General features: G+C 36.3%; 4 protein-coding genes and 2 long non-coding RNA genes across 8 annotated transcripts; 2 read left to right on the top strand and 4 right to left on the bottom strand.

Moving 5' to 3' along the window:
• The first annotated feature begins 6156 nt into the window (after positions 1 to 6156).
• plagl2 (pleiomorphic adenoma gene-like 2) lies at positions 6157 to 70252 on the top strand. Of its 2 annotated transcripts, none has more exons than XM_065249745.2 (4): positions 6157 to 6622; positions 61962 to 62038; positions 62207 to 62610; positions 62795 to 70252. In XM_065249745.2, exons 3-4 carry the CDS (start codon positions 62315 to 62317, stop codon positions 64254 to 64256), a joined length of 1758 nt encoding a protein of 585 aa, XP_065105817.1. In that variant the 5' UTR covers positions 6157 to 6622; positions 61962 to 62038; positions 62207 to 62314; the 3' UTR covers positions 64257 to 70252. The 2 variants fall into 2 exon arrangements, with proteins under 2 accessions (XP_065105817.1, XP_065105816.1); XM_065249744.2 differs by having other exon boundaries at positions 61962 to 62104.
• Positions 41736 to 43106, top strand: LOC135776083 (uncharacterized). The gene is made up of 4 exons (XR_010544031.2): positions 41736 to 42385; positions 42468 to 42614; positions 42704 to 42769; positions 42852 to 43106. It is a non-coding gene; the product is annotated as an uncharacterized lncRNA (long non-coding RNA).
• LOC135776082 (uncharacterized) lies at positions 53606 to 54980 on the bottom strand. The gene is made up of 4 exons (XR_010544030.2): positions 54327 to 54980; positions 54098 to 54244; positions 53943 to 54008; positions 53606 to 53860 (listed from the first exon to the last, which is right to left on the bottom strand). It is a non-coding gene; the product is annotated as an uncharacterized lncRNA (long non-coding RNA).
• A 7390-nt stretch (positions 70253 to 77642) lies between the features above and the next one.
• Positions 77643 to 90703, bottom strand: tm9sf4 (transmembrane 9 superfamily protein member 4). The gene is made up of 18 exons (XM_065286164.2): positions 90621 to 90703; positions 89378 to 89485; positions 87276 to 87375; positions 84722 to 84890; positions 84337 to 84481; positions 83985 to 84108; positions 81995 to 82113; positions 81789 to 81900; positions 81617 to 81687; positions 81390 to 81522; positions 81229 to 81310; positions 81066 to 81141; positions 80900 to 80983; positions 80601 to 80776; positions 80448 to 80511; positions 79496 to 79615; positions 78868 to 78957; positions 77643 to 78485 (listed from the first exon to the last, which is right to left on the bottom strand). Exons 1-18 carry the CDS (start codon positions 90657 to 90659, stop codon positions 78336 to 78338), a joined length of 1962 nt encoding a protein of 653 aa, XP_065142236.1. The 5' UTR covers positions 90660 to 90703; the 3' UTR covers positions 77643 to 78335.
• Positions 90704 to 91405: 702 nt separating this feature from the next.
• On the bottom strand, positions 91406 to 103441 carry hck (HCK proto-oncogene, Src family tyrosine kinase). Of its 2 annotated transcripts, none has more exons than XM_065286161.1 (13): positions 103285 to 103441; positions 101009 to 101133; positions 100508 to 100544; positions 97736 to 97832; positions 97507 to 97602; positions 97263 to 97366; positions 95817 to 95963; positions 95125 to 95277; positions 94764 to 94946; positions 94605 to 94681; positions 93747 to 93900; positions 93539 to 93670; positions 91406 to 92534 (listed from the first exon to the last, which is right to left on the bottom strand). In XM_065286161.1, exons 2-13 carry the CDS (start codon positions 101123 to 101125, stop codon positions 92332 to 92334), a joined length of 1500 nt encoding a protein of 499 aa, XP_065142233.1. In that variant the 5' UTR covers positions 101126 to 101133; positions 103285 to 103441; the 3' UTR covers positions 91406 to 92331. The 2 variants fall into 2 exon arrangements, with proteins under 2 accessions (XP_065142233.1, XP_065142234.1); XM_065286162.2 differs by lacking the exon at positions 103285 to 103441 and adding an exon at positions 101387 to 101534.
• Positions 103442 to 104992: 1551 nt separating this feature from the next.
• Positions 104993 to 122405, bottom strand: rbbp8l (retinoblastoma binding protein 8-like). The gene is made up of 16 exons (XM_073813026.1): positions 122285 to 122405; positions 117887 to 118201; positions 114614 to 114719; positions 112271 to 112313; positions 112002 to 112097; positions 111784 to 111896; positions 111429 to 111504; positions 110979 to 111163; positions 110327 to 110379; positions 110180 to 110217; positions 109398 to 110094; positions 108999 to 109119; positions 108886 to 108920; positions 108695 to 108797; positions 108331 to 108418; positions 104993 to 106189 (listed from the first exon to the last, which is right to left on the bottom strand). The coding sequence occupies exons 3-15, from the start codon at positions 114675 to 114677 to the stop codon at positions 108333 to 108335; spliced, it is 1710 nt and encodes a 569-aa protein (XP_073669127.1). The 5' UTR covers positions 114678 to 114719; positions 117887 to 118201; positions 122285 to 122405; the 3' UTR covers positions 104993 to 106189; positions 108331 to 108332.
• Between the last annotated feature and the right edge of the window lie 1054 nt (positions 122406 to 123459).

Below are 123459 nucleotides of genomic sequence, written 5' to 3'. Positions count from 1 at the left end.
GAGGTGGTTTGGATCCATTCAACGTTCTTGATTTTGCGTTTTAAAGATGCATAATATTGGACAAAACACAGCCCAGACGTCTAGGCTAAAATAAAAGTTTGGACTGGCAGCAAAAAATTTATAGATGTTTAACCATAACCCAAAAATAAATGAAATGATTTGTTAACAATAATGCATTAGCTAGCATTAATTATCATAGTTCATGTTAATTACTAATACATTATTAAAATCAAAGATTGAATCTGTTAGCATTAGTTAATGCACTATGAACTAACATGAGTAACTTTATTGATATATACTAACATTAACAAAGATTAATAAATGCTTAAAATGATATTGTTCATTGTTTGCCTAAAAATGACTTTAGGTAAGTTTTCACAAATTGGTGCACACCTTTATTTTCAAGAAAAAATTATGCTTACTCATCCCTTCCTGTTCATAAAGACACTAAACATACGTAATACATTTTAATGATTATTTCGGGGCTCATCACATGGAGATTTAAGAGACGTGATGTCCAATAAATGTCACATTATCTATTTCTAAATATTATTAGGAAGGAGTGGTGGAAAGTATGTGTGCGTATGCAGATCATGGCAGGGTTCACCCAAATGTCTTATCAGTTACGAACAGAGCCACAGCACTGACAGGCTGACGAGTGATACTGCAGGCTATCACACTTACCTTAAGACTCAGTGTTTCCTACCTTCGTACAAACTCTCTCCCTTTTGCTCACAAGTCTTTTTTCCAAGTAAAACTCAACACACAAAAGTGTACACCTTCAGAAATATGGTAATGGTCCCTAGCTGTCATTGGGACAGTACCCTTTCAAAAAGTACACCTTTGCACTTAAAGAGTTTATGTCAATGGTGCATCTTAATACCTTAAAGGTATCAATAGATTCATTTTTGAAGGGTATTGCCCGGGTGACACCTTGAGACCATTTAGAAAACCATCAATTATCAAAGCAATGGCCCAATGAGTTCCTATATCATATTTATATCAAATTATAAACCTGTGTGGAAAACATGCATTTAGCAGATGCTTTCCTCCACAATGACTTCCAGTGCATTCAAGCTATGCATTTTATATCATTATGTGTCTAAACCCTTGAGCTTTACACAATGCTGTACCAAATAAGCTACAGGAGCAAATAAGCAGGTATTTACTTTATTTAAATGCTACTTTTTCAGCATTCAGTAGACAGAAAAGGTTAAGGAAGTTTTAATGTTCACTGTATTGGTGGTTTGACAGCGCACCCAAGCTGTTTATCGCCTTTTTGTGCTAACATAAACCAACCATCTGCTTTGAACCAAATACATAAAAAACACGCTCCCCTTAACCCGCTGCAGTCCCCAATTCGGGGGAGAAGGCAGCCAAAGAGCTCATTTTGTGCAATCCACTCCAGATGTGTACAAATCGCCTCTTGCTTAATTGCCATTGTTGTCATCAATGGCTTTTTTTAAAGGGCTGTTCGTGTTTTTCTTTGGAGATGACAGGCTTTACTGAGAGGACGTGTTGGATTTCATTTTAAGAAATTTTAATGAGAGGGATTTTGGAGTCAGGAGACACAACGAGAGGAGAGGAGGAATCAGGATGACACCCAAACCTGTTAGAGATTTGACTACTGGCTACTTACTGGTAAACAGCCACAGATGTTCCCCCGATGGCCTTCAAACACTCTTTCTGGTTTATTTTAGCATGCGTGTGTGTGTTTCCCCTATTCCTGGTTCCTGTCATCAAGGCATTCGTATAAAGAAGCAAATATCAGCTTTGTGGGTCCCATGGTTAATCAGAGAGTAATTAGGAGTCGGTCGAGAAGGAACGGAGTGCCGGCTTTGCTTTGAAACTCACTCTCCCCTTGTTCTCCATAATAGGGTTTTTTACAAGCACTTTTGAGGTGGAGAGAGAAGAGGTTTTACTGGTGTGTGTGTGTGGCGTTTCACAGAGCACTTTAAAATCGATCTGGGGCGTCTAAATGACAGACCACCGATCCACTGTAATCAACCTGGATGAAGGAAAGCCACAAAGTCCTGAAATAAATGAATAAATAAACAAACAAACAATCAGATAACCTATTCTCAGCCTGCGTTGGGAAATCTCTCCTTTCATATGGGTGTGTAGTAGTCTCTGTTTGTACTTGACTTAATTGTAAAAGGAAAAGTTTTGACCAAACGTGTGGAGATTTTGATGTCTAACAGAGGTAACATGCGTGGGTTTGTTTGTGCGTGTGATGGAGAGCGAGAGAGCGACTCGCTGTTAGTGGGTACTACTGCCCAAATTAAATGAGCTCTTTGATTTTTGAACGACATCCTTCTGGACTTAATCAAGTCGGGTCATGTTCTGCATGTGGCTTTAGCATATTTATTTAGTGTTTCAAACTGCCATGCCAATGGAAAATGTTTAGTTTTCCCTAAGTAATTGATAATACCTTTGTATTTTCACTACACATAAAAAGCAATTACATATAATCCAGCATATACTGTACAGTGAATGCAGCATATATTTGATTTACTTTGAATCACATGTTATTCCAACAATTCTGCTCCAGATAACAAAGTTAAATTTTAAAATGACAACTTATCCACATTTACTGTATAAATACATTTTGTGTTTACTGTTGTAGGCGTATTGTTTTGCTGTTTACCAGCTTTATTTATTTATTTTTTGGTGATGATGAGAGCTCATCTATTCATTTTAATGATGTTTGTTCCTGTAATTGAGGTTTTTGTGTTAGTGTTGAGGTCTGTGTGCATCTATATTAAATTCTTTTGTAGGATGCTCTCCTTCTGGGATACAAAGATCAGATTTACTCCATTTAGGAGTGATATAAAACAATGAAGACCAAGAGCCTTTCTTGTTTTCGTAATTGTTCACTTCCTTAACAAATAATCTCTCTGTTTTGGTGATTTTTTGACATTTCACGTAAAACCAACCAAATCAACAGAACTGTTGTGACAACTCAATCCATTATGTTTCCTTGATCTTTAACTTTTAACAAATCTTTTATTTTTTACAATTAAAACATTCAAAGCATCACATTTGATATAAGATACAGAAATGTCTTGGTTTCCTAGTACTAGTGCTTTATATTTCAAATTTATCTGTGCAATGCTTAAAATGCTCTCTACAAGAAAAATATATGAGGAACTAATTCACATACATTTATAATATTGGAACATCAAGTCAATTAGCAATTAAAAATAATGGTTCTAAAGAGGTTCTTTGCAGTGATGTCATTATTTGGTTCTCTAAAGAACAGTTCCTAAACCTTTCCTGAAACAATTTTTTTTTTACCTTTTATGTTTTGTAGAACCTAACCTAAAAACCTTCTTCTATAAAGAAGCAACAGGAAGGTTCTGTTGATCTTAAAGGTTCTTTAAGGAACCACACATCCTGACAAGACTAAAACCTTTATTTTTAAGAGTGTGCATGACTTTCTAAAATATTTAAGCTCATGTCTTGAATCTAGATTGAATGATCTTTAGGAGGAAGATGGTCCACTGGATTGATTTGATCGTTTTATTTTTAACACATGCACGACATTATTAGTTAATGTCACAGTTATGATAAAGTGACCATACATTTTGATATGTTAATAATAAACAGATAAGATGTAGCAAAGCTACACTTTTAATGTTTGCTCAGTGGTTCTTGTTATGTTTATTTAAATTCATGCCATGATCTGTTTTTCTGGAAACAAATTTTATGGCACTTATGTAAAAATGTAAATGATTTTGTTTGTATAAACAACAGCTGCTCCCAAATTCACTCAACATCACACTCACCTTAACTTAACAGCGTGTGAAGTTTGCATGACCTTCTCTTTACATCCGTCCATGTGGTGTTTGGAGAAGTTGCCTCTGACCACTGAAAATGATGTAAGAACCATAAAATGCTTGTTAGGATTGAACATCAGAGTAGGCTACATGGAGTAACAATGTCATTCCTTACCATAGATTCATAGATTCATCATAGATTTGGTTATGGTACAAATAAATAAATTTTCAGTCTTATTAAACACATGTTTTTTTATTGTTTAGGTATATCACAGTATTATGTATAAGATCACATAATCTGTGCTGGCAAAATAAAATATAAAAAGTATAAACATGTTGTGACAAACGGTTGTTATATATAAGCTCTATAAAAGATTTCAGATTTATAAGAGCTGTTTTAAAGCAGAAGTTCATGATCTTTGATAATCTGTGTTTTTCACAATCTTTCAAAAATGAACAGAGCACATTTTAAAAGTTTTTACAAAGGGCTGTTTCTTTTACATGCATTAAATGTGCACTTTTCTTTGCCATTATTGTATTCAGTTATATAGTCAAATGTTTATTTTTCCTGATGATGAATAGCTGTAATAATTTTATTTATTGCTTTTATATTGTTAAAATAATAATAATAAAAAAAAATAATTCATGCTCACTGCAACACAACTGTTATGTAAAAATAAAATGTAACCTTTTTAGGGGAATGTTACACACATTGTGTTAAATGATTTGCCATTTGATCACTGAGAGATGACTTTTTAATTCTTTTATTTGTATAAAACCTTGATTCCTAACCTTTAATCATCTCATACCACATAATGCATAGTCTTTTGGGTTTTCCCCTTTGGTCTTTCCATCTTGACTGCACCCTGATGTATTTTTCATATAGTGCATTTTGCAGTCTAAATTAGCCAAACTTGTCCACGTTTTTTTTATCTACTTTGTAAATGATCCTGTTTATCAGACAATTTAAGTTCATTATTAAATTCCAATAATCCAATAATCCAATAAATTACTTTCCATCTACTTCTGAGATATTAAAATTTCTAACGAAAACTTTCTGTATTTTTTTATAAAACCTTTCATTATAAGCTTACTTCTTTGTTTTTTTAATAATGAAAATATCAAAAATAACTTGCATATTTTTATTTGCGTAGAAATGGTAGAAACAGTGTTTTTAGATAATACATTATTAATTTTGCAATCGAAAAATAACATAGCAAAACAATTAATAATTTATATGCTACGTGAATGTCGAGACTAAATGTGCATCTAAAGAAAAATGGTGCAAATTTGGTTCATAAGTCCAGATATGTAAGTTCGTTAAGTTAAACATCTCTTCCGGGCGTTCAGGCATCCAAACCCTCTGTCATGAACTTCCCCCTCCAGCTCAAGAAAGCCGCAACAATTCCGTTTCAAAACTACCTGACATTATCACTCCAAATGATAAATAGGTGTCCAGACACTTTTCATCTAACTTTTTTTTGGAGATTTCTGCAACAATTCCTGTTTAGCAAAAACATTCCTGATGCTTATTAAATATATTTAATTTAAAATGGCATTAGGGCTCTCTGGGTGTGTTTAGGTTATTTATATACATATATAAACTTGGACACGTTTCGCCCTTTAGCACTGCGTGAGAGGCTTATTGAAGACCCTTGCTCCCCCACCCCCTACACACACACACACACACACACACACACACACACACACACACACACACACACACACACACACACACACAAAATCACACACACATCTATCCGCTGGTCGGAGGAGGGGGTTGGGGTGGTGAGGAAACGGGTTGGTATGCCCTGGAAGTAATCCCCCCAACCAAAAAAAAAAAACACAAGGTGAAATGGAAATGGGACCATTGGGAAACTACACGTGGAAGTTGCTCTTCATCTTTCTAAAATCAAACAACCTCTGAACAACACATATTACCCATGGTCCATAAACCAATTAAACATATACATAATAATAATAATCTGATAATTTAATAATTATCTGATTTACTGTCAGCACAGAAATCAAGATTTTGACTGTGATCACAAAAACATGCTTGGGAATGTCATACCTTGTCTAATAGAGATATTGGTACAAAATTAACTATATTTTAAATTACAATAAGATGTAAACAACATAAATAAAGTTACAAGATCTATCAATAAACCTTATTTTTTTTATTGTTTTTTTTTATATTTTATACAAGCATCAATGTGGAATAAACATACGCCATGAATAGTATTTTATTTGATACTAGATGATAAATCCAGTTAACATTAAGAAAAGTCCCTACATGCAAACCTTTGACAATTCGTTTAATTAATTAATTAAGCCAATGATTAAACATTAAATGTAAAACATAAATGGGTAATTATTAAAATACCAGCGATAATAGTTACCAATGTATCAGGAAACAGAACAGTATCGTGCACAAAAAAGCGAGAGTGCTTCTTGACTTAGTCACCTTGCATTAAACATGCTGCATTTAATTATTTAAAAACGCTATCGGCTTTCTGATTCCCTTCTCTTCCGATAATCATTCAGTTGCTATATCAGTCCCGCCACTAATCCATCATTAATCATAACGTTGTGTTAAACACAACCCCCCAAAACACACACACACACACAACAGTTTACCAGCCCCTGTAAAAAGTTTGTGAAAGTGGCCTGACGTCACACTCCCATAATGCTCGCGCGCCCCATAACTCCGCTGCTGCAGCCTGAGGAGCGCGAGACACTCAGGCCCCGAAAAAAGAAAAATTAGAGAAAAAATTGGAAAAAATAATAAAACAACAGATCAAGAGGAGAAAGACCAGGAACGGTGGCGTGGGGCTCCCACGGTAAGTTTGCCCATAGTCGGTGCTGGAATGTTACGGGGGTTCCTTGTGAAATTGACTAATGCGGTGCTGGAAAGTTTTTGGTGGGCAACTGCTCGATTTTTTCTGCAAGTCCTCATAACGTAGCTGCACGTTCTGATGTGTGCATGTTTTTTAATGAGATACCGATAATTAACACGATCCCACACTTCGGTGATCGATATGAAAGATTACGAGTGTTATATTGTAACAACGGTGTTGTTATTTCGTCTCGACCCGACGTCATTTACATTTGGCATATTTTGTAAAACCATGTTGGGTATTTAATTTTTAATTGCACGTTCGCTCGTACTTCGAACTTCATCGATAAATACGCGACGGATGCTGAACTTTTAGTTTGTAAACAAAATGCATTTGATCGACCGTGGACTCTTCTGTGCCGATTGATGTTTTATGCTGTTTTGGTGTGAATCGTTGAATTTTAAGTAATTTCTAAACATTTATGGCTCACAGGGAGCTTATGCATGTGCTGTGTCAGAGACACGCTATAAGTTACAGCGACGAGTCTGAAACATAAGTTTAGGATACACACATACGTTTGTGTCTATACGTGAATCGGTCTTATTTGTGTATGTTTATGTAATTTTGTGTTTAATAATAAGTATACAACTGTTTTCGTTCAGTTTTTGCTTGACTGTTCCTTGCTAAAGCTTCATGCTGCAATAGCTTGTTCGTCGTTTGTTTGCTACTGATCGGATGTTCATGGGCGGATTGTGAAGCGATTTGACTTTTGCCATCTTCTGTGAAAACTTGTTTGTTAAGAGCTACTTAACATACAAGATTGTCAAGCATTAAAGGTGTGGGTTTTGTTTGAGTCAGCAATATACCTCATTTTAATATTCATTCCTACTACAGAAAGCTTGGATATTTTATTGTAAATCACGTATGTTGCGTTGTTTATGTGAGAAATCAACACGATTCACGTGCAGACACGTCAACGAACGTCATACCTACGTGTAGATATCATTCATTAAATGTCAAAATAATATTTTGGAGTTCTTGACAAAATGTTTGAAAGATGAAAATCGAATTAAATGCATGCTGCAATTCGTTTAAAAACGAATGTGACCAGTTTTTAATTCAACCAACCACTAGTGAACTTCATTGCAACTTTATAGTCACATGCTCAAACACCTGTAGCAGTGCATGCTGACATCTCTTTCTTTACACTTTATGCATTTAGCAGACCCTGCCAACTTACACTACATTCAAGCTACATTTTTAAAATTATTGTGTGTGTTGTTTAGTTTCGAACCTAAGATCTTTGCGGTGCTAACACAATACTCTACCATTTGAGCTACAGAAACACATATGAAGTAATATGTAATGTATGCAATTATAAAAACAATTGAGATGTGTAATATGTGGCAAAAAATTACTGGAATCATTTTATTTTGGTCAGATATATGTCAAAAAAGTTTTTGTATGACTGATGTATATCACGTTGCAATGAGTTTTCAATGTTTGGCGGTTGTGCTCCATCATGGCCCTCCACTTCCACTGCCTCAAGCTACATAATAAGGAAATGGAAGTGAGATCGTCACGCGACAGTGCTTTTGTTATTGACATCACTCTTTTTTGCATGTTGAAATGCATATTGTTTTGTGTGAGAGCATTTCCTTTTCACCAGCAAGGTGGTCTTTTGCTTGTTAAGATCTTCAAGGGTTCTTCTTGCATGGCAAAATGTGCATGTGAAATTTATATGAAATGGATGAGCAACAGAATTTCAGCAGAATTTACTTATTCTACTTATTCATTGGGCAATGCAATACTTTTTGCACATCAATACCAAATGTATTTGCGTATCTTTATCCTTTCAATGATTGCTAACAGCATCTTTATAAAAGTCCACTGGAAGGCGTTTTTGAGAGATGTGGGTTGTTTGTTTCCCTGTGTTGAGGCTGGATTAGCAGCACATTTAAACATTTGTGGGAAGTTTTAAATAAACAGAAGTCCTCAGCAGTTTGCGTGAACTACCCTTCATGTGTTCCCTAAAAAAACAGCTTACATGCTTGATTCAGCGTGTGTGAGTTACAAAACGAGAGAGAGAGCATGTGCATCAAGGGAGGGGGGTTCTCTTCTGAAAACATCCCACAATTCCATGCTCCTCGCTGGGTAACAGCCTGATTATCATGAGAAAGCACATCAGAGGGGTTAACAGGTAGGACAGGCTTTGGAGAGCACAAACGCTGCTTAATACCCATTGTAGAATAGGGATCAGCTCTCATATGAGTCCTTATATCCTCCACTCATAGCAGCGAGGAGAGAACAGGGAAGATGCTGAGCCTGAGATCTGGGTTACATTAATATAGCCATTTATTCACTGTTATAATTTAAGCAATGTGTGACAGTAATGCGGCTTTATGGCGCAGAGTGTCTGTTTGTTTCTGTTTGCAATCACGAGCAAATCGTATGTATTTGTGTTTCCATGTGTAAAACAGACACTGGGGAGTATTTATGTGTGCAGTTCAGCGTTTCATGTACGGTAGCTGTTTAGCGGGGACTGCACTGGTCACTCAGTCACCCCATAAAGGGAGGGAGGAGAGAAAGAGAGAGATAAAATCAGGACAAGTTCACTAGGGCAGTATAACTCCTCCAAGGGTCTAAACACCAAAATGAGATTCTTATCAATGAATGGTACACAACAACTGCCAGACCAATCTTTCGTTCAGTTTTCGGGTTTAAACATCAGTGGACCTTTATGAATGAAAATGAAACGAAAAGGAAATTTGGTAACATCATTTACAATAAGGTTGTATTTGTTAACATTAGTTAATGCTTTAGAAACTAACAATGCACAACAATACTTATAAAGCATTTATGAATCGTTCTTTTATTTTCAGCCTTTACATTTTTTTTTTATTAAAAGTTGTAATAGTAGTTCACAATAAACTAATATGAACATTTAAAAACTAACATTAAGAAAGATTTATAAATGCTGAAAAACTATGCTGTTTATTGCAAGTTCATGTTAGCTAAGCATTTACTAATTTTAACAACAAATACAACATTATTGTAAAGTATTTCTGGAAATTTTAATAATTTGTCATATTCGATAAAGTCAATTTTAATTTACATTTTTGTGCTTTGTAAAGTCAACAAATAAAATACAATGTAGCCGCAAATGTTACATTATAGAATTAAAGTTTGTACATTTCAATGCAAACAATCAACATCAACTATTAAACAAACTTTCAATGTTAGTAAACACATTTTTTATTTGTTTATAAGCCACTTTTAACATTGTTGTGAAAATCAGAAACATTTATTTCCTATATTTGGCCTTAAATTAAAATATATGTGGAAATGTGTGTTCTTCACAGTTTTGTTTTTGCATTTAGCAAAAATGCCTGAAACTAAAAATATCAGCAAAAATACAAAAAGGAAGATGTATGAATTTATGTAATTAAAAATTTTATAAATTGTAAAGTTAAAAAGTTCAAAGTCTTTACTAAAAAAATTCCCAGAGATCCTTTAATATGTAATAGATGTTGCTAAATATTTTCTAATAATTTTCAGCCGATGGTAATAATTTCTGTTACAATTTTCCTGTACATTACATTGGCAGCTTGGTTGATAAAGAAATGTTTCTAACAAAAATTTGATCAGGATTTTAAATGAATTGTAGTATTGGAGAATTCACCAAGTCTGTAATAACAAATCATGACTAAGTGCAAAGCATCTTTGTGTATTGAGCCGAAAAAGTAACAACGCAAAATCCGTAAATGCAGTAAAAACGCGCAAATGGTTTTAACAGCATTGCAAAACTGTAAACATGCCACACTGGAACCAATGACTTGACTCGCACATGCACAAGAAATTAGTGTGTTTTTTTGGCTGGCATACATTCTGACTGCACATGCAGTATGCGCTGTCTTTAGATAGTAAGAAGACGCTAGATGTTTGAAAGGCATAGTGTCACTGTACATGAGTAAAACTCTCTTTCTGTAAGCAGCCAGCCAGGTGTGGCTTTTCAAACTCTGAGTCTATCCATCACTGAGCAGCGTTTATATAGCAACCCCTCCTTCTCTTCCTTCAGATCTCTTGTCCATTTTTGCACCCCAAAGATGGTTCTTCCTATCTGAGTGACTTATCACTCTCTTACTGTCTCTTTGCTACCTTTGTTGTAGATTTATTAACTTCATTCACAAAATATACTGTTGTCTCATGGATGCATGTTCTTTTGCTGTGTAAGATATGCTGTAATAAGTCATTTCACTAAGAAAGTTTGTTTAAAGTTAACGTATAATTCAGTTGAGCTCAGATTAATTTCTATAGTGCTTTTGCATATTCTTTTAAAAGCTGATTTACAGAAAATGCATGTTTATGTCTGAAAATAAAGTTGTTAGATAGTATAAATAATAGTGCTTGTATTTACCAAAATAATGTTAAAGCATCGATAGGTGAGAGTAAAGTGTATTATATATGTAATATTTGACAGCTTTCTATGATAAACCAGAGCTGATGTCACATTCAGTTCTTGTGGGTGAAGGGGTGGACGTTGTTGTTTGCAAAATACAATGTATATTGTAACAAATAATGCAATTTGTTTTAAATTGTAAGACTATTGGTACTGAAGGATATAGAGAGAAAAACAACATGGAAAACCTCAAACAAGTTACTAAGTTAAATGGAAAGGATGTGAATTTAGATTATAAATCTTAAAATCATGTGTGTCTACCACAGAACTGATGCACAGTCATGTGCTGAGAATCCAAAAGTCATTTGTATGACTTAGATGTTGGAAGAGGAGAGAGATTTGGAGCTTACAGAAGAGGGGTAGAGCAGGTGATTCATGATTCATTTATGGGTAACTGTATGAGTTGAATTCCCAGAATCCAGCTAATATCAAAAGCACTTCAAGTTGTAAAAGAAGAACTGTAGAGAGAGGTTTTGATTTGTGAAACTGTTACATGTAGGGTTTTTAAATTCTCTCTCTACAATCTTCCTTGAGACTTTTCACTTGTATAAACATAAAAAGCTCAACATTTACCTTAATATGGAGTGATGTATTATTCTCCCTTTTTAGACTGTATTTTCTTTATATACTTTATACTATAAATTAACATTATAGTACTTGTATGGGAGCACGACTGAACAAGTGTGAGTATCTGCGTCTGCCGTGATGTGTGCACTTTGGAAATCAGTAACTTTGTTGGATCCTTTTAACTTTTATTGTGGAGGGGTGATACGAAACATTAAAGCATCCCAGTGCTGTTCGAAACTGAAAGGAGTAGTTCGCACATATACTGTCATGATTTATATTAGTGCTTCATGTGTGATATAACAGTCCTGCTGGTCCTTGTAACTTCAGTCTGTTGTAGTCTATCTATATAAGAAACCATTTCTAGCAACTGTCTTTGTCTTTCTTAACTTTGTGAAGCTTTGTGGCCACTTCAAGTACACACTTCAAGCTTTTTGTCTTTAATGGTTTTTGCTTGAATGAATTTGTTTTTTTTACCAGTGAACAAGTGCACATTTGTAAGATCTTCATATTTTTTGAGCTCTGATAGTCATCGAGAATTTTACTTTGGTCTCTAAACACACGATGGTTGTTGATTGTTTTTTGGTGATTTAATGAGAGTCTGATAGTGAAGTGTTTTTTGGCAGAAGATGAGAGCGAGTCGGTTGCCATGTCATTGTGTGCTGTCAGGTGTGTGGTCCACACAATTCATTGTTACATTTTTCTGCTGTAACAGAGAGGGCAGACAGAGAGGATCGAGATGGATGTGTCTGTGTCACTTGGAAAATATAAGTTAATAAGTTACTTATATGGACATAATTAGCAAATAAAGTAATTTTACTAGCAAAGCATTACTACACGTACACGTACATAAAAAGAAAATGAAAAAATTAATATGTTAGAACAATATACAATAAAAAGTGAAACAACATCAATTTTCAAAACATTAATTGAAACATTGAGCATTGAGGTGTTTCTTTAACAACAGGCACTTTAATGCACCAGTGGTTGATTTGAATGATTTTATTTAATTTTTTAAAATGACAATAACATGCCTAGACACTACATTCACTATTTGTTTTTGCATTTAAATAATGTTTTATGTAAAAATAAATTAGGCTATAGATTTGTTTAACCCCTTTGCAATCCTGCTATATTTTGCAAAAACGCCTAAAAAAAACATACCCAAAGTAAATTGCATACTGTTCTTGAAGTATTTGGAGTATATGCATGATTTTGATGTCTTTTGAAAGGTAAGACTCTGAAGTTTGTTCCTATACAGTCAGATTCACTTTAAGTCTTACTGTTATAAAGTAATAGAATTTTAAACACACTGAAAGAGGGGAAAAAAATATTCCGCCTACTTTTTTTTTGTAAACAGTTGCCTGCAGATGACTAATAATGGGGAGCTTTTAGCTGGAAAACACATTCAGATCATAGCATGAAGCCTTACAAAGCTTTACCAAGCAAATTTGATTACAATATCTTAGAAAATGTGTCTTTTTCACATGTTTATCCAAGTTTATGTCTAGGCGGCCTTTTATAAAGGGCACTTGGAGAAACCAAATGGCCCTTTGTAACCATTGACATAAAATGCTGTTTTTCTTGAATGCTTCAATGTACAATCATATTTTTGGGCTCTAATGAAAGGTTACACTTAGAGCTACTCTATTTCATGTCCAAATTTACTGTCAATAATTGCTGACACATAGTAAATGAAGCATAAACACTTTATAGTGTTGAAAAAACTAAATTCTTGAAACTATACTTGTAAAAATAAAGATACAAAACAAGTTCTATAGTAATAAAATACTTTTAATATTAGAAAAAACACAATCTAAATATATCAATGTATATAAAAAACTATTTAGAAATTTTACAATAATATTACAGGTTATTGGCAACATGCCACTCGTTATTACACTCACGGCTTTTCAAAAAGCACAAAGGCACATCACATGAAGAACATTTTACAGTTGTCTTTGCATGGCAGTGCCTGCACCTTAGACGACCTGTGGTGCTGTCTCCACTAATATACCAAGGCTTGTGATGTGCTCTGTGTGAAGTGGGCGATGGAGCGGGCATGTCAGCAGCCGCTACCAGCAACTCACTAGTGTCTCACTAAATGCCTTCTGGTGCATTGGCACCTCCCCTTTACCTTTAGGTATATGCTTGTAAATCAGGAAGGCATTCACAATGGCAATGTCTAAGAAATGATAAAAAAGGCCTTTACCACTTCTGGGTTTTGTGGATCACTTTATAATAGCTGATTAGGGCATTGGAAAGGTCCACACCACCCATGCACCTGTATGGACAGATAAGACAACATTGAGGCACATATTTTTTTCATTTATAATCTATATTCTACTATTTTACTTGCATATGCTACTATTTTACTTGCATAAAGTAACGCAGAATCACACACAGACACACACGCAAATACGGGCACAAATACCTGTGCATGGGCGCATACAAACACACTCGTGCATGAGATCACAAAACACGCACAATATATCACAACACGCACCAAAACATAGCTCTATTTTACTTGCATAAAGTAACGCAAAAGCACACACAGACACACACGCAAATACGGGCACAAATACCTGTGCATGGGCGCATACAAACACACTCGTGCATGAGATCACAAAACACGCACCCAAACAAAGCTCTATTTTACTTGCATAAAGTAACGCAAAAGCACACACAGACACACACGCAAATACGGGCACAAATACCTGTGCATGGGCGCATACAAACACACTTGTGCATGAGATCACAAAACACGCACCCAAACAAAGCTCTATTTTACTTGCATAAAGTAACGCAAAAGCACACACAGACACACACGCAAATACGGGCACAAATACCTGTGCATGAGCGCAAACAAACACACTCGTGCATGAGATCCCCAAACACGCACCCAAACACAAACCTCAGTACCAACAGTAAAATATGTTTTATAATACAATAAAACACTTACTTGTCGAGAGTGAAGTCTCCCCCATCCAAAATATCTCTTCCTGCTACCGAGTCGACGGCGGAAACGCTCTCTTCGTCTGAAACGTCTTCCTCCAACAAATCACTTTCACGCCTGGTACACTGCTCGACAACTTCTTCAAGTGAAAAGTTTCTTTTACTTGCTCTTTTCGACATTGTAAAACTTTTTAGACGCTCAATGCTTTCCTAGCACAGCATTAGCAGCTTTAGCGCACGGCCCCGAGTCACCACTGGGATTTGCGCACAGCGCGCAACCCAACGAATGATTGTTTGTGCACGGCCAATCGGGTTACAGGTTGAATCTTTCTAGTCAAGCGGCATGTCATTCTTTTCAGAATCTTATTGGCTATCAGATACGCCTGTCATTTGCAAACTCTGACGCGACAGGATCGATCTATTGTCAATCAAATAGAGGACGGTCCCATCCTCGCTCAAGGGCGTTCCTTGTGTATTTCTCCCTGTTGTCACCTATGAGAAGCACCTATTCGCTCAAGTGAGGTGTCAATCAAAAGGGCAGAGTTCAGCGGCCATTTTGACATCAACACATCTGCAATGTTTACAAGTGAAGAGACGCTACACGACGGAATGCGTCGGAGATTTGGTGGCTTTGTTGGCTATTTATAAATGATACTACTATGTTCCTTGGATGTTTATTGACTTATACATGTGCTGTGGACTAAATATTTCACTGAATTGGATTTACTGGACCCTTCAGAGTGTAACTACACCGTTTTTGTTGGAATTTTATGGATCTTTGGACTACAAGAAGGCGTCATAGGTCAGTTTTTTCATTTTCATACATATTTTGTAGCTGGTTTTTTGGTTGTTGGTTGTTTGACAAACACTCTGATTGCACTGACTGTGTTGACTGGATCTTAATATGGTTTACATCGTTCGAATCACAAGAATCTCAGCTTTTTAATGATATATGATATGTTTAGGTTTGTCTTTTTTAAGTTGTTGTATTTCCCAATGTTATCAACCAAAACACATGCAGTGTGCCGCCGGCGGTACAGCGGATTCGGATCAGGTTAAACCAAGACCTAAGCCTTGATCTGAAAATCTATTCGTACTTTTTTTTAAGCGCAGTTTAAAACCACACAAAGTTACAAAAAGTGAAATCCTCACATCATGCATTGTGTATAAAAAGTGTTTACGCAAATTTTGACTTATCTCAAACTGCTCAAGGTCCCTCAATTCATGGACTTGTTAGTGGGCCAAATAACTTAATGAGTATGAAAGGTGTTTTTTTTTTAGAAAGTCAGAGCAGATGGTGTAGTGGTAATGTTTCAACATATGACGCTAGGGTGGGCGATAAACCGGTAGGTATAATAGACCAGTATAAATTTGGGGTTACTTGCTTTTCATCACTCATTTTTGCTGCTTTATTAGCCTTAAAGAGGTCATATTATGAGACTTTTTTAAAGATGTAAAATAAATCTTTGGTGTCCCCAGAGTGTGTAGAGTTTTAGCTCAAAATACCATATAGATAATTTATTATAGCATGTTAAAATTGCCGCTTTGTAGTAGTGTTTTCACGATACAAAAAATTATTGTTTCGATACCAATACCGTGTCAAGGGTTTCGATTCCGATACTTTTTTCGATACTTTCTATGAAAATGGAGAAACACTCTCAAATCTCATTGCTGTGCTTTATTTTAAAAACGGGACAACATACTAATCATATAACTCTAATAAACTAATAAATGAACAGTAGATATATTTAAGCAAAATATGAAATATATCAAAATATACAAAATAAATGAGAGCAATGGCATTCAAGGTAAAAAAAATAATAATTTTAGCACCATCTCAGTTTTTCTCTAGTGAGCATTAGCATAGTAAAAAAAAGATAAACAAGTACTTAAACAAATGTATTGCTTTTTGTTTGTTAATGTTAGTTAATACATTAACATTTATATGATAAACAGATTATAGTGCAAATGTGAAAATATACCTCACTGAACGACATGACTCATGAGGGTTAATAAATGACATGTTTTTGTGAACTTAAAGCACAACAGTATCTGGGTTCATTTACTTTTTACCACAGTAAAAGTATTTTCTTGTCAGCTAAAATGCTGTCTAATTTCCTAAGTCTGATAACTGTGAGGCGATTGTATTAACTTGGATCATTACAGGCAAAAGAAAACAAAACAACGTGACAACACGCATATCAACAACAATTTGGTAAGTCTAGAATTAATACTTAGGGATTTTTATCAATCTTTCGTCGGCTTGTCGGTCCTTCAGTGCTTTGCTAGCAGCGTTAGCACACGGCTCTGTAGCAAGGCATATTTGATTGACTTCACTTGTGTCCTTCGGCTTTCCATGTTTATTTGACTGGCATCCGAAAACACCTCCAAGCAGCACTACTGCTTGGCTTTCTTGTACTGTTAAATCAGAGCGAACGAGACGAGGAGAGGAGGCGGATGCACGGCGTTCAAAAGAAAAGAGTGAGGGCGAGAATGCGCAGCTGGTGTTCGCAGAGTTACAAAAAAACAATGCGCAGCTCGTCTCGGAGTATCGATTCCGCGGGACAAGAGTATTGGAATCGTTTTAAATGTTCAGTATCGATATGTATCAAAATATCGATATTTCTGACAACACTACCTTGTAGGTGTGAGCAAATTTTTTTAGGTCTGTCTCCTTAAATAAGCTGATAAAATACAAACACTGGTAGGCAGAATCCACGCGTGTAACCACAGTAGCAGCGCCACCGTCAAAGAAGAAGAAGTTTGGCAAGTTAACCCACCGACAAAGAAGAAACAGCAACTTGTTGTGTATGATTTGAGAAGACCAGCAATTATGGAAGTAAATAAACAGCGACTTTTGTTGCAGTTTGAGTTAAATCACTCCTCAACTTGGCCCATCTTTATTTTCACCATTGCAAATGGAAATACCTATGACGCAGTTTTTTTTACCTGACGGGAGGGGTTCTGGTGGACCAATCACAGTGCTTGCGGTCCACGTAGAATTGACTCGCTGTTAAAAATTTTGCGAGGTGCACTCCAGTCTCCGTAGAGCTACGCACAGGCTACGGATAACCTAGAGCTTACACACGACTATAAATCAGGCTTTATTTCTCTCTCTCTCTCTCTCTCTCTCTCTCTCTCTCTGCACTAAATGGCTGTGTGTGGTTTAATAGTGCAGATTAAGGGACTGTATTATTGTAATAAGACTCGCTACCTACGTCACAAAAGATGTGAAATCTGAATGACCAGTTTTTTAACATGCTTGCAGAGAATGGTTAACCAAAACAAAGTTTCTGGGTTGATCTTTTTCATGTTTTCTAGGTTGATAGAAGCACTGGGGAACCAATTGTAGCACTTCAGGTGCAAGTCAAGTTTTCACACCATGACCCCTTTAAATCCGTCAAATTTGCTTCAAAATGCCTGTCTTTGCAAGTGTCCTCATAAACACTGCCATTTAGATCTAAGGAGAAAGTAAACAACTGACAAAGAAAACACATAACCGTATGGATCTGGACTTTGGTCTTAAAGGGATGGTTACCTAATATTGCTACTGTCTGTCAGTCATGTTAATCAAACAGCAAGTACAGAAAATCTCTCCTGAATGCTCTTGAATCACTTTTGTACCTTTAGTAGTAAGAAATAGGCCTTTATTCTATATTTTTAATCTATTTATCTTCAGTGAGCTTGAGTTTTGTTTGTTTGTTTTTGTCTTTTTTTTAGGAAGAAAAATATCTTTGTTGTGATATTTATCGTGATCAAAGATATAAAAGTACTCATACGATGATATAATATTTTGGTCATAACGTCCACCCCTATATGACGTAAACACACATCTAGCGAGTCGCGACCCAAGTTTGATTCCTTGCTCAAGGTCCTGTTCCCCTCTCCAACTTTCCTGTCTTCTCTTTAAGTCTCAAAAATAACTTAAAGTGTCTATAAAGTACACGCACAGCTCAGATCAACACGCTCGTTCACTCACTGACTGTCCTCTGTCTCCTCTCTTTCTGTGTCTCTTCACTAACCACAGCTCACTCCAGTGGCAACACTACAAAACTGTAGTTTCTGGATCCTCTCGAGGAGGACGAACGAGAAGAAGAGAAAAAGAGAGAACAAAAGAAACGAAATAGAGAGAGAAGCTCCGGTGTTAACAAATGACCTCTGTTGCTTGCTTTCTTCCTCTCTTTCTCTCTCCCTCTCTCATCCTCGCATGAACAACAACAACAGAAGGAGGGAGAGAGTGTGAGGGCGAGAAATGAAAGTAAAGAGAGAGCTGTGGCTCCAGTGTGTGCCCTCCAGTGGCAGCGTGAAGTTTTCAGTTTGATTGAAGGCCGCTTTTCTCTGCTGTGTGGTGTGAAAGCTGTCCTAATTGAATGATAAAGTGGCCCGAGATGGAGTCCAGTGAATAGGCAACAATACACAGCCTGTGTGTGGTAGAGGGGTTTTTTGGTTCTCGTCCAGGCTGCTCTCTCTCTCTTCCTTTCTCTCGCTATCTCACACTCTCTCTCTCTTGCCCCACTGTGAGTGGGGGTCCTATTATCAAGGGCTCTGCTAGATTTGATCACATGACTCCTCCCTGTACTCTCGCTGGGGCCCCTCCCTCTCCTGCCAAGGACTGACCAATCAAGTGGCGGTAGGGATATTTCTCACTGACCATGTGGTTTGATGCCCTCATTTAGTGCGCAGCTGACTCGCAGCACATCTCCTGCTTTCCCACACACCTCACCTCGGCTGCGGGATGCTGACGGGAGAGAAAATTTCCTGCCCGGGCGCTTTCTGTGTACAGCGTATACTTAGCAGTTTGGCAGGACAGCTGTAACTGTAGAAGGGGTCACTTCCAATGAAGCGAAACACTCTCTTCTGTTTAATCACAGTCAGATGTTTGTTGCGTCATACGATCACTAATAGCATCGGTGAACTCAGTGTTTGGGATGTAATACTGTCCAGTTTGTATGTCAGTTATATGATGCCATTTATTAAGTGCAGTATGTGTTACATTTTTACATAATAGTCATTTATAACATGTTATAATCAGGGCTCAACATAAAACCACATAAAGTGTCTAAGTGTAGACTTACCTGGAAGTCAGCGGGACATGGGTTCCTTCGAAATAAAGCCCATTCTTTTTTTCAATAGACTTTTAAATTATTATTTTTTTGCAAAAAATAAGCTCTGTGTTTAACAAAAGTTTATGACACAAGTCTTGACAGATAAACTCAACTTTTATGAAATTTGAAGTCAAAATTTGGCTTTTATATTTTTACTAATTTACACTTTTACACAATGTACACTTTCACACAATATTCATAAAATTTGTATTCTTCTGTGAACATTAATTTTTTGGAAAAAACGCGTTATAATCTTTTGTTAAACGCAGAGCTTATTTTTTTGTGATAATTCAAATGTCTATGGGAAAAATGAATAGGGGTTTCTGGCGAAATAACCCATATTTAGCTAGGGCTGGGTATTGATTCAGATGTTCCAGATCGATTCGATTCCGATTCTCGATTACATTTTCGATTCCGGTTCTCAGGTAGGTTTTTATACTCGATTCTCGATTCAACTCAATGAATATAGATTTAATACACATACTATATTAATAAAAAATAACAATGAACAGCAGTTTACAAGTGGGTAATTAATAAAAAAGAAATTAAAAGCCACAACACGTCTTGCTTGCGAAATCTAAAATGCTTCCATTCCTCCGTTCAATGTTTCCGGAAATAAATATGAAATCTGCTCTTTGAGAATCGATTTTTAATCGACCACGTTTTAAAAAACGATTAATCGAAAAATCTCATGTAGATGCGATAAATAGCACGAAGTGTGAAAATCGTGCAATACATATGCCATATTCCAATTTGGCGTGCATATGATACGCCAGTCTTTCCCATTCACTTAAACGGTGCATCTTTTTTTGTTGTTTTATTTATTGGTTTCTTAATTTTTTCAGTTTTTTAAACCATTTTCGCTGGGGTTTAGGGTTAGATTTCAGATTTGCTTAAGGTTGTTATTTAATATACAGGTTTCTCCATGTTTTTGTCTATATTTAAGCCAAGGTCGCTTGGAGTTGGGGTTAGAATTGGGGTTTGGGTTAGGATGTCATTTTTATAAAACAAAAAGTTGTTCTGGTAAAAAAATAGCAAAAAATTAAGAAACCAATAAATAAAACAACAAAAAAAGATGCGCCGTTTAAGTGAATGGGAAGGACTGGCGTATCATATGTATGTATTTAACGATTTTCACACTTCGTGCTATTTATACGCAAGTCCGTGAGACTGGGTTCACAAAAATACGTCAGCCCTGCGCCACTCTATGGACTAGTGGTTTTCCGAATATTTAATACATTTTATACGATTAAAATGGACTAAAATTAGGTTATGTGAAAAATTACTTGATTTACTTGATTGTCTTGATTTCAATGCAGATTGTCCACCCAAAATAAGACTACATATATCTGCTGGCATATACCTGGCATAACACTACAGATCATATATTTAGCTGTTTAGTAATTTATAAATAGAAGAACTTATAATAAATATAATAAAAGTAATGCAGAAATAAGCATGTAAAAAAAAAACCCTAGACAAACGCTTTAAATTTATACAAATAGCAGTAAACACTGACATTTACTTGCAGTGTTAATGCAGCCTATATCCTGAACTTGCCCTGGATTAATCTCTTTAAAATTTCACATTGATCGGGTGTGATGTATAACAATTTGAATATTAGAAACGTCATACAACTTTTTGACCTCTCTCTGGTTCTTTACTGTGCTCTGGTTGAACTTCCTCTTCTGGTCCCACGAGCTTCCTCTCATTCAGCTCTCGGTCACATTAACTGACTTGAGTTGACAGGAGTGGGATGGGGAAAGCAATAGTCAGTCTTATCCCAATCAGGCATTTGTTAAAGTACACTGATGTTTTAAGTATTTCTTGGTGAAGATCCTTGACTGTTTTTTATCACTAAGACATAAATGTTATCCAGACTATAAAAAGTCATTTTGGGGCGGTTTCACGGACAGGTCTTATCCTAGTCCCAGACTAAAAGGCATGTTTAAGGCGTCTTAATTTAAAAAAAACCTTCAAATCACCTTTCTTCCCCATTCTGACGCTCGGTTTAAACTTCAGCAGATCTTCTTGACCATGTCTACATGCCTAAATGCGTTGAGTTGCTGCCATGTGATTGGCTGATTAGAAATTTGCGTTAACGTGCAGTTGGAATGGTGTACCTAATAAAGTGGCCGGTGAGTGTATATGTTAAGTAAACCACAAATGTGACGTCACTCACATTGACAATGTCCTTTTGACCAATGACCATATATGACCTTGACCACTTGTCCCTGGAGATTGATATACACATTGTATACTTAACTACACACTAAACAAGTATAATCTAAATTAATATGCAACTGACGCACCAAATAGGCACAGTAGTCCAAATCCAGTTAAAATAGCTATCAGCAAGCTCGATAGACAAAATAAAAAAGTTAAAACTATAACCTAAGCTTAAGTCCTAGAGAAAGATTCAATTAGATCATCCATAAGATAAACAACATTAGGCAAAAGTCAAGTATTAGACCTTATTTGTGACCCTGTCTGTAAAATTCAGGCTAATAGTGAGATAATGAACATCAAATTTGATTTTATTCTTTGATTTCACATTGAGTCAAATATCAAGGTTATAGTTTCACAAAATGTTCTTTACATTGTACAATGATCACATAAATGGGTAGTTTCCCGGACAGAAAAAAAAAACAATGTTGCATCTTGAGAGCAATAATGGCACTGATATTTGAATGTGGCATGGTTGTTGGTGCCAGACGGGCTGGTCTGAGTATTTCAGAAACTGCTGATCTTCTGGGATTTTCACGCATAACCATCTCTAGGGTTCACAAAGAATGGTCCGAAAAAGAGAAAATATCCAGTGAGTGGCAGTTCTGTGGGCGCAAATGCCTTGTTGATGCCAGAGGTCAGAGGAGAATGGCCAGACTGCCTCGAGCTGATAGAAAAGCAACAATAACTCAAATAACCACTCATTACAACCTAGGTACGCAGAAGACCACACTGGGTGTCATTCCTGACTTAAAGAATAGGAAAAAGAGGCTACAGTTCACACAAGCTCACCAAAATTTGACAATAGAAAATTGGAAAAACGTTGCCTGGTCTTGAGTCTTGATTTCTCTTGAGACATTCAGATGAGTCAGAATTTGGCGTCAACAACATGAAAGCATGGATCCATCCTGCCTTGTATCAACGGTTCAAGCTGCTGGTGATGGTGAAATGGTGTGGGGAATAATTTCTTGGCACACTTTGGGCCCATTAGTACCAATTGAGCATCGTGTCAACGGCACAGCCAACCTGAGCATTGTTTCTGACCATGTCCATCCCTTTATGACGACAGTGTACCCATCTTCTGATGTCTACTTCCAGCAGGATAAATCATTTCAGACTGGTTTCCTGAACGTGGCAATGAGTTTACTGTACTCAAAAGGCCTCCACAGTCACCAGATCTCAACCCAAAAGAGCACCTTTGGGATGTGGTGGAACCAGAGATTCGCTTCATGGATGTGCAGCCTACATATCTACAGCAACTGCGTGATGCTATCATGTGAATATGGACCAAAATCTCTGATGAATGTTTCCAGTACCTTGTTGAATCAATGCCACGAAGGATTAAGGCAGTTCTGAAGGCAAAAGGAGTTCCAACCCGGTAGTAGTAAGGTGTACCTAATAAAGTGGCCGGTGAGTGTAGGTATCCTAAAGTATCATGATTATATTTTTGTACACAATGTCGCTCATAATTTGCATAAAGTTAAACTTTTCTCAAAAAAGCCGTCTAGCTTCCATTGAAATCAATGAGATTGCGTCGCTCTGCTCAACCCAGTCTCACCCCATTTCGTCAATATTTGACGACACTTGACCATTCGTCATATGTTGACGTGAAGGGAATACCTTTTGCGGCATTTTTTGACGAACTGGGGACTTCAATACTATTACGTCCGTTGCATTCTCTTTCCTATTTTATTACCATTTGCGCGTCGGTTTAGGGTTAGATTTACATAATGACATCCCTACCCAAACCTAACTCTAACCCCAACGCCAGGTGACAACTGTTTCTAACCCCAACGCCAGGTGACAACTGTTTAATTTCGCATACACTGTTTAATTTCGCGTACACTGTTTAATTTCGCGTAATCTAACCCTAAACCGACGCGCAAATGGTAATAAAATAGGAAAGAGAATGCAACGGACGTAATAGTATTGAAGTCCCCAGTTCGTCAAAAAATGACGCGAAAGGTATACCCTTCACGTCAACATATGACGAATGGTCAAGTGTCGTCAAATATTGACGAAATGGGGTGAGACTGTGTTACTCTGCTACTGCTAGTCACTTATAATGTGAATGTACCATTAGGCTGCGTCCGAAACCGCTGACTTTCACACTATATATTAGGCGAAAAGCTATAGGCAAGGCAAGTAGTATGTCTGAATCCATAGCATTCCAAAAACAGTAGACATAAGTAACGGATGACCTAATACTTACGGCAAGATCCCGAAGTGTTCGATGGACCCTTTAGTATTATTACTAGAGGAGTTATCCAACAAAGAAGAAGAAGGGGATTCATTGTTTTATTCAAAACTGTCCAAAAGTGGTGATGTGGCTCTATTTAAATGCAAATATACATATTAAACATCTGTCCCTTGTGTTTAAATGGCGCTTGTTTTACTTCATTCCAGTTAACAACTTGTTGTTGTTATGACGTCGTATGTCACGTGATGTATCAACATGGCGGATGTGGTACATCCGAATTCATTCATACTATCCATATTCATACTATATATTACCTACTGAGTAATAATTCAGTACCTTCTGTCACAGTATGTGATTTCGGACGCAACCTTAGTTTTTTTATTAAATGTATGACTTCCTATTAACTGCCCTTCTACTGAAATGGCAGTAATACATAAATATGTGCACAATACTAATGTTAAAACTAAAAAATCATTATAGCTTTACATTATAGGTCAGCGCGTGCTTCAGCTAGTTTGTCAGTAGAGTACATTTCACCCAGTCATAACCTTTGTAAAGTTTATAATTTGAAGCTAGTGTATGAGGTTTCATCTCTGTCCATTCTGTTCCTGGTGCAGTTCCAGCTGCATGCAGCCTTGCGTCCATGTGCAACAGCTATGAATAAACATCGAAGTGGTCCTACATACACCAACTACTCTAACCTGCAGGTCCTTGGAAGGACTCGAGCTCCTTGTGATGTTTCTGGGCCAGGTCCAGGTAGAAGGGTGGAAATCTGTTCAGGACCTGTCTCCACTTCGTTCCTCAAAACCACACGGCCAAGATATTTTTTGACTAATTTCCAAAAGTTATGGCATGTCTCATAGGACCGTTACATTTTTTCAATGTACTGAATCCTCAAAACAAGCAATTCCATATTCCTGGAAATGTGTGATATTGGCAGAGAAGGTCTGTGGATTCATACCGCTCAGTTTTACATCACAAGGCGGAAGACACATTTCATAAAACATTTGTTGGTGCCATGAGGGCAGATTTGTCGGTGTTTATCAAATACTATCCAGATTTTAAATCTGCAAGTCATTTAAAGTTGTAAGGGACTTTCCTGCTAGCTGCGCAGTTGTGTTTCTGATTGTCTGAAGGATGAACTTTAGAAAGTACCCGTTGAGAAAGTTTGTTATCATTGAGTTTTAAATGAAGCCTCATGACAAATGGCCTGGAGTTGACATCTTTTTGAATGGGTTGCCACAGAATTGGTAGACCACCACCAAATATATCTGACATTGAGTTGCGTTCAATGTCAAAAGCTCCTTGTGGCAGATTGATTGACTGATTGTTAAAAATACATTTTCGTGCACTGTGTGTTGTACAAAGTTACAGCTAACATCACCTTTAGCAACTGGAACTATAGGGATGTGCTGGTGAGGAAATCTTCTCGCTGATTAATAATCATGACAACACCAATTTTATAAAATATATATGACGTGATTAGGGCTGTCAACAAATATTCTAAATTCGAATATATATTCGAATAGTTAAAAAAAAACGAATTTCGAATATGAAAATTAATATTCGAATAAATTATATATTTTTTTAAGCCCGCGGTAGAGAGAGTAGAGGCGTGGCTGTCTGCTGGTTCAGGGACAGGTCACAGTAGTCACACTGTCTGTCACTGTTAAAAGTTGACGCGTCTTGCATGGAAGATGGCAGAAAGTCGACCGCAGCAGAGAAAGCGATTTAAACCCCCAAAATCTAAAAAGCTATGTCTGGAAATACTTTGGATTTTGGTCGGGAGGTAAAATTGTTGAGCCGCGAGATAAAGTTGTTAGCATACCATTCGACCACTAGCAACATGATGCACATCTCGAAAATGTGCACCCAAATGAGCATGGCATCTTGTACACACTGCATATTAATTCGTTTGTCACTTCAACTTTTAATGCTTAATCCTGTTCTGTACACACACACTTCAGTAATTTCTGGCATGACAATCGCATTCTACAACCGCATTAACTCCCGCAAACTGCAGTGACAACCGCGTTAACAGAAACTTTGCATAGTGTGTAGCCTACATAACCGAAATGAACAACTAGTTAATAAAGTGTTTAAACGACAGGTCTCTCTTCTGAAGAAATAAATTATTACAAGGGGGAAAAGTCTTCTGTATGCGCGGTACAGAGAATGACAGAGGCACAAGCGTTTGCTGACTAGTGTTGCCAGATCTTGCACTAAAAAAACAGCGAACAAGAAAAATCCAATAATAAACCAAAATAAATCCAAACGCTTTACCTCAAAGATCAAAATATTGGGACTGGCACCTTCACATTTTAACAACATCAAAAACTTGATCGCTTCATGAGCCAAAAGCCATAAACGGTTAAGCGCTAAAATGGTATGCGAGTACAAAAAAGACGAGGACCTGGCAACACTGCAAGAGCGCGTGCAGCCTCACAAATGCGTACAATACACAACGACACCACGGAGGTTTATTGCAAAACATAATGCTGTTAAATTATTTTCATCAAAGCTGTGAGTGATAGGCAAGTGAGACGGCAGACCGTTGCAAGGTTATCTCCGTGTCAATCATCATATTTTCACATTTAAATGCGGTTGTCACTCCTGAAAGTTTGCAGTGTGTACAAGACCACAATGTGTGGAACTCCAGCTAAACAGTAACGTCTTAACACTTACTTTGCATCGCCGCCACAAGCTATTTGTCTGCAACACAACAAGAGGTCATAACGGAGAAATTAATTTCGTTCATTTGTAAGGACATGAGACCGATCAGTGTCGTGGATGGAGCAGGCTTCAGGGAGTTTAGTCAAACAATGTAACCGAGGTACCATATCATTTTGATGTCTCTTGATTTACTTGTTTTGTGTATGTAATATACGTTGTCAAATATGTTTAAACTTAAATAGACTACCTATATAAGTAGTTATGTCTCTTTATATTAATTTGTACTGTTATTATTGACGTAATGCGTCGTTAAACGTCGTTAAGATCGTTAAAAAAATGGGCAACCAGATATTCGAATAGTTCGAATATTCGTGGGTTTTTTAGGGAGAATATTCGAACGTCATTTTTGAGCAATTTTGACAGCCCTAGACGTGATACACCTGCATTTTAACACAAATGAAAGTCCTATGGATTTTTGAGAATGTTGGTTTGTGGTTAATTTATTTTTAATTAAAAATAAAATAGTACAATGACAAACTTGCTTATATTAAACAAAGAACATTTATTATCCATACAAAGACCAATGAAATAACTGCATTATAACAAAAAATAAATAAATGATCATTGCATTTTCCCCTTACTAAAACGAATGCTGAGGTTTAAAAAGATATGTAAAGATTAGTTTAAAGTCCCACTGTACTAGGGACAATCAGATTAATTGTTGTTTATATGTCTATGTAGTGTTTTTAATAGGGATGGGGACGAGTACTCGAGCAATCGATGATCGTGGCATCGATGATCGATCACGAAAACGATGATCATGTGGGTTCATTTATTTATTTATTGTGGATATGGTGGCATTTGGATGTCTGGTTAGCATTACAAGCGCATGTGGTAGTAAAGACTGGGTCTGGAGATGCTTGTTTGACGTCGTGTCGAGCTACGCAGACCGACGTATGACATCAGTAACATTACCATGCGTGATTCAAAAACAAACTAATTCCTCGCGACCGCACCGCAGCAACCCGCCGATCCCGTGAAGCCGGCCACAACTCACATCACTGAGGCACTATGGTTTAAAAGGATGCTGTGATTTTCGGAAATACAGTTAGTCAAGTGCAAAATGTACAGCGCCGTCAAAAGTTCAATGGGTTATCATCTCATATTTAAACATCAAATGTCAAGAGATACCAGAGAGCCATACGAGCATTAACATTACATCTTTGTAAAGCGTTGTAAAGATTCCGTCATATTCAATTATTATCCATCATTTCATGTTTTGATGATACTAATTGTTTCTAATCATGAACAAGACGAGCATACAAGTTCAAATGTGTTTATTTATTCGTGAAGACAACAGATGAACAGAGAGTGTGCATCACTTTACATGTTTAACATCACATGAAGCAGATTAATGAATGCTTTTTTCTCGCAGTGATATCGGAGTCAATAAAACACACAAACTTTGTGCTGAACACAGGCAAAAATGAACAAATTGAATCACAAAATACTATTAAGAATAAAATAGCAACAAAGTGGAAAAACTTGCATTGAACTAAACTCATAACGCTGTATCTGAAATCATCTTGTGTAACAAGGCAGATTAATGCAGACACTATTGTCATTAGATATTGTGTCTTTACCTCAGACAGACGACGTCTTGAAAAACAAGATTGATTTGCTAACAACAAAAGTGGTAGGGTTTAGGGCGCACAGTGCTGTGCCCCAAGGCAGATCTGAAACAAGCAATTAGAACTCAGCCTCAAGTCACATGCTTTTAACAAATTTACTGACCTACATACACACTCATTTGGGTGGCGTCCCAGCCACATACATATGACACACAAACAACAAACTCAGTTTTAATTTTTTTTTAATAAATGATAACATGACTAACAACTTTTTGGTAACATGTTAAAGTAGCTTTCCTCTCTGTCCAACTTTAAGCTGGCGGCACCCCCTACCAAGCTGCTTCTTCATTGACGGTTGCACTGCTACTGTGTTACACGCATGGATGCTGCCTACCAGCGGTCTGCATGTGTGTTTGCACGTCGACGCGGACAATGACGCAGAAATATATATAAAAAACAGATGGGTATCCTACGCCATCGCTTCTACGCCATAGGACGTACGCACAACTATGAGCCCTTAAGGGGACATACCCTCCAAGGCGTTTACGACGGCGGCCAGCGTATGTTTTCACTTGTTTCCAATAGAAGTGCAGAGCTTTTCAAAAACACCAGCAGCCGGCGGGTTTTGTCAAACTTCGGGTGAAACGCTCAATTGAATGTCAATTCTCCTTCAGATAAGGGGTTGGACAAATATCACAACAACCAACCAACAATGTGCCACAGAATTCGAAGACGTCAGTCGATAAACAAAGCAGAACCTAAGCGCACGCACAGCCGAAGAAAAGATGACAAGCACCTACAGTCCGCGTTTCCAGATGTGTTTAAATGCTTTGGTGTACACACCCCTTAAGAGATGGAAAGCTTCTTATATTAACCAACTATAGTCACGTGGATGAATTTAATGATGGGTGTGTGTGAGATAACGTTTACGCGATAGTGAAAATTATAATTTTGTCATCATTTACTCAACTTGTCGTTTCAAACCTGTATACATTTCTTTGTTTTGCTGAACACAAAGGTAGATATTTTGAGCAATGTTTGTCACCAAACTGTTTTAAGCAGCATTATTTTTTTCTACTATGGATTTTATTGGTGCTTCTGCTTCTTGGTTGATTACAAATATCTAGCATTGTGTTCAGCAGAACAAAAAAATCTGTACAGGTTTGTAACAACTTATAGGTAAAGTAAATGATGACAGAATCTTCACTCCCTTTAACTTTGTTCTTGTTCCTTTTTTACACAAAGCTACCATATGGTAAATGGCAGATCCTAAGTTACAGTTCCTCAACTTGAAGAACCAGGGATGTTAATGTGCTAGATGTTGTTTTGATATTGTGTATCTCCTCTTCATTCCAAGTTGTGTATATCTGTCAGTCTCAGCCGGCGACATTTTTAGTACAGTGCGCAACAAGCGCCCTCTCTTGGGATTGAGTAAAACATGTAACCAAAATATCAACACGTGGACATCGGTTAAAATGATCAGACAGCCAGAACAGAGTCGGATGTTCTGTCACAGAAAGAGCTGTCAGTCAGTGTAAAGAAAATATGACAGAGACTGTATAGGATTTCACATATTGCTTACAGTAAGACTTTTATCTAAGATTTTGTTAAGACATTTTCATGTACATTACATAAGCGCATTACTATTTAGATGCTAGGTTGTTCCTGGTGGTTGCTAGGTGTTTGCTTATTAAGACAAAAAACTATTTTTTATGATATCAGTGAGGTCAGTGTCAGAATTATTGGAAAAGTAATAGCACAACTCTCTTCAATAAGCCACATTTTAAGTATTAATTTAGTGCATTGGATACATTAAAGAAGCTACAATATAAAACACCTTTGGTAAAAAAATTAAATATAATTAAAAAAATAAATAAAAAATAATTAGTAAGTATACCAATTCTTATTATTGGTAAAAAGTTGTGATGCCACTAATATATGATCTAGACTATTATTTTGTAAATGCATAAAATATGCAGAGGCACATTTGTGTTTATCACGCATGTGCAGCAGACTTGTGCACACAGTTCATGCAAGTTTTCATGTTTGCTTGTCTATGGGTTCATGTTGAATTAAGCAGGACGGACTGAGGCAGCAGTCTGTTAACTATTTCACCATTCATCTGAAACCCAAACCCTTTCTGTACATAGCAAGCAAGACACACACGCACACACACAAACACACACACACACACGCGCACAGGCTAACAGGAAGATATTCTCACCCTCTGTGCCCTTTACACTCTTTCTAGTGCATGCACACTTTTTGCATCAGTAACTTTGTCCTGTCTTTCGACTAAAGGTCAACATTTTTATAACAGATACAGATTATTATCATCTAATAACCAATACGCAAAATCATTTAATAAAAAGATTAATTTTCAAGAAAATACAACAATAAATAGCATGCATTAGTATTATATTTAATTGAAGAGTTTGGTTCCAAAACGAGATAACTCTGTTTTTTAATTAAAAAAATCTCTATAATAAATTAAATATTTTATATAAATAAATTTTTTTTTTGATTGTGCATTTCAATTAATATCATTCAAACTTTAGTTGGTTGGTTTTGATTTAAGTTTTCATAACTAAAAAATACAGCTAAGTAGAACAATAAAACACAATAAAAACATAATTACATAAAAATAAACATGTTTTCACTTTTTTTTCGATTTTGGAACCAAACTCTTTTTTATTTTTTTTAATATTGCTATTTATGTCATAATAATTATGCATAGTAGTTTATGTTTTAAATGTTTGCTAATTCCCTACAAAGTTTCTCAGTTGAGAATTAACTGCTGTTATATAAACAATTTAAGTAATTATGTGGACAAATAAAATAAATGACTTTACCTTTGCAAACTGTTTCCTGTTGATCATACAGTTGTGTAATACTGTTGATTGAAGCCATTCCTTAGACACCCAACAATATTTTTCGCTATTTATCAGTTTACAAAATTAAAAAGTGAATATTTGTAAAAACATGAAATTAACTATTGGTCTATCTAATGAACGCGAGCTTCGTGCTTTAAACATGCTGCTTGCGCATCTGTGAAAGCAAAGCGTGTGAACATTTAAACTTTATTTAAAGATCACCTATTTCATTGCTAAAAAACAACGTTATTTTGTGTATTTATTATAATACAATGTGTTCGCATGGTTTATGGTAAAAAATTTTTTCCACATATCGTACTGACGGATTTGAAAAGCGCTGTGTCCCTGATTGGCCAGATAATCTGTACTTTGTGATTGGTCTGAATACCTCTGATGTCACCTGGAAATGTGACGCTCTTTACCATGTTTGAAAGATTCGGTTGCTAACAGAAGTTAACTTACATGCTGTGAGTCTAAAGCGGGAGGAATTATGATAATGTCGGTCTTGTCTACATCACCAATCACAGGAAGTAAACTGTTGCCTATACCATCCATGTGTTTGTTGTAGTCCAAGAAAAGTGATTTATATGGGAGCCGATAACTCACATCATCATTTACTTTGGGGTCTGTACCTTTTGCATATCGTTAACATGTATTAATACACCTACACACCAAAGGAAATCTAAAAACGTGAATTGGACAATAGGTGTTCTTTTAACACAGATGAAGCTTGCGAGTGAACAAATAAATAAATGGCTTTGCAGCCCACTGTTTAAAAATCCCTCTTTACATGATGTTTGCTCTGACTCTGCGACAGCATCCACGCATATTTTTAATGTTTCAGTAAGATTTCTCTCAAAAGTTTAATAGACAAAAGAATCGTTAGGGATAAGATCATGTGGGTGCTTGAATCAAGATCTTTTTTACAATAGTGCAGCCCTAAGATTAATGGTCTATTTCTTCTTGTTTTACCCACTATCAGTTTACAAAAGTGTGAATATTTGTAAAAACAAAAAAACGATTATTGTTCTGTTACTACTTTTATGCCTTAGTTTGGGGTATTAACAGTTTTACATGGAAGCGAATTTATCTGCACACGCACACAAACACGCAATCCTGCATTTGTGGTGTTGATTGGTGGCTGTAGGTAGTGGGCTGGAAGACCACCCCGGGTTAGACAGCCATTGAAGTGAGAACAAGTGTTTTTAGCTCCGGGGAAGAAGAGAATAGAGGAAGAGAGAGCCGCGTCTTAATGAATAACTGCTCTGCTGCAGCGTCTTTCACCTCGCGGCCTACGGGGAGTCCTCCCCCTCGACACGCACACACACACACACACACACATCTCTCTCATTCTCTATACGACCCTTTTTTCATTCTCTTTATCCACACACTGGATTTTCATTGCACATTGGTACAGCGAACTCATGCACCAAAGCTTTGTTACCTACATCAATGCGCACGTCTTTGTGTGTGAGCGTTGAGGGGGGCGGTAATGCACAGTTGATTACTATCTGTCATTAGAGAAGCTGATGGCAAGTGAGATTCAAGAATGCTGCACGGGACTCCGCCCCTCTGCATGACAATTCATGCTTGTTCTTCTCTGACAAGTCATCAAATATGCGCAGATGCCTCCGGTGAAGCCCCCAACCTTGCGGCTTGGATGTTGTGATGTTTTCACATTGAGCTTGAATGCTCGAGTTCAACTCCCTGTCCACCTGCCAATGCAGTTACCTGTTCAGAATTAACTTTTGGCCCTAAATTTCACTATGAATACTAGTGGCAGCTGTTTAACACTAGATAATGATAATAACTTTCCAGTTTTACCATGTTGTTGAAATAGTTGTGCTTTTGGATAGGTGTAGCTCAATTGTTAAAGCATTTCATTTAGCAATGGGAACACACCAACTGGTAAACATGTATACATTAAATGCACAGTAAGTCTCTTTGGATAAAAGTATCTGCCAAATGCACAAGTGTTCTAGTGTAAAAACAACTTTCTTATGCCTAACTGAGATGTTTTTGTCTATTTCGCTGTCCCACTTTAACACAAACACACACCCGGCTGTCATTTCTCAGATGGGACGTCCGGCAGCTAGATGCTGAACCTGATCACGTTTCAAAAGAAATGCAAGGAATGCGTTCTGCCCAGCGACCATTTTCAGACCCTGTTTATGCAGGAATGTTATTTTTACTTCTTTCGTTCTCCCCTCCTCCTCTGCACATCTTCTAAATACAGATTGGTGCAGAGGAACGAGAGCTGAACTTCATACTGCTGTAAACAAAAATGAGCAAATTTGACGGACATTGGGGTCGGTCGAAAAGTGTCGCCGATGATCTGAATACAAAAGGGTGGATGTGACAATGACTGTTGTTTTAAAGTTTGCTGATGTTGCCCAACTTAGAGATTGTTTTGTTGCTGACAGCGTATGAATGGGAAAGAGGACGAATGGGTTGGAGAGAGATAGAGAGAGAGAGAGAGAGAGAGTTTTTCATTGGAGGACATTTTTTTATTTAAATATTATTCGATTAAAAACTGAGGGCTAAAAGTGTTTCAAATTATGTTTTATTGATAGTTTTTATTTGTCACAATAAAACATACATTCGAGTGGTGATAGTTTATGAATAAAAGCACCAGGTTTAGTCATTAGCTTGTTGCAGTTACTTAACAATATTTAACCTTCTAAGACCTGGCATCAATTTTTGTTGTTGTTTGCACTACTTAATTCTGTGTAACTGGAACCTGTTGTACACAAACGTGGACAATTACAATACTTCATGTTCAAAGAAAATTATTTGGTTATTATATTTATTGGTTCTTCCTAACCCCAAAATATCTGGAAGATCTGTTAAGATTCTTAACACAGTTAGGAAACAACTACACACAATTTAATAATGTGGATATCAACTTTTTTAGAATCAGTATTTACACATCAATATTTTATTTACACACTGTAAAAAAATTCAGAATAAAATTTAAACAACTTAATTATGGAAGTCAATTCAGCCATAGTTCACTGAAAAAAAAATGATTCATTCAATTTACTAATTTTTTAAGGTAAGTGGTTGCAATTAATTTATTTAAGTTACATTTAAACAAAAGTTTTTTATTTATTTTTTCTATTTTTTTTTTTGTTTTGTTTAAATGTAGCTTAAATAAATTGATTGCAACCACTTACCTTGAGTAATTTGAATGAATCCTTTTTTTCAGTGTTTAGACTTGTGATAAGTTGACATAACTTAGAAAAACTAGTTAAAATTGTCTAACTTTATTTAAGTTAAGTTAAAGTAACATAAATATATGTTGATATCCTTTTTACAGTGCAGTTGTATGTACACTGAAAAAAATTATTTATTCAATTTACTCAATTTTTTAAGTTAAGTTGATGCAATCAATTTATTTAAGAAACATTTATACAAAAAAAGAAACAAAAAATAAATACTTTTGTTTAAATGTATCTTAAATAAATTGATTGCAACCACTTATCATAAAAAATTTAGTAAATTGAATGTATATTTTTTTGTGTAAATGTTTAAGGTAAAATGTGTTTTTAGGTGCTGTAACTGGTCACAATTTTACAGTTTTAATGCTTTTCTACAGTAGTTTCGGTAGTGTAGCAAATACATTTTAAAATGTTTAACATGTACTAAATTAATAAATGTAAAAATACAAATAGTCTATTTAATCTAATGGTAAAATGGGGACATATATCTGAAATTGTACAGGAAATACAAAAATTGTTAGGCAATACAGTATTATATTGAATTCTTATTATAATAGAAAGGTAATGTTTTTTATATACCGTATTTTCCAGACTACAAGTCGCTCCGGAGTATAAGTCGCATCAGTCAAAAATGCGTTTTGAAGAGTAAAAACATATGTAAGTTACACTGGACTATACGTCATGTTTATTTAGAAAATGAGAAAAAAGTTATTCAACTAAACAATAGCACAGAACAGCAGGCTTAAAAGGTGTCCGTAGATGTTAAAGTAATATAAACAGTTATTTACACAATACACAATAGCATACAGAACATACCTGGGAGGCTAAATAGGCTAAATTAAAATGACAAGCCAAATCAAATTCAAAAAGTCATTCCACATCACTGAATTCATTAAATTTCATAAATACAGGAGCAGCATAGAGACGGTAATGGTTTCTCTTTTGTTATATGAAATAATTTTGACATATAAGTTGCACCTAAGTTGACAGGATGCACTGATACCACTTTTTTTTTTATACGAGTACGAGTACTTGCATTTCAGTACTTGCCGATACCGAGTACTTAATAAAACATGATTTAAATTTACAGGTAACAGCTTTAGTCATATAATTTAACAAAAAAAAACAAGGGATTAGTTTTCCAGTTTGTTGTAAACTCTGCCTCTTTGGACAACACAAGAGGCATTAACCCCTTAAACGCCGCTCAAACATAGACATTTCTCAGACCGTGGTATCGATCCCTGGTATCGGGGGACTTTTAACGAGTACGAGTACTTTAGAAAATGTGGTATCGAGGCCGATACCCGATACCAGTATCGGTATCGGTGCATCCCTAAAAAAAAGTGTAACTTATAATCCGGAAAATATGGTACACTCTTAGAAATAAAGGTAGTAGTCACTGGGACAGTACCCTTTCAAAAAGGTACACTTTTTTACCCAAAGGTACATGTTGGTAGTTCAAAGATACATATTTGTACCTAAATTGTATATATTAGGACCTTTATTTTTAAGTTAACTGCCCCAGTGACAACTTTTGTACATTCATTTTTGACAACATAGTTATTTGAACTGTTACTCAATTGTGTCTCTTTTATTTGCATTTGACTTACTATATATTTGATATATTCACTATATATTTATAATATATGTTTTTTATATGAACTATATATACAGCTTTAAAATTTGAAACCAAAATAACTTAAGTGTGTTAATCCAATGCTACAGTGTTTCACCTCGATCCGAATGTTCTCATTTTTCTCTAAAGTATTCTTGTCAAAGTATAGATTCTTGGCGAGAGGATATCAGTCTAGTATTGCACTTGTAACCCCCATCTTGGATTAATGTCTGTATCAAGTTTGAGGAATTTCTGGAAGCACACAAGCAAAAACATTGAATGTATATGTCAGTCAAAGACCGAAAGACTAACATATTAATGTAAAACAGACGTTAAATGTTGATTTTATAGAGTGAAATGGTTGGGAAAAAGGATGCAGTTGAGAATAGGGAGAGAGAGTGAGAGAGAGTGAGAGAGAGTGAGAGAGAGAGAGAGAGAGAGAGAGAGAGAGAGAGAGAGAGAGAGAGAGAGAGAGAGAGAGAGAGAGAGAGCTAGAGTTGGCATGGTGCCGGTTGGCAGGATGCCCCTTGCTCTGTGTCACCACCAGGACTCCCTGCCAGAAGGGGTTTCCCCTGACTCACCTCAGCATGCACAAACACCATTCACATCTACATTAACTCACAATGTATACTCATTTGGATCAGCTGTAAAAAGCAATCTGTTTTTTACAGACTCAAACATCCTCTTATTTATCTCCACCATGCATTGAATCTCCGACTTTGGATCAGTTCATTTACATTTATATGAACACCTTTGCTGTCTCAATGTCTTGGTTACATTTTCCACTTTGATTCATAGGAGGGAAATCCCTGAGGTAATCACGAAGGCGTCTCTCAGTGTCACCTTTAACTACACACATGCCCTTTATCTTATATAAAGCTTGGAGCTTCTCATAACCAAAATCTAAAAGCAAATCACACCTTGAGTTTAACATCGCCTGCTTTCTTCATTGTTTTGGCCAAGGCCACAGATTAGAGCATGGAGGGAATCTGATTTTATTGCCTTTCGTTTGCATGCTTGTTAATTTTCTAATTAGTCTTCTATCCTCCCCTTTCTCTCTTTTAGACATTGTTAAGTGAGAGCCGTGTGCCGGCCAGATGTCTTAAGAAAGAATTAATGAAAGAAAGGTGGTGCAGATGGCAAGATTAAGATGTTTACTTTGTAGCATCTGTGCTCTAAGGGTTCATTTGTTATAAAACAATTGGAACGGTTTCCTAGTGTTTCCAGCGTGACGTGAGTTTTTTATTGTATTGTTTGTTCTGATTTATAAAGTGGATACTTTAAATCCAGGATGATGGTTAGCCGATGAAACATTCCTGTCCTGCTTAAAAAACATAGTTTGGTAACAGTAAGAGCTAAAAGTGTAGCACCGGATTACCTAATACGTATATCACTATGGAGCAGGGGTTATATCTGGTAAAAGAATGGCAAGCAGTGGTTAGTAATTTGGCTAGTTAGTCATAAGTAAAACCAATCTCTAGTCATTTTTGAACAGTAAATGGTTTCTATATGCAAATTACTCTCTGTGTCATCCATGCTTTGCATGCATTTCTTGTAGTTTCAGTCATGATAGCTCCCTGGATTAATTTAAGCATCCTAATAGTCATGACATCTTAATGTATTTGGTCTCGGCTAGTATAAGAGCAAGTATAAAGACTTGCAAATGATACTGCTGCAGCAGGTGGAGCTGGGGATGGAGGTGGGTGATTGTTTCAGCTCTGATAGCGTGTTGCATCATACTGCATCCAGGACGCCACCAAAACTATTTAAATGTAGAGGTAAAATAATTTATTGTGGCTTGCTATGAATTATCGGAAACATTTAGTCACTCTGATGTGCAAGCTGATTGACTGCCGGATCAAAGCCCCTAGAGTTTCATGACTGAAAGAGGTCATTAGCATTTCTCAGGCTTGTGTTTTTTTTTAATTCTGGAGATGACAAGTAATTATGCACTATATAATTTGAGGTGAATCATTACTTTCAATAGTGTTTCCATTAAAGATGTGCGCAAAACTTTATTTTCGAAATGTCGACTATTATTTCCATTAACTCATGTTATGTGACAAAAACATAATTTTGTTGTCTCGCGATAAGTAGGGGTGTCACGGTTCACCAAATACTCGATTCGTTTACATTTTCGATTCTAATGCCGCGATTCGATTCGATTCTCGTTTTTACATTTTTTTTAAAGCACAAAAAAATGCTATGCCATTTTTAGACTAGACTTTTATGAGATATAATATCTGACCTTAAACCCCGAGATGCCCTGCCATGTTAGTCGTGCTGCCTGTGGATAAATATGGTACACACACATACCTGATCAAACTAAACTTCCTGTCAGATGAAAATTCCTGTCAGTACTTTGCACCTTAAAAACGCGCTTTTATTACCGTCAGATGAAATTGTGAGACTATACCCCAATAAGTCATGTTTAAATGCTGTTTTCATAACTCTTAAGCAACTGAAATAAGTTGTTGTGAAACTTAAACAGATCTCAGTTCAGAGAAACGACCGGTCCTGTCACAGACGGGCACGCACGCGCTCTGATTGAAATCAGCAGGAGGTGCATGCTGTTTTTTTGTTTCCCATGTAAAGTGCAGCTCGCGTGGTGTCTCCTGCATCTGCCATGCTATCTTTTGAGTTAGAGGAGGTTGACTCGCAGCACTCAACACCTGTTTTTTCCCGCTTGGCAAGCCGATCGGACGTGACATGGGGGCGTGGCAGCATCGACAATTCCATTTTTTAATTCGAAGTTCGAGGTTGTGACTTAATTTTGATCTATTTCAATTTAACATCGTGACCCTTAGGGATAAGTAATTCCAAAAACCATGACGACAGGTGTGTTTGACTTCATACGGCACTGCGCAGACCGGCACGTGAATGACATCAAAATACCTCCAAAGCAGTCGACTTCCGAATCACCCTCACTGTATGCTGATGTCATGCGCTTGACAGTTCTTGTGACGCCATATAAAGTCGATCACGCATCTTCTGTCTTGTCCTTCAATCAAACATACCACACAATATTTCAAGATTGATCATGCAAAATTGCTGTGTTTCCATTGGCCGCATTTTCATTGCTATTTTCAAATTGGCCCAATTTGAAAGGTAATGGAAACGCATTTTGAGAGCCACTCGGTTGGAAATCACAGTCGGTTGGTATTGCACACTTTTAACACATCTCTGTATGATAAATAAACCTGCCAATCAAATCTGTTGTAATAATGGACCGAACATAGGGAAGGTGAGGTGAGCAGGCCTGCTCTAACGGTCAACCACAGCGGGCTAAGTTTAGCTAAGTTTCCCTGTCTTTTTGTCTAGGCTGGTGGATGTGTTTAATGTGGAGGGAGGTGCAGATTGTGGCCACATCCCGTGTTGGTAGCCAGAGCCAGGGCTTTGTAACTGTCAGGGATTTGAGGGTTTGGCAGGGGTTTGACTCGCCTGTGTGTCAGTGGAGGGGTGTGATAGTGGTAGGTTTGAAGGTGGTTGGGGCGTGGGTGGCCTTCCGCACTCTGTGTGCTCCAAACGGACACTGTAAGAGGAAGTGAAACCCGTCCGTCACTCCAAACGCCACACGACCCAATGTGTGTGTGTGTGTGTGTGTGTGTGTGTGTGAGGGGTCGAAAGAGTGCAAACAGACTATCGAATAGCTAGGAGCGGTAAAAACAGTGCAGTACTGTTGATTTGTAAACGCAGGTCCGAAATGTCTCTCACAAGGCTGTGTATTTTGGTTACTCTGCAACCCTCAGGTTAAAAGTTGCCTTTGTTTGTGTTTAAGCTCTTGAACGTGATGATAAGATACTCTCTTGATCCCCCGCAGGTCTCATATCTCGAATCTCCTGTTGCAGCGACTCGCTCTTCCTCGCCTGTCATCCTTGGTCAATGTGGCCAGTAAAGCATGACTAGTAGTCATACTGGGGAGCCTGTGTAACCATCACTGACCAGAAGCTCCTCCCTCTCTCAAATTCTTGACTCTTCATGCCATCTGTTGCTTTGCTTAACCAGCACGCTCTCGTAATCTCGTTCGTCTCTTCTCACTTTCTATCATCTCTCCAGCGCGGCTGTTGTCACTTTAGCTCAGTACGGTCAATTCACGGGTTATTTTTGGTCACTGGACTTCTTTTTTCCTTCACAACACGTTATGAAGGGTGTTAATAAAACATGACACATGCTAAGATAACTTTACACCAGGGTCTGAATTTACATATCCTGCCTGCCTGCATGCAAATTTGCAGTTTACTCAAAAAAAACACCCCCACAATTTTCTTCAGATGAGGCTTTTTTATAGGTTGAATGTGTGCATCTCTCAGGCTTAACTAAAGGGTTAAGTTGCAGTTTCCGAAAGCATTCGCACATTTTATTTTATTCAAAATGTAAACTGACGTATGTGTCAAATGGCGTATTTGGAGTTTAGTAAGCAGTGAAGCTGAAAAATTCTGATTTATTTTGATAAACCAGGAACAGGACATGTTTGATGTGTGTAGATCAAATCATCATTTTTCTTCTTCGTAAGCTCCTCCCACCTGGTGGAAGTTGAAGCAGAGATGCACTCATCGACCTTTTGATGGGCTCTATGATTGGATAGGTTTTATTTTTTGCAAACATTTGCATTTTTATGTGAGGCAGTGACAAGAGCAGGCAGTCCAAATTTATTTAGCTGTGTATAACATTATAAAAATTATACATTTTTGAATTAATGCTCTGAAGTTCATGCAACCTTATTTCAAAGTTAAAGTTTGCTCTGTTAACTGAGTATATTGTTTACAAACAGGTTAAGACTATACCTGAGTAAATAAAAAACTATGTAACGCTACAGCACATGTCATACTTTGTACTGTAAGCTTTATAGCTTTACAATTATCTTACAGATTAAAAAAATTCTCTACTATATCGACAGTCACGACTATTTGTTTGCAGAATAAAAGTTTTTTTAAACATAGTTATTATACACATTAAATCAAGAAATATTATGTATCTATAAATACCAACACATGTATGTATATTTTTAAGGAAAAAATATATTGATATAATAAATATTTATATTAATATATGATATCAATTATATGTAAATATACAAATGTTTATACACATGCAAAGATTTCTTAAAAATTCACATGCATGTGTGTGCATTTATATATATATTTATATATATTACATAACATACGCATTTAATATGTAAACAAAAACTTTTATTCTGCAAACCACTAGTCGTGACTAATCGGGCAGCTCTAGGTGAGAGTGGGGCACAAAGTAAAAAATATTTAAGTTAGATTAATATTTTTTTAAACACAATCAGCACACACATCTCTGCTACAAGTGAACACTTCAAGTTTGTTTGTGGGACCTACTGTTATTATAGTACAATTACATCGATAGTGACAGGAGTGCAAACGTAACAAAGTACCCCAAAGGTGGGGTTCATTGTAACAAACAGAGGGTTTGCTGTAACACCTGCTGGGAAATTTTGTTTAAACACAAATAATTAAATCAAATTTTGTCTATATATACTAAAGGTGGATATTGTTTATATACACATTCATCCATACATGATCCTTCAACTAACAATCCTTGTTTTATGGATTAATGCAAGTAGTTGTAACGGGCCACCATTCGTCAAACTTTTATGACCCCCTCCCCCACCCGTTGACAGGTCGTGTTTTATGACCCCTTTGACAGGGGGCGGGACCATCAATCAAAATCTGTACAAGTTGTCAACTTTAGACAGAAAGTATTTAATGGTTTTATTGCCGGTCATTTAGTGGTTTGTTTATTCCTGAGTGTGTTTTATGTCACGCGTATGTTGTTATGTTTAATGACAGGTTGTGTTTGTGACATTTGCTATCTATCACCCCTCCCTTTTCGACCCGTGCGAGTCTCAATACGGACTGCATTTCTTTCACAGGGGTGTGTGTTGTTTAATCTACAGTTTTGCAACCTTAAAAGTTTATTTAAAGGCAATCACTAATCATATATATATATATATATATATATATATATATATATATATATATATGTGTGATTAGATGTAACTGATTAAACTTAAAGCCGATATTTTCTATCGAACTAGTCTATTTTCTGTTCAGACACAAAGTTTTCTGATGATGATATTATGTCAGTGTGTGTTTGTGTGGGGTTCGTGTGATGTAATCTTTGAAAGTTTATGACCGAACTTTTATTGGGGAGCGATAAGAGATCTCCCGGACTCAGGTTGGATGGAGCAGAACTGTTATACTCAAGTCTATTGGTATGTATGTGTTTCGCTGTGTTCGTTCCAGTATTTTGTCTGATTTATTTAAAAACTAAAAATTCAATCTCTGGTATTGCAGCGAAATTGTCTAAACTGGTATTAACTATTCCTGGTAAATCGCGGAGAAGAGTGGCTTGAACAAAAAAGTCAGACCGTGACTAGAACCACCAGCAGCGTAACAAGGAAATCTCGGAGCAAAGAGACGTCGAGTGGTTCGTGTTGTCCGGTGTGTATTTATTTAATCATGTTACAATAGATTTAAACAAACTGGTTTGTTTTAATATTTTCTAATAGCATGTGTTATCTGTTTTAAAGGTTTGGACATCAGCGGTAAAGCGAACGTTGTGTGTACTATTGCAAAATATATAGCGGATCTCCACGGTACGTTTATATTGTATAAGAAAAAGTTTTAATTGTTTTATTTAGATATTTGTCCTAATAACTTGTTTTTATCTGTTTACAGGTTAGGATACAGACCACAACGCTTTGGACGTATCTTTAAAAAAGAGAAAAATCAGAGACTTTTTGGATTTGTCTGGGGGACATTTTAAACATTTTGTGACAAAATGGATTTAAAACATTTCGGATATTGGATACCTAGTTTGATATGTCCACAGAGATTGTTTAAGACGTTTTCACCTCATTTTAGGGTTTATTTTTAATTAAAGGCTTCTTAAAACATGTATGAAAATGTGTATATTATACAATGAGTCTTATATTGTCTGCTCTGACAAAAATAAATTATTATTTTAGATTTTAGGTCAAATGACTGAGTGTGTTTTATGTCAAGCGTATGCTGTTATGTTTAATGACGGCTCGTGTGTGACAGATCGTGTTTTGGCATTCGATGTCAGCACTCACCCCTCCTCCCTACTGTCTCACAAGCCATGCATTCATTCACAGGGGTACGTGTTGTAAAGCGAGTAAAGATTTCTAAAACCCATTACGGGGGTCAAAAAAGTAAATGTTTATTTTAGATTTAGACAAATCATGAACAATGCTATAATTAAAACTTTTGTTTGTAACATCACAAGTTATTTAATTAAATATTCCATATACGGGTATAGTTTAAGCAAAGACCTGAGTCATTACTACAATCTTTAGACGATAGTCTAAACTAAATAAAATTTTAAACGGTTTCAGGAACGCTGTGAACCTTTTCATAACCTGCTCTATAGTTTCACGCGTATTAAAGATCCGGCGGAGCCTGACAAAGCGCCGGGTGTGTGTTCATATATGCCGTTTTAAAATAACCTTAATAAAATGTAATTTTGTCCACTATGGCAAAATAGGGGTTTTATTTTAGATTTAGGGGATTCTTTAACCAAGGATCTGATTAAGACATGCACCGATGGTGTCAGAGAACTTGTATCTGACGTTAATAAACTTTTTAAATGTTTTTAAGACGTCTTAACCACATTTTAGGGTTTATTTTTAATTAAAGTATTCTTAAAACATGTGTGAATATGCGCATATTATACAAAGAGTCTTATATTGTCTGCTCTGACAAAAAAATAAATTATTATTTTAGATTTTAGGACAAATGTCTGCGTGTATCTTATAAATACAACTTGATAATACGTTTGTTTTGTCAAGAGACTTTTTTAAAGTCACACAAGAATAAAATATTTTAGTTGTAACTGGTTACCCTTAAATGTACTATTATCTATTTAACTATAAGCTATATTTTTCTGATAAGCCTTAAACAGAAGCTGCTCTGTGAGCGTCTGGGTGTTTGAGATAATTCACATTAGGGGGCTGCTTGTAAACTAATGTCTTTTAAAACTGCCGTGGTAATGTGTAATATGATAACTCTGTCAAAAAGTAAAAGGTTTATTTTAGATCACAACCTATTTTATGGCAAACAATGCAGTATCTAAAAGTTTGTAACAACACAATTTTATTTAATGAAATATTCAGCATGGGTATAGCACTGTGCCAAAACCACCGGGGTCCGCCAATAACACATTCTTTAGATTAAGGCTTTTTATTTTTAACTAAATAAAATCTTAATCTATTCATGCACAATATTCTGTTCACACCATTAGATTGCGGTCCTGCGCTTACAATAGAGAACATAAGCGGATGCGTGTTCATATCCATACCTTAAGAAACTTTTTTAAACGATTAAAGACATTGTCAATTCATCTTCTGGGGTTTGTTTTTAAAAAATGACACCTTAAAATCAACGGTGAATATGTGTTTATTACACAATAAAATGTAATTCTGTCCGCACCGTTATAATAAGGGTTTTATTTTAGATTTGGGACTTTCTTTAACCAAATGCGTGTACCAAAGTTGTCAGAAAACGTAGGCTGATGCTCTCTTATATATGGTGTTAAGAACCTTTTAAACGTTTTAAGATATTTCACACCCTCTTCTGGGTTGAATTCATTAAAGTCATCTAACATCCACATGTGTACATGTGTATTTACGATAAATGTAACACGGTAGGCATTGTCAAAATAAAAGGTTTCTTGAACATGTTATTCCAGTGTGTGTTTCTCGTCTTGCGAGTGTTCGACATATTTATTGATGTGGAAAAAAGTTTGTTGTTTTGGACGATCAGTTTCAGTCTCTCTCTCTATCACAATCCGTTAGCAACCAGCAGACAACCCCAGCTGTCTGAACAGCGATGATGTTCAGCGGACCGTATAGCCTACTGTTTCTAAAAATCTGTGTTGGTAAAATAAGTGTAATTCACCCCACCCATTGACAATAACTAAAAGGGTTATTTAAGATTTTAGATAGAGCACCAGAGCCTATTTTTTTATTGCCAAACACGGGGGATGTAATAGTTTGTAACAGTACAAAATTATTTAATGAAATATTCAGTACGTTTATATTTAAGCAATGAATTGTACCAAAACCTCCATAGGTCTACTATTCTTTAGACATAAGTCTATTTATTTTAAACTAAATAAAAGCTGATTCGCATCACGAGATCTGTGAAGCATTTCAAGCAGAGGGTTCTGTTCAAGCCATTAAAGATCGGGGCTCCGGCGTTCACAATAGAATATACGCAGATCCGTGCATATATCGGCCATTAAGAAACTTTTTAAACGATTAAAGACATTTTTCATATCATATTCGGGGTCTGTTTTAATATCATGACACCTTAAAACCAATTGTGAATATGTGTTTATTACACAATAAATGTAATACTGAGAGCTATATAAAGTTATTTTAGGCATATCATTATCCCATACTAATAAGATAATGATTAAAGCATGTTATTGCATAGCGCAATAAACACATGCACTCACATATCTATGGTTTTAAAAACAAAACTTTTTAATGTTTAAGACATTTGGACCCCATTTCCTGTTTTTTTGTCCGCTGTGGATACCAACCTCTATGTGTTTATTATACAACAAATGCAATTCTGTCAGCATTTCTAGTTTTAGAACGCCTCTGATTTAAACATGCGGGTTTTTAAAATGAAACGGCCATGTGACTATTATGACAAAAGCTATTCGATCTTAATTTTTTGTTTTAACATCCAAAAGTTTTTATACACATTCCATAATTAAACATCTAGGTGTGTATGAGTAAGTTTATATCTAATGTCACACGAGCGGTACCAAGTCGCGTTTGTGTCTGTGTGTGTGTGTGCATCCAGTCTGTTTTTGTGGGGGCGTGTTTATGAGCCCGTGTCTTTGCAAGGTGTGTGTGTGTGGGTGTGTGTGTGTGTGTTTGCATGGGGGTCTATGATGTCTCTGTTTGTTACTAAAACTTTGATATTAAGTCTGTGTCCTCATTGACAATAAGTAAGGGTTTTTAGATGCAGGCTTCATTACACAGATACTGATTAAATCATGTTATCCATTATTTGCGATTTAAAGAAACTTAAAAGGTTTAAGACATTTTATCTCACATTGTGGTGTTGTTTTTAATTAATGTAACCTTAAACCCCCCTCTGTTATCCATTTAGGGAACAATAAAATGTTAGCAAATATTATTTATCAAAGTTGACGATGTTATAAGCCAGGATGTCACTAACGTGACAACAAACATTTTCTTTAAAGACAAAACATCTAACAAAATTGCCAAGGCTTACAGAGACACACTAGACTTTTTTTTTTGTTGTGTGTGTGTGTGTGTGTGTGTGTGTGTGTGTGTGTGTGTGTGTGTGTGTGTGTGGTTTTTGTTAAACATGATTGTGTGCTACCATTAAACTATCTATATCAACAACACCAGATAGGGTGTACCTCTACATAACAGTAAAATCATGTACATATATTAATTAGGTAAACCTTAACACTTATTTAAAAAATAAAAATATACTATTCGAACATCCTAACCTGATATAGGATAGATTAGGTTTTAAGGTCAACCAGTGTGTATAGCTTTACGACTTACAGCACAAAACACCCCTCAATGACACGAGCAATGACAGGATCTTTATGATGTGGAGCAGACCATTGTTTTGTCTGAGGGATAGGTTCAACTTAGGTTAACATCTATCATTGCATAATAAGCAAACATGAAATTATATTTCACCTATGGTTTGTTACTGATGTTCCTAGTTTCGCGTATTTTTTCTGAAACAAACTTTTCTTTTCAAACTCAGTTGATGTCTAACTAATGTCTGAGATTTTGTAAATTCATCAGATGGTCTTACGTGTGTACTTCTTAAACAAACTTTTCTTTTCAATCTTAGACAGCTTTCATAGGTTTGTCTTTCGATAAGTTGTTCATAGTTTTTATGTGGTAGTGTCAACTTATGTCTGAGATTTTGTAAATTCATCAGATGTTTCTTACGTGTATATTTTCTTAAACAAACATTTTTCTGTTTTTCCAAACTTAGTTAGGATACAACCCTTTGTCGCCTCAAACACATGATCAAAGTTTTTTCTTCGTTAGCGTCAACTAATGTCTGAGATTTTGTAAATTCATCAGAGGTTTCTTACGTGTATATTTTCTTAAACAAACATTTTTCTGTTTTTCCAAACTTAGTTAGGATACACACCTTTGTCGCCTCAAACACATGATCAAAGTTTTTTCTTCGCTAGCGTCAACTAATGTCTGAGATTTTGTAATTTCATCAGATGGTCTTACGTGTGTATTTCTTAAACAAACATGTTGCGTTTCAATCTTAGGCAGAGTTCATACGTTTGTTTTTCATAAGTTGTTCATAGTTTTTCTACGCTAGTGTCAACTTATGTCTGAGATTTTTTGTAAATTCAACAGATGTTGCTTACTTGTGTATTTTCTTAAACAAACTTTTCTTTTTAATCTTAGGTAGTCATCATACTTTTCGGCTCTACATACATTTGTTCAAAGTTTCTCGTAGCTAGTGTCAACTCATGTCTGAGATTTGTAAATTCATCAGATGTTCTTACATGGGTATTTTCTGAAACAAACTTTTCTTTTCAATCTTAGACAGTCTTCATACGTTTGTCTTTCGATAAGTTGCTCACAGTTTTTATGTGGTAGTGTCAACTAATGACAGAGATTTTGTAAACTCATCAGATGTTCATAGTTGTGTCTGTACAGACAATATTATACTTATAACAGTCGTCTTGTTTTCTTTTGTACGTGACAACATATATCTGTGATTGTTTTATGAACACAGATGGTTTCATTTCTGTAGTTTATGTAACACTTTGTCAAACTCTTAAAAGTAGTACTAACTGTTTAAAACAACAATGCAAAGTGTTTTAGATTCACTTGATAAAACTTTTACATCATAACAAACTAGGATAGCAATATGTTTGAATCTGTAACAGGTGATACCACCATTAGCGTGATGTACATAACAAAGTCTGCAAATAATAAAGTTTGATTAGATTTTTATTTAGTAAACCTTTTAACATAAAGGGTAGAGTCTTTTGTATGTAACAACAAAGATGCGATGAAACAACGCAAAACAAGAGAGGATGCGTTTGTTAAACCACATATAAATTAAGATGCATACATCTACAAATGGGGACAATGTTTTTAATCTAATGGTCCCGAATTTAAAGGCTATACGGCCAAACTATTTCAAACATTGCCCCCATTTGTAGATGTATGCATCTTAATTTATATGTGGTTTAACAAACGCATCCTCTCTTGTTTTGCGTTGTTTCATCGCATCTTTGTTGTTACATACAAAAGACTCTACCCTTTATGTTAAAAGGTTTACTAAATAAAAATCTAATCAAACTTTATTATTTGCAGACTTTGTTATGTACATCACGCTAATGGTGGTATCACCTGTTACAGATTCAAACATATTGCTATCCTAGTTTGTTATGATGTAAAAGTTTTATCAAGTGAATCTAAAACACTTTGCATTGTTGTTTTAAACAGTTAGTACTACTTTTAAGAGTTTGACAAAGTGTTACATAAACTACAGAAATGAAACCATCTGTGTTCATAAAACAATCACAGATATATGTTGTCACGTACAAAAGAAAACAAGACGACTGTTATAAGTATAATATTGTCTGTACAGACACAACTATGAACATCTGATGAGTTTACAAAATCTCTGTCATTAGTTGACACTACCACATAAAAACTGTGAGCAACTTATCGAAAGACAAACGTATGAAGACTGTCTAAGATTGAAAAGAAAAGTTTGTTTCAGAAAATACCCATGTAAGAACATCTGATGAATTTACAAATCTCAGACATGAGTTGACACTAGCTACGAGAAACTTTGAACAAATGTATGTAGAGCCGAAAAGTATGATGACTACCTAAGATTAAAAAGAAAAGTTTGTTTAAGAAAATACACAAGTAAGCAACATCTGTTGAATTTACAAAAAATCTCAGACATAAGTTGACACTAGCGTAGAAAAACTATGAACAACTTATGAAAAACAAACGTATGAACTCTGCCTAAGATTGAAACGCAACATGTTTGTTTAAGAAATACACACGTAAGACCATCTGATGAAATTACAAAATCTCAGACATTAGTTGACGCTAGCGAAGAAAAAACTTTGATCATGTGTTTGAGGCGACAAAGGTGTGTATCCTAACTAAGTTTGGAAAAACAGAAAAATGTTTGTTTAAGAAAATATACACGTAAGAAACCTCTGATGAATTTACAAAATCTCAGACATTAGTTGACGCTAACGAAGAAAAAACTTTGATCATGTGTTTGAGGCGACAAAGGGTTGTATCCTAACTAAGTTTGGAAAAACAGAAAAATGTTTGTTTAAGAAAATATACACGTAAGAAACATCTGATGAATTTACAAAATCTCAGACATAAGTTGACACTACCACATAAAAACTATGAACAACTTATCGAAAGACAAACCTATGAAAGCTGTCTAAGATTGAAAAGAAAAGTTTGTTTAAGAAGTACACACGTAAGACCATCTGATGAATTTACAAAATCTCAGACATTAGTTAGACATCAACTGAGTTTGAAAAGAAAAGTTTGTTTCAGAAAAAATACGCGAAACTAGGAACATCAGTAACAAACCATAGGTGAAATATAATTTCATGTTTGCTTATTATGCAATGATAGATGTTAACCTAAGTTGAACCTATCCCTCAGACAAAACAATGGTCTGCTCCACATCATAAAGATCCTGTCATTGCTCGTGTCATTGAGGGGTGTTTTGTGCTGTAAGTCGTAAAGCTATACACACTGGTTGACCTTAAAACCTAATCTATCCTATATCAGGTTAGGATGTTCGAATAGTATATTTTTATTTTTTAAATAAGTGTTAAGGTTTACCTAATTAATATATGTACATGATTTTACTGTTATGTAGAGGTACACCCTATCTGGTGTTGTTGATATAGATAGTTTAATGGTAGCACACAATCATGTTTAACAAAAACCACACACACACACACACACACACACACACACACACACACACACACACACACACACAACAAAAAAAAAAGTCTAGTGTGTCTCTGTAAGCCTTGGCAATTTTGTTAGATGTTTTGTCTTTAAAGAAAATGTTTGTTGTCACGTTAGTGACATCCTGGCTTATAACATCGTCAACTTTGATAAATAATATTTGCTAACATTTTATTGTTCCCTAAATGGATAACAGAGGGGGGTTTAAGGTTACATTAATTAAAAACAACACCACAATGTGAGATAAAATGTCTTAAACCTTTTAAGTTTCTTTAAATCGCAAATAATGGATAACATGATTTAATCAGTATCTGTGTAATGAAGCCTGCATCTAAAAACCCTTACTTATTGTCAATGAGGACACAGACTTAATATCAAAGTTTTAGTAACAAACAGAGACATCATAGACCCCCATGCAAACACACACACACACACACCCACACACACACACCTTGCAAAGACACGGGCTCATAAACACGCCCCCACAAAAACAGACTGGATGCACACACACACACAGACACAAACGCGACTTGGTACCGCTCGTGTGACATTAGATATAAACTTACTCATACACACCTAGATGTTTAATTATGGAATGTGTATAAAAACTTTTGGATGTTAAAACAAAAAATTAAGATCGAATAGCTTTTGTCATAATAGTCACATGGCCGTTTCATTTTAAAAACCCGCATGTTTAAATCAGAGGCGTTCTAAAACTAGAAATGCTGACAGAATTGCATTTGTTGTATAATAAACACATAGAGGTTGGTATCCACAGCGGACAAAAAAACAGGAAATGGGGTCCAAATGTCTTAAACATTAAAAAGTTTTGTTTTTAAAACCATAGATATGTGAGTGCATGTGTTTATTGCGCTATGCAATAACATGCTTTAATCATTATCTTATTAGTATGGGATAATGATATGCCTAAAATAACTTTATATAGCTCTCAGTATTACATTTATTGTGTAATAAACACATATTCACAATTGGTTTTAAGGTGTCATGATATTAAAACAGACCCCGAATATGATATGAAAAATGTCTTTAATCGTTTAAAAAGTTTCTTAATGGCCGATATATGCACGGATCTGCGTATATTCTATTGTGAACGCCGGAGCCCCGATCTTTAATGGCTTGAACAGAACCCTCTGCTTGAAATGCTTCACAGATCTCGTGATGCGAATCAGCTTTTATTTAGTTTAAAATAAATAGACTTATGTCTAAAGAATAGTAGACCTATGGAGGTTTTGGTACAATTCATTGCTTAAATATAAACGTACTGAATATTTCATTAAATAATTTTGTACTGTTACAAACTATTACATCCCCCGTGTTTGGCAATAAAAAAATAGGCTCTGGTGCTCTATCTAAAATCTTAAATAACCCTTTTAGTTATTGTCAATGGGTGGGGTGAATTACACTTATTTTACCAACACAGATTTTTAGAAACAGTAGGCTATACGGTCCGCTGAACATCATCGCTGTTCAGACAGCTGGGGTTGTCTGCTGGTTGCTAACGGATTGTGATAGAGAGAGAGACTGAAACTGATCGTCCAAAACAACAAACTTTTTTCCACATCAATAAATATGTCGAACACTCGCAAGACGAGAAACACACACTGGAATAACATGTTCAAGAAACCTTTTATTTTGACAATGCCTACCGTGTTACATTTATCGTAAATACACATGTACACATGTGGATGTTAGATGACTTTAATGAATTCAACCCAGAAGAGGGTGTGAAATATCTTAAAACGTTTAAAAGGTTCTTAACACCATATATAAGAGAGCATCAGCCTACGTTTTCTGACAACTTTGGTACACGCATTTGGTTAAAGAAAGTCCCAAATCTAAAATAAAACCCTTATTATAACGGTGCGGACAGAATTACATTTTATTGTGTAATAAACACATATTCACCGTTGATTTTAAGGTGTCATTTTTTAAAAACAAACCCCAGAAGATGAATTGACAATGTCTTTAATCGTTTAAAAAAGTTTCTTAAGGTATGGATATGAACACGCATCCGCTTATGTTCTCTATTGTAAGCGCAGGACCGCAATCTAATGGTGTGAACAGAATATTGTGCATGAATAGATTAAGATTTTATTTAGTTAAAAATAAAAAGCCTTAATCTAAAGAATGTGTTATTGGCGGACCCCGGTGGTTTTGGCACAGTGCTATACCCATGCTGAATATTTCATTAAATAAAATTGTGTTGTTACAAACTTTTAGATACTGCATTGTTTGCCATAAAATAGGTTGTGATCTAAAATAAACCTTTTACTTTTTGACAGAGTTATCATATTACACATTACCACGGCAGTTTTAAAAGACATTAGTTTACAAGCAGCCCCCTAATGTGAATTATCTCAAACACCCAGACGCTCACAGAGCAGCTTCTGTTTAAGGCTTATCAGAAAAATATAGCTTATAGTTAAATAGATAATAGTACATTTAAGGGTAACCAGTTACAACTAAAATATTTTATTCTTGTGTGACTTTAAAAAAGTCTCTTGACAAAACAAACGTATTATCAAGTTGTATTTATAAGATACACGCAGACATTTGTCCTAAAATCTAAAATAATAATTTATTTTTTTGTCAGAGCAGACAATATAAGACTCTTTGTATAATATGCGCATATTCACACATGTTTTAAGAATACTTTAATTAAAAATAAACCCTAAAATGTGGTTAAGACGTCTTAAAAACATTTAAAAAGTTTATTAACGTCAGATACAAGTTCTCTGACACCATCGGTGCATGTCTTAATCAGATCCTTGGTTAAAGAATCCCCTAAATCTAAAATAAAACCCCTATTTTGCCATAGTGGACAAAATTACATTTTATTAAGGTTATTTTAAAACGGCATATATGAACACACACCCGGCGCTTTGTCAGGCTCCGCCGGATCTTTAATACGCGTGAAACTATAGAGCAGGTTATGAAAAGGTTCACAGCGTTCCTGAAACCGTTTAAAATTTTATTTAGTTTAGACTATCGTCTAAAGATTGTAGTAATGACTCAGGTCTTTGCTTAAACTATACCCGTATATGGAATATTTAATTAAATAACTTGTGATGTTACAAACAAAAGTTTTAATTATAGCATTGTTCATGATTTGTCTAAATCTAAAATAAACATTTACTTTTTTGACCCCCGTAATGGGTTTTAGAAATCTTTACTCGCTTTACAACACGTACCCCTGTGAATGAATGCATGGCTTGTGAGACAGTAGGGAGGAGGGGTGAGTGCTGACATCGAATGCCAAAACACGATCTGTCACACACGAGCCGTCATTAAACATAACAGCATACGCTTGACATAAAACACACTCAGTCATTTGACCTAAAATCTAAAATAATAATTTATTTTTGTCAGAGCAGACAATATAAGACTCATTGTATAATATACACATTTTCATACATGTTTTAAGAAGCCTTTAATTAAAAATAAACCCTAAAATGAGGTGAAAACGTCTTAAACAATCTCTGTGGACATATCAAACTAGGTATCCAATATCCGAAATGTTTTAAATCCATTTTGTCACAAAATGTTTAAAATGTCCCCCAGACAAATCCAAAAAGTCTCTGATTTTTCTCTTTTTTAAAGATACGTCCAAAGCGTTGTGGTCTGTATCCTAACCTGTAAACAGATAAAAACAAGTTATTAGGACAAATATCTAAATAAAACAATTAAAACTTTTTCTTATACAATATAAACGTACCGTGGAGATCCGCTATATATTTTGCAATAGTACACACAACGTTCGCTTTACCGCTGATGTCCAAACCTTTAAAACAGATAACACATGCTATTAGAAAATATTAAAACAAACCAGTTTGTTTAAATCTATTGTAACATGATTAAATAAATACACACCGGACAACACGAACCACTCGACGTCTCTTTGCTCCGAGATTTCCTTGTTACGCTGCTGGTGGTTCTAGTCACGGTCTGACTTTTTTGTTCAAGCCACTCTTCTCCGCGATTTACCAGGAATAGTTAATACCAGTTTAGACAATTTCGCTGCAATACCAGAGATTGAATTTTTAGTTTTTAAATAAATCAGACAAAATACTGGAACGAACACAGCGAAACACATACATACCAATAGACTTGAGTATAACAGTTCTGCTCCATCCAACCTGAGTCCGGGAGATCTCTTATCGCTCCCCAATAAAAGTTCGGTCATAAACTTTCAAAGATTACATCACACGAACCCCACACAAACACACACTGACATAATATCATCATCAGAAAACTTTGTGTCTGAACAGAAAATAGACTAGTTCGATAGAAAATATCGGCTTTAAGTTTAATCAGTTACATCTAATCACACATATATATATATATATATATATATATATATATATATATATATATATATGATTAGTGATTGCCTTTAAATAAACTTTTAAGGTTGCAAAACTGTAGATTAAACAACACACACCCCTGTGAAAGAAATGCAGTCCGTATTGAGACTCGCACGGGTCGAAAAGGGAGGGGTGATAGATAGCAAATGTCACAAACACAACCTGTCATTAAACATAACAACATACGCGTGACATAAAACACACTCAGGAATAAACAAACCACTAAATGACCGGCAATAAAACCATTAAATACTTTCTGTCTAAAGTTGACAACTTGTACAGATTTTGATTGATGGTCCCGCCCCCTGTCAAAGGGGTCATAAAACACGACCTGTCAACGGGTGGGGGAGGGGGTCATAAAAGTTTGACGAATGGTGGCCCGTTACAACTACTAATGCATATAAATAGATTTTTTTAAAGGGCAGCACAATTAAGAAAAAAAGAATCATAATTGTGAGTTATTTCCCCTGATATTGCATTAACAGTTATCATTTTGATTAATAGTATTTACATTGTTTTCATTTCATTTTCATTGTATACCTGAGGCTTAATTTTAACACTGTGTTACAACTAACCCTGCTGTGTAAAAAATGTTTTCAATCCCAGCTATCAGTTACTAAGAGTTTCTTATATGTTTCAAAATGCTGTTATCTTTTAGGTTACAACTTACAAGACAGTGATTAAAATAATATAATGTTGGATTTGGTGACTTGCGCACCCAACTCACACAAAAGTTTTATGCCTCCAAAACACTATATATGTACGATCATGAGTATGTGACCATGATTTAGTTATTCTGTAGCTTTCTATATTCAGACAGAAAGGGTTAAACCCGCACACAAGAGCCTTCATGGTGTACACAAAGACCTTTGACCTCCAGGCCGGAGGAATGTGAAAACCCTTTAATCTCAAAACAAAACATCAGACACAGACAATATGCATGGCCAGGTCTTCCTCATGTGCAGCATTTAGTGAGTGTACGTTGTGTGGACACCTCAAGGCAAAAATAAACCCATCGCCTCCACTAACCGGTCAGTCAGGCTGTTCAACTCCTGTTAACACACTGATGTAAAAATACAGGTGGAATATGCAAATTTAGGATAAGTCAAGTTAAAATGGTCACCTTTTAAAAGAATTGTTATAAGAAAATATTTCTCTTGTCATACTTTCTTGATGTAGTGACAGTTTGAGCTCCGTAAACATAACAAACATCATTAGATGACACGTGCACTATCCTCTGAAGCCATGTACAATAGCTTTGTTTGAGGAACCACTTAAAATGTGAGCTGAGAATGATACTACCATATGGACAGGCCTTGTTACTAGGGCTGCAAGATATATTAAAATTATTGAAATATCACGATTGTGCATATTATAGTATGCATACCGCAATTTACCTGTACTTTCTGGTTGTATTCTAATAAAGAGACTGAAAAATAATTATATATGGTCACTATACCATTACAAAAACAGCAAATCTAATGGTGACATGGTTGCCTAAGACGTCTGAATAGTACTGACAATATCACAAAATTGTAATTTTTGGGTGAACTTTCCTTTTATTGGAAACCTTTGGAAGCTATTGTTGTTGTTTAGAATGGGGTTAAATGCGGAGTCAAATTTGGAAGCAATTTGTTTTGGGAGCGTTTATGTATGTTTGTGCAGATAGAGCGTGTAAAGCGCGCTGGTCCCCGGCGTGACGGATGTGATGTATGTGTGCATGTGAAATGTGTGCAGTGAACAAACATCACAATAGAGTAGGGCTCCCTGGAGCAGCTGAATGGAGTATTGTCACCCCCCGAGTGAACCCCACCCGCTGCGTGACGACTGCAGCAGCACCGCACAGCTGTCACTTCCTCTTATCCACATACATATGGATATTCACCCACACACAATGAAACCTAGCAGAATACAGGCACACTTAAAGGAATAGTTCACCCAAAAATGAGAATTTTGAGTTTATTTACTCACCCTCAGGCCATCCGATATGTTTGTGACATTTTTTCTTCAGTAGAACAATACAGACATATTTTGCAGAAACCTCAGTGTTCAATAATTCATATAATGCAAGTCAACGGTTTTCACCGCTTTGAGAGATATATCCAATACAAAAGTAATCCCCTCGATTCCTGGTGACATATTGACGTCTTGTGAAGCTAATCGATTGTTTTTTGCAAGAAACTGAACATTTAACACGTTATTAGCGTCAATGCAGAGCCTCTGCTAAACATGAGCGCTAGTGATGGTGGCTTTCGAAGCACTGCTTCATGAGGCTTCGAAACCTTTACAAATCTTTTGTTTCGAATCAGTGGTTCGGAGCGTGTTTCAAACATCATCACTGTTTTGAAACGTTTCGAAAATCCAATATTCACCACTAGGGGGAGTTGATCACAAATGACCAGTGTCTATATAGTTAGGTGAACTTGGGTCAGTTTTATTATGAAAGTTCATAAAACATTCATCCTTTTGACTAATAACACTACTTATTGTTTATAGAGATATTTAATGACAAACATGGGCATAATTAAAAGGGGAGTTCGTTTTTGATGATTTGTTTGCCCTAAATAAAACTAAAAACACATAATACACGTTTAATTATGGCCTAATACTTTATTTTTCTTAAAAAACATATTTTTAGAGAAATCTTGCTATTATTTTTTAAAAATTGTAAAATGTTTGGACAGATCTTGTTGCTTTTGCACAATTTTGACCAGCAGGTGTCGCTAGTGTTTGTAATTTTTCGAACGCTTCGAAAAACGGAATCAATTTTCGAAGCAATTGGTTCAATTTATTTGAAGCTTCGAAAGCTTAGGCTGCGTCCGAAACCGCATACTGTATAGTAGGTACTGAATAAGATGAAGTACCTACTTACTTGCCGTAAAAACAGTAGGTACTGTATAGTATGAATCCTGGTAGTATGAATGAGATTCGGACATACTACATCCGCCATGTTGCTACATCACGTGACATACGTCGTCATCACGTCATGTCATTCCAGTGCGAAAACAGCGGCATGCCTCTTCTTCTTCGTTGGATAACTCCTCTCCAGGGGCATCATGGGATAGTGAAGTGACCATAGTATGCACACTGCAAAATCTTACCGGAAGTAGTAGGTCATCCGGGTACTTTTCGCATACTGTTTTTCGAATACTATGTATTCGAACATACTCCTCGCCTACTGCATTTTGCGTACTATATAGTATGAAGTAGGCGGTTTCGGACGCAGCATTAGTTTCTCCCATCACTAATGAGCTCAATCCTTTTCTTGTGGTGTTTGGAAAACCAGTCTGTTAGTGCCACCTATAGAGCGGGAGGGTGAAGCGCACTTCTTATATATAAGGTGTGTTCAAGTTCAGCAAGATTTGCCGCTTGCAGTTGAGGGAGGAGTCAAAGACGGGGCTGTCAAGTCGGACACATGCTGCTTGCCGTAGTTTCCTTTAATTTAATCATGAATAAAGTGAATTAGATGAATTTGTTAATTTGTCAAAAAACATATCTTTTAATAAAAGTTGCAAACAGAAGCTCTTAATATTAAATGTTTTAGTTGATGTTTATATTGTATGCCCAAAAATAACGGGAAACATAAGCCATGATTATTAAATTACCAATAGAGTTTTGTCTTTCGCTTCTTTTTATTTAAATTTTTTACATGACACTATTTAACATATTAAACATAAATGTATAATGTTTATTAGTGGAACTAAAGGTTTTATTATGCAAGTTCATAAAACATTCATCCTTTGAAACCACATGATCATTGTCATCAGTGAGGCGACCAATCATGAAGAACTAAGCTCGCCGGGTGTTCTCGAATCGCTCTTGTGATACTTTAATGCCATACGTCACAGTCACATGCCAGCTCAAGATGGGCAAAATTTCTAACTGGCATGCACTGCTTCAAGCCGATCGGTCGGCGCAGCACAGTGTTAAGTCAAACACACCTAAAGATATACAGGAAGGATGGATGATAATGTGAAATCTCATTGGTTCTTGTTTGTCGTTACGAAACACACATGGCAAAAGTTATAAGACGTGTAGGAATATATGAGATTTTCTGTCATTGTTGTGCCACTACATTTGATTGTATCAAGGATTTGTTTGTTTACATTTCCTCTTTGCTAAATAAATGTTAATCATTTTAATCGTATAGTATCACTTCAGAAGACATGGATGTTTGTGGTTTTTGGAGAGTTGACTACTTAGATTGCATATAAGAAGATCATATGGCAGTAATTTTAATATAAAATGATTTGTTTGTACTCGGCTGAAGAAAGGAAGTCATATACCAATGTGATGTCATGGTATGAGAGAATTTTCATTTGCTGGTGAACTGTTCCTAGTGGGTTGCCTGAATATCTAGTTAGTCTTATGAAAGCTTTGTATAATGGACACCAATTATCCGTTTTTTTAGGGGGCGTTTACATCTGAGGTGTTATTGTGTTCGGGAACAGCTGGACGGAGCCCAGCCGAAAGGAACAGAATGTAGGGGTCTATAGGCGCATTTTCAAAAGTTAAACTATTGAGTCATTTTTAAGGGGCTGTTCACACAGGAAGCTATCTTTGCATGCAAAAATAGCCAGACGCAACACAGTCTGTGGCTGTCTGGAGATACACTTTTTAAAGTAAGGTTGTTTTCACCGCAGTCCTTAAAAACACAATGCACTATTTTGACAGGAAGGTGTGCGTAGTACCGATGTGTGAACTTTCCCAAACATTCCCTGAAATTTTTTATGTTGGCTTCCTGCCTGTTTGAGATATTATAGGGATAATATAAATCATGATTAAAAAACAATTAACAGTATTGACTCATTTTATTTCATAATAAATCATGTGATGGTTTGCAAGAAGGTTTTACTGAATTAAAAATATTTGTGATTATTTATAACAGATGTGTTATTTAAAGGCTAATTATTAGCCATACCTAAAAGCAGGATTGCGTTTGTGTTTGTTTTAGATTACAAGAGCACATGGAGTTCATGTACACACATGCATTACAGAACATGCAGGGACACACAAAGTTTACTTTGTAAACCTAAATTACACCTAGAAACAAGTGTGGTATAAGAAAGACAGTGACACCGGCATCATTTACTGTCATGGTTGTTTGCCTGCGCAACGCCAACAACTGCTCAGTTTAGCAACAGTTTTGTACGTTACTGCCCTCTAGCTAACATAGTGACAAACTAAACGTGTTGGAGCAGTTACAGTGGATATCCAGAGGCAATTCAAGACTGATGAAAGGAACTTATAATGCTTCATTGTTCCGTCTGACAGAGATATTAGTGACAGTTCTTTACGTGTGGTTGAGCCTTTTGAAGTAACAGTTTACATTAAAGAAATAAGCCTATAGTTTAGCCAAATATGGAAATTCTCTCATAATTTACATATACCAGATTTATATGTCTTCCTTTCAGCTGAAGATGGATAATTTTATATTTAAATGTTGTCATGTTATATTTTTATATGGAGGTCAACATGGCAAAGCTCCAAAATGATCATCCATCAATAAAATTATCCAATAAACTCCAGTGGGTTAAAGGGATAGTTCACCCAAAAATGAAACTTCTGTCATCATTCACTCACCCTCATGTTGTTACAAACCTGTATAAATGTATTTGTTTTGATGAACATGACTGAAGATATTTTGAGGAATGTTTGTAACCAAACCATTTGTGGACCCTATTTACTCCCATAGTATTATTTTTTTCCTGCTATGGAAGTGAATGGGGTCCACGAACGGTTTGTTACAAACATTTCTCAAAATATTTTCCTTTGTGTTAATCAGAACAAAGAAATTGATACAGGTTTGTAACAACGTGAGGGTGAGTAAATGATGACAGAAGTTTCATTTTTGGGTGAACTATCCCTTTAATATATGTCTTCTGAAGCAATACATTTTTGATAGAAAATGATTAATATTTTGAGCTTATTTGTGACCCTGGATCAGAAAACTGTAAGTCGCACGGGTATATTTGTAGCAATAGCCAACAATATATCGTATGGATCAAAATGATTGTTTTTTTAAATAAAAATTCATTAAGATATTACATAAAGATCATGTTCCATTAGGATATTTTTCAAAATGTCCTATCATAAATATATAAAAAATGTATTTGTCATAAGTAATTTGTGTTGCTAAGGACTTAATTTAGAGCACTTTAAAGAGATTTTCTCAATATTTCAATTTTTTTTGCACCCCCAGATTCCAGTTTTTCATCAAATTTTGTCTATAAACAAACTGTGCATCAATGTTTTAAGGGTCCAGGGTCACATTAGTGATTGATAACTCAATGGCAAAGGATAACAGCATGCGGATCAGCGCAGTAAATTCTGATATGCCAGCACGTTGATAACAACAAATCTGTTTTTGGCGTGTAAATATTTGGCCAATTTCATATTTAAATAAACTACTCCTTTAAGGTTCATCTATATATTAACTTTATTTAAACTGTTTGGCATTAAGAACAAACATTTCTTACATAATGCATTAAGAAATACTAGTACTTATAGACGGTTTCATCGGACGCACGTGCGCTAACGCGATACTCGTCTGGATCCGAACTTTCGGTTTAGTTTTTTTAATGGTCTGACTAGCTGCTAAACTGATCTCTTAAACAAATGCCTCGTCGAAAATAACAAATGTTTTGGTTTTCTATGTAATTTATGTTTTGTTTTTTTTGCTTGTTATATAAATAAACTATGTACGTTTAAATAACTTTGTTGTTATTTTTTCTTAGCTGAGTTTACTGGAAGTTACACGCGACCACGACTCTGCTTGTTTATGTTGTTACTGCTGAAACCGTTTATAGTAAAAGGGATAGTTTCCCAAATAATGGTATTTTCATGTTAATTTGTTCACCTTTGGCCATCCAAGTTGTGAAACCGTAAATATTTTTAGCTGAACTCGTGGTCCTTGGTGATTCATAAAATGCAAGCCCTCAGGTACACTGGGGCAGTACTCTCTTAAAAGTTCCTAATATGTATCATTGGGTACCAATATGTACCTTTAAGATAATAATATGTATCTTTGAGGTACTAATAAGCTCTCTATGTACCTATGAGGTACTAATATGAACTCTTTAGGTGCAGAGGTGTGCATTTTCAAGGCGTACCGCACCAGCAATCTTTTGACCATTTTCTTCTGACAGTGCCCCAACTTTTTGAGAGAATCAAAAAAGGAGAACTATTTCTTTGAACTGTGAACTATCCCTTTACATTACCATGTTTGTCTGTGTCCCTCAAGTATTAATATGTAAAAGATTAAGCTTTTAAAATAGACAAAGTCAAAGTTGTTCCCACATCAGAGTACAAAATTTGATAATATTTTAAAATTCTTCCAACTCATCACTTTCTTTTTTCTTTTACGGCAGGGGGAAGACAATGATAAGCACTATTGCAACCTACTCGGCTCCAGTCATGGCAGGTGGAACCGGATGAGAGCGTAAAGGTAAAAGAGAAAGACAGAAAAGCACTTAAATTTCTTTTGGGAGACACGTTGTCACCACATATAAGGGTAAGCACTGTGTTTGGCTGTCTCCCTGCGTGTACCAAAAAGAAAAGAAAAGAATCAATGACCTGATTATCACAACTTGTCGTGTCATTTTGTTGGTTACAGATAGTGGACGATCCAGGATCCTCAAACGCAGCTGTGATATCGTACCGGAGCCTAAAAGGCAGGGCAGCCACGGCCGTGTTTCAATGGCAACGCCTCCCTAGGGCTGCCATGGCCGCAGCCGATGCCCCACATCACATTGCCACACTGACGCTGGAGGACGAAAATCGCCGAGCTGCCACCAAAGTGTTTGGAGGTCCCACTGCAGGGAGGACGGAAAGAGAGTTAGAGACCGAGAGAGAGAAGGAAGGGAGAGGCAGTGGGAACGAGTGTTTGGTGTGCGGTACCCTCTTCAGTTCGCAGGATAAGCTTCGGCTCCACGCTTTCTGTCACACGGGAGAAAAACCTTTCCACTGTTCTCAGCCTCACTGTCTCAAGGCCTTCAGCTCCAAATATAAGCTCTTTAGGTAGGTTAGGTCACACACAAGACCTGCTTCTTCCCCACATCTGATATCACGTTGATTTCATTTTTTGACATGACTCAGTCAGTATAAAAGATATCAAGGTTATATTTCACATTATGTAGGATAAATCTTATGTTATAATAACCAGTTACATAAAGTTTAAATTCTGTCATTGTCTCGTTTGTAGGCATATGGCCACACACTCCCCGCAGAAGACTCACCAGTGCTCATTCTGTGAGAAGATGTTTCACCGTAAAGATCACCTTAAAAACCACCTCCAGACTCACGACCCCAACAAAGAGGCCTTTAAGTGTGAAGAGTGCGGCAAACACTATAACACAAAGCTGGGTTACAAACGCCACATGGCCATGCACTCGGCCACCGCCGGTGACCTCACCTGTAAAGTTTGCTTGCAAAGCTACGAGAGCACGCCTGCACTCCTGGAGCACCTGAAGAGCCACTCCGGCAAGTCTTCAGGTGGCACCAAGGAAAAGAAACATCCATGTGACCACTGCGATCGACGCTTCTACACGCGAAAAGATGTTCGGCGACACATGGTGGTACACACGGGCCGAAAAGACTTCCTGTGCCAGTACTGTGCGCAGCGTTTTGGGCGGAAGGACCATCTGACGCGGCACGTGAAGAAGAGCCACTCGCAGGAGCTGCTGAAGATCAAGACAGAACCGCCGGATATGTTGGGTCTGCTTGGAACTGGTTCTCCGACGTGTGCTGTGAAAGAAGAATTAAGTCCTATGATGTGTAGTATGGGACCTACCAAGGACTCGATGATGGCAAAGCCTTTCCCAGGTGCCACCCCATTTCCAATGGGCATGTACAACCCTCATCATCTCCAGGCCATGTCCAACCCGGCTGTGGGTCACCATCATTCACTTGTTCCTGGGTCTTTATCCAGTGCCATGGGGATGGGCTGCCATATGGAACCTCCTTCATCACTGCATCACCATCACCCACATCATCATCACCATCATCATCACCCCCACCATCACCACCACTCCTCGCCTCCACCCTCGCACCAGCAGCAGCCTTCCAGCTTGTCAAACCAGCAACAACAGCACCCGCAGCAGCCCCCGAAGTACCAGCTCGGATCTACCTCATACCTGCTGGAGAAGCAATTGAAGGTGGAGATGGACAGTTTTTTGATGGATCTACAGAGTGGGCTTCCAGTTGCTCCTCCTCCCTCAGCCGACCCCCACTCTGCGGCTTCATCCAACAAGGAGGGCTTGGAACCTCCGGATGACCTTTGCGGGGACCCCCTCATGTCCAAGAGCCCCGCAGTCATTGAGTCTTTGTGTGCTGCTAACATGGACTTCTCTCATCTACTGGGCTTTCTTCCACTCAATCTGCCACCCTACAGCGCCCCCATGAGTTCAGGAGGACTGGTCATGGGATACTCCACTTCCTCAACTGTTTCTTCTTCCTCGTCGTCGTCAGCGTCTTCGCACGCTGCCGAATCACACGCTGCCACGTTAACAGCTGCGGTGCCTCTTACCTCGTTGCAACCTCAACCTCAGGAGCAACCAGGCTCCGGTGGGGGTCTCGGTCTTGGGCCTCTGCACCCGCTCCCACCAGTGTTCAGCTCCAGCCTTAGTGCGACCACTCTGCCTCGCTTTCACCAGGCCTTTCAATGAGGTTTCTCACCTCAACCTAGCCCGTCAAGCGGCTCAGGGAGCTTAAGTGCTCCCCCTAGGGGTGGGGCGGTAGAACACTTGAACGCATAGAAGCCTTAGAAAAGCGCACAACAGCTTTTGAATGAGCCTGGAGGAAAATGCATAGGAAATATGGAGCTTTTATTTAGGCTGTCTGAAGTTTAGCTATGAATTTTTAAATACCCCGTTTTGAACCTCTCCCAACATCCCCTCCCCTACAATTTGGTAGTTAGACAGCAGCATCCTTAGGCCTTACGGCATGGTACTGCATACTTTATAAAGTAATAATACTAGTAAAATATGAAAAGATTAATGTAGAAAAGATGATCTGTCTTTGAGACTCTGAAAAACTAGTTTGAAGTGATATATGAATTTCTTTTTCTGACTTGCTATATTGTCTCTACTTAGTGTAAAACAGGCGATAGTTGTTTGCCCTTAAACTAAAACCGTCTTCGTTGCCAGGTGTGGAAGAATTAGAGAAGGAATTACAGAGTAAAATAGTCCGAATTTTGTTTGCTTTGGCAAAATGGCACAAAAGTTCAAATCACTTGACAGGCTACCCTGCTGAAAACACCCATTTTAAACCAGCGTTTCTGGTTTTAGGTGGTCTCTCATTGTAACTAGGTAAGACCAGCTTAAACTAACCAACACCAGCAAGTTTGCAAAGCTGGTTTAAGCTCTTAAGCTATGTCAATATACTTTAAAGGACTTGACATTTGCAAAGCCGTTTCAAATTGAATTCTACATTGTAACTCATTAGATGAAAAATCATCTAAAAATTAAGCGTTCTTCCAGTTTAGCATTTTTTGTATCGGACTTTTTATTCGAGCTCATCTGAAAGAGAAACATAGAGACTGAAAGGGCATAAAACTGCACGATTTGATCATTTGGTACAAAGTGACCACTGACAGAACTAAAAATCAAATTCTACAGGTTTACAGTTTTTCTCAAAAGAAGCACTTTGTTTACAGCAGAAGGCACTTGACTTATTTGGGTAACCATGGTGACCCACTGAAATCACCTCCTTTTATCCACAACCTTCACACTTCCTGAAAAGAGACATATCAAGTCTGAAAATCTCTTTAAATAGTAACTTTAAAGTACTCCACATCATCTCTTTCAATGTGGTTTCTACTCCTTCTAGCACTAAGTCTCCATGGCAACAGTATCTCACTTCCACATCCTGCCCACCCGATCACAACATACAGTATATTTGAAAAGCAAAAAATATATATATTTTGTAACTTAGGCAGGTTTTATTTTAGAGAGAGAGAGAGAGAGATACATTGTAACGATAACCCTGGTATATGTGAATGGAAAAAAGATAAAAACAAGAATATTTTTTGCAGTGTACGAAGTACCACATCAAAAATATATCATAATGGCTTGTTTCAGTAAATTTTGTATTTTAGATAGTCGTATTAAAATTGCTGATGGTCGAGCAGGTTTACATGATTGTGTATCTTGCGTAATATCGATAAAAAATGGATGAAGTATTAGCTTTTCCCTATAGCTTTCTCCAATCCTTGTTTTCTGTGCAAGTCGACGGAAATGAACAAGGTGAAAATTTACCTGAATATAATAGGACTAATAGTGGCATAATCCGTTAGAATGGACTAGACTTTAATCTTATTTTTAGAAGATAATGTGATCCAGGTTTCAGTTTGTATTGTTTATCTACAGTATTCTCAATCAGACGTGACTGATAGCTGTCTGTTGGTGTGTATAGTGGTACAGTTTCGGCCTTCGCTATGATCATTTGCTCCATCAATGTGTGTATCACTGAAACCCGGACCCGATCATGATTGCAATGTTTTAGAATGAGGTGTAGTGATGTTAATATTACAAAAAACAGGAATATATTACAGATATATATATATATTCACAAGTTGCCATTTTTCAGCAAGTGGACTGCACAAGTGTTTACCAAATAATCATTCATTACCAATGGCCATGCGAAGATGAATTGTATAGGGGAAAAGCGATAAATGATCAATGTATACGCAGTGAAGCCGTGCCTGAACTCATTTTGCTCCAAATTATCCCTTTTGTTGAATCTATTCAGTGATGAGTATCTCTGTCTATAGTGAATGTGAATTTATAACAAGCAGAAGAAAATAGAAAGGTTAAAATAAATTTAAGGTGACAAAGCTAAGAAAAGACAAAACAATATTATGCTGCTTTTGTGCTATGGTTGCCAGCAACTGTAGAGCACTCTGGAAATGTTTCAACTTCAAATGATCTTTTAGCGGAAATCATGCACAGTAGTACACGTGAACCGTTCGTCCGTTTTCTCTCTGTTCTTCAGCTGCTTTGATTCAAATGAACATTTTTATAAAAGAGACAGTTTCCAGAATAAAGAAGTCACCAGCCTGCTCTTTGACATTCAAAACGTGGGACGTTTGATTGGGATATTGCCTAGTCGTTTTGTCATTATATTATTTTCTGTTTGTTGAAACAGGACCTCAAAACAACACAACGCATCACCTCATTTATTTGTTTATTTTTTTCATACCAAAACCCTGGGGAGAAGAAACTTCTTTTTGCCTAACCCTAAACTATAAGGAATAATCGAAATGGCCTTGTTTATATAGTAAGTTTGATTTCTTTTATAATACTTTCCGAAGAAAGCCAAACACATGTTGTTATTAAAGCCTTACTCCAGCCAAATATCAAAATTACCCTATTATTTACTCACCCTCAAGCAATTTGAGATACACATATCCATCAACTTGAACACATTTGGAGTTATTTTAGTAATGCATTGACATCACTTTTCCACGTGACCAAGCCCTGTTGAGTGGCAAAACATTGTGTTTTTTGCAGTCTGGATAAAAAACGCTCCAAATTTTTGTGGAATCTGACAGTCTTGAACAGTCGATCACACAACTACTTTTCCCATTTTAGACGTGTTTTTCACGCTATGCTAAATGCTGTCACTCAGACATTTTCCCCCTCTGTGGGCGTAACCGCAGCCACTTTCGCCAAAAGGTGATGTCACCCTTTATAGTGGTAGACAACGATGCCATCTTGGACTCACCTGATTCACTAGGCACCAATATGGCTCACTATGCTAAAACTCCTGGGGCCTCATTTATCAACATTGCATAGAAAATGTTCTATATTTTTACCTACGAATGAAATTTAGTATGTGCGTAAGTACAAAAAAAATCGGGATTAATCAAACGTGCGCACGTGGTTCGTACGCACATCAGTAAGAATACCTTGATGATAAATCCCATGTGTTCTTAACTCTTTCACCGCCAGCGTTTTTTTAAAAAAAGTTGCCAGCCAGCGCCAGCGTTTTTCATGATTTTCACCAAAGTTTAATGCCTTCCAGAAAATGTTTTTCTTTAAATATATAAACATACAATATACCAAATGAAAGAACAGACCCTCTGCTTTCAAAAAAAAAAAAAAAAAAACGTTTCATCCTACCTTCAGTGGTTCTTTTGTAATCAGCTTTTGAATATGGGTAGGTTTCTGCAAAAACACCACATTTTGAGCAAAAAGCAGAGATAATTCAATTTTTGTGACGGACTTTTCATAGAGATCCCATTCAGAGCGATCTTTAAAACAGACACGGAGATGCAGCCGCTTGCCATAGGGCAATACTTCCGGGTTTAAAAAGTTGCGGAAAGACAGAAAATCTCGTCATTGGCGGGGGAGCGTTTTCTCTTAATTGACGAGATATCTCGTCAATGGTGGTGAAAGAGTTAAGCACCTTGCTCGTGCACAGCACACCGACGTGAAATCAGTGCAACTGAAGGAGGACAGACAATGACAGAACTTTCCACCTTGGACAGCCGCATATAACCAGCATCATCGACGTAATCTTTGAAAACGCGCTCCCGGCGGAATGGATGATTTGCCAAGTCTTCCAATAATGCAAGATAAGCCATTGCACTGTGTTAAGCATTTATTTATATAAATCATTAACTTCAACACTGGTTTGCTGTTACTATATTAACAAATCGTTTTTAACACCTTTTTGTGGATAATAAATAAACACTTTTTTACACACATTTCTAAGTATAAGTGCAATTTGATCAATTCCACACTTTGCGTAAAACTGTTCCTACGCACACTTTACGCACACTTCTGTTCGTACGCACGCTTGATAAATGAGGCCCCTGAATTGCTTGAGTCAAAGATGGTGTCGTTATCAAAAGCTAGTTTTAAAGTTTGAAATATGGATATTTTTCTTACAAAATTACATCGATTGCCCACAAAGGACCTTTATTAACCCATTGGAGCCTTGTGGATTACTTCTGTGAAGGATGAATGCACTTTTATGGGGTTTAAAGTCAGAAGTTTTTTCCTGGTCCCTGTTTTCACACATTATAAGCTTGGAAGAGTAAGGACATTTACTAAAATTACTCTAAATGTGCTCGTCTGAAACTTGATTTACATGTGTATCTCGGATTGCTTGAGGGTGAGTAAATCATGTGGTAATTTTGAGTTTTGCTTTAAGTTGTACTAAATTCTAATATTAGGCTTTACATTGATTTTAATATGTTTTAAGACATTGGGAATGCTTATGGATAGAGGGATTTATTTTTTCCCTATTATTTCCCATGCCCACATAAATTGAATTAAAAACACTTAAAGTGATTTGAACTGAATTTGTATTCATATATTATTTTTGGAAATATAAAATATTTCACAACATTTCAAAAAAATTTGGCTTGAACTTTATCAACGTTCGGCTATTAAAGCATTTATTTGTATTTATTTTAAAGACATATGAGACATGTCTAAAGTAAATGGCTTTGGCAATTTTTGAGTTTGTCCTCCCCGGGTTTTCTGTGAGCTGATCTGAATTCTAGCACTTTTAAACCTTTTAAAGAGTATTTTTCAGCCTTGTATGTTTGTATGTTTTTAATTTTGTATTTGATCGTGTATGTGCCATTAGTTTGATGTGTAGAGTTTATTCATCATCTTCATGTAATTGTTTTTTCCTCCTTTTCCAAAAGAGTAACAGTATTTTTTTTTCACTAATATTAGCTGCATTACCCTTACCCCGCTTTGTCTTTTCATACATTTGAGGAAGTCATTTAGATCATGCTCATAAAGAAATGCCTGGGAATAGTTCTCACTTCTCTTATAAACTGTGAAACAGAAAACCCACTGCCACAAAAAAAAATAACAGCTAAACCTCGTCCATCTCCAGCTATGATGGTGTTTTGATCAACATGCTGGGAGGCTAAACTGGTTTATTAGAAATCACTCCCTGTCCCCAAAAAGCACTTTTGGTTTAAATGAAGTTTAACATAATAACTACCTGGATTGGTGGAGCTCAGAATCTCATTTACAGTTTTTTCTGGCAAGTTATCAGGGTATTTTTACGTCACACGGCGAGGACAGATTAACCAAGTTAACGTAACATTTTCCTCTTTTGTATCTGCTAGGGATGCACTTGCCCAAATAAGTTGGTTGCAAACAAAAACATTAAGGGAAATTTAAAAGGTAACCAACCTAAAATAAATCTGATTGTTTTTTTAAATAAACTATTAAATAAATAATGCTCTTTCTGCTTATAGTGAGTAAATGGGTACTGTTTGCGTAGGACAAAATCCACTTGTAGTTTTATATATTTTAGCTTAATGTAAGTACTGCATTCCAAGCTTTCTATGTAACTTGTTTAGCAACATAGTCCTTTTATTTTTAGTACTTGCGTATTACCACAACTTCTGGAGGAAAGGGTGAAAAATGGAAAGATTCATTCTTACACTATTTTATAAAACACAAATGATCATTGACGGGATGAACTGTACAAAAATAAAGATGACAAACAGTCCGCTTGTAGTTACAGTTCACCTGTAGTCAGTTACAGCATTGTAAAGTTGACAGATTTGTATATTGGTTGATCCAAAGAGATGACATTACAACAAACCTATTTACTTATTGTACAGTACATTGTACCATTTGACTTGTTATGTGTTATGTTAAAATGATTAAAAGACAAACCCACGGTTTTATATTCCTAGTGTCTTTTTTTAAGTGTTTGATTTCCTAAGCAGCGGACACTTCGATAGGAGAGGGTGCGAGAAGGACCGGCCGGTTATGTCTGAAAAACTGCCATTCACATACCATACAGCCAGAACAGGAAACCACACCACAGCGCATAAATGAAATGACAAGACAGGCACAAATTCAAGTAATAAAACACAGAGCAACAGACAGTCTTAATTACAGCACCCATATCTCAAACCTATACTTTCAGATCTTAAAGAGTTGTTTTAGGCCAAAAACTCCCACAGATACCAAACCAACAAATACATAATGTACCATGTGTAAAAATGGCTTAAATCTGGAGGAATTTGAGGTTTTACAGTTGTCTTGTATTCCGAGAACAGGCCGTGACGTCTCCGAGAAAGCGCAGAACAGCCAAATGTGAGAAAACTGGGGCTTTATTTATAAAATGCTTCGTAGAAATCATCCTACATTTGATCATTTATCAAATATGCGTACGTGTGATTCATAAAATGAACGTACAGCTTTCTTTCAGATGTGTAATTTATAAATCGCAATTGATCTTGAACTTGTGCGTAGCTGAGCAGTTTCAGATCTCCGCCTTTAAACGATGCCTAATTAACGTCATAGACATACAAAAAGATGTCAATGTTTAAACACAATTTCGAGCAACAAGAATGGCGTATATTTCCAAAAACCTGCAGCAATCAGACAAGCAAAAGTGCATACGTCTGCTCAGACCCTAACCTGGTGATAAGCACTTTCCACGTCAAAGAAAGTTTTTATAAATATGGACTTTGCCGTGGATTTTTGCGTACGCACACTTTACGATCAAATCTGTGCGTACGCACACTTTATAAATGAATCCCCTGGTGTATGTGCCGATACATAATACACTCCAGAATATTCAGAAGAAACCAGTGCCGCTGAGCCTCTTAGGGGCCCTAAGCAGAATTTGTTTGGGGGGCCCCCTGCCAAATTTTTTTTATAAAAAATAAATAAATTACAAGCATTAATAAAAAGAACAAAGTTGCACATTAAGTAAGGGCTAAAATTAGCATTAGGTACAAAAATCTAATCAAATGAATCATAACACTGTCTTTATTGTATGAATTAAATATAATTATTATGTTTTAGAGCTACAGAAGTGATTTTCTCTTTGTCTTGGACTGTTTGATTACTATTAATGACACAGACTTAAGTAGCCCTGTGTCTCAATTCGTTCTCTAGCTCCCGAGGTTGTGAATCAGTATATCGTGTACCAGTGGCGAACCGTGGGTACTTCAGCTGGGCTTTCAAAATATGCAATGAAGTGCAAATGCCTCTCCATCCATAATACTAGGCTATTCGTATTTCGTTAAATCATACAGTGAACGTGTAAAAATTCTGAGCACGCAAAGTTAAATTACAGAATGGGCATTGTCTGCCTTTAAATGCAGTTTTAAAGTTTAAAATTACTTTAATCTAACTGATAAACACAAATACAGATTCTGCTGCTCTGTAATGACAGGGGCTCTGTAAATTTTATTTTTTATTTTTTGGAAATATATATTTAGCTGTCGGATACCTTGTTAATCTTTTTCATAAGGGGAAATATAGCACCCTGCGTTCTCAGTGCACCTCCTTGTGGCTTATAACTGTTGTTATAAGATATCCAGGGCTCGCAAAATCGCTAGCCCGAGCCCCGAGGTCCCGGGGCTATTGCGAATTCTTGTCGGGCTACCAAAATGTATCTCCGCCCTGCCCATCGGGTATAGCAAGGTAAAAAATATTTGAATGTTTTCGCATTCTCTCAGATTTAGTTAGGAAATTATATTGTATGTAATTCGGCGTCGTCTGTCAGTCATTACTATCCTCACGTAACAAGTGAAACTGTCAGGAAGTAAAAGTATAATTAAACCCATTATTTTTCTCGTGTTCACGTCATATGCACAGGCTCCTCTGCATGCGCTTCTCCCAGCTGTGCTCTTCACGAGGACGCGCATAAGTAATTTCATTTTTACCTCAGCCCTATCAAGCTAGCCACAACGTCAATCACATTTTCCGCCATTTACCTCAACCACTCTCACCACAGAAATTCGGGCCATTAGACTGTATTAATATTAACGGTCTATGATCTTCGTCTTTGGTGTTTTACGGCAGCTCGCATCCAGTTTGTTGCATGATTAGGACTTCATGAAGGCTTACAATGTTTTGTTTTTTGCCCGCCCACTTGAAATCAAAACGTGATTGGTCGATTTGCCTGTCACTCTCCACACCAAAACACACAGCTTGGGATTCATGAAGTCCTAACCAATGAATGAGCCAGATAACCGGGCCTTAATAGAGACAGACGATTCTGATTGGATTAGATGTTTTCATGACATGAACCTGACAGTAAGCTTAACGTTAGAACATAGATGAGAGAAAATATATTACATGTATTGTATTAAATTGAATTAAATAGAAATTTAAAAATGTAAAAACATATTTTTATTGAATATTATTTATTTGTATTATTATAATAAAAAACCTTTTTATAAATTTTTTTAGGCCTTCTCTGAAGGCGTAGAAGGCCCTGAAGGTTCCCCACTGTCGTGTACACAGGTTCGGGCACTGGTAAGGACCCTAGCTCACTTGACATTGGGACACTGTTCACTTATTTTTCTTTCACGTGGCTGCTTAAGTGCGTTGTGATCACTCACAGCTGTTACTCATCAACAACCGGCAAAACCAACATCTCCCTGACTTAATTTTAAACAGTACATTGTGAAAAAAGCTGTCATTATTCTCTTACATATCCGTGCATAAAATTGGGGAATATAATTACTTAATTTTAAATATATATATATATATATATATATATATATATATATATATATATACACGTGTGTGTATTTTTTACAATTTTAAATAAATATTATTATTTTAAATATTGAGTAGATTGTGGTCCCTTACTGTGTAGCGATGTGTGTTTATATTTAAAACTAAAACAAATGTTTGTCTTTTTAAAAGTTCTGTCACATTTCATAAAGTTTATTGAGTTGGATCACGTGATTTTTGGTTGGCGAGCTTAAAAAGGTCACGTGATTTACAGTAAGGGAACATAGGGACCATCGATGCTCACTGGTTTTTGCGTTGCATTGTGGGAATTTTTAGGGAATGAACGTTCCAGTGCACTGGAAGGATTTTGCGATTGAGACAGCCCTTAAAATGGCTGATTCTCTGATCAGTGCCCTGACTACTGAACAAGGGAGCTGATTGAGACATATCCTAGGTTAATTAAGGTTACTGTCTCTTTAAGAGAAGCACGGACCTGGGGTGTATTCCAGAAAGCAGGGTTAACTTACCATCAGATTAACCCCGAACTTTGGGTTGATCAACCCCAAACTTGCTTACTCGGGGTATGTCGGTTCCAAAACACAGTTTAAGAGTTAGGTCAATCAACTCGCTGAAAGTAACCCAGAGTTAACGCGCGCTCACGGTAACAACATAAAGGCATTGTCAATGGATCGCAGATTTCACGAGTCACCATGGAAACGTCAGAGAACTTAAAAGTTTTTAAATGAGAAATAACATTATAAACTAATATTTTCTGGCAAAATCAACGTTTTATAATCGGCTTAGAAGTGCGTGATTACAAAACAGATCAAATTAATTAATTAAATAATTAATACGAACCCATTTTACCCCATTTAAGTCCAATATTATATGTGTCTCAACGAAAATACACACAATTTTATTTAAAATAATCTAAAACAATCTAAAATAATTAATATAGTCAAAATAATCATAGATTTTATATATGATTGTAAACATATGAATTATGAATATATTTTCCCCTGTGAAAAGTAACAATGGTTTTACTACAGTAAAAAACATGGTTACAGTAAAACCATGGTAACCACAAAATAACCATGGTTTTCAAAAAAACATAGTTAAACGATGGTTAGTGTAGTAAAACCATGGTTCTGCTGATAGTAATCAATGCACAAAAAAAACATGGTTACTACAACTATACACCAATAAAACCATGGTTAATTTCATAAGAGTTGTGGCACATAAAGTGCAAATACATCATAAGGCTTATTTAAAGTTGTTGTTTTTTTTTTAGATATGATTGTATTGTGTAGGCATAAAATGCACTATGATAATATTCACTATATTGTACTTATTTTACTTCTGCTCCTTTGGGTGACCCTGTTTAGTTTTAGGACTTTCCTTGTATGACACTGTGTCACCATCTTTTTTAACATTTACTGATAGCTGATAGATTAATGCACCCTCTTTTAATTGTAAAGCTTCCTTACAGTCCTTACAGATTTTCAATAATGTTGTGTAATGCTTTTCATTACACTACACTAAGAATGATCATTCATTTGCATTGGACGATTAGGATCTGCTGTGACAGAATTGGAGAATAGAAATGTTACATTAGTGTCAATAGTAACATGTTGTAATATATGTCCTGTATCATCTAATATATGCAAATATCTCAATTTCCCTTTGCTCAAAAATGATAGCTCAGGAAAGCAGCTACAAAAGGTCAATTTTAAAGAAATAAAGGTGATTTAGAAAAACACCAACTATAGATCAAATGTAGAGAGAGGGCTAAGGATCTGAAGTGCATGTTTAAGAAATAAATATTATACTATGAAATATATATTTATAATTTCATTTCATTGTGTACATGATTCTAACTGATATAATAGAAAATCTCTGACCACTATGCCATGTCTGTGATTCAATGGTGTTTCACCTAATGAAGTCTGTGCTTCACCTGTGTCACTATGTGGGTCAGTGTTAAATCATGCCTGTGCTTCATGGGTGTCATTCTGTGGGCCAGGTCAGATGCACATGCCTATCAGAGACTGCAGGCAGGGGTAACTTCTATCCCTCAGTAATTATTATTATGATCATGTGCATCATGGGCATCATGTGTTTCTATTTGTTATATCCATTTACTGTAACATTGCCACATTGTCACTTAAGTAACATAGGTTAAGATTCATTAATGACAATGTATTTGCACACACATTTATTATAACTTTAGATTCATCTCAAATTATCTAGTAAGTGAAAGATGAGGTTATTTATGAATTGACAAAATTGATATGGAAATGTACTATATTGTTAACATTAATTAACTGATGGAATTATGTTTCATACATCCACTGATATTTGGAGATATATTACTAATGAACATGATTAAATGTATAGTATTTAGTCCGAACACAAATATGAATAAATTTTTAATTAAATTTAATTAATAATAAAATTTATAGTAATTAGTCCAATCACCAATAACAATCCATGTTATTAAAAAAATAGTTTCTTTGAAAAAATTCATATCACACATTTTTTAAGACAGCAATAAATATTCGCGACTGTAAATATAATAAAATAAAATAAATGCTTTAACATTGTAATATTATGCAAAATATATGCTTCCACGCCCGCTGTACGCTCGTCATAAGTGCACGCATGCGCAGACTTCCTCCGAAGCCTCGTTTTATTAACTAAAATGAACTTACCCTGCAACATAACCTGCTCCGGAGCAGGTTATCTTCAGAGAGTCAGTTGCTATGGTTACTTACATAACCCGAAAGTTACCTCCGTTTTTGGAACCGAAAGCAGAGGTTATCCGCTTACTTACTCCTAAACTTACCCGGGTAAGCCACATAACCAGCTTTCTGGAATACACCCCTGGTTTCTGCCTATCTATACATAAACCTAAGACATAAACAAATGTTTTATTTGGGTTAAAGAATACTGTGGAGATTGTTTTGTTTGTATGTGCCCTGTCAAGAAAAGAAGATTTCGTTTGCTTTCTGAAAAGCGTCTCTCCGTGTGTCCACTACTGAGTGCACTTAACTGTTAAATGGCGTGCGGGCGCACACACAGACGAGGACGAATTACAAACGGTGCAGCATAAAAACGTTACGTTATTTTTTCGTGCTCTATTCCTTAAATGTATGTTAATGGACTACAGTATGACACACAGTAGCGTAACTCTCTCTAAAGTTTAAACATCAAGTTTTCTGATCTCTGAAGGGCATAGTGAGGGTCTGACTGGAGCTGGACCTGACACCTTCACCCGCATGTGCGTCCAAAAGATGCTCACTTCAATGGTTTAAAATCACCTGAAATGTTAACATCTGCAAGCCTTTGAAACACGTGAAATGATAAACTTTTCCTATTTAAATGTGCGTATTAATCCGCAAATCGCATGCGAGCCAAACAGTGGGTCGATCACGGATCAACTTAATCTGTTACACCATTAGCTCCTGCAGCACAACTTCAACATACTGTAAATAATAATGCAAACATACCTTTATCTTGCTCTTTTTTTATCCTCATCTGTCCTTTTCTTCTTTCTCTTTTTCGGCACCAGAGGGATACATACTTTTTTGTGACATGCACATCGGCGGGAGTTGTCAATGCACGCGAGGTGTCTATATTGCGCGTGACTCAACCGCTAGCACTTCAGACACACAGCAGTTTTCTGCAAATCAGATTTTTTTTGTCTTAATTCATTCATTCTTTATTCATTTATATTACTTGTTCAGTTATTTAATTGTAAAAACAAAAAACGAAAGCATCCGCTTAGTTCGCTTATGCCTCGGTAACACCGGCCCTGGAAGAAACCTCTTCTGGACAGCGTTTCAAATTTTAACATATTGGCACTTTTATTGTTTTATACATTAGAAATGGACATTCTCGTAGAAGGGAAAAAATAGAAAAAGAAACACATGCTTTTGCCTAAAAATAAAAGACATAATCGGGACTTGATGATAACCTAAAACGAAACGATACAAAGCAGTGTATTTACACCATAAACAATACATAATCTATACTAACAACCCCCAAACAACAAAGAGGATAAAGTATCTGTAGAAAATATATTCTGTAGTCCTTACATTTATTCATAGTCACCTGTAAAGAATTAATGTTAAAAACATTCAAAGGGATGATGGTTTGTACTGCTGGCCAAAGCCTATGAGGAGAAACCTTTGTTTATTTGTATATTACAAACAATGCCAAATGTGTGCTTGACATGTGCCTGAAACAGATGAATAAAAAAAACATTTTAGTCTATGTGCCTCACACAAAAACTGAATATATTTGAACAAATTGTATTTTACAAGAATATTTTTAACTTCAATTTGAGCACTGATGCTTTATATGCACTTGTCCTTCAGGTATGTTAGACAATAACCTTTTAATTTATCTCAATGCATATTTCCATTACACTGACTGTAATTCATGACAAATACACTGCTACCTGATATCCAATGCAAAAATACCTGACAGCCTTGAATTTAACCCTCACTAATATGCAGTCTGTATTTGTGAAAAGCCTGTAAACGTTTGTGAAATGAAGATGTAAACTGAATCATTGACTTGGATGTGTTAAAATCAAGTAACCAATTTAATGTTTAAAAATGTAAAATGTCAAGAAAAAATGAAACTGCTTCATTATAACAGTCAAAGTGTGGACCATGCAAACATAAGGAAACATGAAAGTGTACATGTTTTTAATGCACTCGCTTTGTCATGTTTTACATTTGATTATTTCAATCCATGCCAACAAGTAATACGTCACAGAATGACCACACTTCCAGCAGGCTTGTCACACGCATACAATTACACTCACTCTCTCTCTCTCAAGACAACAGGCATTCAAGAAATCATTTTAAATCAAATCCAAGACAACAGATTCAAATTAAACGTTATATTAAAAGAGGACATAGTTATTTGTAAAATGATATTATATGCAACTAACCCATAATCTCTTCAAAAGCCCAAAAAGTCCAACATCCCCACCCAAAAACAAGGAAAAAGTCAATAGACACACTTTGGCCCATGTTGTGTGTGAGCGAGCAAAAAGATATACAGGCGTTAAAAGTTGAACTGTTCGTGATGTTTCCCAGGATCTCTGCAGAGACAGAGACAGCAGGACAGAAAAGGTATCTCTGTTCGTTCCTCTGATCCACAGGGAGGCGCTGCTACGCCTTACACGTCAGCGATGAACACACACATCAGTGCTTGCTTCACAAAACCAAAACAATAAAGAATCGTAAACAAAAACCAAAGGGAGATATTTCAGTCGATTTTGACCGCGGCGTAAATTTTCCGTATGAACACGTATGCGGCGTAAAAACCGATCGTCCCGGTGAGCAGCCAGAAAGACAAAACCATCAGGGCAATGTAGCCAAAATACAGCAAAGAAGGAATAAACTCCACAATGTCAAGCTGAGGAAAGAAATAATGGAGAGAGTTTTATGCAAATGTTAAGAAAACAAAACACAAAAATAAGTGTTACCCTATCTGTGACATCCAGGGCTTAAGTCTTATAATCTAATGATTATAATTCAAGTAATTTTTCATTGGTTTCAATCATTGATATGACCTTACTCAGTTAATGTTAAAAATATCAAGGTTATTTTCACAGAATGTTCTTTGCATTACGTATGATGATTTCATGTCAAAAATAGTAAATCACAAAAAAATACTTTAGCTAGGTTTTCACAGGCAGGGTCACTTTTGGACTTTTTGATTCAGTTTAAATTAAAGACACTACAGCTGATAAAATAAGTTACAAGATATACAAGTTATAAGCAAAAAAAAAGATTACCTTGTTGACAAAATAGAAAACAGCATAGACTAGCACATAAAAGGCAGAGCCTCCAGATACCAGAAACGTCCTCCACCACCACCGATAGTCCTGCAGGGGGAGGAGCCACAATGATTGACATTTGTTTAAACAACATCTACAGGCAAAACGAAACAGTATCAACATTTTTAAAATAACTCCGTGTTTCATTTTCATCTGATTATCCTTCTTTATCTTTCTGTAAGGGTGAAGAAATGTTTGTTTGGATATTGTGTCAAAGGATATAGAGCCTTTTGATGGATCAATGTGTCTCACAAACAAATTACATAGACAATAATTCATCATATACAAAATGATGTCCCAACAGCAAAATTGTGTTAAAGGTCCACTGTGTAGACTTTAAGCGGCATCCAGTGGTGAGACTGTGAATTGCAACCAACAGCTAAGTCCACAGCTCACCCCTCCTTTTTCGAAACGCATAGTGTAGCTACGATGGTTATGTATATTATATTGCATTTCTGTCAAGAGTTTCTTCTAAAAGTTACACAACGCACCTTTAAATTAATCGTATGTTAGCTGTATCTATAGCTGTTATGTACATATAGCATTACATGGCTTATGGTTCCTTTAACCCTATGGACACACCTACCTCTGCACATAGTTGGAAATACACCATGACAATGCTGATCTGAGAACAGGAAACCACAAGAATGATGAAGACGAGGAAGAGGAAGCCAAACAGGTAGTAAAACTGGTTTTCCCAAATAGCCTACAAAAGACAATAACATACCACAATAAGCTTGAATAGGTATTGACTCAACACGACTTCTTCAAAAACCACAGCTACATAAACATTTACATGTTTTAACCAGAAGCAACCCGGTTAAAGTAAATGCAATTTAGCTGTCATCACTGTAGCAAAATCCGATGCTAAGGCTGCGAAGTAACAGCCAATCCGGACACGTCAAGTGTTTAACTCATCCCCACCAGCCCTTTTTCAGGTATTTTTTTCAGCCTTTTAGCATTTTTGGTGATTTTTACAAAAGTAAAAAAACTTAAAGGAAAATTTTCTTCTAAAAATATATAAACATAAAAATTATATCAAATGAAAAAGCATACCTGCTATCAAACAAAAAAACAAACTGGGGAAAAAAACGTTTCATCCTATCTATATTTTTTTTCTCTGCTTATAAAATCTTAAATATGGGTATTTTTCTTCAAAAATATTTTTTAGCAAAAATATTAAATAATTGCTTTTTTGTTAAGGAATTTTGTTGAGAGATCATATTCAGAATGATTATCAAAACATACACGCAGTGTAAAATGAATAAATAATGTTTTGCTTCAGTTTTTTTATAAATTGGGTAAGTTCGCCATCTAGTGGATAATCGGTATTACAGATTACCCTAAAAACTCACCAGGAACACGTTAAATTTTTCATGCAAATGTTTTCTTTAAATTGACAAGATAACTCGCCAAAAGCGGGGAAAGTTAATATGTTTATGAAAAGCAAGAATTTGAACCAATGAGATTTCATGATTAGCGGGGCTTCACAGCATACTGACTCAACATACTAGTGCTCACTTGCAGGTCTGACTTACACTAAAGATGAAAAAGAGCTCGATGAACATGGCACCAAACGGCAGAATTCCAGCCATTAGGATGCTAAAGGAAAGAACAAATCAAGTCGCATTAACAACAGAGTCGGACAATTTAATCAATGAGATCGAGACAACATAATGGGCGCTACGTACCCGACAAACTTGTTCATGTACCAGCGCTGCTCAGGGACCTGTCGGGGGATCTGATTGGTCCGAACCGGATTGTCATAAGGCTGTTTCCGGAAACCAAAATAGTATCCCAGGTACACGAGTGGCATAGAAATACCAAACCACATGCACAAGAGAGCCAGCATTGTAGTGAAGGGAACCTGAAAGTGTAAATGATACATCAGTTAGCATGAGAACAGAAAACTTTCTCTTTTCTTGAATGTGTTCATAACAACTATGGCTTGTGCATGTGACTTCCTGGACTGCAGTACAGAGATACTTACAGCACCAGACGAATGTTCTCCCCAGATAAAACAGTTCAACACAAAACAGATGCCAAAGACAACAGCCGGGTACAACGTTGTAGTCTATAAGGACACACATGCGAGTTTTAAAACATTAAATTTGTTCACATTTTAAACAACTTAAAATATTCAGATTTTAACTCACACAAAAAGCTCCTTTCCTCCATTTGTGGCCTTTAAGAGTGCGGTAGAGTCGACCAGCGAAGTATCCTCCAAACAAACTGCTCGACAAAATGCAAAAAGTTCAAATGTGGCCGTGTTTGAAAACACAAAAGCTGATTTGCAAGGTGATCTTGTTGTGTATTTACCCCATGAACATGAAAAGGAAGCAGGCTGTCGTCATCAGAGCTCCTCGACTGGATGGAGACAACATACCCAGCATAGCCACAACTACAAAACATAGCACATAGTTTGATGATGTAGCAGTGTCTGATTATGCATCTTATATGATAACAAGTGAAATACTTACAGATCACAATGAGAATCATACAGAACAGCTGGATACCAGAGCCTAGCAGAGAGCTAAGAATCATGGGATACTGAGGTGGGCGGAAGACATCACCGTGGACGTTCTTCCAACCAGATTCTTCCATTGTGTCCTCCTATAAAAGAAAGAGAAAGAGCATGGAGAAAACATGATATTTGAGATATCTGAATATCAAAATATAGGAGACCAGTCAGCTTGCAGCATCTTACGATGTCATCTTCTCTGTTGTAGTTAGCAATGTCCTTCCTCAGAGTTCTGATGATGATCATACTTAAGATACCTGTGGACATACGATTTCTTAGACCACACAAAACATGACACTACCGCAACTAAAAAAGCTTTTTAATCACGCGAGTCTGAATATAAAAAAAAGAGTCACACCTGACAGAAAGAACACCACAACTACAGAGTTGACGATGGAGAACCAATGGATCTGCACGTCGCTCATGGTAAGATATGTGTCCCAGCGAGACGCCCATTTTATCTCACTTTCCTGCATTACAGAAGAGTGCAGGTGTTTATGAAGCCAAACACAAACAGATGAAGCACAGAGAGAGAGAGAAAATGGGCCTGTGTGTGTATCTCACCTCCCAGCGCACAGAGTATGTAAAAAGGATGCTGTTCTCTTTAGTTGGGTCGATCTCCTGAGGGACAGGGGCGACGGTTTCTGGTAATGTGCATTTACCTTTGTCATCTGCTTTTATGTCTTAAAGAACAAAAGAGAACAAAAGTAAAATCGATTAACGTAAACAGAAAACCTTTAAAGGGTAAAGTCATAATTGGTGTTTAATCACAATGGTGCCCTTATGCTGAGTTTACACCAACCGCGTTTCAGGCGTCAAAATCGTGTCTACCGCGCGTGGTTTGCTGCTTGAAGAATTTGGATGCATTCGCGCATGTAGAGTGGAGTAAACGCGTGGAAAAAGCAAGCATTTGACGCGCGTCAGAGGCAAACTCCGCTTCTTGTGGGAGGGGCAAGTGCTATGCCGTTGTTTGTTTGCAAGATGACTGAAGTTGATTGTGCATTTATCGAGAGAGTTACCAGTGTGTATTTGGTAACCTTACTATAGGGAGAAAATAACGACGCGGGTCGATAAACGTCACGTGACTCAAAAGTGAAGTGTGTATTACAATTTACCAAGTTGCCCAATGTCCTCGCTGACACTCTTCCAAGCGAGGTCCTTTTTATTCCTGTCTCTATAGAAATAAGAACTTGTGTCGTATAGCTCCGGGTGACTGCTCACGGACAATATCAAGCGTTGGTTGAATGAGTGACTCCGGGCGGGGCTGCCACCACAGCAGCAAGCAGGCTCTAGATTGGTTAATGCGGCGCGAAATTCGGCCAAAGTTCAAATTTTACAACTCAGGCATCAGCCGCAAATTTGTGTGAACTGCAAAATGCACAAAAAGCCCTATTCGCGCGTACGACGCACAACGTTCAAAACATGCGAATGAGGCGGAAACGCGTCTTCCGCTCCGAGCCAAACGCCTCTTCCGCGCTGCGGGACGTCCTGACACGCGTCAACGCGTCTTCACATTGACTTAACATTGAAATCACTCGCGCTTCACACCTCTACCGCGGTTGGTGTAAACGCAGCATAAAAGAGGATCAAAAGCAGAGCGTGAATGTTAGGGCATTGCAATTTACAGACACAATGAAATTTGTGTTTTTAATATTTTGTTTAAAATTGTAAAATAAATATGGACAAAACAGTGGAATTACATCACATACATAATTTACACGTTTTATTTATTAAAAACAGTTATGTTATATATATATATATATATATATATATATATATATATATATATAATATAAAATTGAGGCCTAAATATTAATAAAAAACTAAGAAAATTACAGATGTTGCCATATCAATAAAGTGAAAAAAGTTTAAGTTGAGGCACTAAAATTATTAACTAAAGAATAAAACAAATAAAATAAACTTAAATAGCAATATTAGTTTAAAATCAACTGATATAAAACTAATAAAATGCCAAAAACCAAAACTGGGCAAAATTGCTAAAAAAAATTACTATAATTGGGTGTGACTACAGCAACGGCTTATTTCAGTTATAAAAAAATTATATTTTGAAATAGTTTAATTTTTAATTTTTAGTTTGTTCATATTACACTAGTCAACATTTGAAGTGGATCAAAACGGGTATTGGTTTTAAGACAACTTTAAGGAAAGGTTTTGATCCATTTCAAATGTTGACTAGTGTAATATGAACTTTTATGAAAAAATTTAAAACTGAAATAAGCCGTTGCTGTAGTCACACCCAACTAAAAAAAATTGTAATCAACTTTGGAAACATTGCATTAATATAACGTTAGCTATTTTATATACGTCACCCTGGACCAAAAAAAAAAAAAAAGGGTATCCATTGATGTATGGTTTGTAAGGATAGGACAATATTTGGCCGAGATTTAAAACTCTGATAGGAATATATATAAATATGGAAATAAATGGAACATGATCTTTACTTAACATCCAAATGATTTTTGGCATATAAAAAATTTATAATTTTGACCCATACAATCTATTTTTAGCTATTTGTAAAATAGTAGTGACATACCGTCCAATTTTACACTTTTTGGCATCACTTCAAAACGTACAACCCGATAATTGTGTTCTTCACCCTCCTCCACCTTTTCTTTGTGGTAGTACAGGATGAATGACAGATGGTTGTGTAAATAGAACTGCAAGGGCGGGACAAAACAGCATGTCAACAAATCAATTCAAAATGAAGACATCAATGAAATTTTTCTGAGATAACCCATATTACATAAATAATAGCAGCTCTCTCTAAAGACCGCATGCACAACTATGTTATCTGAATAAATAAATTATGGAGAACTAATAAAAAACGAATTGTCTACATAACTAGGCATAAAATGATGTTGATAGGAAAAGATGGCTTTCATTACCTTGTTGTTTTCAGTGAAGCCTATTCTGTAGCCGTGCTCGAACTGAATGTCTCTCGTCGAGTCCTTCTTCTGTTCCTCATCCATTCCTTCATCTTTGCTTGGGTAAAACTCCAGACGAGTAGCCACAGGGAGATTATCTGCAATGCTGTTCATATACATGCACTTGATATGATAAATAAAAGCATTGCTGACAGCTGGTCGGTGCAAAACTTAAAACTATGCATGTGTTCATTTATTTCAGAGATTAATTAATAGAATTTAATTTACATTTAAGCATTTAAAAAAATGTAATAAACCAAGAGAGGTTGGGTGTTAACTAAGAGATGTCAAAATTTGAGTTCATGTTGCTACAAAATGAGTGTTTATGTGCAGATTAGTGACTCACAGATGAACGTAGTATTCTTCCTGGATGCGCTCAGCCAGCAGCTTGCTCTCAACTTTGGTGAGTTTGACAGGATCTTCTGGCTTTTTACACAACACCTCACACTTCTTGTCACTGTTCATAAAAACCGTGTAGAGCGTGTTGACGATACGGTCTCCTCGCAAAACCTCACCTGGTCATTATTACAGTGAGAAGCATGTCAGACGTCAAGTTCTTCAAGCTTAAAGGAATAGTTCACCCAAATCCCCTTAAAATGTATTTACTCTTATGCCATACCAGATATATACATACAGATATAACGTTTTGCATGTCTTGTTACGAAACACATATGACAACTAGTCACGAGACATGCAAGAACAAATAAGATTTAACGCGCTGCCACATTTTAAAAGTGTAATATGTTTTAGTGGCATCTAGTGGTGAGATTGCGAATTGCAACCAATAGCTCAGTCCACAGCTCACCCCTCAAATTTGAAACACATATGGTAGCTGCCACATAACAAACATGTCATTGCCTGAGATAACGTAGGGACAAAACATGCTGTGTAAAGCAGTTTATCGATTTAGGGCTACTGTAGAAATATGACGAAGACTTCAATATAAGGAGAACTGCGTAGTATGTAGATAAAATCGGCTCATTCAAAAGTAATAAAAACAATACAGATAATCTTTATTAAGTCTTAAAAAGTCTTTATACACCACTGATAATATAGTTATGTATATTATATTGCATTTCTGTCAAGAGATCCTTCTAAAAGTTACACATTGCACCTTTTATTTATGGTGCTAATCTGCATGTTTCCATGGATATGTGATGTATCAGACGCTAAATAAGCACTAAATATTAATCGGTGTTCCTTATAAGTACATTGTATATTGTCTGGGATTTGTCCCGGGATTGTTTGATTTTGGTTCATTCCGGGGCTGGAACGACACGTCGACCTAGTCAATTACGTTGATTATGTAATTACGTCGATTTGCTGGAAATGCGTCAATGCATTGCACTGTTTACATTTTCAAATAATGGCGGCTTTACTGACAATCCAGCGTTATACCAAACAGCCAAAACGCGATCAAAAGTGTGGGAATAATTAAAGCAGAAACTAAATAAAATGCTGCTCTGCACACTGTGTAAAACTGAAATGGCATAACGTTACCACAGCCGCACAACATTTTTTTTTTATATAAACTAGCGAGTTGCGTAGTGTTTTATTAACTCTTTTACAGCCATTAATGCGTTTTCTCATCAATTAAGAGAAAACATTTGCATTAAAAAAGTGTTCCTGATAAATTTTTATGTTATTCTGCAATACTGCGATTATGCCATAACACGCACTTACCCAATTTATGAAAAAACAGAATGCAAAACATTGTTTACTAATTTTAAACTCTGTGTAAGTTTTGATAATCGTTCTGAATCTGATCTCTTACAAAATTCCTTCACAAAAATGCAATTATTTCAGCTTTTTTTGCTAAAAAAAATATATATATAAGCAGAGAAAAAATATAGATAGGATGAAACTTTCTTCCGATCCTATCTATATTTTTTAATTATATAATTTTTTTTCCTGTTTTCTTTGTTTGAAAGCAGAGGGGTCTGTTCTTTCATTTGATATATTTGTATGTTAAAATACTCCTGGAAGGCATTTTGTGAAACTTTTGAGAAAATCACACACACAAAAAATGCTGGTTGGGAAAGAGTTAAAGGAACAGTGTGTAGGGTTATGGCCAAAACTGGTACTGCAATCAAAAAACTTGTGGCTAAAACTGGTACTGCAGTCACAAAACTGGTGGCCAGTACACAACATGATAACATAAACATCAGTTGAGGGCTGCAACTTCTCTTTTAAATGACAATATCCTGGCCGGACCACTGTTGTCAGTGATATAAGTATTTGAAATGAACATGATTTCTTAATGTCTAGTGACATATCAGGGCCATTTTATGATTAATTGATATACATTTCTTACATACTGTTCCTTTAACCTAAAGATTTTTTGCATCACAAACATTGATCTGCATTAAACTCCCGTGTCAAAGAGCTGAACAATAACATAAGTACTATTTGCACGAGATTAGTATTATCAAAGGACCTTGTGTGATTTAGAAATGACCCCCCCCCCCCCATATCTAAGTTTCGTGTGGCCCCGTTTGCACAGGATAAGCGAAGCCTGTGATTTTACTTAAATTTACTGACTTATCTACCGGATATGATGTCGAGGCTTTGCGTAACACCTTGTCCTATACATACAACACAAGCTTTTATCCTAATCAGCCGTGTCGCAAAGCCACCGCGACGAGTGTCAGTGGATTCTATATTAGAAACGGTTCTGCAATGACAACCTTCACAATTATTACAAATCACGTAAAGTCACTATTAAAATACTGATCCAGTGCGAATGGGGTTTTACTTGTTGTGACCACAACAAAGGGGTGTGAACTGAAGAAACAAAGTCATCTACATAATTACAAAAGAATTGTCACATTTGGGTGAACTATTCTTAACCGTTCCACAGTCAAACATCACAACATATATATGACGGTGCTTGAACTTACCAAGATTTTCTGCTTTGTAGAAGATCTTGTCAGGCTTACAGAATGGAAGTGAATAGTATTCATAGGGCAGCTGGGTTCTGGAGCTTGTCAGTTTCACAGCCTGGTGAACATTTTAAATGAGTAAATCTGATAAATACCAGCAGAAAAATCTAGAAATGCCCTTATGTTTTTGGAATGACGGATGTGAGTGATTCAGAGTCAAACACAATAAACTCTATCTAGACTGATAAGGTAGGAAGACAGATGAATGTTTGAAAAACAATTCATCCCCTTGGAATTAAAAGGTTCTACCTGCGTTCTGAGCCGTTTTGAGATATTGAGCTTCAAAGTTTTTGCATTACATTTAGGAAAACTTATATGGGAAACAAGTTTCTTTCAAACATGAAAATAACAGGGACCCTAAATGTATTCTACAATATCAAAATCCTCTCAAATTTGTAAATGGGTGTTTTTGGAATGGATCAAATGCAGATAAAACCTTTTAATTCTACAAAAAAACACTTTTCGCTTAGAATAATAAGGTTCTATCTGCCAAAACATTATTTGAACATTAAATATAAAATGTATGTTGTAACAATGTCTCAGAAAGGATTACATTTTACTTTCTAACACATTTTATAACATGTATTTCATATTTTTAGCACTTGTAATGTATTTAGGACATTTCAAATTAAGCAAGGTAGGTCTAAATATTTTGTCCAGTGCAGATGTTAATTTTTTTGTACCAATTTGGTGGGTAATTAAACACATTATTGCAGAAATTGTTACTTTAATCTTTCTTTTGTTTAGACAGAAAGCAACTAATGTTATACATCTGAGCAGGACTTTATTCCATCTAAAGTTAGCCAGGTAAAATGGCTTTCTCTCCAGACATCAGTATGGATGAAATAACATGCTAACATTTATTGTTTTAATTAAAACCCCATCAATTAAATAGCTGACTATTTGACCTTTAAGGCTTAATATTGTAAAAATGAAGACATTTTAAGACTTTAAAAACTGCAAGAAAACAGACATGCTTCAGCAATTGTAAATTGTCAAAATTAATTAATAAAGTTTAATAATCTTTGAAAATGATTCATTGACTATATACATAAAATCACAAAAAAATGTTAGACTCGTTTTTTAAAACACATTACTATAATACTCTCTGTGACTCATTTTTTAAAACAGAGACTTATAAAACTCTCTCTCTGTAAGTGGCATGAATTTAAACATGCACTTAATGTTACTCATCTTCGCCTCTGAGATGATGCTCAGTTTGGAGAGTACCCTTGGTTTGGGTAAGATGGATGTAGGTGCCAGGCTTCTCGTGTGTTTGCTTGGTCCTCTTATGTCTACTTTAACCCTTGGCTCTGCATGTGGTTTTGTGTAATGAAGAGTATATGGACACTAATCAAACACAAGCTGTGACACTTCAGAAAATGGAACCTGTTTGTACTGAAACAGCTTGGAACATGTTTGAAAGTCATACAAATCTATACTCTTCATCTGTATGATTTCATATGGGTTGTTCCTGTTCACCTTCAGTAAAACATGTGGAAAGACAGTGATGAAAAGAATTTGCCAATATGGCTGCGCATATTGTCTACCTCCTGCACTGTGGTGTGGCCTGGAGTAGAGTATTTCATTGTTATCTTTTTAATTTGAGGATGCCTTGTCAGGAAATGAGGCACACAACTATCACTCCATGTTATCATCTCAGTGGCATGTGGATGATCACGTACAACGCGTTTTAATATTTTCGTTAGTGCACTTGCAACATCATTTCCTCCCCTACCTGACATTACCTATAGAGCCATGTTAGATTTCAACTTTGTAGATATAGAACCTTTTTGTTTTTTCAATAAAAATTCCCAAAATGTACACAACTTAAAAAAAACATCACATAATGTAAATAATGTGTCACAGAATAAGAATAAGTGAATAACTCAATTTTGACAAAAATGTCAGGTAGAACCTTATAATTCCAAGGGGTCGAATTGCTCAATACACAAAAAAGTTGATATTTCATAGATTTGCAAAAGGATATACATTTATTAGTCAACGGTAAGACTTTAAGCAAGAATTTTTTTTTACATTTAAAAACAGTGAATGCTCACCTTTATTTCAACTTGGCTGTTCTGAAGGAAATTCATGGGTGCAACACCTGGTACATAAAAGGGTGTTGCTGAAGGCAGCAAGGACACCAGTAGAAGTGCCCAAATCGCCTATAAAAACAAATGCTACATTTAGTTTGAGCTATTCAGCAGTAATCTGATAACAAACACTTACAAGATTACATTAAAAAGTACACTGTTCGGGATTAAGCAATAGTGGACTGTGACAGATTCCCCCCGGATGATGAAACTGAATGTCCACTACAGAACAGATGCTTTGTCACTAAATCTATGTTCATCGATTATGCAAGTGTGTTTGATGTATTACAAATGTAAAGTTTTTTTATGATATTTGTAAAGGGTTATTCAAAATCAAAGAGGTTATAGGACAAATTGAGCCCTGCTGTTGAAAAAGTCCTCAATTACAAAAGTTACTACTATTAAATAACATTAATATCAATGTCATAAATCAGGACAGGAAAATCTAAAACTAACCTTTAAATCATAAGAATAAAACATAGAAACTTTGGGGTCGTCATCATAATCCTATCGGTCAACAGTTATGGTCTGCATACACATTTGTAACTTTATATAGCACTTCTCATATTAACGCCTCTTTAAAAATTGCTCGTTTTTGTAAATGAATTTGGAAAATATCGTCTGCTAAATACTTCAATGCAAATGTCTAATGACTGCTTCAGTGCCAAACAGGACCCGGAACTTCAATCAACGCCTTACGTACCAATGTACACAACACACAGCAGTGCCAACGGGCAAATCCGACAAATATTGTCATACTGTTGACATAACAATAATTGTATCTGTATATTTAATACTTTTAACAGCGTTTCTGTTTGGATTAGGAATGGCGTTGAATGCTAAAGCATCGCAAACATAATAGCTTGAGTGACAAAGCAGATGCAAGCTCTCAAGACATCGATGTGGTGAAAAAATGGCACGGATAATAATAATAATAATCAGAAAACTGTCCGTTTCACACATTCCATTAAACGATAAATCAAAACATTAACTCCAAACACTCGATTATTAGCTGCATGCTAGCTGTTTGGCTAGCCGGTTGTTTTTAACCGCCACTCACAGTTTTAAGAAAAGATAATCACATCTAATGACACACGCACATAGAGCCACACTAAACACAACTGGACAATAAAATCATCTTTACCATTGTGGACTACAAATGTATGTGAAACACAGAAACAAAAGATGCTTTAGCATCTACACTCACCATCGGCATCGCCGCCGCCATCTTGAATACACGTGTCATTGTAGACGTCACAGGAAGAATGTCAATGGGTCATTGCGATGCTGTCATTTCACGTTCAATGATGTTGAAACTTCAATATTCTTGTTAATATTTACAACAAAAAATAGTACAAAAAATATTATAATAATAATAAATAATTCACGTTCACTGCTGGTGCATCTTGAGAGATATTGCATTACTGATAATATTATTACTGTTTTATGTAAAAAAATTGTAGTAAAAAATTAAATGCTCAGAAGGAAGGAATGCATCAGTAACACAATTTCATTTATTTATTTATTTATAGTTAAAATGGTCTTACGAGTGAACAAGAGATATTTTCCATTGAAATTTAAAGGGAACAATACCTTATGTAAAATAAATCTTTGGTGTCGCCGGAGTACTCAAAATGCCATATAGATAATTTATTACAACATGTTAAAATTGCCACTTTGTAGGTGTAAGCAAAATTGTGCTGTTTTTGGGTGTGTCCTTTTTAATGCAAATGAGCTGATCTCTGCATTAAATGGCACTGCAATAGTTGGATAGTGCAGATTAAGGGGCCGTATTATTATTATTATTATAAGATCCCCCTCTGACATCACAAGAGATGGGGGCACATTTCAATGACCTATTTTTACATTCTTGCAGAGAATGGTTTACCAAACTAAGTTACTGGGTTGTTCTTTTTCACATTTTCTAGGTTGACATAACAGTTTTTTTTGTTTCAGGACTAATTTTACAACAAAACACACTGAATACCAAGGTTGATTTGAGTGTGATGGTTTTTATAGACAACTCTTTGAAAAACACGCCATACATATTTTTAAACATCTATTGTAAAACTTTAAATCTTAGAAATAATGTTAAAGAAGCAAAAAAAGAAAATTAAAATATATTGCAGGAAATTACAATGTTCTTTTCTGTTATTGCACAAACATCCAACCAAATATCAACAAAACTAAAGATGTATGAATATATAAAGTATCTGTTTGCTTCAGAAGTGCCTAAACAAGTGCTTAAACATGAAAGAGCAAGGTTAAATTTACAGATGCATAAAATTACAGTATTAAAGACATGCCTTTAAAATAAACCCTTTTGACATAGATTCAAAAAGTCTCAAGTACTGTTATGAGCATTTGGAAAATGTTGATGATGTTGCTGAACAAATACATGCATTCCTCATCCCAAATAATGGGAAACCTAATGTAGGTTGAAGATTAAAAATTCATCTTCTATATCTTGCTCATGATTAATTCAAACTACAACACACATTTCTGCTCATACTTTCCATTTCATTGTCCTATACAAATAAAATCAGAATTTTTTTTATCACTTTATAATATTTAATAAAAATAAAAAAACTTAATTTAGCATTTGTGCATGATAACACGGCGTGTAAGGCAGAATGTTCTTCAGGACAGGTATAGACTACTATTAAAGGAATAATTCACCCAAAAATTAATTCCGTCATCATTTATTCTTTAATTTTTGGGGTGAACTATCCCTTTAAAAGATGCATTGTATATATTAAACAGTTAATTTAATTGTCATTTAAATAATAATATCTTTTCACATTTGTTATTACTACATATATAAAGTCAATGTGAAATATATATATAGTGGAGTATTTAGATCTACATCTGGCATTTACATAACATGTCATATCAAGGTGTGCATGTGTGTGTCTGTATTAAGGCTGTTGCTGATATTGGCTCTCAGTGGCAGTATAAAAGTCCTCCAGTATGCTCTGCAGGTATTCAAAGGTGGGTCGGTCCTCTGGCTTATTCTTCCAGCATTCCATCATAATATCATAGAGCTCTTGAGGGCAGGCGTCCAGACGCTGCATCCGATAACCTCTCTCCAGAGCACGGATCACCTCTGGGTTTGTCATGCCTAAACATAGATAAAAATTTGTGTAAGGGCACAGCCAATACAATACATTCGAAAAAACATGTACATTAATTAAAAAGGGTTCCAAATTTTGTACATTACAAAAAAAAAAAAAATAGAGATGATGATGATGACATGCTGTTATTTTAATAAAAACAGATCAGACCACACTTAATAAAATATTGGGTTGTTTCCATCCATGGTTGGATAAAATATGAACAAACCTAACTGCTGGTTTAAATTAACCTAGAAAACGTCTATATTTGAGCCTATGTAGAGCAGCGGTTTTAAACTGTGGGTCACATAGTGGGTTAAGGTGGGTCGTACAAAGGTTGCTTGGTTGGCAGGAGTGATGAATGACACACACACAGACCAAAATCTTTTTATTCCAACTAATAACAAGCAATGACAATAATTTTGATATGATATGGGATTTCGATATCGCACACTCTTAATTTTGCTGGGTTATTTTTTATCCAATGCTGGGGAAATATTGGACAGAACACATGTTGGGTTAAGTTAGTTTCAACTCATGGTTGGGTTAACAACAACCCAGTATAGGTTTATTTATAACCAAACATCTCTTTTCCAATATTTAAATAATCCAGCAGAATTTTAAGTGCAATTAAACTTACATTTCATTCATTAAATGACAAGGAAAATAAAAATAGGTAGGTTGGTGGGTGGGGTGAATGAAAAGTGAAAAGTTTGGGGAACTCCTGATTTACAGCATTCTTGTTTCAACTAATGAGTGGCTCAAATATGCAGCGGTTGGGGTAAATTAACCTGGATTTTTCTAGGTTATTTATAACCCAACTGTTAGGTGTATTCACATTTGATATATTTAACTATGGGCTGAAACAACCCAGCATTTTTCAGACTGCAATTTTTCATACCAAACAAACACCTTTAAATGAAGCGATGACACAAGTTGCAGACTTACTCAGACTGCATAATAAGTTCATTGTACATCTGAAAATAAACTTTTTACAAATTTTCACACTGACCTGGGTACGGAGTGCGACCATAGCTAATGATTTCAGTCAGCAGAATGCCAAAAGACCAAACATCTGATTTGATGGTGAAGGATCCATAGTTTATAGCTTCTGGAGCAGTCCACTTAATGGGGAACTTGGCACCTAAGGTCACACAAAATCTAATTAGTATTCAAATAAAGAAATCCTTGTCTTCATTTATGCTTTTTCACACACTAACCTTCTCTGGCTGTGTATTCGTTGTCTTCTATAATACGGGCGAGACCAAAGTCGGCAATCTTACACACCAAACTCTTATTGACCAGGATGTTGGCGGCACGAAGGTCTCTGTGAATGTAGTTCCTCTGTTCGATGTAAGCCATGCCTTCTGCTGTCTACAGACAGGAAGGAAGGAAGAGAGAGAGAAGTGGATTTAAATTATTTAGTTGCTATAAACAGTTTAAAACTTTGAAAATAATAATTTGTAATTAAAAGAGCACAAGTGCGTGAGGTTGATAGTCAACAGCGCAGTGATAAACTATAATAGATGTCCCTTATCAGTCTGATTCACAGTTGAGGGTGAAATTCACTTCCTCTTTTCAATTCAGTGTCACACTTTTTGCAATACTTTCCAACCGAGCTCAATTGGTAGAACATTGTGTTAGCAATGCAAAGGTCACAGATTTGACTTCCAAAACACACAAACTCATAAAATGTATATATTAAATGCACTGTAAGTCACTTTGTATAAGGTTCAAATTTGAACCCAAACAGCGATCACATTGTAGTGCATTATTTCAACCAAAGTTGGTTACGTAATAGAAATATATCTTTGATTTATCCACGGTAAATAGACAAAATAATAAACTATCTTGATAATGCTAGACTCCACCCTCCTAGACAAATACTTCAACACACACACACCTCTATACACAAATATTGCTGCTTGTCAGTTATCACATTTGAATATTAAAATCCCATGTCTACATAGACAAACCTGTCCTTCACATCAAAGGAAAAATGTAACTAAATGGGGAGAAATGTATATGTTGTGAGTCTTCGATCAAACGACACTTTTATTAAAGTCGAAGCGTCTCACCTGTGCCGAGAAGTCGATCAGTTTGGGTAACTGGACTCGATTTCCTTCATCGCTTTTAAGGAAGTCCAGTAAACTACCTGGGAAACACACAAACGTACAGATCGTAAATCAAGATATCTAAAACCATTATCATTGTATTCACATTGTAGTCAAATGCACCTTTCTCCATGTACTCTGTAATGATGTATATGGGCTCCTCTTTGGTTACCACGGCATTGAGCCGGACCAGTTTGTCGTGTTGAAGGGTTTTCATTAAATTGGCCTCCATGAGAAAAGCCTCCACAGACATACTGCCAGGTTTCATAGTCTTCACTGCTACTTTTGTGTGCTTGTTGTATGTTGCTGGGAATACAAAGAGACATGGAGGTTTTAGTAGTATACTTTATTTATCATCCGATGTTGCTCTGTGTGAAAACTTGAAGTGACTGTCATGAATAGTTTCAAATTAAACAGATACTAACAAACAAGAGATGCTTAACAGTTCAAACGTTATATTAAGAGGACACAGCGTGCATCTTACCCATCCAGACCTCTCCGAACTGGCCAGCTCCCAGTCGTTTATCCATTTTGAGGGACTCGCGTGGGATCTCCCAGGCATCTTTCTCCCAAGGTTTCTGAGGTTTGGGACTCAGGCAAGGAACGGTGAGAGACTGACACAGCCCATCGCTCTGCTCTGTAAAGACACAGACAAATTATAAGACAGATCTGCTGGATATCCATTTCTATTTGCATCTATGGTGCTGTTGGTGCCACACTGCTAGGGTGGCCATTCGTGCCAGTTCCGCCGGACACGTCCCGAACATGTTTTTGGGTTCGTTCTCCGGAAGTCGCGTTGCTCGACCGCATACGTAATCGAGGTTCTCACGTTTCAGTTAAAATACGATTGCTTTTCTGAAATTAAACCGGAAATATGAAACTTTGATGACGTATGCGGTCGACCAACGCAACTTCCGGAGAACGAACCCGAAAACATGTTCGGGACGTGTCCGGCGGAACTGGCACGAATGGCCACCCTACACACTGCTGTCACTGGGGCGGTACCATTTATAAAAGGTACTCCTTTGTACATAAAGGGTGCATATTAGTACCTCCAAGGTACATATTGGTACCTCAAAGGGACATAACTAAATGGTACATATTAGGAGCTTTCTAAAGGGTACAGTCCCAGTGACAGCTTTTGTGATAGCGTATAAAAATAGGATTCCTACTTACTCTTGTAGTGGCTGACAAGATCCTGAAGGGTGTTGAAGGTGATGCGTGGGGAGATGTAGAAACCACCATTATCGAGTGTGCGGATCTTATAATGCTTCACTGTGTCACCTGATGGGTCTGAGTCCCTGACAGACAGCGAGTAGCTTCCTGATGGGAGGGGTTATAGATGTTATCGTTAAGCGCAGATAAAGATCAAGAAGATCTGCAACTGAAGTACAACTATTACATAAGACCACATAAGAATAAAAATAGCAAAGACTTTAAGAGTCAAGTATATACATCCTTTACATGCATCCTATGAGCTTTGACATTACACTATGTGAACCCAGAGGAAAATTACATTGCTCAAGGAGATTTGATGGAATGGTTGTGTTTCATTTAAGTATCAACTTAGTCTCAGATATTGCTCAAAAAATAGTTTAAAGAGGCCACTTCACAAGACTTTTTAAAGATGTAAAATAAATATTTGGTGTCCCCAGAGTACACATGTGAAGTTTTAGCTCAAAATACCATATAGATAATTTATTATAGCACGTTAAAATTGACACTTTGTAGGTGTGAGCAAAAATGTGCTGTTTTTGGGTGTATCCTTTTAAATGCAAATTAGATGATCTCTTTTGATAGTGCAGATTAAGTGGTGGTATTATCTTTCTCTGACTTCATAAGGGGAGACAGATTTCCATTTCCTATTTTTTCACATGCTTGCAGAGAATGGTTTAACAAAACTAAGTTACTAAATGAACTAAGGGTTGATCTTTTACACATTTTCTAGGTTGATAAAAGCACTGGGGACCCAATTATAGCACTTAAATGTGGAAAAAGTCAGATTTTCATGATATGTCCCCTTTAAAAGAAATTAAAATAGAAACGAATTGTTAAAATGCATTAGGAGTATGAAGGTGTAAAATAAATGTAGATGTATAGCTGAAATAATCTGGATTTGATGGAAACTTGAATTTGATGAGAAATGTTTGAGCTAATATTACTAATATTGACTTTTGATTGCAGACTTGATGACTCCTTAAAGGGACAGTTCACCCAAAAATGAACCTCTGTCAAAATGTACTCACCTTCATGTTGTTCCAAACCATTATACATTTTGCTGAACACAAAGAAGATATTTTATAAAATGTTAATAAATAAGTAGATATGGGGCAACATTGACTTCCACAGTATAGGAAAACAATAATACTGTGAAAGTTAATGGTGCCCCGGACCTGTTTGGTTACAATCTTTCGACTATCTTCATGTGTGTTCAGCATAAAAAAAATCATTTATTTTTGGTGAACCATCCCTTTAAGAGACATATCTAAGACACAGCACAGTTAAGCGGAAGTTGCCTTTTGCTCGACTTTTAATTTTATTGATGTTTGAGAGAAATTACTGAGATATTATAAAGATCTCATCTGTGATTTTTGTGTAGGGTAATAACTGAATGTGACATACCCGCTGTGGTCTCACTGTCTCTGATCATAAAGGATCCCGTTTTGTTACCAGATGCCAGCAGTTGTCTCTCAGCATCCTTCCTACTGACACCTTTAAAAAACCATCTGGCAACACATGCATACACATGAGATAGTGTCTAATTAAAACATTTTTGTAATATCAACATCCTACCTATAACCCAACTATGGAAGTATGATGTATTTGTGGTTTTTCTGATAACAGCAGTAGGGTAATATTTACTTACTCTTCGGTTTCCAGGGTGTCTTTGGCAACGTAGTTACTGGGTATAAAACCCTCTTCACCAGTGCTGAGAAGAGCTGCTTTCCACCACTCACCAGACCTAAAGATCAATCAACCAATCAATCAATCAATCAATCAATCAATCAATCAATCAATCAATCAATCAATCAATCAATCAATCAAATCTGTTTATAGAAAATCCTTACATATAAAACAAGAGGCATCTTACTTACTCCAACAAGATTTTAAGTCTGTCTCCCTTCTTGAAACCTAGGTCACCTTCATGCATAGCTTCATAGTCGTAAAGGGCTATAGCAATGTTTTCAGGACCTAAGGACAACAGAAATAAAGTGTTAAACATAGAGCCGCGATCACACATTCATGAAACGTCAAGCATTTACTGCAAACTTGAGTCACACATTTTGTGTTAACACATAGGCACACACATTCCTTGCTACCAGCTAGTAGTGAGGCTCTCTTAGGTTAGGGTTATTTCGCATTTATCAGATGCTTTTATTCAAAGCAACTCATAGTGCCTACACTCTATGGGGCAGTTTCCCGGACAGGGCTTATCCTAGTCCTAGATTAAAATGCATGTTTGAGCTGCTTAATTTTAAAAACAGCTGGCACTGACATATATCACTGCCATTGTTTTGTCTCAAGATGCACACCAGCAGTATTGCTTTTGTAAGGTTTGTTTGTAAAAACTACATAAATAATTTAATATAACTAAGGCCTAGTCCTGGACTAATCTAACGCCCCCCACACACACACAAAAAAAGGTGGGGGTTTTCAACTCAGTGTTGGGTAAAAAAGGGAAAACCAGGCTGACATTAAGAATCTTTTTCACTGGAGTGCCCGTTCACCTATGCTGGGTTGTTTCAAAGCAAAATGCTGGGTGTTTTAACCCGCTGTTGGGTCAAATATAAAAATTTTCTTGCTTAATTTAACCCAACGGCTTCGATGTCATGACGCATTATGTGAGGTTGCGCTGGCGCGTCACACGGATAGTGAAAGACGAGAAGTTGTGGTTTAAAAGTGCATATTTTTAATTTTTCTTGCCGAAAATGACGTTTCACTAGAAAAGACCCTTATGCCTTGTTTGGGATCATTTAAAGTCCTTTGAAGCTGGGTTAAAACAGCAATTTTAAACTGCATTGAAACTGTCAACTGTTGGGGTCCAATAAAGTCTATTAAATTGAGAAAAATCCTGGAATGCTTCTCTTAAAAAGCTTAATTTCTTCTCGACTGAACAAAGAAAGACATCAACATTTTAGAAGACGTGGGGGTGAGTAAATTGTTGGGGCTTTTTTAAGGTTAGGACTTCTGTTAGTGGTAAGTATATACAGTAGGGGTGAATTGCCCTAATGTGGGACACACAGGGGCGGTTCCCGTACAGGGCTTATCCTAGTCCCAGACTAAAATGCATGTTTGAGCTGGCTTAATTTAAAAACTTCTTGCACTGACATATCTTAACATATTTTAGAGCCATTGTTTTGTCTCAATATGCACACACATAGCAGTATTGGTTTTTGTGAGGAGTGTTTAAATAAACTACTTACATTTTTACATTTATAACTAAGGCCTATAGTCCTAGATTAATCTAAAACCTGTCCCATAAGGTCTAGTGTTCGTAGCCTCGTAGGTCCCCCAAAAATACATGAATGCCAGTGAAACTTTGGCATTACAAAATAAAAAGTAGCACAACCTCTCAAATGTCCAGTCATATATGAGGGTGGTGCAATCATCAGACAGGAAGCACATTTCACAGAAGTCGAAAGTTCAAAAAAATATCCCACAATAGTGCAAATATGCTGATATGTATCAGTGATCCCATTTCTCAATTGATACACTGTCAGAAAAAGGTACAAAAGATGTCACTGGCAGTGGCGGCCGGTGACTTCTTTTTTCGAGGGAACATTTATGTAGCCGTCATGTGTGTGATTGATAATTTCAAAATATGTGTTCTACGCGTCAAGTGAACCTATGTGCATCACGTGCCTGCTGCAGATGTGTCTAAAGGTTTTATGATAAAAGAGACGTTCGCATTTGCCAGATACTCTTACAATCTCATGTGTAATCAGAGTTTACTGTTAAGGGAGTGTCTTGCATGTATTTTGTGAATGTGAGCGTCTCTTTTATCATAAATGGTTTTGACGCGTGTGCGGCAGGCACTTATTTTGACAAAACACGCGATGCATGGTTCACATGATGCAAAAAACACATATTTTGAAAACACGAGCAACGCACATTACACTCCGAACACTTATTTTGAATTTGCGCCCCTCGGAAGAGATGAGCTGCCACTGGTCATTGGGACAGTACCCTTTAAAAAAAGATCCACATATGTACTATTTAAGTACAGATATGTATCTGTGAGAAACTTATGTGGCCCATTTAGGTACAAGGGTGTATTTTTAAAAGGTACACCTTTGTCCCCAGCATCTTTTTCTGAAAGTTGCATTAAATGTGCAAAGGTCATGGGTTCGAGCTCAGTGAGCACACACATGCTAAAAATAAAAGTATAGATCAGATACACTGTAAGTCGCTTTGAATAAAGGTGTTGAGTGTCAAGTACATAAATACACTTTAGAATAAGGCTGTAGTAGTTAACATTATTAAATGCATTAACTAACACGAACAAACTTTTTAATGTTAACTTTGTTAATGTTAGTTAATGTCAATACAGATTTTCATGTTAGTTCATTGTGCTTTAATAAATGTAAACCGTTTGAACATGAACTAGGATTAATAAATGCTGTAGAAGTATTGTTCATTGTTAGTCCATGTTAACTAATGCATTAACTAATTGTTAACAAAAACAACTTTATTTTAAACTGTAAATCTAAATGAAGTTTCACAGTGGTAAATATTACGTTCACACACTTACTATAATTAATGGGAACGACTGCATTTATAACCCACCCTATACCCGATGTTTTATTTGGATATGTGCTTTCTGAACCGAACTAAAAACTATTTTGTATGTTTGTAATGTCACTTACTGTCTGTCCCAGCACCTGGGCTGGAGGTGGTTCTGTTCTGCAAAACGAAAAAAAAAAGAGATGCAATGTTTGAAACAGAAACATTTTACCAGACACGAGACCAGATCAGACCTCTCAGTTCTCTTTTCGATGCAGAAAACACTGAGGTTGTCATAATACTAAGTAGATTACATTTTATACTCATTGTGCGGTCAGTATGCAAATCAGACAGCTATACCCATAACCACAGGATGACTATGTTAATAAAGGCCATGGCAACAAACAGTGAGGTTGGAATAGAAAATAAGGTTAGAATAAAGTTGATGTATGTTATGTAACTTGAAGTCAATATGAAAAACATCCTTCATCGGCTCCTTCAGTAGAAACGAACTATAAAACTAGAAAGCAGAAGTATAGGTCACAAAATCTGCTGTGATAAGGTTCACATTTTGATGATTCCGCTTGTTTAGTACCGGAATAGCTTTTTTCCATTAGAAAGGCTGCAGATAAGGCTCTACTCACAGCTTTGGTCCCCGTTGTGGGGTCTTTAACATAATGTGCTGGTTGGCTGCGGCTGTCGTCATTGCCCATTGCCTTGCCAATAGGATCCTGCTCTGGTTTGGTCCCCACACAGCCCATGGTGAACCCTGAAGACATTAAGAAAACATTTTAATTTATATATAGATAATCTATTCTACTTTTCTGAAACAGAAACTAATATGCAAAACAAGGGCTGCTTTGAGTCCCATATAACAATGCCCATGTCTGTGCTTAAAATACAGTATGCAGTCGTGGGAACGTGTTGCTGTAAGTAAGTAGGTGGTAGCATACAGTAACTACGCAATATAATAAAGTCATCAAAGTAAGTTCAGTATAAGACACATCAGCGTTTCTACTTACGAGATGAGAATTTCACAGGACAGGAACACCCAAATTTTATAAGGCGCGCTTGAATGAAGATGACCGATAACTTAAGTGAAAATAGCACTAACTGGTTTCTTTCTCTGACTTCCACATCGGTAGGCTTTAGTTTAGTTTCTCACTTGCCTGTGGTTTTAACATTAACTTGCTCACACATGCATACACGGAAGCTGCTAAGTGGAAACTGTGGTTGGTGGAGACCTAATGCTCAAAGCTGATTCAAATGAGATGGCCCTAACGCCCCCACACGCATGAACATTAAGCAGAAGAACGCACAAGCCGGCCTTTAACATAGACCCAATGCGAATCAATAGGAAATATATAATTTGATATGTTTTGAACTTCATAAACTGGCCCTTGGCCCGACTCAAACTCATGCAGCGACTAGGCCTACATTAATTACAAATGGTAGCAAGCCAACTATCCAAAAAATGGTCCCTAGCTGGCACCTCAATAGTTCCTCAGGGGTACATACTGGTACCACATGTATACATAGCTGTACATAAATGGTACATAAAATGACATTTTAAGGATGGGACTTTTTTGTCAGTATTGCAATAGTGCAAAAAAGTGCATATTTCCTTGTGATGAATGATAATTAACTTTTGCACCTTTAATCACACTTTGAGGCATATGTGTTATGCACAAACCACAACTAAAATTATTGCTATTGCATGGAAAGTCTATTTGTTCAGAAGATAACATGGACAGGCCGTTTATGTCATGAGTCTATCTGGAGAGCATCTATTCAACATTACTGTCTTCACTTTAATTTAACATTTATTTCAAAGAACTGCATGAACATTTTGGGTTGCCTCAAGAAAACATTGGCTCCTGCTATAAAAGCGATTTGCTTGATAAAAGACATATGAAACGAAACTTATTTCAAACTAATATTCCTCAGCGTATTCTCATTTGTTCTGTTTTTCGTTAAAGTTGTCCACACATGCAGTTTCTTGGGTTTCTTTGGTTTGCTTTTGATTTTAAAAGCTTTCAAAGCCTTTCGCTGACTCTTTATCAAAGTCAGGTTCCTCAAACATTGACTTGGTACAGTATGTAGTCTCACCCTAGCTTAATGCAGGTTTGATCTCTAGTGCATTTCCTTTTTCCGACTGAGGTAAAAATGACTGATTTTATCCTGAAAAGATTTTTTTAAATTTGCCTTTGGATTGTGTCGCCCATCCCAACCGCAGACTGATTTGTTTCACAGACCACAGAGGAGCCACTTTTACCTTAGATAAACCTTACACAGATAAACCCACTGATGCACATAAGAATATGAAATGACTTATAAAGAGAATTTGAATTTAGTGTCATTTACAGGAGGAGATGATCGTGTAGCTTTAAAGAGGAAGCAAAATATTAAAATGTGATCCCCTGTATTGTTCTGTTAAACTTTATAGTGAATTGCGGAAGTACACACCAAATATAAATAAACCTAAAACCTGTAATTATTTCAAAGTGTTCTGGCTTCCTCATACTACAGGTGACAGCTTTAAATAAAACGCAACATTTAACACGGCAACTGCGCCGTGGTTTAGAAACGAATCTACAATCTACAACAACTTATTTGAAGGCTGTATTAATTATTAAAAACAAATTAATAAAATATTAAGTAAAAACTACGTTAAAAAAACATTTATACAGTATTTTCACTGAAACAACAGACTGAAAAGTGTATGACAACCAACATAAAGTAGATAGACGACTGAAAATGAAATGATATGTTAATACCCACGATTTTTTCTTTTTTCTTGTCGAGTAAAGTAAATCTTTTTTTATACGAAAACCATTTTTTAAGCTTAAGTTCAGTTAAAACCTAAATCATTATTTCATCCAAAAATATTTTTGTAAAAATATATATAAATCGAACTTACCACTTCAAATGCCCTATTTAAAATCTCCTTATTTACAAAAGCTTGGCGAAAGGGTGAGCAGGGACAAACGTTTCATGTGTCTTCACACCGGCTCCTCCATCATCGTCTCTGGTAGTGAAACTGTTGCGCTCGTTACCGTCCAAGAGGAAGTTAGAGGGGCTGTGTTTAAACAACAAACAAGCTGCCTACATAGATATCATCATAACTGGCTACACTGCAACTGGATACTTTTGACACACACAGGCGCGCGCGCGGAACACGCGTATGATGCACGTGCCTTAACGTGCCTAAAATATTGCAACCGTTATGTCTTCCAAAACAACTGTTGGCTTAGGCTGTTCAGTGAGTATTAAAACACAGCCAAAGAGAAACACCACCAGTCATAGGAAATTGGTCATGAATGTCCGAGTAATGCAATCGTCTTCATACAGGGCTGGTTGCAAAAGCTGTTAAAATCCTTGTGTAACTTCACTTCTGAGAATCCAGATGAAAAATACTGTATAGGCATATACCTTAACATTTACTATAGTAAATTTTGGTATATCCTGTAAGTGTAGACCGTATACTGTAGTATTATGAAGTATTACTGTAAATGGTAAAACTGTTTAAAAAAATTACTTACCAACCCTTGGCTATACTGTGTTGGACTTGATGAGACTATATTTCAGTGCACTTATTATGTATTGCTGTTCTTGTGTTGCTATAATTGCTTCTATTGTTTACCTCATTTGTAAGTCAAAAGCGTCTGCTAAATGACTAAATGTAAATGATTTAATACACTTTAATAAATTTACTATAGTAAATTGTAGTATACTGTGGTAGGTATAAAATAACTAAATGTAGGCATTTAACATGGTATTCTGAAATATTAATGAAATTAAATTAAGTAAAAATATAGTACAGTTTATTCTTTACTATGGTACATTGTAGCATGTTATAGTAATTACACTGTTAAATTGGTCAAATCAATATATATTTTTATGTTACTTTAACTTAACAAATTAAATTAAACAATTTCAACTTGTTTTTATAAATTACGTCAAGTTATCAAAAGTCAAAACTTGAATTGACTTGCAAAACAACTTTATGGCACATTTTTTTTACATTTTGTTATTACACTTCAATATTTACTAAAGTAAATTGTAGTATACTGTAGTAAATATATTATAGTAATTATTACATTTTGTGTGATCAATGTATACTGTAGTATTGTGAAGTATTAACTATGGTGAATTGATAAACTGTAGTGTACTATACTTGAACATTTATTATTGTAAGAACCAAAAACAAGAACAGATTGGAAGACCCCAAATGAGTGTTGTATAAGAACATTATGACAGATATATCCACAGATGTCCTCTTGTATTAGAAATAAACGCACACCGTTTGGCCTGCATGAACCTTACATAAGCACTCTTTGTGATCTTCTAATCCCTTATCAGATTAAACACCCTCTCATTTAAAATACAATGACATGAAGACATACAAATAGATAAACCTACCTTAACCCTGCACATATCTACTAAACATACATCAAACATCAATATTAAATATTACAGCTCAAAACAAAGACAAAACAACTTTATTCATATGCAAAAAAAATTTACACAAAGAGGAAACGGCACACTTTGTAATTCACGGAAATAAACCAAGCGAATATGTGCATGTAATACATTTACAAATGCATGTAACATTTAGCACACAAATGTCAGTTTGTGGAAAAAGTTTATTCTGTTTTTGCATCAAGTATTTACAACATTTGTATTTGAAAACAGTAAAATATAATGTGTGGTGTAAAACCTTATTCATGTTTTTTTCACTTTTTTCATCTCTTTTTGGTGATCCAAAAATAAGTGGAGTGCAGTTTAAAATAAGCTATGATCGAGTTCCTGTATTGTGGTTATGAAAAAATTAAAGTCAAATTATTGAAAGGACACAGGAGCACCCTGAGTTGCATCATGGTAAAATGATTCACCTTCTTCCTGTAACCCCCACATCCTAAACCAATTACTGTACAGAGAGTTTAGAATTTTTTGATCTCTATAATCTGCAATGTGTCATACTCATACACGGCCATAGATTTAAAATGGGTTATTTACATTTATATTTATTGCAATAGACATTTTAAAACTCATTTTCAAATCTTGTTTCAGAAAGTGCTATGTAAATGCGGCAAACCATCAAAATCCACTAAATTATGTCAGTTTTATAGTAAAAAAAAAACTATGATCTCAACATAAAAGTGGTATATTACTAAAAACAGAAATTTTTCTAAGTATAATTTTTTTTCACAGTTTTATGCTTCCCCCTTTCTCAGAGCATCTACTGCTGCAAGTGGAAAATTCACTATTACAAAATATATGCTTGCCATCTGAAAAAAAGGGGAAGCAGAACTTTTTGTCACATCTACAGAGGACATAGTGCTTAGACAGTGACAAAAATAGATGACAGCTCTCACACGGAAGAGAGAATGGAAACAAACATGGAAATGGTCCAAACTGAGAGGGAGCAACAATCAAAGCAAAAAAATCTAAACAGGTATATGTTGATTTATGGTATGAACCAAAACTGAAAGAATATCTGGTTAACAGCCCCTTAGTAGCTAGTTACTGGCTTCCTGTTTTGCATCAGCCAAAGATTGCTGGAAAATCAATTCAATGAAATATAAAATTCAAGTTCCAGTTGATCTCAGGTTCAAAATTGGTACAAAAAAGGAAAGTTGTTGGAAAGTAACTTGTTAGATCTAATCTGTGATCAATGAGATTAATGTTGATAGAGTTGTGACGTATTCGTGTTGCGCTGGTATTAAAAAAAAAAAACTGAATCGAATGTAAGACTTTGAGTGTGATCTTGCAGACTTGTGAAGGCAAAAAACCGGCAGAAAAACTTGAATGATATCAATCGCCTGTAGAAAAAGGATAATAACTGTAAACACAAAGAAATAAAACAGTGAATTTAAAGCACACATAGAAAGATAGAGGAAACTGTCCTCCAAAAATAACGACCTAATAGATCGTTTGTGCAAGCAACTTATAGACCAATTTCGAGCAGACATCACAGTTATGTCACTGGAAGCTGTGCACGCAATGCGGTTGCAGAAAAACAGTGGAAATTAATAATACATGAGTGAAACGAACAAGATAACTCTGTTGAAAATGTCCTGTTGTGCTGTTAAGTGTCAGAATAGGAATGCCAAAAAATATGGCTTTCATTTTTATAGAATACCATCGTCGAAGACATCATTTGAAGATAAACGTAGGTGTTTATGATTACAATAAGCCCTTAAACGGACAGAATGGAGCGAGGAAATCATCTGGAAATCTATTAATAATTAGAATAGAAAATAAGTAGAGAAGATGTCCGGTGTTCTGTCGAAGTCTGTTCCCTCCATGTGTTTCTTATAGCGTTTTTATCACGTTATGTTTATAATTTATTTAGAATAAATGTTTTGTTTTATACTGAAAAAGCAATAATATCAAAACATTTTTATATTTCATAATTTTTTTCGTTTTCTATTATTTCTTTTTATTTCCTTATATCTTAGCTTATGTCTTCTTCCTGTTTGTTCTAAAATTATTATGTTTACATACTTAATAAATATATAAATATAGCCCACACACACACGATGTAAAGTGTTATTTATATATAAACAGGCCTATTTAATTTGTGCGTAAACATATTACTTTTATAATCGTTTTAGAACAAACACGTAGGCTATAAATAGAAGGAAGAAATAATAGAAAACAGGGAAATTATGAAATATTTAATAAACGTTATTATATATAATACATGATGGTATTGCTTTACTTTGTACTTTCTGTACTTTAGCAATTCAGACTGTAAAAATATTTGATTTAGCAAAAAATAACAATACATATACATTACATACATGCATATCAGTAGCTAGCCAAGCCATTTAACTTTTTATTTATCTAAAAAATAAACGTAACGTGATTAAAACGCTATAAGAAACATTGCACTAAAGGGAAACATAGGGGAATCAGACTACGACAGAACACCGGATCCATAACAGTCACTGTTTAATGCTAAAACACTTCTCACCGCTACTGGGGAGATATCACTTTCTGCAACCAGTTAGGCTCCGCCCCCCAAAAACGTCATCTCTGTTTTCAAACACGAAAGTGGTCTATTACGATGTAAAGTGACATATTAAGGGATTAGTGCCCTCTAGCGGCAGTAGCTTATACAACCTGTTGTTACGTTATAAGGTTTTTGCCTTATACATCAGATTAGACATTTAATTTAAGAATTTGTAAATGTTAAAACGGTTTCATAAACATTTATGATTTTAAATATATTTTGGAGCATCTAACCCCACCTTCACCCTCTATCCTAAACCCAACCATATAAAACACAACATGCAAGTAAAAGTACAGTCACAGGTATTTATTGCATAAAACAGTATAAAAGTATTACAAACCATTCACGTTGCAAACCTTGTGAACTGAAGCCATACGATTAGTTTATATGAAGACTCTTATAGCACTTCACATTCTTAACTAACGTAATGATGCAATCGATCACAAGACACACGAGAGCCAATGCCTTTTCACGATCATAGATGACGTATCATCGCTTCTTCTGGCGGCAGTTTTTGAATCGGTGTATACCGGATCTAAAATTTACAGCGGATTGTCATCACTTTTGCTTATTTTCTTAAAAATCAATCGATCGTTTGACCTCGGTACACTTGGACGTACATTTATGTACAATTTTTAAAAAGTTGTGACTGTTTTGTATGCTGTGTTTATATCATATAATAAATAAATGGGTATGTTATTTGCCCTAAATGCCTGAATAGTGTAATGTGTAATAAAATAGAATTAATCCTGGTGGTTTAAATTGAAAATCTAATCCCATGTCATCATAGCTAAATTATACTCCAAAATATCATTTAATACCCTAATTTATTAAGTTTCACATGGCGCTAATTTAGTAAATGCATCTATTGGTCATATTTGGTGAAATTGACGAACAACCAAAGCAATCGTATGGAATGGAGAATAAGTTGGGATATAGACAGACCTTCATCCTTGCTCTTGTTCTGCATGGTTTCCTTGAGTTCCCCTGCAAAGCCTTAATTTCTTCTCCTTTAGTGACCGCTGGGAAAGACCTAGACGAGAGAAATAAGTTTAAAGAAGTTCAAAGGATATATAAAGCAAAGCACGCAGTTGATGGTACCCAATAAGTATTTGTTTTTCCTACTATGGAAGTCAATGGGTACTGTCAACTGTGCAGTTACCATTATTTATCAAAATACGAATCTTTTATGTATTCAACAGACAACATGAGGGTGAGTAAATGATGACAGTATTTTATTTTTGGGTGAACTATCCCTTTAAGAACCTGCTGTGCTAAGTTTATAGTGTGAAACTCTGGGCTCTCTCACCATTACTCTCTGGCCCTGGTCTTTTTCTGCTTGCTTCATGATCATTGTTCTCCTTTTCATCTTGCTCAGCCGCTCTGCTTTCAGACTCAGGCAACTTTACTGTCTAGTGTTTGTATAACACAACACATTAGAAGTTACAAAATGATGTCAGAACTTAAAAAAGGCTATTTAATCCATATAGGATCCTTTACCTGTCCTCCAGGTCTAAGTGACTCCATAAGCACAACTGGAAGGCAACAAAGCAATGTTAATACATTTAATACAAATAGCTCACTTACACTTAGACAAATTCGTGAGATTTCACCTGGTTGTAGAGAAATGCTAATTTTTTTGGTGTCTGAGTTGATAGACGTTTCGGCTGCTGGAGAGGTTTCATCTTTCTGTACCTCTTCCTTTTCTTTGGATCTGTCCTGTGCTGTTTCCTCCTGTGCAATATGGGTAAAAGATCACAGTCAGTACCTAGCAAGCAATAGCCATCATTTCACAGTCTAAGTTAACTAAAGACCCAATATAGTCTGGCTATTAGTAATCCACTTCTACCCAAAATAAACTTGAATTTAGTTACATTGCGTTTTAAATAACTTATATTCCATCATGTAAGCAAAGTCAACACTGTGGTTACAATGTGGTTGGCTTTATTTATTTTATTACATTTATTATAAAACGATGTCTTTTAAACACAAAATTGCTTGCTGGGAAATACCTGTGTGTTATTGTCTGCCATCTGCAGGTCACTTTGAGGACTTGATGGGCACTGAGAAGATGATGAAAGTGGAGCAGGTGGTGAGGAAGATGAAGACGAAGATGCGTCACTCTGTGACTGCGTTTTCTCTTTGTTTTTGGAGCGTCCCGACTCGGACAGATCCAGCGGTGTTTCTTCCTCATCCTCTCTAAGGTTCTCTCCGAAAATCCTCTCCGGCTGTGCAGCCGTAACCCTACACGGGGGCGCCGCTGTAACAATTTCTCCTCCTGCTGCTCTTTTCTCTCGACTGTCAACATGCTCTGAGAGACTTCTGCGCGGAGGCCGTTCTGACCAGGGCCGAAGGCTGCTGGGGCTCGGGACATGCGTGCGAGGCAGCAGGCCGTTGATAGTAGGGACCAATTTAGGAAAACGCAGTATATTTGAACTTTGCATTTGGGTCGGGCTTGAGTGAACTGCAATACCGCTAGCAACACTAGAGGTGGGTGCCCCTACTGTTGCCCAGTCAGGTGAATCTGAAAGCGGCCAGGGGAGACGGACTGTCTGGATTGGGAGCGGCCGGAACGGGACAGGGGCGTGGATCTGTCGACGGCTGCTACGTTCCTCAGAAGGCGAAAAACTCTTTAGCAGACCAAGAGTTGTTGGAAGTGATGGAGATAAAGGCGAATGTCTCTGCTCCAGTGACTCCACACTTGAAGCTCTAGGAATACATGAGAAGAAAAATTAAGGTCTGAGACCTTTGTCTGTTTACAATGTGAGTGTAGATCTTTTTTGGGCTGTCTCACCTTCTTTCTGATCCAAACAATGGGGGTTTGTTGGACTCCTGGATGAGAGAAACATACAAATTTTAAGTAAAAACACTGAAATTAATTTGGTAACAACTTATTTAAAAGATTTGAAAGATTATTAAAACGAATGTAAGTATTGCTTACAAATGAAAATGCCCTGGCCCAGCCTTGCATAAGTTTGTGTTCGGATGCCTTCTCTGTACAGAACAAAGTTGTTTTTGAGATGGTCTCATCAGTACAGATGCAAACAAGGTTATTTCATGAGTTTACACGTAAATGAAATCGAAATAAAGTAATTTGTAAATGAATGTATGCATATCTGTCTAATGAGGGCTCTGAGCTTGGAATTTAGCCCGAACCCAGATTTGGGAAAATCTGTACCTAAATGATACATCGTCCTAGTGACCAAAAGGTACGACTTTTAAAAGTGTCCTATACCTCAATCAATAAATTACCTATCCTATGCCATCCTGTCCTGTCCTATCCTAAATGTTTCTGAAGCTCAGTGGTAGAGCATTGTGTTAGCAGCATAAAAGGTTGTGGGTTCGAACATAGGGGAACTTATAATTCCTGATATAATTTATACCATGTAATGCACTGAAAGACGATTTGGACAACTGCCAAATGCATAAATGTACTGTATTGTAAAATGAAAAAAAAAAATTTTTTATTTAGTATAGGTGTGTCCAACCTTTGGTTCTTTGTATATAATAAAATGTCCCAAATATAAAAACCCCAGGTATTTAGGTAAAACTTTCTCTCATATCTCATGAATTTCAGTTCTGTTTTAACTCACCCAGGCTGTCTGTTGGACTGTTTTCCATCTCACGCTTGACAGTGGCTGAAGGTACAGTGGCGTCCCCTGCTGGTGACTGGCTAGACTTCAGCCCTGAGGTCAGCAGAGTCACAGCGGCCACTGCTGTGTCAGGTGATAACTTGACCTCGGGAGAGATGCTTTCCTCTGAAAGACCATTCTGCTGACTGCAAAAAGGACAAATTTGTATTTTTATGCACGGCTGGTACATACAAATTAGATATTTTTTCCACAGCAATACTTTGGCAAACAATCCTTGACCACAAGCAGAAGTGACTGGATATTGAATCTTGTTCAGCAAAATTAATTTTTGAAATTTGCACACACACAGTTACAGTAAACTCGACAGAAAAGGATCTTGTACTTAATCTACACCCAGTTGGGAAAATCAAAAGACAAATAAACATCAAATATGAAACGTGTTTTACTTACTTTGTACGATCCCTCAGGCTCTTCACCTCCTCTTTCAATTTGTCATTTTCTTTCTTTAATGCATTCATCTCACTCACTGCAGTAGTGAACAAACAGGAAATATCATTAATATTCATATATCTGTGACCTAGTTGTTGAGTGCAAGATCAAATCCTGCACAGGGTGACTGACTTATTTTGTACTAATTTACTTATTTGTTAAGTGACTGACATGTAATGCAGTATCATAAATATTTCATCAAATTTTTTATTTGAAGATCCAAAAACTGTCTCCTTTTAAATCCCAGATTTTTAGTGCTTTTCCTGACCTTTGAATGGTACTGTTTGTGTATTTTTTAGGTCTATTTATAACTCACCCAGTATAGAGATATGCTGTAAACTCTGCAGCTGTGAGCTTTCATATTCCTGCAGTCTTTTTTTAGCCACATCCTGAGTGACTGTACATCTGTCGCACAATCCGGCTCGCAACCTGAAAATCAACAGACACATCAAGTGTGGTCAACGGTAGATCAGATTTAAGACTCTCTCTCTTTCTCTCTCTCTCTCTCTCTCAATCTCTCTCAGACACACACACCTGTTTTCCAGCTGTTTGATGTTCTCTGTCAGTATCCGTTGCTGTTCTCTGAGCTGCTGGTTCCTGTTGTAAAGTTCCTCCATGCGCTTCGAATCGCTGCAACATACAAACACAATATTCATCTTAAGCTTAGTTGTTGAGCTCGACAACCAAGATCATATTGAAGATTTTGGGTTAATTAATAAAGGCAACACACATAGTGATAAAATAACACAACGTAAGTCGTCTTGAAAAATAGTGTCTGCCAAATGCATGAATGTCATACTTACATATTCTTTTTATTTGTCATTTCTAGCACTTTCTCCTGCCATCCTTTAAAGAGAGAGAGAGAGAGAGAGAGAGACAGAGACAGGTAAAGATCACAGATGACAAACCACATAATTTTTTCTCAGAGTGTTAAATCTTTAGTACACTCCTAGAAAAAAGGTAAAAAAGTTTTTTTTTGCCAATCTAATGTTAATCTTTGAGTAGTATTTCATCATTTATATGTCCAAAGAGTCTTTCGTGTTGTCAGATTATTAAAAGACAAAACGACCATATCAAACTTAACTAAAAACTCGTATCTGTCAGATAAACCCTTACATATATGATCCAGAATCGGATACTGAGTCAGTAATTGATCAACAGGAACAACGGCAGCAACTACTACAGCAGGACATCTCTATCTGGTAAATAATCCTTGTTTGTTTATCCGCTATTTTAATAAAAAAAGCTAAACTCTTGATGTGTTTTTTTTCTGCAGTTGCCCTTTTAAAATGTGTAAATGTCGTAAATGCAGTACAATGCCAACTGAGGCGAAAAATGTTTGCTGTTGTTCGTGTTGTTTACATTACGTGCACGTATACCAGTGATTCTTGGGAATTTGGATAAAGCAGGTTAAAATTTTGAAAAAAAAAAGTTAGTTAAATTACTAAATCTTAAGGTATATCATTATAGACCAAGGTCTTGGCTGAGTTATTACTCATACAATGTTTACTTTAGCCTAAATAGAAAAAAGTAATGATTTTATTTAATAAACATATTTTTGTATTAAGAGAGACTATTACTTTAATAATAGCGCCCCCTTTGCACCCTTGATGCAGTCCTCGGCGGAGCCCGCACTACAGCAGGCTTTGTGTACTTTACCAACCCAGAAGTCATTGTGAAAGAGCAATCAGACGACGGATGGAAGGAGTTCACACTGATGGCCAACTTCTCTTCATATTTTGGAGTCTGTCCCAAAATACGACTCCGGTGCGCCCTTGTGGACTCACATCAAGGGTCCCTAAGGTCTGCACTACATGATGTCATCAGGAAGTCCATAAGTCTGGAGTGTGCCATTTGGGACAGGGCCATACGGTGCTTTCACACCTGCTTTATTTATTTTGTTGAATCGTAGTAGAGTTCGATAGCTCACTCGGTGAGTTTTTTTTTTTGGGCAGGTGAGAATGCAGCAATCGAACTCTGGTGCGCACCAAAACCGGACCAAAAAAGCGGACCGAGACCTCCTTGAAGAGGTGGTCTCGGTACGCTTTTAAACGAACTCTGGAGCGGTTTGTTTATGTGAAAACACGATCCGAGATCGAACCGACCTAACTGCAAAGTACTGTGCATTTTTGGAGTTGGTCAGCTGCGATGTGCATTATGGGATGAGGAAGTATTTGTTCAAAGTTTCTATTAGCAATATTGCCAGACAATGGCAGGTTGCGGACATACCTGAAGTTGCGACGAGGTTCGGAGCCTCAAAAATTTGGTGGCTTTGCCGTTTGCAGTACATTAAAGCGTTATTTTCAAGCCGCATCCGCGCTTCATTCTGGAAATAGAGTTTGTCTGGAGTACTGCATACAAACTATGTATAACAACCACGGACATAATAACATATCTAAAAAAGCTACTGGTACAATGTATCATTTTTGCTTTTGGTCCAGACCAAATGAACCGAACTACAGATATGAAAACACTCTTAGATGAACCAATGTGTACCTTTAAGTTTTTTTTTTGAAAAGGTATCACCCCAGTAACAACTTTTGTACCTTTTTTTCTAAGAGTGTACCAGGTCGAAGGCAAGGTAACAAGATCCAAGTACCTCACATCTTTAAAAAAAATTATAAAGTCTCTGTGAACGGCAATGTTTATATTTGTTTCAGTAATATGTGTAAATCTTGTCGACAGCATCGGTGGCAGTCTCACCCGAAACAATTTTGACTCGTCCTTCAGCTTTAGTAAACAAAACTCATGTTTACTGTGACGCATAACAATGCAAGTCAAAAGGAAAAGCCAATCTGGTGGCACGGATGTCTTTTGTTAAAGGCGTGTATCATTCTTCCATACAAAAATGTGTGGTTTTGTTGGTTCAGTAAGTGGGCCTACTGTCCTAAGGTGATAAACTTGTGGTAAATGCATTACCACATAATTCCTGTGGGCGGAGTCTGCTTCAAATAAATTTTGTATCTTGAGAACAGTGACATCACATCCCTTTTACAGACTTCTACTGTACAAGAGATGCACATTGGTTTGTTTACAATGACTGTTTTTCTAATCATGGCAGACAATTGTCAATAAATTAACATTATTTAATATATCAAGGGGTAAAGTATGCTTAAATAATTACTTTAGTCTGACAAGCGTCTTACCTTCCAACTCATGTTCATGAACGTCCTGCAGTTTCTGCAGGAGCTCAGAGAAGCTCTCCGCCATGCTGGTGTTCCTCTACACCTGCCAATAGATTCTTCTTTCTTTCTAGAGAGAGAAAGAGAGAAAGAGAGAGAGAGAGAGAGAGAGAGAGAGAGGGAGAGAGAGAGAGAGCACATGTATTACTTTGTAATTTGCGAGAGAGAGAGAGAGAGAGAGAGAGATGCACATTCAATCATTAAAACATTTGTTATTAAACAGATGAAGTCAGCTTACATTGTTCATACTTAACCTGCAACAATATGAGCCTGAATTTCTGAGTTCATATATAACAAAGCTATAAAACCTTACCCAGCCAAACTGGTTCGGCAAGGTGAGCACCGCAGGCCTAACTTTATTTGTGTATATGCACATGCGCGTGTGTATGTGTGTGTGAAAGAGAGAGAAAGAGTTTGAGAGTAAGAAATAAGGAAAGACAGAATGTTCATAGCATGTGTTTGTGTGCTGGCACATAAAACAACAAACAGGATCAGGAAGTTTATTTTAAACCACTACGATGTAATATCAGATCTAAGTAGCAATAAACAGGTTAATCTTACAATATGGTTCAGTTTCTAAATATGACCTGCAGTAGCATCATATCTTCAGTGATTTGGGTTATCAGCACACATCCATGCTTTTGTGTCGTACTGTAAGTGATTGTGAAAACCTGGAAATTTACACCAAAGCACTGCAAACTAAAATCTCTCTATGCATTCTTAGAAATAAAGGTCCTTCTTTGTCAAGCTGTTGGTTCAAAAAAGATAGGTAAAAATAACTAATTATAAGGTTCTCAGAGGAATCAAAAATGGTTCTTCTATGGCATCACTCTGTAAGAACCTTGATTTTTAGGAGTGTATCTGAAGTAACGCCAGGAAAGATGCCATAGAAGAACCAATTTTGGCTGAATGACTATAAAGGACTTATAACGCCAAAGAACCCTTCCGTTTCCTTTGACTGAAAGGTTCTGTAAGGGACAAAAAATTTTTAAGCATTTGAAAGAAAGTATAATCGCATTGGAAATCTAGTTTTAATAGGTGCGATGCATAGAAATGCTGATATATGTAACTTTATTTAGCTACACTGTAAAAATTACCTACCCACGAGGTCTCACGAGGTTTCGTTATATAGTCACGTAATGTTTTTATTCGTTTATCGTGATATTATCACAAATTTTTTGAATTTTTTGTGATCGTATAACGAATTCCTGTTTTCGTGTTATTACCACGTATTGGTTACTCAACTGCGTTTTCCTATTTTTAAACCATTGTCGCTTCGGTTTAGGGTTAGATTTGGTGCTTGCATTAGAATGTCACTTTATATATTGGTTTATACTATTTTTTCTGATTTATTTTTTTATATGTCTCCTGACGCTAGGGTTAGAGTTGGGTTTGGGTAGGGATGTCATTTTATGTAAATATAACCCTAAACCGAAGCGACAATGGTAAGAAAATAGGACAAAACAGTTGAGAAAACCAATACGTGATAATCACACGAAAACATGAATTCGTTATACAATCACGAAAAAAATTCAGAAATACGTGATAATATCACGAAAAATATATATATAACGAAATTATGTGAGACTGGGCAAAAAAAAAATGTGTCACTTAAATATTTGAGTTTGAATAACTTGAAATAATAAGTAATTTCAACTTTTTTGACTTGTTAAAAGTTAAATAAATAAATAAATAAAGTTATAATAACTTAAACCCGTTCGACTTTTTTATTTAAAGCAACTCCTCACTAGTCAAAAAAGTTGAAATAACTTATTATTTCAATTAGTTTGAACTTAAACATTTTTACAGTGCATTCTTTGGCAAATCAATATACTGATGGAAATTTTACTGCAAACAAATAACTGCTTAACCTTCAGCTGCCGATACACAATAATGCACTTTCCGAGAAGAATGTTTAAGTGTCTGTATGAGGTCATTTAAAGGAACATCTGGTTACAACACCTCATTATAATTAGCTTTTCATCTATTCAGAGTTTAAGACTGTCTGCAAGACTTCCAGCCAAAGAGATACAGCATGCTACCGAGGGTGCGGTTACCCCCCCATGCAATCTTTTTGCATTTTGATCTGAGTGATTTTCGCCTGCCGCCGCACTCTTTCTGCATGTCGGGATATGTTAGCCAACGTTACAGTGGTGAGAGCAAGAGGGAACCTGTCTGTCAGAACTGCAAAATTCACTTTTCACACACATCACACGCACATCGGCTTTCTGGAAACCTTTGCAAAGCCACTTTCCATTTTTGGGTTTCATTCATAAATGCTGTTTATTAAACGCATAGATTTACGGTATGGGTGCGTGGATCAAATCTGACCTCTGATTGTGACCTTGGCATCTGAGGTCAGAGGTCATACGTTGTGTTCAAACCTTTCATAATGGAGACATTACTTTAATTTTTACGAAACTTGTAAGTGAACTGCTGGGCAGCCAGATAGTAATAGACTTAGAAAAGTCTTAGTCGGCAGGCTTGAGGCACAATGATAATATACATGGGAAAGTATGCTTCTGATATTGCGCAATTATTGCCTATGATTTTGGTCGGTTTTTCATTTTTGGCAGTTGATCCTTGTTTGTGTGCTGAATGCTTTTTGAGACCTGTATTACATGTTAATGTCTTGATTTAAGACTACAGGGTACTACCAGTTAAACTCCAAACTCTTAATAAGGGCATGGAAATCAAATTTTCAGACATGAAATGAGAGGGGAAGTTGCGAGTGAATGTTAAACTTCGTAAACATGCGTTAAGTTTATGCATACAATACAATTTCATCACACATAACAATAATGGCAAATGGGAATTTCTTCCATAGAGTTCATTTATAATTGTTCAGGAAAAACATAACTGTTAATTGCAATTATCAAATAATAATTCTCAATATTTTCATAAAAATTCAACAAAACAATAAAGTTTAAATTGGTGCAGTTGTAACATAAAACCCAACACTATAGACCATAAGGGCAGATCTCGGCAAAAATACTAAGTAAGAACAAGTATGCCACCACACCCTTTATCTGAAATAGGTTGAATGATGATCGATAGTGTTTCATCTGTATATACACAGGCAGAAGATCATGCATTACATTATAATAGCTCAATACATCCCACCGATACAATTTAAGCATGATGGGACACCCACACCATATCAATAGAGCCTGTCACGCTGATATGAACGTCACTGGTGGCCATCGGCTTACCAGTCCAAACTATTGCTTGACTTACCCTGTGCCAACTCGTTGACAGCGGACGTCCCAGCGCCCCAGGATGTCAATCACACCACCTGTCAGTCACGCAATGCCGTCTCTCTGTATGTGACAAAGCTGTCCTTCTGAGACCCCAGAGAGGCACATTGGATGGAAAAAGATAGGGAACGAAAGAGAGTTTTCGTACGCCCTGCGCTCCTCTCCTCCTCCTGCCCCGGCACCCCTCCTTCTCCTCCCCACTGTCGAGGAGAACAGGTTTGAGCGGTTTCTCGCTGTAGCACACAAACACCAGTTCTCTCCTGGATAAACCGGTCCTGCTGAAATCCCACTGAACCTGCCCGGCCACAAACAAAAAAATTCTCAGTAGGATATAGAGAACCTTAGACACACAAAGCCGCTTTATTTGGCATTGATTTGCTCTTTTAAGCTACTACAGGAAGCAAAGATGCATTTATCTGCTTTATTGGATTTACATGGAAATGCAACTTGTGATAAATATTTGAAGCAGTCATACTGCATGATATCAACAGTATTTTATTAACCATTGATCAGCTTGCAAAAAAGAACCATTACTCATGAGGATCAAGTCTTAATAGTTTATAGATATACCTATATTATTCAATTAAGTTGCCAGATAAAATGGTTCCAGCTGTTAATGGGGGGCATGTGGCAAAAGTACAATTTTAAAAGATAATGGTTTACACAGAGATATATTTTTAATGTGGTTAATAACTCACAAGTGTGGTCTATCAATAGCCAAGGAAATTTTGAACAAATGTAAAATGACTTCAGAATAATTTTACTTTGAACATAAATAACAGAACAAGATAGAATTTTGTGTTACACTTGTTTTTAGTAAATATACATGACTGTGACCTTGTTTATATGTAACTACAAACTTATTTTGTCATTTATCTTTGCAAAAAAATAATGAAATTACATTTTCATTTTAAATTTCAGTTTTGTCAAATGTTTCAAAAGCAACCTAAAAACCTGAATTGTTGAAAATAAAACATTTTTTAATAGTTTAAACACTATAAAATGAAAATAAATCAAATTAGAATAATATACATATTCAATATAATGCAACAGTATAAACCTGACTTACTTTTATTTTGAAAAACTCTGAGAAGTCAAACTTCAGGATGTGCTACAGCACTAAATAACCTGTACATTGATCAGTGCTGTAACACACGAAATGAGAAACACAAGGCGTTATAAGAAAAAATTACAGAATTTACTTATCATGGTTGAAAACAGCTTTCCGGACCTTGATGCGCAAATCGGTGAGAAAATAACGCGATATTTGCCAGCTCTGTCAAGAGTAGCGTGCTTAAGATACAGTCATAGTTTGGGATGCAAATGTTATCAGGGCTCTGAGAAAATTGCTTTGTTACTTTTGTCCCTCGTTACTTTCGCCACTGTTGTCCCCTACCCTTTAAAAAGGTCCTTATATGTACCATTTAGGTATGGTATGTATAGGGGAATTTGAGGGGAAAATTACAAATTCAAAACCATTGTATGTGCTGGTCATTTGAGACCATCTTATCCCATCATCTTATCCTGCTTTTAACCATAGGTTAAGGATCGTTTCACACTTGTAATTTAGAAGTGGGGTTATCACTGAAATTAACCCAGGGTTATGAAACCCTTCTTGAAAGCAGGGTTAGCCCTGATTTTGTGGGGTTAACTCTGCATTGATACGAAGTGGGGTTAGGGGTTGAAAACGCCTTGATGACACCGATTGCCAGCTTTCTTCAGCCGAGCGCTTTGGTAGCTGTGATACTTGAGCTGTGAGCCTGTTGGTTGTTGTGATACTTGTCCCGCCCCTCCTCCATTGTGATTGGACAGCCGTGTGAGATCTGACATTGACAAGCGGAACTTTTCACCCGAATCTCTTTTAACTCTCAAGCGCCGTCTTTCAGCATGGAAAAAAACGCTACCTGCTAGCTTATTTGAAAAACGCAGAGCTTCAATTGCTGGGGCGTAAAGGCTTTGGTGTGCACGCCCCCTTAGAATGTTATGAGCCCAATTAAACACAGCTGAAGCAGCTAATTAAGGTTGCTTGATAATTACAGACAGGTGTGTAGGAGCAGGGTTGGAGACACCTGACCTGGGGTTTAGAAATGCACAGTGTGAAACGTCAGATTATGAATACCCAGGGTTATTTCTTAACCCCTGTTTAAGTATAAACAGTGTAAAACATGAAACAGATAACCCAGGATTCCGTTAACCCAGGGTTTAGAATAACCCAGTGTTAATTATTTCCCATATGCGTCCCACAAATAGTTAAAAAAACCCTGTTCTGAGTCAAAATATATCACATTTAACCCCAAGCCAATTCAGAGTATCTTAAATCTGCTGTTAAAACATATTTCTTTAATATATAGATGACACGTGCATGACTCAAATTCTCTCAAAAATAAATTATTTTCACCTGCAGTCAAGTAACAGGTTGAAAATACATCAGCATATTACATACACATTACATATATTAAGATAAACCTTTGTTCTGCACGCAAAGTCAATTATATCTGTACATTTGTCGGTTCCTAATTCCGCAGAACAAGACAGACCAGGTTAGACAACTATGGGTCTCCACCCCTCTGAAGACACATGAGAGGACATAGAGGACTGTTATTAATGTATAGCTCGCTTTAAGTTTCAAATAAAATAACATTTCATTTTATTATATTATCAGTGGTTTTTGTTACAGATAAACCCAATCAACTGTTTTGAAATGTGCGGCCAATAGCGTTTAGTTTACTTCATAGCCTGGAATCGGATGAGAAGCTGAATTGCAGAATGATGTCATCATAATCTTTAAGTCATATTAGGGAAAGCAAGAGACTCAAAGTCTTAAATGCTTATTTTTTCAATGTGAATTGTGTTAAAGAGCACCTATCACGTTGGTAAAAATAACGCTATTTTGTGTATTTGGTTTAATGTGTTGTGTTTGTATGGTTTGCATCGCATGGTGGTTTATGGTTCAAAAAAGACATTGTTTTCCACGAAACGTATATTATTGTTGCTCCTTTATGCCCTACCTCCCTGAAATGCATTGATTTCGTACAAAACTTATCCTTTGATTGGCCAGCTAGCCTGTACGCTGTGATTGGCCTGAATATCTTTGCTGCCAGCCGTTACAGAATGTCACAGATTGGTAAGGTAAGAATGAATAAAACATTAAAACCATGTCTGCATTTGTGATCGTAGAAACAACAAACAACTGGCACTACTCTGCACTGCACAAAACTCACGTTAGATTCATGGTTTAGTCAGTAGTAAATTCTTTAAATATAAAAACAAAGACTATTTACAGGCTGTGAGTCAGAAGTTGGTGGAATTACGATAATGACCGTCGTGTACACGTCAACAGGCCGAGGAAGTAAATCCTTGCATTCATTGTAGTCCAAGAAAATAGATTTCAGCTGGAGATGATAACTTGCATCATCGTTTACTTTGAGATTTGTACCTACCATATCATTAACATATACTAACACACACTTACACACCAAAGGAAATGTACAATCGTGAATCGGAAAATAGGTGCTTTTTAAAGGTCACATTCTTTCTGATCCCATTTTTTAAACCCTAGTTAGTGTGTAATGTTGCTATAATAGCATAAATAATACCTGTAAAATGACAAAGCTCAAAGTTCACTGCCAGGCAATATATTTTCTTAAACAGAATTCGCTTTTCAAAGCCTACAGCGAATGGCCGGTTTGGACTACAGCCCTCTACTTTCTGCTTTAATGACGTCACTAGAATTTTTTTTTGACTAAACTCCGCCCACAGGAATATATCAGTCAGCGGCTAAGCTAACGGCAAGCTAAGCTGCTATCGAAGCACAACACACTAAACAAGCTACACAATCAGAACTCAATACGTATTTCTGAAGGAGGGACTTCACAGAACAAGAAAGACATCAGCTGGATTTTAGGACAAAAATACACCGTGTTTTTTTACATGTGAAACATGAACACATGTTATATTGCACACTGTAAACACAATCAAAGCTTTTTAAAACACACAAAGAATGGGAGCTTCAATGTTTTGGAGCACTTAAGTTTCTAGCTAACATAGCATACTCTTGTCATGATCCTGCCAGTCTGTCATAGTTATTCATAGTTGTTCATAGTCATGTGGCAGGATCGGCAGCACATGGCCTTTTGTTTGGGTAGTGTGCTGCTGTGTCTTGTCTCTGTCCCCGCCCCCTTGTCTCCTCGTTTATTATTTATTATTGGTTAACTCCCCTCACATGACCTTCCCTGTTATCTTGTTTAGTTTTTCTATTTAAGGCCCCAGTGTGTTCTGTCCTGTGCGGAATCGTTTTGTATGTTTTGGTTGTTTGTTACTTGTGAAACTCTAGTCAAAGAATTAAGTGAGTCTAGAAGTCATGTTGTGTCATAGTTACCTGTTTATGTTTGTCTTTTGCCCCCTCGTGGGCCCTTTATGGGTTCTTTTACACCATTTTTGAGTTCATCTTACCTTGCACTTGGGTCCTGTTCTTGACAACTCTTAGACAAAAACCTCAGTTTCGATTTCATGGGGACTTGAAGTAATAGCAAAATGCTTGGTGATTTATAGGGAGCCTGAAAGAAAACATAATAGTTTCAAGAGCATAAATAGTGACAGATTTGTGCAAACTGTGTTCATGAAAACAAAGCACAAAATCTTATCTTTATTCTGAACACACTGTGCTGCAGTTCACTTCTGGTCCACTGGGGGAGGGAAATCGCATGTTTTAACACCTGTTTATTTGTATTTTAATATTTTTTTTTAGGATTTGTAGAAACATATATGTAAAATTAAATATAAGAAATATGAAAAAAAAACACATTAATAAACACAGTAATAAACAATCTAGAAAGGCAAAAAGTTTAAAAGTATTCTTTCTTTAATTTAATAACATAATGGATTTTATTAGATTTTACCCCTTACATAAACTAATAATAGTTTTACTAAAGTAAAAAAAGAAAAAAAAACATGGTTACATAAATGAATCATAGGTTTACTAAAGTAAATAAAGAAAAAAAAACAATGTTACTATAGTAAAACCATGGTTTGCTTATAGTAATCAATACACCAATAAAACATGGTTACTACATTTTACAAAAAAAATATTTGTAAGGGACACTGTATTTTTGTGTCTGTATCACTGTGTATGTTGTTTAATGTTTCAAGGACAATGTTAATAAAGTATGTCATAGATTGTTAACCTTTGGCTAAGGACATTTTAATTGAAAAGATTTCAGAGTTATATGATTAATATGATCTGTAATTAGGGCTGTCACAATGATTAAATAATCATCTCATCGTGATGATTTTAGTCAGATCACTGCAATGATTGCACATCCCTTTAAAAAACACAAGGGGAGCTGCAGCGCCTGTATAAACCAGACAGTATCAGATGGTGCTCCTTAACTGACAGTATAGCACGATACAAAGCCAAGCCATTCTATACGGTGTAAAAAACAGCATTGCTGCAAAACTTTGATAAGCAGTATAAGCAGTAACTGCCAGGTAAAACATAAAATTCCAAATTTAGGGAAGTGAAGTGTGCTATTCTTAAGGGTCTGTATGGAATAG

The sequence above is a fragment of the Paramisgurnus dabryanus genome, chromosome 21 (assembly GCF_030506205.2).
Source record: "Paramisgurnus dabryanus chromosome 21, PD_genome_1.1, whole genome shotgun sequence".
NCBI lineage: Eukaryota > Metazoa > Chordata > Actinopteri > Cypriniformes > Cobitidae > Paramisgurnus > Paramisgurnus dabryanus.
This window is presented reverse-complemented; position numbering and strand designations above follow the sequence as displayed.

Excerpts from the sequence above, each read along its gene's own strand:
- tm9sf4 (XM_065286164.2), bottom strand. The coding sequence starts at position 90,659 with ATGACACGTGTATTCAAGATGGCGGCGGCGATGCCGATG. Across the intron at positions 81,142-81,228 it reads TTCCTTTTCATGTTCATGGG|TTTGTTTGGAGGATACTTCG; the intron begins GTAAATACACAA and ends TTTGTCGAGCAG. Across the intron at positions 80,984-81,065 it reads GGAGGAAAGGAGCTTTTTGT|ACTACAACGTTGTACCCGGC; the intron begins GTGAGTTAAAAT and ends GTGTCCTTATAG.
- rbbp8l (XM_073813026.1), bottom strand. The coding sequence starts at position 114,677 with ATGGCGGAGAGCTTCTCTGAGCTCCTGCAGAAACTGCAGGACGTTCAT. Across the intron at positions 110,218-110,326 it reads GGGCCAGGGCATTTTCATTT|GAGTCCAACAAACCCCCATT; the intron begins GTAAGCAATACT and ends TCTCTCATCCAG. Across the intron at positions 108,419-108,694 it reads ACCAGGGCCAGAGAGTAATG|GTCTTTCCCAGCGGTCACTA; the intron begins GTGAGAGAGCCC and ends TCTCTCGTCTAG.
- plagl2 (XM_065249745.2), top strand. The coding sequence starts at position 62,315 with ATGGCCGCAGCCGATGCCCCACATCACATTGCCACACTGACGCTGGAG. Across the intron at positions 62,611-62,794 it reads TCCAAATATAAGCTCTTTAG|GCATATGGCCACACACTCCC; the intron begins GTAGGTTAGGTC and ends TCTCGTTTGTAG.
- hck (XM_065286161.1), bottom strand. The coding sequence starts at position 101,125 with ATGGGCTGTGTGGGGACCAAACCAGAGCAGGATCCTATTGGCAAGGCA. Across the intron at positions 100,545-101,008 it reads CCACAACGGGGACCAAAGCT|AACAGAACCACCTCCAGCCC; the intron begins GTGAGTAGAGCC and ends TTCGTTTTGCAG. Across the intron at positions 97,833-100,507 it reads CCCAGGTGCTGGGACAGACA|GTCCTGAAAACATTGCTATA; the intron begins GTAAGTGACATT and ends TGTTGTCCTTAG.